The sequence below is a fragment of the Uloborus diversus genome, chromosome 1 (genome assembly GCF_026930045.1).
Source record: "Uloborus diversus isolate 005 chromosome 1, Udiv.v.3.1, whole genome shotgun sequence".
Classification (NCBI taxonomy): domain Eukaryota; kingdom Metazoa; phylum Arthropoda; class Arachnida; order Araneae; family Uloboridae; genus Uloborus; species Uloborus diversus.
Window position 1 is genome coordinate 200,214,503 of NC_072731.1, and position 115,605 is coordinate 200,330,107.

The window sequence follows — 115,605 nt, forward strand, 5'->3', positions numbered from 1 at the left end:
ACAAAAACGAAGGTCACTAAAAAAACCGCGCTCTTTATTTAATTAAATAGTACACACACACAAAAAGAAAAAACAAAAAAAAAAAAGCTCTCTACTATCTTTCCCTAAGTGTGCAAAAAGTAGAGTTCCCAAATATTTAAACGACTTTAAACTCATGTTTGCTCCGGAGAAGCCTTGATTCAAAATTTTCATTATGACTACTTTTAATATTGCTGTTGTTAGGCAACGAATTTTTGTAACAATGGGTTTTATATTTAATCATTTAATGGGGGAATTACATCATAACGTTTTTAAACTAAGTTTTTTAGGAATAAATTATAGCCTAAGTTGCTCCCTCATAATGTAGTTATCTATGGTGAAAAAATGGTTGAAATCGGTCCAGTAGTTTTGAAGATTACCCCGGACATACATGCATACATACATACATATAGAAGTAGCCATCTCAATATATAAAAATCTTCTGTGCGGATGTTTGTCACCATAAGGCTTTTAAACGGCTTGAGCGATTTTGATCAAATTTTCTGTGTGTAATTAAGTTGTGGCAAGCATGGTTTCGAAGCGCGATGGATCGAATCGGAAACGTTTTTGTTAATTAATTAATTAATTTAAACATTGGAAGGTATATCCCCCATTATATCTCCCAAATGATTAATATTTTTAACCTATTTTTGAGCGAGAATTGTAATAAACATTTAACCCGTTGCCAAAGGACGATAAGAAAGGCAGCTCTGCTTTTTGTAACGAAACTTCTTACTGTGATATGTCAGTTGAGAATAGATAAAACGTAGAGAGAGAGAGAGAGAGAGTGAAGCCTTCATTTTTTGAAAGCAAAGATTTTAGGTCCCGTGATATATTTTAAAGTAAAGTACTAGAAGGTTCACGCAAAGCATGTGTTCTGTCGTCGTAGTCGAACCATGTGACCGGATCGGTGTTTCAGGTTTTCCTAACCAAATGATCAGAAAGTACCGTACCTAGCAACATTTTTTATTTTTAGCAACATCAGCACCTATACCTGTTAGGGGTAACGTATGGACCAAATTTTGTTTGATTCCGCCAGTTCCTTCCTTTGAAATAGCAGGCACGCATAACTCAAAAAACGTCCCATTGCTCCACCCCCTTGGAGGAATTCGCGCCAAAAACCAATGAGCACAAGTTCACATAGGAGCACATATGTGTACCAAATTTCGTTCAATTTCATACGGTAGTTTTTGCTGTAGAGCGGCCACAAAAAACTGGTGTGACACACAGACACACACACAGACATTTTCCAAAAATGGTCGAAATGGACTCAGCACACCTCAAAACGTTCGAATCCGTCAAAATTCGAAATTCGAAAATTTGCACGAATCCAATACTTTCTTCTATATATTGGATATAGAAAAAAGTAAAAATGAAAGTTCGGCAATTGACTCTTTCTCGTAAAACTTTGCTTTGGAACAACCATGCTCACCACGCGTCTAGTCCTTTATATCGCTTTCACGTGATCAGCAACGTCGTGAGTTTAAAATTTGCATACTCACAACACATCTTACTGTGTCCCAAACTTATGCTAATTTCCCTAATTCTGTGCCTTCCATTTTGTGATTGCTAACGCTGCTATTGCCATCCATCCTTACCAATTGTCCACCAGTGTAATTAATAAGGGGGGGGGGCGAGCCCCTTAGAAATGAGCTGGTTGAACGGTAAATCAGTGAAAGGTATCTCTTCCAGCGCGGACTTGCGGCCCGTCTCAAAAGTTTCCGGCATCTTTCGAGTCATACGAATGCCTGAACTTTTTGGAACTCGTAAAACTTCTGTTTGAGCTGTTTTTTCCCCTAGTTGCACTTATCGGTCACAAATTCCTATCTTACGAATGACTTCTCTCGTGGAAATGGCATACCGTTTCAAGTACTGTTTGCCGAGGCACAACAAGCGCTGCCACTAAGGGGCGAGCCCCTTAGAAATAAGCTGGTTGAACGGTAAATCAGTGAAAGGTATCTCTTCCAGCGCGGACTTGCGGCCCGTCTCAAAAGTTTCTGGCATCTTTGGAGTCATACGAATGCCTGAACTTTTTGGAACTTGTAAAACTTCTGTTTGAGCTGTTTTTTCCCCTAGTTGCACTTATCGGTCACAAATTCCCATTTTACGAATGACTTCTCTCGAGGAAATGGCATACCGTTTCAAGTACTGTTTGCCGAGGCACAACAAGCGCTGCCACTAAGGGGCGAGCCCCTTAGAAATGAGCTGGTTGAACGGTAAATCAGTGAAAGGTATCTCTTCCAGCGCGGACTTGCGGCCCGTCTCAAAAGTTTCCGGCATCTTTGGAGTCATACGAATGCCTGAACTTTTTGGAACTCGTAAAACTTCTGTTTGAGCTGTTTTTTCCCCTAGTTGCACTTATCGGTCACAAATTCCCATCTTACGAATGACTTCTCTCGTGGAAATGGCATACCGTTTCAAGTACTGTTTGCCGAGGCACAACAAGCGCTGCCACTAAGGGGCGAGCCCCTTAGAAATGAGCTGGTTGAACGGTAAATCAGTGAAAGGTATCTCTTCCAGCGCGGACTTGCGGCCCGTCTCAAACGTTTCTGGCATCTTTGGAGTCATACGAATGCCTGAACTTTTTGGAACTTGTAAAACTTCTGTTTGAGCTGTTTTTTCCCCTAGTTGCACTTATCGGTCACAAATTCCCATTTTACGAATGACTTCTCTCGAGGAAATGGCATACCGTTTCAAGTACTGTTTGCCGAGGCACAACAAGCGCTGCCACTAAGGGGCGAGCCCCTTAGAAATGAGCTGGTTGAACGGTAAATCAGTGAAAGGTATCTCTTCCAGCGCGGACTTGCGGCCCGTCTCAAAAGTTTCTGGCATCTTTGGAGTCATACGAATGCCTGAACTTTTTGGAACTCGTAAAACTTCTGTTTGAGCTGTTTTTTCCCCTAGTTGCACTTATCGGTCACAAATTCCCATCTTACGAATGACTTCTCTCGTGGAAATGGCATACCGTTTCAAGTACTGTTTGCCGAGGCACAACAAGCGCTGCCACTAAGGGGCGAGCCCCTTAGAAATGAGCTGGTTGAACGGTAAATCAGTGAAAGGTATCTCTTCCAGCGCGGACTTGCGGCCCGTCTCAAAAGTTTCTGGCATCTTTGGAGTCATACGAATGCCTGAACTTTTTGGAACTCGTAAAACTTCTGTTTGAGCTGTTTTTTCCCCTAGTTGCACTTATCGGTCACAAATTCCCATCTTACGAATGACTTCTCTCGTGGAAATGGCATACCGTTTCAAGTACTGTTTGCCGAGGCACAACAAGCGCTGCCACTAAGGGGCGAGCCCCTTAGAAATGAGCTGGTTGAACGGTAAATCAGTGAAAGGTATCTCTTCCAGCGCGGACTTGCGGCCCGTCTCAAAAGTTTCTGGCATCTTTGGAGTCATACGAATGCCTGAACTTTTTGGAACTTGTAAAACTTCTGTTTGAGCTGTTTTTTCCCCTAGTTGCACTTATCGGTCACAAATTCCCATTTTACGAATGACTTCTCTCGAGGAAATGGCATACCGTTTCAAGTACTGTTTGCCGAGGCACAACAAGCGTTGCCACTAAGGGGCGAGCCCCTTAGAAATGAGCTGGTTGAACGGTAAATCAGTGAAAGGTATCTCTTCCAGCGCGGACTTGCGGCCCGTCTCAAAAGTTTCTGGCATCTTTGGAGTCATACGAATGCCTGAACTTTTTGGAACTCGTAAAACTTCTGTTTGAGCTGTTTTTTCCCCTAGTTGCACTTATCGGTCACAAATTCCCATCTTACGAATGACTTCTCTCGTGGAAATGGCATACCGTTTCAAGTACTGTTTGCCGAGGCACAACAAGCAAACGAATTGTCCTTCTACTTAGTTAAACAACTTTAAAATAGCAGGTCTTTTGCTTAAAATTGTATGAAAACCGAAAAACAATACATATTGCAAATTATATTTACTAATAATAAAGCTGAAAGTCCCTCTGTTCGGATCTCTGTCTGTCAGAATCTCTCCTACATCGTTCGGCCGATTTTCATTAAATTTGGCACAGAATTAGTTTGTAGCATGGGGGGTGCGCACCTCGAAGTCATTTTTCAAAAATTTGATTTTGTTCTTTTTCTATTCCAATTTTAAGAACACTTCCCGAGCAAAATGGGATAAGATGGACGAGTAAATTACAAAGTTATCATAACGTGGAACCGTAACATGGGCAAGCCAATTGGCGAGAAATTCATCATATATTATTTGTAAATATACAGGCGAACCAAAAGACTTATTAATTTTCTACTACGGGCAGCGCCGTGTGGGTGCCAGTAGTTTTCTAATAAAGTGAGAGACAAAAATAAATAAGGCACTCATTAAAAGGAAATTACCTTTCTCCCATTCGATGATACAATTTTTGTCCGATTTTTTGTTGCAGCACCCTGTATACTGCCGTGCTAAGCAAAAAGGTGGAATCTGCAGTTGGGCTCAAGCTAAGCTATTGTGTTTTAATGTGTGACTCTTCCACATATTTCATTCAAATGTCTTTTTTTTTAGAATTTTTCAAAAAAAAAGTTCGTGATCAAATGACCCTAAAACATTTTATTTATTAAGTAAAACACGAAACAGAGAACAACTTGGTTATAATAACTCAGTTTTGTTCAAAAGTGATGGTATGACTGCTTTTACTACTGTGCTTAGCACAGCCGTATGAATAAATTGAAGCTCCAGTTTACGTTTTGGTTCAGCTTAAGAAAAACTAATCTAGTTTTGATTTGGACTTCGACTGGATCGGAGAATATCACAACTCAATAACTTTAATTTTCAGACAGTAAAGTTGCATTGTATTATTTTTCTTTCAAAAAACAATATCAATCATGTTTGAAAGTCAAAAATTTCAATTAATATTTGAAGTTTCAAAGGCAATCTAAAATAGAAAATGTAATTGTTATAATTCTACACACATTACCCAATATTATTGGTTGAATGACGACTTGACTTATTTCTAGTGTTTGACCATGAAAACTCTCAGTTATAAAACAAAAAAGTTTTTTTTTTTGAATTCATCTTACCTTTATGTGTATTTTTGTCAAGCAGAAAAAGAAGATGTGTGAATATCATATATTTTTTAATGCTTAACCCTTTATACGTTCCAAGAAACACGGAGCTATTAAAAAACCCTGATATTATTCATTAAAAACTCAAATTTTCTATTTTTTTTCCGAAAAAACCGGTAAAAAACTTTTTTTTCCACCACTTCAAAATTTCCGGAAATTTTACATCTCTAGTAAGGTGTATAAAAAACTTTTTACACACTGGAATTACTTTTCCGTTATCTGTCGAAAATGCTAGATGTCATCTCAGCGAAGCTGAGAGTGTAAAAAAATACAGTTAACATTGAATTCATGAGTGCATTGTGGATTAAACAGATAAAATAAATAATAGTTTTTCGTGTTTTCTCGAAAGTTTTTTAAAGTGGACCTGTTTGCGTTTGTATCGCACCTCCTCATTTTGGGGCTCTCTACTTGTGGTTGAGGATTTTTTTTTCTTCCCAACGAAGAGAAGGGCAATATATTGCAAAAAATGACCCGCTATTTATGGGCTGCCCCGTACAAAAACTACGCACATCGGAAATTTACGCTTCAGACATCCGTACGAAATGCATAAAACTCATTTTTGTGCACTTCTTTCCAGGCTTCATCTCTAATCGGATTTCATTGTCTTCGCTCACTCTATCCGGCTGTCATAGGGCTTCCATTTGTGCCACTCAGTCAGATGTGACGGATTCGAGGGCGAGCGGATGGATGGGCGAACGTTTGTGTGCCCCCTGTCGGTTGTCAGGCGAATCATGGACGAGCGCGTCTCCTTTTCTGTCTCCCACCAGTTGAGCCTCTTCCCTCTCCGATGCCCAGGCATCCAGGTTCTCCAGACTTTTCCGGAATGATTGCTCCACAAAGGTAAGCTCATGTGACTCGCACACCTTGCGCCGGGCGTGCCTCCGACTCGCTCACTCCGCCCTCGTTGAAATTGCGTTTCTAATTGAGGCTTCCGCAACGGATGCTTGCAAGTTTTCGCATTCAGTATTTCTTCTGATCATTTCTCGGATAATTGTCGAATGTGCTGCTGAGGTATTGTTTCAAATTACGGGCTGCGACAGAATTTTATACGGCCCGCGGAAGTTCGGCAGTTGGACTTATTTTCGGCAGTTCGGCTTTTTTTTTTTTTTTCAAATAAGAAATGAAAGCACAGCGAATAAAGTCCTTTAATTTTCTTTTTCAATTTTTGAAATCAAATTCTTCAATCTTTGATTTTCTTCCACATGTAAACATGGGACGTTTTACTAATAAACTTGTAAGATAACTCAGAGTAAAATTCTGAAGTAATGACAGTACCAGTCCTACCTCTTGGCGATGCTTTTAGAGCATTTTATGCTTACGTGGTGACAACTTCTTCGTTTTATCAGGTGTCTATAATTTTATCAATGTCTTCTTCACGTGAAAACATATTTTAAACTATCTTTGGTAAACTCAAACCGTTATATGAGCAATCAAGTAAATTTACGACAGTGTTAATTTTTTTTTATTGAATTCAGAATTCTTTAATTTTGTAACTTAGTTCTAAGGTAAATAATGGGGCACTTGTGAACACAACATCTAGGAGCACATGTGAACACTTCGCATATCCTTTACGTAATATGTAGGGGAAGCCGCTGTACCCACGGACAAAATTTACTTTTCAATTTTTGCTGATCTTTGGGAATCGGTAAATCTTTCTGGCAGAATCTACAACTTGTCATCTAATTTGGCAATATTTGTCAGGTGAAAGGTGTCATCAGTTGAGGTGTCATCTCAAAGCTTTCAACTGCAAAATTTTTTTTCTCAAAAACCATCTTTTTTGTCCGTGAGTACAACACCCTGTTCACCACGCGGACAGAGGCCTTTGTACTCATGGACATATAAAAAAAATAATATAAAACATAATAAGTCTGAGGAACTCAATTATACTCAATACATTTTCATAAGCCATTTCATATTGAAATACTTCAAATATCAGTTGAAAATAACACTAACCAAAATATCCAACAGAAATTAAACTTTGAAAATTAACCGAAGGTTTTTTTTTCCTATTTTACTGTCGTTATTTTTTAACATTCAGTGAACTCTTTAAAAAAAGTTATTGAATGAATAAGTTATCATTCTTACTAAGACAAAAGAGTAAGAGTATGTTAAGAATCTTAAGTTATGAATAATTAATATGTTTTTAAACAAAATATTAAATAGATTCATGATAGTATAACTCTCTAAGTACCTTCATAATAACTTCAATTTATGTGCAAATTGAACCTTTTAACAAAATTAACCCATTACAAAAAACTCAATTTAGAATAAACCAACAAAAACCTAGAAAATTCGACTTTAAATGAAAACAGATGGGATTGACGGTCTGTAGGATCCTACAACAGGTGGGGGTTACTTCAACATTATATCTTCAAGCCCTACTTCAAATTCATCATCATTGTTGAAAGCAAATTTCGGACGTTGATGCAAGGCACCATTTTGAGGTAAAAAATGTGATAGAACCTTAAATGTTCGTTTGATGGCGTTGAAACTTCCTGGGTTACTGGAGAGGGCTGTGACACACATGTTGAACCCCTATTAGGATCTCTTTAGACGATATTCGGAATTTCCCGACCAACGTCCGTGTGTACAACCGTCCGGGGTACATCAGCATCCTCTATATATTAATGCAGGATATTACAAGTGTTAAAAATACGGAAATATTTATAATTATTATTTTTCTATGATCAGCTTTTCAATTTATTATTATTTATAATAATAATTATCAAATATTTATTATTTATTTTTAAGATTTTAATTGATTAACTAATTTTTGTTATTAATTAGCTGATCTAGAATTTAGTGTTATATATAATAATTACAGGAAATAAAAAGGCACAAAATATTTTAATTAAAAAATGAAGTTTAAAATTTTCTTATCATACTTTGTATGAAGCGTAAAAGCAAAATATATTAAGAATTAGTTGCGTTGCCCGCCGTTTCACAATTTAACTCGAAAGTAAAAGTTGTGTCAAATGAGGTGTGTTCAGCAACCAGTGTTAAATAGAAGAAAATAAATAATGGAATGTTACCATATGTCGAAATAATGGCGACAGTTACTGAAAATCCCCGTTACAGTTTGAACCTTAATCGCTAAAAATTTCAATTTAAATGAGAAAACTTCGTTAGTAAAGTTTACACTCCTCTAAAAATCAAAAAACCTGAATGAATAAGGAGAAAAAATAGATAAAAAGATCATAAGAATAAAGGTAACAGTACCATAATTGCGTCAACAGATCCTTTGAATCATGATCAGAATTAGGACAACAGTCCCCCAAAATCCCCAGGTTCCCAATACAATTTCAACATTAGTCCCTAAAAATCCTTTATTGACTGGGGACAATAGTCCTTAAAAATCTCTATCAGAGTAAGGATCACAACCCCTAAAAATACCCATTAGTCCTCCCAAACTCGCCATTAGAAAAAGAAAACATTCCTTAAAATTTCCTATTATGATAAGGGCATTTGTTTTTTAAATTCCGTATTAGAATAAGGGAACAGTTTTCTAATAACGTCAGCAGTCCCATTTAAAATATTTTGATGAAGATCATACTCAGAAAAACTCCTTTGAGAAAGAGAACAAAGTTTCAAAGTAACATCAACATTCTTTCTTTTAATCACCATAAGAAATAGACGAATAAAAAAGCTTCAGAAAATTTCCCCTTTGAATACGTTCTCTAAAAGTCCCCATCAGAGTAACGACGTCAGTTCCTCAAAATCCGTGACAGCATCAATAATCCTATAACAAAGTTAACGGTAAGTTCAGACCCGACGAGAGGCCATGTCAGCCTAGTCGGAAACTAGGGGCCCAGACCTTGGAGTGACCCAGTGACACTGACATAAAAAGAAGAAAGAAGGGGAAGAAAAAGAAAAGAAAGAAGGAAAGAAAAAGGGGAGGGAACTCCGAATAAGAGAAAACGTCAAGATTAAGTAAAATGTACTCTTTTGGTACTTACTGTTGTGACACTAATAATAGAGTTAATTGCTTTCTAGTGCGCAGTTTTGATTTTTTCCTCCCCCTTTTCTTCTTCTTTTTTCCCTTTTCTTTTCTCTCCCTCCCTTTCTTTTTTTTCTCCTCCCCTTTTTCTTCTTTCCCATTAATTCTTTTCTTTTTTTCTTCTACTTTTCTTTTTTTTGGGGGGGGGGGAGGGGCCGGGTGACTTAATTGACAAGGGGCCCGCCTTGGCTCCCTGCGACCCTGGATAAATCTAAAAGTTCCGATTAGAACAAAGTAAATTGTAAAAGTTTTCATTTTTAGTGCTACTGAAATCTTTGGAACAAAAATACTAATAAATCGCTAGAAAATAACCAAAAGAAGACAAATTTATAAAAGCCTCAAAGCAAAAGCAAGAATTGTATTTGTTTACACTCGAGAAAAAATACAAACTTTCATGATGATCGGTTGAGTAGTTAAAGTGAGAAAGAATTACAAAAATAAATAAATAAATAAATAAATAAAAATAACAAAGTGACTTTTGAATTTATAATACGTATTAATAAGGACAATCTTTACATAATAAAATATTCTTTATATTATATGTATTCCTATACGTTTTTTTCTGGTCTCTATCCAGTGATCAGAACTTTAAAACCACTATACTTTACGCTACTTTAAAATTTGAATGAACAAAGATAGGAAACAAGAAGTTCCGCCAAGAACTAAACGAGCCTACTTTCTCTCATACCCATACCTAATTTCTAGTAACTAATCAATATTATCAAAAATAGCTAAAATCACAAATTGTTTCAAACATAGTTTTTTGATATTTTAAGCCGATTTCTACGAATAAAATATGGCCCACTCATCTAAAAAATTTGATGCGTAAAAAAAGAAATAAATAAATAAACGAACAAATAAAATAGCAGCACCTTTTAAACAAAGCAGCTAATACACTTTTTTTCCATTAAAAAAAATCTTTAACCGCTTTCAAATAATAATAATAATAATAATAATAATTAAAATTAAGAAGCACTTTAAACTAAACTAGCACTATATCTAAAAAAATTTAAAAAACACTTTGTTTTTCCCCTGTTGCCAAAAAATTTTTTTAAATGAATTAATGTACTTTCCAAAATAAATAAAAACATTAAAATGTCAAGAAAAAGAAATAATTTTCATTGTCAAAAAAAAAAAAAAAAAAACGTCTGCGCATATCTTAATGTAGAAACATAAATGACTTCGAGTTTACCCGCCGAAAACTGAATACATAAATTAAAACTTTATAGTGAAAATAAAAACAAGTCATATTAACAATAATTATTTCACACTTAAAATCATGTCTGCGGAGTCGGAGTCAATCTCATTTTGGGACAAAAGTGTCAGATTCGGAAGTCGAAGGTATTTAATTCAAAGACTCGGAGTTGGAATTGGTCATTTCCATTAGTGTCTGCATCTGCAACTCTGCCAATGTTTGCGGAGTCGGATTTATTTTGAGATAAAGGAATCGGAGTCGAATATCCAAGAATCGGAGTCAGTCATATTTCACTCTTTGATTTGAACTATTTTTCGTTCAATTTTGAACAGTTCAAAAAATTTAACATTAGCGCCTATGGGGAAATTCAAGGCAATTTCGAACTTAGAGGCGAATTTGCTTCAAGCAAAGTTTGCAGGAAAAAACTTTGGATGAGAAACATGTACAGTGGCTCCCAAAACTGTTCGTACACCTACGACTTTCAATGAAATATGACCCTATCCATTGGTTGGAGTTAATATTTCGGTATAGGTATTTAATTATAAGATCTATGATCAATTTTCAACAAAACTACATGATATTTTTTAAAAAAATATTTAAACTTAATTTTTTTTAAAATCAAAAACCGAAAAGTGCCGGAAATTTTATCTCACAAAAGTCTTCGTACACTGAGTAGGTTTAGTTTTAAATACTAATTTCGCGTTTAGTTAAATTAGTAGTTAACTCAGGAATCGGTGGGTTGTCAATTACGTTAATATGCACAACAGTAGATACTCTGTTTCTAGCGTGGTGTGGATCTATAACGGGCCAAGTAAAGATAAATGTGACTTTTATCACGAGTTACGTGACACGTATTATTGAGAAATGTAAATTAGTTTGGGAAATCACTAACATTTAAATGGTTCTAACTAAATTAGCACATAAATAAATCCTGGAGAGGAACAACGATTAGTTTTTAGTGCAGATCGTATAAAATTTTATGCACATTAAGAGTTTTTTTTTTTTTTTCTAACCGACTTCAAAAAGACGGTCTCAATTCATCAGAATCTTTTTATGTATGTCCCCCGATAACTCGAACACGCGTAGACCAATCTGGAAAATTCTTTTTTGTTTTTGTTTGAAAAGATATGCTTCCTACGTGATCCCATGGTCATCAGGTCAATATTTGAAGATGGGATTCTTGAAAAATCAAGTCGAAAAATCTAGCGATTTCTGTTGTTTTTTGGTGATTCGTGAATTTGCTTTCGGAAAGCATACTTTGATTAAGTCGAACTGATGATGAAGACAATTTTCTTTGTAAATAATTGCGCATTTGAAACAGCCTTTCTTCGCAGCCTTTGGAAGTCTCTGAGACGCTGTGCTCTATTTCTTTCTCTATTTTGCTCATCTCTGCTGTTTTCAGACTCCTGTGTTCGACGCTTTCTCACTCAAGATGTACGCAAGGAAGGTCTCTTCGTCACATACCACATATTCTACCCTACGTACTTATTTCATATTTATCCCACTCAGTGGCGCACACAAGGGAGGGGTCCAGGGGGTCCGGACCCCTCCCATAGCACTTGCATTTTTCTTATTTCAACTGATTATGATTCTATGTACTTTATACATAAAATATTTCCAAACAAAGAAAACAAGAATTTCAGTTCTAATTATAGGGAAAAAAAATCCTCTTGTTAAAAGATTTTTTAGAAAATGTGTACATTTCTTGTAACGAATTGCACAAGCGAGAGATCTTTCTCGACTTTGGAGAAGGCTTAAATAGTACTATGTATAATGAACGTTTAATGTGTTTTTGTACTGCTGAATTCAAGCAATGTCACCATCACACACTGAGAAAGTCATAAATAAAATCGAAAAATGAACTAGAAAACTAAATTTTGCTCTACGATGTTTTGTAAACCTATAGAGGCAGACTATGGGTGACTGTAAATGAAAACAGAGTAATAATAATGTTTTTAGTTTTGTAATTACAGGTTTAAATGAGATTTTTCTTGTTCTTCAGACTTGATGCTTCTTATACTTGAATTTGGGCATCTGTTTACATTTATGAACAACTAGAGTACCCGACAGACGTTGTTCTGTTCAAACTTTGTAAATTGAAAAGTTAAAAAATTTCAATAAATCATCAAGTGTTTGAACCGTTTTGTTGAAAAAAATAAGTAAAAAGAAAATGTTTCAAGCTGTTTGGTGTCAGAATACGTATATTTATTACAACTTGATTAATCTAACGCCCATTGAGCAGTTGTTTTATTAACTACAGTAAAATTGACCACCCGTGAAAACCAAGAAACAGTATTGCGTACTCTTTAGCTTCACAAACAGCGACAGTTGAAAAAATTGCCAAATGCCTTAGCTATTAAACTGATTCCACAAAAAAAGTTTGGCTAGATTCCTGCTGATCGATTAAATACCCAGTCAACACAAATAAATTTTTAAAAAAGGCATTAATTGCCTCAAAGTTGCATTAAAATGGAAAATAATCAGCCAAATCCATGCATTTAACACAGTAAAAAAAGTTTTTTAAAGATTCTTTGATTGGCGATATTTTGTTTACATGGTGAAACAAGAGAAACATTATGACGTAGTAAATATACTTCGTATATAAGTATACTTCGGCTTCAAAAACAGCGACGTTGAAAAAAACTGCCAAATGCATCAGCTACGGAAATCTTTCTGCAAAAATTTTGGCGATCTGCTGATTGATTAGATAATGAGTAAGTGTTCAATCAGCATAAATAAATAATAAAAACCATTAATTACATTAAAGTTCCGTTTAAATGGAAAATGATCAGCCAAATCATGTATTATTTGCCAATGTTGTGCAAAAATCTTACTTCAAGATTTGACTTGAGAAAAGCATTGAACAGTCACGAAAAGCAAAGATAGTCAACAATACAACAATTGTCGCCGCTATTGACAGGGAGTTGAGATGATACACTAAATACTGTATTGAGTTGAGGAAAGCATTCGAACATGGAACTAAAAAGCTCATAACTCGTTTTTTATTCTACTTAGAAATTTCGAACAGGTGCCATCTTTAGCAGAAAAATCAGAGCTTTCGATGGATATATAATGTAAATATGTGTAAGTATTTTTTCATCCCCATATTCGAGAATTTATACGAAAATTGTGTTTTATTGCCCCCTTCAGGGGGTTTAACGGACCTATAACGGGACGAAAACTACCCTATGTGTTATTCTGATGCATAAGCTATATTATTGTAAAGTTTCATCAAAATCCGCTCAGTAGTTTTTGCGTGAAAGAGTAACAAACATCCATACATCCATACAGACAAACTTTCGCATATATAATAGTAGTAAGATGATAAAAGTAAATACATTGCATAAATTCGTTTGCTCTCTGGTAATTTAAGTATCTGTTATTAATATATTTTTTATTAATTAGTGCTAATGATTTATTCAATAATTTATTTTTTACTGTTTTTATTCTCAAGAATCAATAAAATCAAGTCAATATGTTTGAAGGCATATTGGGGTATGATATGGAAATGGGACTTTTAACTATGGACCTTCCCCTTGCAAAATTCCTGTGTGCGCCACTGACCCCACTTTAAAGCAAAAAATAAATTATTTTTGAAAAACAAAAGAGGAACTAAAAAGTAAAGAATAATTGGTCATACTTACATGCGATTTTCCCATCAAAACATATAAATCGAAGTTATTTTACAATCCAGTACAAAAATCAACTAAACTAAACACCCAATTATGAAATAAACACTGATTTTAATTACTATGCGATGAATTACTTTAATACCTAACTAATTATATACGATCTCTTAACTTTTAATAATCTTTTGTAGTCGGGTCCTCCTATAAACTACTAATTAACGTAATTGACAACCCACCGAATCCTGAGTTAACTACTAATTTAACTAAACGCGAAATTAGTATTTAAAACTAAACCTACTCAGTTACGGTAGGTTGTACTTCATAGGAAGCTACGACTTTAAAAGATTATCAAAACTGTTACATTAACCGAAAAACTTACTCTGGTTCCTGTAAAGAGTTTTTTTTTTTTTTTTTGACAGAAAAACGAATTTTTAGACCGTAGGTCTATTTTTCGTCATTAGCCTGCATGACAAGCTTTAAAATAAGCGGTAAATCAAGGAAATTGATCAGAAATCGAGGAAGTTCTTGCGTCGCCACAGAAAACAGGCTACAGAAATAATATATAAAGATTATTTTGATGTTAAATTTTAAGGTATTTTTTCCCATTATTTAAGCCTAATTGTTGGACACGCGTCACTTGACATAACTTTTGTTTTCGAGATAGAGCGTGCATAACCGACCGATGCAGCTAGTTTTCCTTTCAAAATAAAGACTGAACCGAAGAAAATAAATTCCGCTCGCAACATTACAATAGTGAAAGAAAAATGGCATGGAAATTGGTGCAAGGTGCACGCGCTGGCGAGTGTTGAGAGCGTTAAATAGCAAAGTTATGATTTTTACTCAGTCTTCTGCTGTTGCACCGTGAGGACTTTTAGGTTTGCTGTGAAATGGATTTCTATATAAGGTGGTGCTAGCTCAGCACACTGTTTCAGCTCACTAGGAAACTCGCCTTCAAACAAAAATCTCAGTTCATAACACTACTTCACCTGTAAACACCCTAATAGCACAGTAACTACAGTGAAACCTTATGTGAAAATCCCGGAATATTCCCATAAGAGGCGTGGAGGTCTCAAATCGTCACTGTAAAGTCATCAACAGGTTGCAGCAACTTACGAATGTCAGTTCACGGAGGCGTCACAAAGTGACGTTGCAGCGAAGTCTTTGTAGTACCACAAGGTGACTGATCACAAATTAATTGTTGCAGAGAAGTCGCAGCGTGATTTCTGTGAGACGTCACAATTCCGTAACTTCGTAACTGCGACCATTGCGACTTTTTGCATACAATTATGAATACTAATGTTTCTTAATAAAATGCACAGACTTTATGATATTGGAATATTTGTAATTTTCCCTTATATTTTCTGTTTAAGCTCTCAAAATTGCTTTGCAACAAATACAAAACACTGTCAAGAATTTAGGAGTTCAGAGCTAAAGTGGATTAGGGGGGGGGGGCATAACTTGATCCACTTTAGCTCTGAAAGCCTCATCTAACACAAAGCACTTTCAGATCTTATTCATATTAAGCATACAGAGCTAAAGTATACCAAGTTGTTCTTGAACTTGATCCATTTTAACTCTGAACGCCTCAATTATGCAAAGTACAGTAATACCATATGTATACATTAGGATGGGCCGAAAAAATCGAAATTCTGCAAAGCACTTATCCTTAGTGCGGAAAAAAAGTTGTGACTCTAATTACTGTGCAAAATTTCTTGACTCCGAGTTAATCTCTTCTGCTCTGGCAAGAGACTTGAGTTTTTGAGATTTTTAGAAAAGTATCAAATAAAGAGAAATTCTACAAAATATTTTTAAATTCCGCCGAATTTTAAGCTTTAGTGCGGTAATGTTTTAACTTCCTAACACAAACTACTGCGTAAAATTTTAAGCCTGTGAGTTAATTTTTTTCTGCTCTGGCAAGAGGCTCGAATTTTGAGCATTTCATCTAAATTTCCTTAAATACGAGTGACACATTACAAAGTAACTACATACCTAATACGCTGCAATACTTCGAATTTTTAATCACATCAACGGCATAAGACCACCCTTAAACCAGGTGTTCCCTTTCAGTGTTAGGGTGAAGAGGGACAATGGCCCCCCTTACTTTAAAAAAAAAAACTAACGTTTTTACATATAAGTGGACATGATTTTGTGGTTTTCCGATAAAATTTCATCGAGTTCACGCCCTTTATCCCCGTGGAAAAATTTGAAATAAGGGCTCTGCCTTTTATTTTGTAGACTCTTAACACAAATTATTATGCACATTTTCCGATCTCTGGGTTAATTTCCTTTGCTCTGGCAAAAGGTCTAAATTTCAATGGAAAAAGAAAACATTTTTTTAAAATCGCGTGGCTGTTGAGGTGGGTAGAGATTAAAAATTTACAAGGTCTTTAATGATAATCTAACAGCATGTAAGAACAAGTTCGATTAAAAATCAATGTTGTTATACGGTTACAAAAACTCTCTGGGAAAAATGCAAAAATTAGAACTGCATTTAGGATATAGAGTTCTATTCATTGAGGAAAAATTATAAAATTACTTATAAAACTTGTTAGTAATCCACTATAATATTAAAATCTGTTCGCGTCCGTCTGTCTGTCTGTCTGTCTGAAGATCGATCTTCTCGAGAACCACTGCGAATCAGAAGTCAAACGAGATACCGATCAATTCGAAATTTTCCAAAGAAAACAATAGGACCAATCTCATAATTGTACGACTTTAATTAGCGGAGATATTAATTAAAACGTTAATTAACATAACGCTATTCAGGAATTTTTATTTCTTTCCTGTTGCCATTTTGCATATGGGTGAGCAAATAAAATTCTAATAATTATGTCAAAAGAGATTTTTTTGGCTGCTGTCCAAATCTTAAAACAACGTTTTCATCTAGAATTTCATTTTTAATTAGTTTAAAATTGGTTGCTCTATTCGGACATTTATCGTCTGCCCTTTCTTATTTTTTCACATTCAACGTTCTTAACTTTTTTCAGCATATGAAAAATAATTCTTTAGTAATGTTTATTGATTGAAGTGTAAGTTTATCATTCACCGGCCTCATATTTGGGTACATTTAGGATGTGCGACTAATTATGTTTATTTTGTTGGAATTTTTTCCGTCACATGGGTGAGTTTTCGAATTGTAATAAATCTCTTTTTCCTTCCTGTTTCGATTTTTGCAATACAGTTTCTATCGTTAAAAGAACACGTTAAATTAAGATTGTTTGGATTTCTTTAAGTGAAACAGAGTTGAACAAAAAAGATTGTTTTTAAGGATTTTAACTAAAGCTTAATTGGAATCTGAGAGCTTGATATTAAATTAATGCTTATTGGTATTTAATAAGTCTTGGTGCTTTAGTTTCACGTAATCAACAAAAAAGTATGTGTCATTTTATGTAAAAAGCTGATTGTAATTGTACATAAATATTTCAGATATATTCTATCAGATTTAATTCAGTTTAAAGTGAGCACATATTATAGTTGAGAATGCATAGATTTTCATCTTTTGTGCTAATTGAAAATACTCATAACTTGTATTACTGATAAATATGATTAACGTTAAAGAGGTTTTTGCCAAAAATATGCTCTACTGGTGTTTTGCAAACCTTGCATTACGCGTAATTATTTACTAATTAGCGCTTTAGAAACTGATGTCAGAATAATACAAAAACATCAATTGAACAACTCTTTCATTTTTTAAGTAGCCCGTGCAACGCCGGGCACGCAGGCTAGTGAGTTATTAAAATTACAAAATATATTTTTTGGAGCAATTGATGGAATCAATTACATAAATACCTTTTTGGCAAGTATCTTGATGCACGAAGGAATTCCCGCGCATGCTTAGCTCCGTCTCTAATGTAATGGTTGGTTTTTATTCTAAACTAGGATGGAGTACACACATTAATAAATTTGACCAAAATTTGAAACTTAGTTGGTGGTTTCATAGTAGAAGTGTGCAATCTCAATATTCTATTAGCTGTTTTCAGACAGAGAGACATATTTAGCGTACCCAGATCGCGGTTAGGAAGATAAGAAGAGCATACGCCTTATTTTATGGCATGTCATGTTAGTAAAATATTGTTGGTCTTTACTCGATATCGTCGGGTCAACTTGCATTCTAATGGCTTAAAACAACTACGGGACGCTTTTCAGAGTCGCACAGCCTTTTACTAATTTTACTGGAGTAATATTTGGAGCCTGGCGTTGAACCATCAACAAACTGGAAGAGATGCCGCAACGAGAGTTCGTTTAGATGTAAAAGGAAAACAGCCCACTGAAGGGGTCTACGAAGTTTTTGCTCCAATTGGCGAATGATTCCAGATTTTAATCTAGTGACTTGAAAATGTTTTGAAATATGCATCAGATACAACAGTCAACTTTTAACAAATATTTAAACCACGTCACTTTCTTTTCATTTTCCCCGTATAAACAAAGAAATAGAGCCTATATCAGTTCAAAACGTTATTTCGATATTTTCAGGGGGGGGGGAGAGGGCTTGAATTCAATGAAATTTTATTCAAAACTACAAAATTATGCCCACTTATGTGTAAAAACGTTAGTTTTTTTTTTTTTTAAGTAAGGGGTGCCTTTGACCCCCTTCACCCTAACCCTGAAAAGAAACACCTGGTTCAAGGGGTGATCTTATGCCGTTGATGCGATTAAAAATTCGATGTACTGCAGCGTATTAGGTATGTAGCTACTTTGTAATGTGTCACTCCTATTTAAGGAATTTTATATGAAATTCTCAAAACTCAGACCTCTTGCCAGAGCAGAAAAAATAAACTCACATGCTTGAAATTTTCTCAGTAATTTGTATTATTAAGTCAAAAAATTACCGCACTAAGGCTTAAAGTTCAGTGGAATTTAAAATATTTTGTAAATTTTCTCTTTATTTGATGTTTTTCTAAAAATCTCAAAAACTCAAGTCTCCTGCCAGAGCAGAAGACATTAACTCAGAGTCACGATTTTGCATAGCAATTAGTGTTAGGGAGTCACAAATTTTTTCACACTGAGGCTACGTGCTCTGCAGAATTTCAATTTTTTCGGCCCATTCTAGTGCTGTAGCTGGAAAAATTTAATAACTTAATTTTTTGACATGCTGAAATAGAATTTCTGCGGTTTTTGGAATGGAAAACATATCAAATCATTCGGCAACTGAGGCCGATCTTATAAAATGAACTATAATTGCTTAATGCATCTAAACATAAATCAAGTTTTTCGATTCATTTTTCATAGGCATATTCTCTTACTTTTAGATAAATCTGGTTAGCTTTCCTTCAAAAAATATTACTGATCTAATGAAATATATCGAATGTAATTGAGTATGTCATGCAGAGAAATCACCTGCAACTTTTTAAAATGAACGAAGTCGTTCAAATGAACGAGTAAAATGAACGGATCAAAAGAATGAACGATCCTCTGATGAACGGATCATAAAAAAGAAGGACACCGCCAACCACTAGAACGATCCTCTGATGAACGGATCATAAAAAAGAACGACATTGCCCACCTCTAATGCTTTGTAAGCAGCTGCAAATGCACCGAAAACATTTACTCAAATTTTGTCGCACTGTAGATATTTTGAAAGGAAAATCATTCATAATGCCAATTTCTTCTAATATCGCGAAAGCTGCCTCTTCAAACGAAGGACATTTGAATTTACTTCTACTTTTGGGGTTCCATCTTTCCTCGTCTTCAAGAGGATTTCCAAGTGATGCATCAGCGACGAGGCAAGGCGATTGGCCCGGGGTCATTCTCATTTAAAACATCCGCTGTTATTTTGCCGGCTGTTTGCGCTATCGTTTTTAAACGCGCGCGCCATAAATATTTTCATAAATTTATAATAATACTAAAAAGAAGCCAGCATGAAAGTTTTACTTTGCACAGACGTAAACCTCGCAATGGAGATTTGAATTATACTACATTTTCGGAAGCCGCAGTGAGTTTTTACCTCATCTATTTACCTTTCATTCTTTTATTATGTGTGTGTGTGTTCTTTTAAACCCAATTAATAAAATCATTCTAAAAAGAGAAATTTTGTGACCTCATCCTCATTTAATGAACTTTTTTTTTATGAGTTACCTTTCAAATGATACCTTCTACTTATTGTTAGTATAACTCCAAATTCAAACGAGATTAAATATCAACCGAAACCATTTTCTAGTATTTCCTTTATTGTGATTTTATAAAATTATTAAAAGTATCGTTTTACTTTTACGAGTTAAAAACTTTACAATGCAACCTCAGTGCTTTTTTCCAGTTTAATATTTTTCATGATATTATATGTTTTTAGACATGAATTTATTATAATAGTTACTGACATTAAAATAAACAATGATAATAATAGAAGGTACCTTCGTTTTCTTCACTATGAATGGATCTGATGCTACTCTTTCCTTACCCCTGTTTTTTTTTCTTTTTTTTAATCTCATACTCTCTCCCTCACTCCCCTCAAAAAAAGTCCTGTTAATACGTTATTCTTTCAAAATTTACCTGTGCGAAATAACTGCAATTGCGATACAGAGAAGTAAATTCCAATTATTTGGAAGGTACAGAAAAACATCTAGTACACGAAAACTTCCAAAACACCAGCAGAAAACTGGGAGTTCGAAATTTGTGAAAACTTGTGATCACAAAAAGAAGCAAAAAGATTAACCGTTAAAATGAATATAATTAAGGCTTAATTTCCATCAAAATAAGTGGGAAAGCCTTATGTTTTTCATAGCCTACATAAAATTTTCACAAAACACACACACACACATAAAATTCAAAGCAAATATGCAGGACCTGAACTCCCTTGAACTCCAAGGATATTAAGCCCTGCATATAATGAAACACTCAGGTTTGCAAAAATGAATCCCGAAATTTGCAAAGATTGAAAAATAATTAAAAATTAAAATAGCAGCAGAAGAAGAATCTGTACTATTAATTATGTTGGGATGCGTGGAAAGCTTCCCAAGATTCGAGACTGGAAGTAGATGATTATTTCTGCTGCATTCAAATTTGACTCTCTATAAATGGAAAATAAGAAACTGAAATTAAAAGCTTGCTCAGCTGGTTTCTAAGTAGGATAAAAAAAAATTGATATAACGTTTGAGGAGTATTAAAAAGTGGATATACATTTCAAATACAGTCATCCAGGTTGAACCCATCTAGCAGGGTTATGAAATAATCTTGGACAATTAAATACTAGTATTTTGGGAGTATGTCAAGTGTTTTTTTTTTTTTTTTTTGCAAATAAATGCAATAAAACTTAAAATATGTGTAATGAATGAAACTTGAAACAAAGAAAATATGGCGCAAAGTTGCCCTGAATAACTTAAATGGAAACAAAAAGATCAATATGGGTTCGAAAAGTTTTGTGAAAATAAGTAATAAGCACACACAGATATTTGCGCGTGTTCTAAAAAACATGTTTTTGCGTAGGTAATCAGCAACAAACCTAAGGTGCCTAATTTAGCTGTATTGTTGTATGTTTAGGACACGTGTTTCATTCGCACAGAAAGAATACCTATTAATTAAACAGATAAAATAAAAAAGCTCCAAACTGTGCTGAATTTGTACAATTGCTGATTTAAAGCTCCAAAACTGCTTCATATTAAAAGTATCAAATTAAAAACACATGTATAATAAAACTGTGAAAAATGTAAAAGGTTCAGAAGTTTTTTTCTTCCTCTTTTTTTCCCATTCAACAAAGAAAAAGAATCAGAATAAGTTTGTAATGAGCTTCCTGAGCATCTTCTTCAAACTTTTCAAGGAACTTTTGTGCAGTTTGAAATCCATTCAACAATTTCCTCCGAACGTTTTCTAACCAAGCTGTTTTCTTGAAAAAGTCATAGAAAGAAAATGGCGAGAGGCTAATTAAAGTCTTAGAAGGATGCTTTCGAATCTTGAGGGAGAACGTGGATGGCGCACGGCGTTCATTAGCAAATCCCATTGTTGTCAGAAGAATAAAATTGCTAAATTCATTTAAAAGAAATTGAATTGACGTTTCAGAATAAAATTTCTTTCTTTACCTTCTGAGAGAAAGAGGGATTTACAATATTTTAAAATCCTTATTGAAAATTTAAGCCTTCAATTAACATTGATGAAAAAAATGTAAAAAAGTCTAAATAATTACTTGTTAGCATACAGTTAGTAGACATAGAGATCCTTATTTGATAAAATGTATAAAGTTTTTTTTTTTATTGCATTTGAAGTTTTGTAGATATGAGTTTTCCTAATCCTAATAATTTAAGCCAATGTAAAAATGATTCAGAAACGTTCCTGCAAAATAATGGGCAGCTGATGTGCCCAATTTCTGCCAGTAACATATCTTGCGAAAAACAGGAATGTTTTCCCTAAAAGTCAGTAACCTTCCTGAAATCATCCTCAAATCTTTCTACATAATATAGAAATATTTCCGTTTAAAGCCAGTCATGTTTCTGGAACCTTCAGAGAAAACTTAAGTAGGTTTTAAGTAGTAGTTTAGCACCTTCCTGATCTGCCCAACAAAGCTCCAAAAGCTTTGTAGCAACTAGGGTCAAAGCTAAGACAGAATTACAAGTACCAAGCATCTCACTTGCTTGCCTTTCTTGCAAAGCTGCGAAATCCAGAGACTTATTCGCTCTCATTGGAAACTTAGTTGATCTGGATGGCCGTAATCGCCCTTAAACCGATACACTTAATAAATATGTTAAGTTAACCTTTAAACTGGTAGCTAAAAATATTTTTTTCAACACTGAAAAATCTTCATTCGTGCAACTTGAAGTAATTCAGAAAGTTTTTTGACAAAAATACTTAACTTTCACAGGAAATTGGTGAAAACTTGTAAAATCCTGAAACGTTCTATGGAAATTGCCAGTAACGTTTTGGAATTTTTTCTACAGCTTTTAGAGCTATACTGATAACGTCCACACCGTTTCCAGGATTCCTTGGAAGAACGCAGCGTCACCTTCTCTGCCACTGGGTGGCGTTTGTAATTATTAAATTATTATTATTGCATTACTAGTTGTGTTCGCACGGCAATGCCAGCGCTAAGAATTTAAAGGAAGTTTCTTGAGTTAACAAAAATCTCCCCTCCCTTAAAAGTAATTAAAAAAATCCTTGTCTTTAAATAAAATACTCACATCCTTCAACCTAAGATTCAAGCGTATTCTGTGTAGAAGCGCAATTCACAATGAGAATAACGACGTCCTTCCTTCAAAGCTTCTCCTTTTCCAAGGAAAAAGGATAAAATAAATTTTTTAAAAGTATTGCTGCAATAACAAAACAAACTCCTACATAAACACAATGATTCAATTAAAATATTCCTTATAATTAATGAAAACTCCGTACTCCTTTGAAGAAAGAATAATTTTATACAAATATTCATTGCAATCATAAAGCAAAGCATAAGCAGCATTCTCTCTTAGAAAAAAAATTCAAACATGCATTACAATTGTAAAGTAAAACAAAAATCGCACTCTCTTTTAGAAAACAAGAATTTAGTTAAAATACACATTACAATTAGAACAAACCGAAATTCACCTTCCCCCTTCTCCCGGAGAAATCAAAATTACCGTCCTTACACCGCCTATTCTTTATGGTAATTTTGCAAAACAGCCGTAAGTATAAATTTAGAAGGTAGTTCTCAAATTCACGATCTCCAAATGCGGACCAGTAGCATAACATGTGCTCAATAGCTCAGTTATTGACTTGAGTCCAGCTTAGGTTTTCTGAAAAGTCAGAAAACTTATAACATCCTTTCAAATCCATCTTTAATTTTAGAACAAACTTCATCTTGTGAAAAAAAAATATTTCAAATAATATAAAATGATCTATGCATTCTCTGCTCAAGAACCACGCAACGCCACTGCAACTAAATGGCTATTTGTGCTGTACTAGTTATTTGCTCCCAGGTTTTAGTACGCATAATGGACACTGCAATGACAAAATTTACATTCACTCTCATTGTAATGATGCAAACAGATATAGAGGTAGGCAACTGAAATCAGAGGAGTAGAAGCCAATCAGATCCGTTATCAATGCTGGTTATTTCCGTTTAACTCTCAATGACACAGCTGGCTATGTTTGTGAGACTACGATGCGGTGCTCTACTATCGTTCTACCGAGTATCCTGAACCAGGACGGCATGTTTTTCATGACTGTATGGTTCCTCCAGTATCCTGATCGGTAAGGCGTTAGACTCGTAACCGGAGATTTCGCAGGTTCGATATCTGTCGATCGAAAATCCTTGTGCGCTAATGGTGACTGCTGCACCTGAAATCTGTCGTGTGGTCAAAAAGTCCTCCAAATTCTCATCCCAAACCAATACCCTTGGAGATGCTAAATCAGAGGTTGCTCGGATCCCGGTCTGGATTAAATAACAGAGCTATCCTCAGGGCCCCGAATTAATGGTTCAACCACATGCAGTGGTAATCACGGAGAGCTCTACTGGAGTATAGTGTAATGTATGTTCTAGCAACTCCCCACAACAGTGTTTGCCCGATGAATTCGCTGAATTCACAGCCTTGCTTCTCGCTTCCCGATTTATTCTACGTAGAGGTTTCAAAAAGTAAGGTAACAAGAGCTCTGACGACAGCGCACTCTCTTTATGAATAGAAATCACGCTGAAGATAACGAAGATGGTCAGAGCTTTCAAACGGTACCGGTGGATGGAGCTGGGTGCCCACTAACAGAACAAAATGTCAGGTAGAAGATGACTGCTTTGACGGAAACATGTTCCACCAGTGAAACAAGAAGATTATACGGTACTTTTGTTGCAGGGATTTGGAACACCCTCCATACAGTTCCGAACTCGCACCAAGTGACTTCCATCTCTTTGAAACTTTAAAGAAACACTTGGAGGTCCGGTATGGAAGAAATCATCGCCAAGAATATGAAACCACATCAAGGATGGCTTGCTGAACTGCAGCATCGGTTCTGAACTGCTCGCCTCCCAAGTATTTCTTTTAAGGTCCAAAGCAGTGGCGTAGCTAGACCCGACTTTCGGGGGGGTTTACTTCTTTTATATATATATATATATATATATATATATATATATATATATATATATATATATATATATATATATATATATATATATATATATATATATATATATATATATATATATATATATATATATATGTGTGTGTGTGTGTGTATGTATGTATGTATAATCGCTTGGAATTTTTTCCTTTTCTTCCTTTTTTTTTCTTTCTCTTCTCTCTTCTTTCTCTCTTCTTTTTTTGAGACTAACTTTTCGGGGGGGGGGGGTTTTGTCCCCAAACCCCCCCCCCTTAGCTACGCCCCTGGTCCAAAGGGATGGAAATCACTTGGTACGAGGTCGGGACTGCGAGGAGGGTGGTCCAATATCTTCCAACTTTATCACACTTCTTGTATACATTGGCTGCATGCACATGGTTCCGTCAACGCAGCCATCTTCCATCTGACATTTTGTCCTGTTAGGGGACACTCAGCTCTATCCACCGGTACCGTCTGAAAGCTCTGATCATTTTCGTTATTTTCAGAGTCATTTTTATTCATACAGACAACCTGCATTCGTAAGACCTCTTGTTCCCTTACTTTTTTGAAACCTCTCGTACTTCTCTCATTTCTTGATAGGCCCTCATATTGACGTCGATGGTTGCATAAAGTCACTCATGGTCACACTGATACTCATTCGCATATTAACTCAAACCTCTCGCAGCGGTAGACCAATGGAGTTGTTTCCTTCTTTCAAAAGTACCATTTAAATCACTGAAATTGATAGAATTCGCAAAAATAAATAAATAAAAATAATATGGAGCCAGAAAAAACTTTTATTTTGCCAACAGTTATGTTTTCTTTAATTTTTTTAATGTCCGATTTAGAAATAAGGCATGGTCTTTATAATGTCACATTTGGCTCGCTATTCCAGTGGTAAAATGTTTACGCTTTGCTGTCAACCACGTTTCCAAGTTACGATAATTTACGCTGTGCGCTAATGGCATTTCAACACTTGTGATGCCATGTGCAGAAGGATAAAAAATGAATTTCAATCTGCGCACCGATTAAAATAATTGCTAAGAAATATTACACTTTGTCAAATTATTTAAAAAATGGTTAAATCCTATGTTTTTAAGCATGCTCTTTCAGAATTTTTTTTTTATTATTATTATTTCAGAAACAACCCCATTCCTTCAATGCGTTATCTTATTTTCCTATCAATTATTGAGTATTTGTCACATGACCAAAAATTGAACTATTCACGTTATATCATATGCGTCCACCTAAGTGGACAATGTCGCAGATATTGCTCGAGAAAGTTTCAGATGAAAGATTGCTTCTTCCTGTAGGAGTACTGGTTTAGACGATTTTTCGCTACATTTATTAATTATGAGTAAAATGACTTCCTTTTCTATTATATCGAAATAATGTAAAAATGTTAAACCTTTGAACCATCATGTAGTTTTAGTTTCTGCTGCACATAGTCATAATGACCCACTTTCGGTATTCCACTTAAGCAGGGAGAATGTTTAATTGAAAGATTATCGGATGGAAAGTGGGAAGTAGAGAAGATAATTATCTCTGAAGCCACCTTTTAATTAAAGAAGTCTACGTTATGGGTAAACATTTGCCTCAACTTGGAAATAGATGCTACATTATTTTCATATCGGCCAGTTTGATTTCAACCGCGACATCAAAAGTGAGTGTAATTATGCAGCTTATTGCGGTGAAGTATTTTGCTTCACGCAAGACCTGCCACCTAAGAATCTTCGTCAGTCCCGTAATTGCACCGGGGCGCATATTCCGGCTCCGTGTGTTTATGAAATGCTTTCAATCTTCTCTCTCGCTGTTGCAGGTGGTTGCCATGACGACCCGCGCACTCACGGCGGACACCGAGGATGTTGCCATGCGATGCCGGGAGACGAGCACTGCCCCAAGGTAAGCTCCTATCCCTCTTTTCAATTACATGAAATGTTCCTGGGGCGGAAATAAGTACACGTTCATTTCGAAAAGTCATTTCGCCTTGGCCCGTTATGCTAAGACGGCGGAAGACGATTTGATTTCGAACTTCTGTGTATGGGAAAGTTTGCGGTACCGTTTTGTAAAGACAAGATAGTATTTGTGGCAAAAAACCACCAATCCAAGTAATAAAAGCGCAAATCGTCATACAAGTTGCAAGATATAGCTCTTTCAAGGAATAACCAACGCGAAAACACTCATTAGATTGCAGCAGAATAAGAAAGAATGAAAAGTTATTCTCTGTTAATACAAAAAGTACAGGTACTTATAGGCCGCATCCAGGGGGGGGGGGAGCGACTCTTCTTGAAACCTAAGATGTTTTGTAACGAAAAACATATTTTTTTTTACTTACTAATGTCAGAAAAGGAAAATATCAAAGTTTTTTTTTTCCTTAATTTTTGATTTTATTAAACGAGTGAAATTTTGAAGAAATACAGAAAAAGCAAATCTAGTTCTCATTAGCTGCAAAGCATACTTGTAATTTAGTCACTTATTAGGACTTCCTGCTCTCCTTCCCAAATCAATTCAGAGCCGTCCAGGGCCCTTGTCAGTTTGATAGACTTGCCCTCCTCCCCCCAAAACTCATATAAAACTTACACTATGCCGATTTCGAGCCGAGGACGCCCCAATGGTCGAGCCCCTAGTTTCCGATTAGGCTAGAGTATGGTTACCAAGATGTGCCAAATTCAGCTCCTTGATACATCCTGCTTAAAAAATACAAAAATCATGATTCTCTGGAACAAGATAAATTTTGTGACTCATATGTTTCATGTCTTGCCATTTATTCAATAACGAATTCAGTATTTTTGAAGTTCTTCTGTTACTGCTTGTTTTTATCTTACTTCTACTGCGTACTGTTAATATCAAGCATCAGAAAAAAATATAACGCTTATTCTACTCTATTTCACTTTCTGCACTACTTATGATTGAAGAAAAAATTGTTTGTTTTGAGAAATATTTCGTTTTTCATTTATTTTTGACTTAAAATTGATGTATGTCTTACGACTAAACGGCACGACCTTGAGGGTCACGGATTTGGACAAAATTCTAGATATAGGTCCATTCCCACTAGATATGATCCCAGGTAAAGCGTTTTGACTGCATAGGTCCTAGTTTGGCAGCAGCGAGGGCTCAAAGTTGCTAGGTAGGCCCCAGAATTGGAATGGCTTTCTGATTGGAATTTCAGACTTCGATACTATATTCGATATCCCAACACGTTTGACATCTTGTTACTTAAACGAATAGAAAGGAGAACACCTGTTTTTATATGCATTATTTAAGTTACTTGAAAAGTCAAAACGAACTTCTTTATGATTTTTTTTTTTTTTTTTAATGTACCATGTGCGATAAAATAGAACTTTTTCTCCTCCATTTCCAAATTATCATTGTGGAATATCTTTGATAGTAGACGATAAATATCCAGTTAAAGTACATGTTTTCATTAGCAAACAATAAGTACTTTTTACCAGCAGAGAATTAATGTACAACGAAAAAAATTAGTTTCATTTGCAAACGATAATTATCCTGTATATATGTTATTTTGGCATTCAAATTAATGAAATTAAGTAAAATTCAATTTAAATTTGGAAACCACTTATTAAAATTAATATTCAATGTATCTAATTCAAAGGTAAGTGCTTGCAAAGGGCTCATACTGCAGTACAATAGCAGATAAAGGGGTAAAAATGGTAATTCTGAACGAAACTCCATTGCATTTCTGGGTCCAAATTATCAACTTTAGGTCCTCGTTGCAGCCGAACAAGGGCCTATGCAGTCAAACCGCTTTATCTGGGCTCATACCTAGGGGTAATTGATCTATATCTCGGGTTTTGTCTAAATCCGTGACCCTCAAGGTCGTGCCGTTTGGTAGTTAGTTTTAGTTCTTTTTACTTTGTTTGCTTGAAGCAAACCCACCAGTTTTCCAGAGTTAATTAAATACTCAATTTTCAATATCTGCAAAGCTAAGTTTTCATGAACAAATTAAAAACTGAGTCAAAATTAGGTTAATTGGAAGATTAAAAACTGGGCTAAGGCGTCACGACGAAGAACTTTCGGGTAATCAACATGGTAAAGTTAAATAAACAACGTTATATTTATAAAAAAAAAAAAAAATTGAAAATATTACAGACACACATTTCGGGTTTCAAGAAACTCTGTTTTCAATGCATAAAGATGTGAGCTTATGGATGTAAAGTTAGTTATTCGACAAAAGCTTTTGTCGGATTCCCAGTGGGTTAGTTTTAAGTGAAAGGGCAAGTCGTTTATCTCTTTATTCCATCAAATTTGATCATCTCACTTTCGGAAAGACCAACAAGAAGGTGACCAAGCCTCAGTGGAACAACTACGTGTGAGGGAGGGAGAGAGGAAAGGGGGCCCGAAACACATGAAATATCTTTAGTAATAATAAAGCTGAAAGTCTCTCTGTCTGGATGTCCGGAGGATGTCTGGATCTCTGTGACGCGCATAGCGCCTAAATCGTTCGGCCGATTTTCATGAAATTTGGCACTAAGTTCGTTTGTAGCATGGGGGTGTGCACCTCGAAGCGATTTTTCAAAAATTCGATGTGGTTCTTTTTCTATTCCAATTTTAAGAACAAAATTATCATAAGACAGACGAGTAAATTACGAAATTATCATAACGTGGAACCGTAACAAGGGCACAAGCCAATTGGCGAGATGCGAAATTATCATAACGTGGAACCGTAACATGGGTACAAGCCAATTGGCGAGAAAATTCACCATACATTATTTGTAAATATACAGGCGAACCAAAATACCTTTTTGTTTTTCTATTACTGGCAAAGCCGTGCGGGTATCACTAGTACAGAATAAAGTTAGACATTAGAAGGAAAAGTTACTACGCAACTTTCCCTCTAATTTTTTATTATAGTTAATCTCTTTCCCGCAACTAGGGGATGTTTCCCTCTTCGGGAAACATCCCCTAGGTGCGATACTACCAATCATTAACAAAATTGGCATCTTACGTTTATGTACGATAACAACCTACGCCAAAATTTGTACCATATTTCTTTGAAATTTCAAAGGAATGAATTCGAACGCAAAACTGCGCAAAATCTCACTTCTAAAAAGAGTTTAAAAAAAGGAGAAACAGACGATCATTTTTTAAAAAAACTTTAGTTTTCGCACTGTTAACACTCTGTAATATATGTCAAATGTAAAAAGAAGAATAAAACAGTAATAGCCGAAAATGAAGCTAAGAACTGTTGTGATATTTGTTACATAGTCATCGATGCTTAATCCGACATTCCGCAGCTCAGCACATTCTATAATATCCGGTACAGACTGAGGTGTTTGTGATCGGAATTGGGAGTTTGGAATTTTTTTCTAGTTACAGAGCAGCTTAATGAACATAATTTCTAAATGCTATGGCATTATCCCAATTGTCTTTTCTTAAAAAAGGTTTCAAACATACTGACGTTCGATAATCTGAAAAAAATCATAAAACTACCAAAGAAAAAAAAAAATTATTTTCAAATAATAAAAGAATCGACTTCAAAAAACAAAAAAAAAGGAACTGAAAAGTAAAAAATAATGGATCATACTTACATACGATTTTTTACCCAAACGTATAAATCAAATTTATTTTACAGTTCCTGTACAAAAATCAACTAAACTAAACACTCAATTATTAATTAAACACTGATTTTTATTACCGTACGATGAATTATTTTAATACCTAACTAATTATATACGATCTCTTAATTTTTAATAACCTTTTGAAGTCGGGGCCTCCTATAAACTACTATACCTAACGTAACTGACAACCCACTAGAGTTGAACACTAATTTAACTAAACGCGAAATTGGTCTTAAATCTAAACCTACTCAGTTACGTTAGGAGGCCTCAACTTCAAAAGGTTATTAAAAATTAAGAGATCGTATATAATTAGTTAGGTATTAAAATAATTCATCGTACGGTAATAAAAATCAGTGTTTAATTTATAATTGAGTGTTTAGTTTAGTTGATTTTTGTACAGGAACTGTAAAATAAATTTGATTTATACGTTTGGGTAAAAAATCGCATGCAAGTATGATCCATTATTTTTTACTTTTCAGTTCCTTTTTGTTTTTTGAAGTCGGTTCTATTTTTATTTGAAAATAATTTATTTTTTGCTTTCTAGTGGTGTAAATATAAAATAGGTACGTAGGGTGGAGTATGTGGTTCACTCCTTACGTACATCTCGAGTGAGAAAGCACAGGAGTCTGAAAACAGCTAAGATGAACAAAATAGAGAAAGAAAAAGAGCACAGCGTCTCGGAGATTTCCGAAGACTGTGAAGAAATGCTTTTTCAAATGCGCAATTATTTACAAAGAAAATTGTCTTCATCATCAGTTTGACTTTATTGAAGTATGCTTTCCGAAAACAATTCACGAGTCACTAAAAAACAACCTAAATCGCTTTGACTTTGCCCATAGAATTTGAAGAGTTTTCTTGATTTTTCAAGGATTACTGCTTTAGATACTGATTTGATGACCATGGGATCACCTGAGAAGTATATACCTTTTCAAACGAAAAAAAAAAGAAATTTTCCAAATTGGTCTATGCGTGTTTGAGTTTACAGGGGACATATATAAAAAGATTCTGACGAATTGAGAACGTCCTTTTTGAAATCGGCTAAAAAAAGAAAAATTCTTAATGGGCATAACATTTTATACGATTGGCACTAAAAACTGATCTTTGTTCCTCTACAGGATTTATTTGTGCGTTAATCTAGTTAGAGCCATTTAAATAACAATGATTTTCCTAACTATTTTATATTTCACAATAATACGTGTCACGTAACTCGTGAAAAAAATCACATTTCTCTTTACTAGGCCCCGTTATAGATCAATACCACACTAGAAACAGAGCATATACTGTGATGTTGCATAAATGAAGATCAAAATACTACTAGAACAATGATACTAAATGAATTTCCTGTTTGCTTCAGAAGAGTCTTTATTCAAAAATTGCGGTATGACTACGAATGATTAATGCGGGGGAAATAGTTAGGGAGGAGGGTACGCCCCCAAAGGAAGAGCCCCCTAAAAAGGAAAAATACATCTCAAAACACCCTCCCTCGCCCATAAGGGCACCCCTGACTAATATTAATGTTTTATGGTAATTTCTTTAACTCTGAGTAAAGAAAGTACCTTTGTTTTATGGGGGGTACTTTCTTTAAAAATGGATTTTATATTTAATCGTTTGATATTGAAATTGAATGAAATTTATTATTTTTTGCCCATAACTTTTTTCTAAAGAACAAATATGGTGAAGCAAAGGTTTGGGTCTTAAGTTAGATCCCTTCTATGCATTAAACAAAAAAAAAAACTATAAATGTCCTTTCTTTAAGTGAGACGCTATGAGTTTACAAACAACAAAGCGCGAGTATGAAATTTATTTTATAATTCCAGTACAAAAATCAACTAAACTAAACACCCAGTTATAAAATAAACACTGATTTTATTTACTACACGATGAATTATTTTAATGCCTAACTAATTATATATGATCTCTTAATTTTTTATAACCTTTTGAAGTCGGGGCCTCCTATAAACTACTACATAACGTAACTGACAACCCACCTGAGTTGAACACTAATTTAACTAAACGCGAAATTACTCTTTAAATCTATCCTCTCACTCGATTTCTCCAGGATCCCTTATACCCAGACTTGAAGACCATTAGAAGACAGGGAGAAGTATACCGTTTCAAACAGAAAAAGAATTTTCCTAATCTGTACAGGCGTCTTCTAGTAATCGGGGAGCATAGTACATAAAAAAATTCCAACTAAGTCTGTAAATTAATATTACCCAAACTGTAAATTAAGCTGACGGCGTCATGAAATATTAAATCTAGAATACTAGTCAAACTTTAGAAATCGGACGCCAGTTACGATATATTTATTAAGGAACATAAATTTAATCTTCGGAGGGAGCGGCGGGGGGATTTTTGTCTTAAATTCCCCTTGAATTTAACACTAAATATATTTCAAAACTGAAATATTAAAAAAAAAAACTTTGATGGCTAATTGAAGTTATTTATAAGCAAAAAAAATATAATAATTACTTCAACTATTTTCGTAGCAAAATGCATTTAATTTACTGATTTGCTACATGAGTAAGAAATACATTAGTAAGACAAAATTAAAATTAGTAGGCGGCGGCGTGAAAATCAAACCCCGATGCGAGAGAATTATATACGTATTGTTCAAAACAAGATACCTCCGTTGAAAAAATGCACCGTTCACGCGAGGCCTTCGAGATAGGAAGGCCATCCAACTAGCAAATAACGTCATCGTTTGTCGATCCACAATGATATTGGGAAGGGAGCACTTCGATTAATATTTTGGTTAAATAAAACTATTTGGTTTATTTATTATTGTCTTCTGTTATTTTAGTAGCATTACAAGTTCTACTTTTTCATTTGAAAACATAAAAAGGAACCGATAATCATACATTAAAAAATACACTGAGCTTAATTCATAGTATTTTACATAAAAACATTGATAAGTCTTACAAAGTATTCAAATAACTAAACACGATTTTACTTTACAATCATGTTAAAACAAAGTGATAAATAAACACAGTTTTATTTTTCATTAGAAATTGTTTTTTAACTAATCGCATTTTAACTACTCGTATATTGTATTGAAACATTAAGTCTTAAGAAGTATTCAAATAAATAAATGAACTTTCATTTTACAATTACATCAAAACAAAAAATAATATTACTATTATATTTGAATAAGAATTAAATGAAATTTTTAAAAAAAATAAACATTTTTACTTAAGTAAACGGGAAACATGACTGCAATATGTTTCAAAGACATAACATCAAATTAAGGTACATAATACCAGATTATTAAAGTTAACTTAGCTGAGCAAATTTATGCTTTTAAAAAGACGTGAATGCTTGGGTGCCATCCCCCAAAGTAGACGGTGCCCTACCCCCTTCAATTATGAAAACTTCAAAAAAAAAAAAACCCAAAACATCTCCATCTCCCTTAAAATTTCCAGGGCACAGTTATTTATAACTATAGCCGTTGAAAAGCTATCATTACTATGAGACTATGATTCCGACCCCCCCCCCCTTCGGTGGGCACTCTCGAAAAATAACACAGGAATTCAACTTGAAAAACGTTAATTAAAGAATGAATGATACATCATGAATACTGTATGTTGTACATCAAAAAAATGTATTCAATATCTAAACAGCACTTTTTTTTTGGAATTCGGCTACTTTTCCATTTTCAGCTTTTTCTGCTGCTAATGATTCTTGTGTGTGGGGGGGGGGCTTTAACTGTTCATCATTTTAGGCTTTTGAAAAATTATTTTAAAAAGCAATAATTGATGACAAAGTAACCTTTTTCAAAAAACTTTTCATAGAATGACCATTTTAGCAACTTTCTTTAATACTTAAAACCTCATATATGTTAAATTTAGATCAACATTTTGCTGAGTATGCTCTTTTAGGAAATCAATGTGACAGTTTTGTGACAGGGGGAAGGGAGGGGGATAACAAGAAGTGTGACATCACGCGTTGTTTATAACAATATGCTCATGTTGAACAGCGTTACATGTAACAAGGAGGAGGGGGAGGGGGGAATTTGTTCAAAAGTTTGTAACATACTTTATAGACAGCCCTTTAATTCAATTTATGTTACAGTTTCAGAGTTCCTGAAAGCTTATTAACAGAAAACTCAAGGAGTTCAAAAAATATGTAGTTCAAGACATTTTGCCCTTTTTAAGCATAAACAAACAAGCACAGAGCATTTGGCAAAAACACGTTGTGTATCCACTGCTCAAAATTAATCTTTCGCAAGCCCAGAAATTATGAATACCGTTAACTTAACCACAATGCGTGCATAAATATCATAAAACTTTAAGACAACAGTGAAAAAAAACCATATATATATTTTTTAATTTACGCACAGAACCAGCTTGTTTGAATAACATTGCAGGGGCGTAGTTGGGGGGAAATGTTTAAGTATCGAACCCACGACCTCCGGCGTTCAAATCTAATCTTTTATCTCAGAACTACGGAAGCCCATCAAGGAATGTTTTTTGATCAAAATAACACATGCTAGCGTATGAAACAATTTAATAGAAACCGAAAATATAAGATTAGTTCAGTTAAAAGCCTGTTTCAATAAACTTGTTTACATTTTTACTGAATATCAACACCAAGTTACGCTTCTGATAGCAACAAGTATATTCGCAGAAAATTTTGACATATGTATATTGTCAGTTTGGAAAATCCATTTCAAATAAATGCGTGTACAAAGTTCAAAAAATAAAGAAATAAAAAGTTGCAAGTTAACCGTTTCAAATATTAAAGCAGTATGCTGAAATTACAAATTACAGACAAAGATATCGGAAAGGAAACTGACAATTGTTTGTGTAATGGAGGAAAACTTAAATAATCTTAACTGCATAAAATGTAAATTTGTTTATCTGAGAAAAGTACTTACCTCCGAACTTTAAAATTTATTCCATGAGGCGCCCAGCTTTTTTCTTTACATGCAGGTTGTTCGGAAGCGGAAATCGCTGACTCACTTTTCTCTCAGCAGACACTTAAGATTTATACTATACATATATTTTTTAATTGCCTCTACATTCCGGTACGTGGAAAGGAAGAGATAAATCCATCAGAATTGTATTCAAAAATGTGCATCCGAAGTTACATATTTCCTATTTCATCTATATCAACCAGAGCAAGCAACACTACTGGTAAACTGCACTGTTTTCAAAGTTTCGCGCCAAGTTCATAGATCGACGACTGGTGGCGTAACGAAGCGGGGGGGGGGGGGGGAGGGGAGTTGTCTGGCCTGTTATCACGTGGGTCTCGGTTCACGCCAAAACCACGTGACCTCCTGTGACGTATCGCTCAGTGACGAAAGCTGGTCTACGTAGCCGTGTGAAATTTAAAGTTTCTTAGATTTCTCCGAGACCCCTCAACAGATCCAGACAAAATTAGCATGGGACCGTCTGGGAAGCATACCCTTCCAAACAAAAAAAATAATTTTTCAAATCGGTCCAGTATTCTTGAAGCAATACGAAAACACACATAAAAAGCTGCAAGTCGAAATCATAACCTCCTTTTTTGAAGTCGGTTAAAAAAGAGGTTCATTTTACCCCGCAGAGCATACCATAACAGTACTACCTGTGTTTTCAACTGTTTTATCTGCTTTCGGGTACCGAGCTAGTCGAAATGTTGCTCCATCGCTTGCCCATTTTGCTTACTTTAATACAAATATTAGTGTGTACTAATGTAATAATATTAGTGTACAAACACACTGATAATTTTTCGCAAAATGAGTTCTTGAAACAAACATGGTGTAATACATGGAATTCACTTCTGTCTAAATCTTGTATTAACGCTTTAATCTGTTCTAGAGTCAAAATAAAATATTATAAGATCGAAACTTCCAAATTATCGAAATTTGTGTACAGCTTGACGATTATAATATTCTTTAAAACGTTTTCCAAACTTATTAAAAGAATCCATTTCAACGATACTAAGCACAATACCTTCTAAGGAGCAAACCAGATGCATAAATCTCCGATAGTCATTGGAATTTACCATCTATAAAAATCGAGCAACAGCCATTGAAATCTTGGGACAGCCTCTTTCCTCGAGAAAAAATTATCACGTAAGGAATGCGAAGGTAATCGTCTTTCTTTCCGGAAAGGAGGAGCAGATTCCAGGAGAAATCTATGACCTCAATAACTTGGAACTTTTGGAATTCTGCGCAATAGAGGGAAAGCTGAATGAAGTTGATGGTATGGAAAGTTTTCTAGAGCGATGAAAGTTTATGAGGATAGAATGCAACTAAATTCCAGAGAAATTCAACTTTTCATGAAGATAAAAATGTAATTTACGTTTTATGTATGAATTTATTTGATAACTTACAAAAACGGAGCGGGAATGTGCTTTCTCAAGTTAAAATATATAAAGCAGAAGAACACAATTTGTACGATACTCAGTTTTCTTTCACCTTTATTATTTTATGGACAATGTTTTTTTTTAAATTTATTTGTATTTACTTTTTGCCCTTTTTTTTTACTTTGAAGGAATAAAAAAAGTTTTTTTGCTTCCAAATTTTAAACAAATGAAGAAAAACTTTATTTAAAACATAATGCTCTTTGTGTTTAAAAATATACAGGGTGATTTAAAAACAAATAGTGGATTTTCAAAAAGCTACCGATTTAGGTATATTGGACCAACATCTCTATCTTTCTGGTAGAGCATGAAGGAAAAAGCAAGTTTAAAAGGGTCAGATGGCTACCTCTCGATTCCTCAGCGTGTTATCGTATGTCTCCCAGTTTTTCCACCCCCATAATTATTAATTATTCAGTTAGTCAAAATGGCAACCAAGGGAGAGTTTATTTAGCTGTTTATGATTGCTCTCCCCCTCCCCACTCTTCGGGTCACCAGACCAAAAAACATGTGTTTTGTGACACTGGAATAGGTAAAAAATACTGAAGTATTTACCCCCTCTCCCTCCCCTACTCGCTAATCTTGACGTACTGAAAAATTGGATCACTGCAGTAACTGCTTCTGTGACTGGGTACATGTTACAATGTGTGTAGCAAGTGTTTGGGTACAGATATAATATCATTCGGGTGTCAAGAGGAGGTACATAGAACAGCTTGAGAATTATTTAAGTAAGTAAAAAAAAATTCGTTTTGCAACATATTTACTTTTAGATGTACACACGTTTGAAACCCCATCAGTCTTTTTGAATCACCCTGTATATTGATATTGCCATATGATTGCCTATAGAGTTTACGGGTAAATACTCTTTTTGCTGCACAATTTTCTACATGATAAATAATGAAATCAGCAGTAGGGGAGCTTGGTGTACCTTGGATAGGTTTGTACCTTGATCCACTTCGTCTTGTGTTTCTAACTAGAGTGCAAACATGATAACATTAATTTCTGTTTTTTTCTTATGCCATCACTGGGAATAAGTACATTTATTTCACATTGACAACAAAACTGACATTGATCAATTTTTCAACTTCAATATTTTTCTAATGCCGGATTTTGGGGAAGTAAAGCGGGGCCCTTACCCCGGGCGGCAACTTCTGGGAGGGGGAGGAGCAAATTCCAGCCATCTTTGTGGTTTTCTTTCGTTGAAACTGGATTAAAATACTTCAAAGAAGATGGTTAATGGCGGCAGTTTCAAGATTTGCCCAGGATCGGAGAAATCGTAGATTCGGCACTATATTTTCTATTGAAGTAAACATAGAGCTTTTCATAATGTTTTGGACTCCCGAAGTTTTTTTGAGCAATCACGATTGCTCATTGTCCTCATTTGACTGTTTTTGGTGTTACGCTGATTTTATTTTCCGCCAGCACCCTCTGCAGCACCACTGTCGACCGGCTCCTCACGATGCTGCTTCTCTTGTGAAAACCGTGTCTAGGTTGTGTCCATATCCTACACACACACGCATACATACACATACCTACCTACACACACACACACACACACACCTACACATACACACTCATGCCTGCACACAGACACAAACACACATGCCTACATACATACACACACACACACACGAACGCCTATACGCACAGCACTGCATACACAACACTCACACACATGCATACATACACTCACACACACACGCACACACACACATGCGCCTACACAAACAGACACGCACATACATACACACACACGCTCGTGATTGCGAAAAACATAATTTGAATTCAAGATGCAAAAAATTCAAATATATATACACTGGTATGCAAAAATTAAGGACAAGACGGTTTTTTCAATATAACTTTGTACAAAAGCTTTCCAAATCAACACATTTAATACCGTAAGATCCCCAATACGTAAGGACACATGTAATGTAAGCAACACTCACTAAAAGAGAAATCAGAGGGATAAAAAGAAGCTTTATTGAAAAAGTAGCATGAAGCGCAATGCGACTGAAGGCCGAAACATCCCTATGATGGGTGTCCAGCAAGAAACATCCGGTCTTTAGTAGGGGATGTGATCTCCCCCGACTGCTAGGCAGGTTTCACAGCGTCTGCCCTTGCTGAGAATGAGGGTGTCAATGAGTTGTTGAGGCATTGCTGCCCATTCGTCTTGCAGCGTCAATTGAAGCTCCCGAATTGTTACTGGTGGTAAGGTACGAGCTGCCAAGCGTCTACCTAGAAAATCCCATACATGCTCGATGGGATTGAGATCCGGAGATCGTGCCGGCCAATCCATACGTTCAATATCCTCACTCTCTAAGAGCTGTTCGGCAGCTACTGTGCGATGACATGGTGCATTGTCGTCCATGAAAAGGAACTGCGGACCCACAGCGTCTCTAAAAAGACGCACATATGGAAGAAGAATCTCGTTACAATAACGAGTCCCGTTGACTGAACCTGCGTCGAAGATGTGAAGTTCTGTGCGACTACCAAGCATGATGCTTCATCATTCAAACGAGAACATCGCGACCTCCATACCTGTCCCTTTCAATGATGTTCGAGGGATGATTGCGGCTTCCCCGCTCTTTCCAGATGAGTATGCGATGAGAATCCCTACTCAGACTGAATCTGCTCTCATCTGTAAAGAGTACTCGTCCCCATTCATTGTCTCTCCAATTCCGGTGTTCCCGGCACCACAGAGAACGCCTTCTCCGATGGGCAGGCGTTAGAGGTGCACACCGTATCCCAGTAAGCAAAATATCTTGCCTCAGTATTGCATAAAGGTTGACATGCAAGAAAAATCATCTTGCATTAATGCTGCCTCAATGTTGTTATGTTACTCCATTTATGCTATCAGCAGGCTGCCACAATATTGACTGACAAGGTGTATGCAGCATAATATCAGGAAAATATCAAGGTAGGCTGCTTTTGTAATATTGCATACGTATTGATATGACAGGATAATATCAAGATGTTGTCATGACAGCATGAAATCAAGGTCTAGGCAAGATGATCTTGCTTTTGTAATATTGCATACGTATTGATATGACAGGAAAATGTCAGGATGCATTGACATGACAGTATGAAATCAGCACGTTTGCAAGGTGTTTTATCTATTTATTTGTATTATTTTCACTTTAAACTCAAGAATTAAATTTCATTCTTTAATTATTTCTGTTATTCTTCAAGATAGTTTTCTAGCCTAAGAATATTTCCTCAAAGCTGACATCTGATCGGAAATTCATATAAAGGTATTAATAGTACTCGCAATTTAATTTAAAAAATGAAAGTTTCTTCGTTTTGCGTAATATTTGACTTATTTTTTTAATTCATGCTTCTAATTGTATTATAAAGACATAAAATGCCTAGTTAGGAATAACTGCGGAAGTTTTTATAACACATTTAAGAGTAAAGAAAGCAAAATAATAAATAAGTAAATAAATACAATAAAGTACATTTCCAAATGGATGTCAGCATAGAAAATATCCCATGGACAAAACACATGAATTTATCTTAAAGAATAACATAAATAACCATTGAATAAAATTAATCTTACTCATGAGATTGAAGTGATAATACGAAATTCTGGGCTTCATGTCCTTTGTTTCAAAGTCTAGGGACGAAAAAAGTTATTTTCGGCCATTTCTAACATTGATCGCACATCGTCTGCGATATGACTTGTTTAGTACTATATTAATAAACAAATGCAATTATCAGTCATTCATAAGTTATTCCTAAAACAATACTATTCCACACTAATAACTAAGCAACCAACTTAACGAAGCCTAAAGAACGCAACGCCAACGCCACGTGCAGCTCCTCTGAACCGACTCGACTGAATCGTAGGTCGAAGGAGGAACATGTGCCAGCAATGCGAGGGACGATGGGTAGAAAGAACTGTGCGCATGCGCAAGTATCAACGAAGGTCCACCTGTTCTATTGTGTGCTAATTACCTTGACGGCGACAGCATGAAATCAATACATCTTGACGGCGTCAACATGTATGCAATGTTGTTATTGTAAGGTAATATCAGTATTGATATTTTAAGATGAATGCAATGTTGCATACGTGTTGTTATTGTAATATTGCTTTTTAATCTTTATGCAAGCTTTATGCAGTATGAAACACGTCAATATTGACGCCGTCAGCATAATATCAAGATCTGTCAAGATTGATGCAAGAAATTTTGCTAGTACGGATAGGGCGTCGTGCAAACAGACCACCACCGTGCAGTCTTCTGGCCACAATAAAACGCGATATCGGTCGTCCAGTCGCCTGTGTCGTGTGTCTAGCGATTTCTCCCGCTGTCTGCCGCCTGTTTCTTCTGGCCTGTAAGACAATATACCGGTCATCTGCGGGTGTGGTTCCTCGGGGACGACCACTACTGAACCCCCGGATAGCTGTTCCTGTAGTTTGAAATTGTCTCCAAAGTCGTGAAACGATGCTGTGAGCAATTCCGAACTCTGCAGCCACACTTGTCACACTGCGGCCTTCCTCCAACTTCCCAATGATTCGACCTCGGGTAAAAGCATCCAGATGTCGTCTAACAGATTGATTATTCGCCATTTCTCGCTGAGGCAGCAACTAGGTGTGATTTTAACTGCTATACGGCGTGCAATCTCTTTGCCAGAAATACTGATCTTACACCGACAACATGCTTTATACTACTCAGACACTCCCCCATTACGTCTGCCTGCATATCTGCGCATGTGCTACCGTACATAACCTTACTTAATCTCCTGATTGGTCTTTCTGTCCGCTCTGCCTCTTCGTTCAGCTGATATGCTAATTTTTCGACTTCGTCCTTAATTTTTGCACACCAGTGTATATTGACTTTACTTTCGATCTCTTTTAAGGGTTTTGGCAGCGTGTAATAGAACTGCTACAATATTGACTCAATAAATGTTTCTTTACAATATATTGTAGAATTTATAGCTGAATATCTTGCGTAAGTTAGGTATGAAACCTCATTTTGATCAGAAACATGTTTTCACATATTATTATAGTGTACTACTGACAAGCAAGAGAAGAGATGATGTATCTTCAGCCAATAAAGGTACATCTTGCATTGAACTTTATGCTGGCTCAAGGTGCAGCTGTAATCGTGTACTACACGAAATGCATTTGTCGACGGCATTTTTATTTTGATTGCCTTGATTGTTTCAGACCTCGCGTTTGTGGCCGGTGGGAACAAGTCTTGCTCTGCCTTGTGTATCTTGAGTCAATACAAGGTACATCTTGCATTGAACTTTGTGCTGGCTCAAGATGCAACAGTAAGAGTGTACTACACGAAATGATTTATCGATGGTATTCTTATTTTGATTGGCCTGATTGTTTCAGACCTCGCGTTTGTGGCCGATGGGAACAAGTCTTTGTCTGCCTTCTGTATTGAGTCAGTACAAGGTACATCTTGTATTGAACTTTGTGCTGGCTCAAGGTGCGACTCTAAACGTTTACTGTACGAAATACATTTGTCGATGGTATTCTTAAGTTGATTCCCCTGATTGTTTCAGACCTCGCGTTTGTGGCCGGTGGGAACGAGTCTTGGTCTGTCTTCTCGTGGCCGTATCTGCTCTGTGCGCCGTCCTGATGGTACTTCTCTGCAGACAGAACAATGGCTCGTTGCAGCGAGGTAGGCGAAACGGTACGTTTTCTTTTTCTGTTGTTTTTTGGTTGATCAAAACTGAGCAGAATTTACTGTGACGGAAGGAATGTTGCAACTCTGAACCACAAGGAATTTGAAACGTTGTACTCGACTTTTTATGGGGTAGATAAAAAGTGAATCAGTAATTTCAACGTATTCTAAAACTAACGACCATTTCTGTTCATTTCTTTGAGCTATAAAAGACAACTGGAAATAAAAGATACTCAAATATCAACTCAAAGCATAAAAATTCCAATTATTGAAATTCAAAATGCATTATTAAAAAAAAAAAAAAACTTTTGTGCACAATTCTTCCTCAAAACACCTAATACTCATTTTCAACTGAAAGTACAGAAAAATAGAACAGATTTGGAAATTAGGTGTTTTAAATGTGATGTTTTTTGAATGTTTCGTAGTTTTATTGCTTCGTTTACGGTACTATCCTCATGGTCATTATATGCCTTTTTCTTCCCTTTCCCATTAAATAAGATCGAATTTAGTAACTTTTGCAAAGAATATTCAGCTACTGCTTCCTTTTATTTATAACAAATTGCAGCAAATTCAAAATTTACTTTTTATCTATTTTGCTTTGGGTTACTACTTTTTTGTTTTGACTTTGGTTTATTCCAAGGCAACTGGCAGCTAAATATGTGGAATATGTTCATAATTTTTTTTAACATCCACAAAAATCAGTCATTGTATTTTGCAATGTAAAGATTATGTTTCTTATAGATTTTTTTAATCGTCCTCAGTGTATGAATGCATTAGAGACATTGAGAGCTGTCACAATGCTTCCTGTTCACATGTCTGCCTCACCGAAACTTGCGTGCAGGCCGGTAAGTATTAGTGTTCTTCATTTATTGTAAATAGATTACGGGGTTGTTAGGAGTTTAAAAATTAACCTTTAAAATTAAAGTTCTCCCTGCCCTCAATTTATACAGTAAATCATTTAAGTCTTTTACTCTGAAGGAATGTCGAGAAATACACCATTGCGTATACAACGTGCTTTAAGGTTATTCTTTCTGTGTTTCAGTGATTACGACACGTACCCTACTTACACTTTCGAAAATGAAAATAAAACAAAAGAGTCATAAGAATATTTTTCAAAGTACTTTCATTGCATTTCATACAAGGAGCGTTTTGATGTCGACCCATGTTATGCTACTAAGTTTGGGCACGACTTGTATATATGTCATGGTATTCATACAAACGTATATCTTTTGTTTTATATGTGCTCTGTGCTCTATAGCATGGGTTCTTAACCTAAGAGGCATAGAAGAATTTCTAGGGAGTCGTGAATGTATTCCAAAAGTATAGTAAAAAACTGATACCAACTATAATTTATTCATTTTGGGCTCACATGTAAAGATTTTCGGCACTATTGAATTTTTTGAAGTTTTCAGGACAAATTTTATCCACATATTCCTGTTTATATGTATTTGCAGCATAAGCAAACATAAAATCAAATTATCGAGAAAGGGCGGACATAAAAAACAACCTGAGGTGCGATTTTTCACAAGTTACAACCAAATATTCAAAAACTTGTCAAGAGCAAACAATGGTAATTCTCCTATCGATGTTGTAAAAGTGACTGTTAAAGCTTGACAACAGAGAGATGGTGGATGAACTGAAAGCAGAAACATCATTTGAATCATTTGTAATAGGTTGATTGTTGTTGTTTTGTAATAGATGGGATCAGCGAGATGCTCCTCATACACTTCTGCGCATTCTCACTGATTCTACTAAATGCAAATGATACAAGATTCTTCCGCTTCCGCTTTATCCACCATATCTTTGTGGTCAAGATATGTATTTATGCCAACCTCATCTATATCCTAGATTGCCTCAACTTTATTTCTACTTACTTCTTTTATTTCATGTGTTCTAATAAGAATATGTTCAAAATAAAGTTATATGTAGTTATGTCAAATACTGTTTCCGAAATTATCTGTATTATTATTTCAAAACTAACTTCATCATCCCAAAAAGCTTCAGTTTCAAATTTTTATTGAACTCATGTGTTGACCTCATAAATACTGGTATACGGGGGGGGGGGGCTGAGTTCACATCAGTGCTCAAATGGGGCAGCACAGCCTGAAAGGTTGAGAACTTCTGCTCTACCTGAAAGTTTTCTCCTATTACTTTTTAGAACTGAAAGAGCTACTGTTAGTATTTCTAGTAGTCTGAAGATTTTTTGGCATATCATAGTGCAGATAAAGAGGCTTCTTAAGCAGTGTTAGGAAGTTTAGCCTTTAATATTAAATTCTGCAGAATAAATCTAAGAGACTTAAAGGCTTTTGAACTTGTTAAAAAAGGTACTTTTGAAGGATCTTTAGAAAAATGCATTTTAATCTTCTAAGAATCTCTCTTTGCTCTAGAAATGAAAATACTTATACATAAATATGTTTCTGGAGTTTCTGAAGACAAACTTGTCTGCCCTTTCACTATTCTAGAAATCTTAGTTGAATCATTGACGTATTTCAGAAACCAGTCAAATCTCAGGTATTCTACTTTCAAGAAAAAAAGTACATCACCTTAGCGTCGCCTCAGAGCAACACTAGGACATCTAATCCCAGGAATAACACGAAGATATCTTACTGTTGCTCTGAGGCGACGATATGGTGCTATACGGGGGGAGATGAGCTCCTATCAGTGCTCAAATGGGGCAGCAAAGCCTGAAAAGATGAGAACTCCTGCTCTACCAGAAACTTTTCTCTTATTATTTGCAGCGGCTGCGCTTCTAAAAAACATGGATACTGCAGCTCCTCCCTGCGAGGATTTCTATCAATTCGCCTGCGGCAGGTGGCCCCAGCATCACGAGCTTCCTGGGGATAGATCCTACTATGATACCTTCTCCCTCATGAAAGACGAACTCAAATCCATGATCAGAGGTCAGAACCCTTTTTCTCGTTCGTCAATATCTAGTTTAGTTCTTTTTTTTTCATTTCTTTAATAGACAGGTGCATGTGCCGGTGGTATTGTGGATTACTACAAAATTGAAGTTGAGCTTTTTAAGACTCCGCCAAAAAAATTCAGAATTTTATTCTTATAAAGTCAAGACAAAGAAAAGATTTGACAAATACCAGATGTACAAGTATGAAATGCGAATTTCAAACAACAGATGCTGTACCAGTTCAGCATCTGTTGTCTGATATTGTATATCTATAATATTGTAGAAAGAAAATTGAACTTTAAAACTCAAAGCTTAAGAGACCTCATCTACCAAAGGTTGGTGCTGGACGCTTGGTTATTATATGTCCTCATAAGCCGTTTCACTGATATCATCACACTGATTGTCAAACACACAAATGTGTTTTCCCCGTGTTTCTTTACACATTGAACAACCGAAATTTCCCACCAAATTCTGTTACTTTTCCAATTATGACCTATGAACTATTTATTTGACCTTTAGCACTCTTAAGCTTACTGTACTGTACAAAGTCATTTTTGGTATGCCATTAACGTTCTAGGCTCAGTGAGCAGTTATAAGATTTTCACGCATTTCTTCAAAAACCTGGTTTAATAAATTGATACTATACACTGAATTTTCTTTTTAAACGATTAAGAGGCATCTTCTTTCTGAAAAGAAAAAAAAAATGTGTTACACGGGGTAAATGTAGACAAATGTAGAAAATTGTAGTTTCTTAGCGAAGGAACTACCAGATACATTTATCAGGTACATCAAAAGAAAGAATTATGAAGGTATGAACCGCAGGGATAATGAAGTAAGTGTGTACTATGATGCACTTTACCCCGCAAAACATACCAAATTGCCCCACTACATGCAAATGTGCGGGGTGATTGTGAACTCCAAAAATAAGTGAACGTAGACAGTACTTTAAAGTGTTTGATACCTAAAGTTTAATAGAACTATTCACATCGAAGTGATATCGCCACGAAAAAACTCAATTGAAATTAAAAATTGCAAACTAGCAGCAAACCAGGAACAGTTTCCCGAAGATCTAATCACTACTGAACACAAAACCGAGTAAATTAAGTAAGGTTATACAGTGTACTCTCTATCTGAACACTCCTTAATGTGAACACCCCTATATTCTGAACACATTTTCATGGTCCCGATGAAACTCCATAGACTTAACATACGCTAACCTCTCTGTACTCTGAACACCCCGCAATATGAGCACCTGAGTATTATGAATGCTATTTTTGACCCTGTTCCATTATTACCTCTCTATATACTGAGCATGTTAACAATGGGTACCGGGAAATTCCTACTTATCAAATTGAAAAGCCTGAACTACATTTACAATTTTATCATTATGATTGAAGGGTATTAAGGGGAAGATGGAGATAGGAAGAAGAAAAATTGTTTTCCCGGATATTACTGCATCACATATTGCTGAATGTTGCGTAAAACTTCTTCATTTGAAAAAGAAATAAGTCAATGCAAGATTTTTCGTTCTTCTAAGTTGAACTAGACATTGCACTAGCCAACAAATACAAAATTCAGCACCTCTATCTCAGTAACTGGTATAGCTCAATAGGTAAAGTACTGAACATAATCCATTAACGCAATAGAATAAATGTACATGCATTATCCAATATCCCTCTATAATGAACAAGCCCATAATCTGAACACTTTTGTTCGGTTCCATGAATATTCAGAATACAGAGAGTCCATTGTATATCCTTTTCACCAGAATGAACGATACTGCCATCTCGGACATGTTCTTGGTTCTTAAGAGTTTACAAAACAAATACTAATGAAACATTTAATGAATCAATTAACCAACGTTTTGAAGCACAAATTTGCAAATTACGGCAGACACGTATTTCGGTGTTACAAGGAACACCTTTTTCAATGCAAGGAAGTGTGAGCTTCTGGTTTGCATTGAAAAAGGTGTTCCTTGTAACACCGAAACACGTGTATGCAGTAATTTGCAATTTTTGGGCTTCTAAACGTTGGTTAATTGATTCATTTAATTTTCAGCACAAAGGTATTTATTCGTAACAAATGAAACAGTGAGATTTTTGCGCTTTTTCAAATGAGAACGCATTTACCCGAGATACACATTTACCCCACTATATCGTCCCTTTTTTTTGATTAGTGGCGGAATTTTTTTGAATGTAAAAAAATTAAACAATTCAATTAATTATCGTTAAAAATAAGTTTAATGAATTTCATTTATTATGATTACAAATTGATTTTTATAAAAAGCATTTTTTTTTTTTTTGAAAAGCGTGTATCAGTAGAAGTGTTTTTTATCCGGGGTAAATGATACACTGCGCCATGGAAAGAGAACATGGGAGCCATAAACACTACTGAAAGATAACTGAGTGGCAGAATGGCGACTGCAGTGAAGACCAATTGAAGTTTTTTAATCGTCACATGTTGACATTTAATCGCCATGTGGTGAGTGGCGACCGCTAGTTTTTGTCCTTAAAAATGCTGATGTGCAATATAATAAGTATATTCAAAGTTGAGTACCAACTTAAAGGAGTCTTCAAATAGAAGGTGAGAAAGCTATCATTGATAAATTTTTCACACTACTTCAGCTTTGATTGATTTTCTAAATATGTCATTTGCATGAAAAAAAAAGTAACAAATAGAGATAAAAACGATTTTGTGAGGATTTCAGCAGTGAAAGTTATATTAATACACTATAACTTCTCAAGAACTCAAGAGTAATGTTTGTGCAATTACGGCAATTAATATTTAAAAAAGGTTCTTTTATCTACTAGTATTATTTTTTAGTTCTCTTGGAGGAACCCATTGCCGAAGAAGACAGCAATGCTACAATCAGTGCCAAGAATCTCTATGCTTCCTGCATGAATGAACGTGAGTTTTTTTTCCTTTCAATAAACGATTTTTTAAACATTTTTTCATATTTTTGAATGATATGCACGAACATTTTCTTTATTTCTGAAGAGGAATCAAAGGCTTTAGAACGTTAAATCTTTGGAGAATTTGAAAAAAAAAAAAAAAAATGCTCAGGTTCTTCTATTATATTTTGAAAAGAAAAATGTTTGATATGGACACTCTCCAAGAGCCTTGACATGAACTCAGTCGATGATTAAATACCCCATCAGCGTTATGTTAGCTTTATCAACACATTATTTCATAAAAAAAATTTCGTTAAAAAAGATTACATAATGCAAAAGTAAAAATTTTCGAGTACAGGGCACTCGATTGTACAGGAGACACTACGTTTTGATCCTCCCTCGTATTAGGGATGCCTCCATTTTTTAGGGGTTGTACACGAGTCCTTACGCCACATTACGTTCGTTGTCAAGTGTTTGTTGGTTCCACAAAAAATAGTATTAACTGTAGAATAATAGAGCATGAAAGACAGCCTGATGTTCAAGAGAGTTTGACTCTGAAACATTTCAGAAGTCAAAAATTCTATCACTGTAGGACACTAGCTCATCTCTGAGAGATTCAAGTATTCTTTTCAAAAGTGATTATAATAATAATAAACAATAATAGAGATTCTTAAGTTTCGGGAAATTTTTAATAATGAAGAAATTCAAGTCTAATAAATTGTGGATTTTATTCAATACTTCGCATTCATGAGATGTCACCGCAGGACCAAACGTAATTTGAACGAAGGTTGAGGTTAATTAGATCCATTTACCTGTCCTGCAGGGCAATGAGATTTGGAAAACATTTTAACCCTAGGCGCTGCTTTGTCCTCACTCGTGCTAGGCTTGCAAAATTCTGGATGCATTATGACGCTTATTAATTGGTTGCAAACTATTTCTTCTACTGTCTCTAGCCATTAAAGCTTCATTTCTGACATTCTTTCACGCTCTTTAAAAATTTCGACAGGTTTTTATTACATTTTAAACACAGAATGAAATAAAATCCTTAATATTATTTTACCGCGTTTAACAAAATAAGAACGCTTTCGCTATTGCCATTTATTTTCCAGAGTAAAGAATGTCATTATGCATGAATGCCGTTCTGGATTTTAAACAGTAAGAAGTCCTGTTCTCCAAGCTCGTAACAAATACGTCATTTCCCAACAGGTGCAATAGAGCAACTTCGCGAGCGTCCTTTGGTGCAGCTATTGGATGAACTAGGGGGGTGGCCAGTGACTAATCCTAACTGGACCGAAGAGTCCTTTGACTGGGTTGAACAAGTAGCTCGGCTCCGTCAGTACAGTAACGACATTCTTATAGGACAATGGGTTGGACCAGATGGCAAAAATTCCTCTGTGCACATCATACAGGTGAGAATAATTTATTTTATTATCAATATATCAGTTGTTTGAGAACAAGCATCATTTCAAGCGACACCAAATTTCTCCCCCCCCCCTTTTCCCTCTTTTTACCGCTGTCCACTTCTTAATTGGATTTTGTTATCTGATGTGAATCTTTATTGTTTACGCCGGCTATAATATTTAGTAAATATAGCAGGTAACACAAATTCAAACTGTATACAACCCACGCAGATCTCCCCTCTATCACCATTGTTTGAAGAATCTGGTCAATTCTCTCAATGCTTCACTTTCAGGATCTTTTATCCTTCTCATCTTCTACATTACTCTATGATCAGAACTTTTTGGAATTTACTAGCCTTAATAGTGATGTAAAAGACAAAAATATTGATAAACTGTTTCCAATAAAACAAAAAAAAAAAAAAAACATAGCAGACAATGTTTTTTCTTTCCTTTTGCTTATTCATAACTAGCCGCCTGCGGCGAGCAGCTGGTCCGCCTTTTTACGCCAAGGTTGCCGACTTCGGCGGTTGATTAAATAAATTTCGTGGTGGTATCAATCAATCTATATCTATACTATTATTAATTTGAGTAGAATAATTTCTAGACCTTACCGTTTTCCCGGTAAACGCGCCACACACACACACACACACACACACACACACACACACAAAACATCTTATTTCATCATAGCCGCCTGCTTCGACCAGCTGGTTCGCCTTCTTACGCCATTCGCCATTCTATGCAGGCAGCCACCCACGGCGGCTGTTTGGCTAACTTGTCATTTACATTTTTACTTCAAGTTTGCCGCCTTCGGCAGCTGTTTAAATAAATTTGGCAGCAGTATTAATCAATCCATCTCTATCTTTTTTTTTTTTTGTGCCATTCACATTTTTACGCAAAGATTGCCACCTTTGGCGGTTATCTACCTTTACGATCTATCTCTACATTTTCTTATCCATTTCTATTTATTTTAACTTTCCCGCCCATTTCCTAATAAAAACAAAGATCACTCAAAAAACCGCTTTTTTTATTTAAGTAGGGCAAAAAAAAAAAAAAAAAAAAGTTATCTCCAAAATTCCCCGTAGTGTGCAAAAAGTAGCGTTTGACAAAGCAAAAAAATCTCGCTGTTTTTATTGAAATAAATGCGTACAACTATGCAGAATGTCAAAACGTCCAGCTTGGGCGGGGGGGGGGAGGGGGGACGGAAAAAGAAATAAATGCAATCCCTAAATAAAACAAAAAAAAGGAAAGAAAAAAAGCAAGCGCTGCCGGAAAAAACACGTGGTCATCACTTCATAAAATGTAGAAGTAAGCTGTATAGGTAAAAAAAAAAAGATAAACATTTGTTTGTGATTAAGATTCCATCCGAAATATCGAATCGAAATCCAAATAGTGACGTCAGAGACATAAAAGATTGAAGAACGCTTTTTTTCGACCGATGCGTGGAAAGACATGATGTGTTCAGCATTAAAAAAATTGTAAAAAAAAAAAACTATTGCGTATTTTTAAGAACTTTTTTCTTCTGAAGAGGGTGAAATGTTTTTACTGTTACCAACTTAAATTTTAGAAATGAGGCTTTGATACTTCTCGCAGATGATATTAGAAAAAAATAAAACCCAGGAAAAAATGCAAATTAAAGGTTTTTTCAAAAATTCATAAAAAATACAAAAGCTGCTCTATTTTCAAAATTTTTTCATTCATCATATTTAAAATTAAATTTCCTACACTATAGTACAAAAAATATTTGTGTGGTGCGATTGGTTCGGGGTCTGTGAGGTAAAACGTATTAAAAAGTGCAAAAAAACACATAAAACATTAAATAACTTTTTTTCTAATTAAAATTTCAAAAATCGAAGCCCGAGGTGCACATCTTCGGCAAAAACTGCAACTGTATACCAAATTTCATCTTTCTAGGCCTTACCGTTTTCCCGGGAAGCGCGCCACACACACACACACACAAACATCTTATTTTATTATATGTATAGATAAACATAAATAGACAGAACAAAACTCATAAATTTTCAAAGATGTAAATTTCACATCACCTATATTTTTCCAATCCAAGCATTATACGCAGCCTTACAGCAAGTCCTACCATTTATCAGCAACCTATCAATTTTATTTTGCAACTCCATGCAGATAAAGTTCAAAACACGCGGCGAAGTTCCGCTGAATCTCGAAGAAGATAGAAGGATGTTTCTGCCTTTAGGAAGAAAGTTATCTTTCCTCTTTGTAGCTGGACCAGGCTGATCTCGGTCTTCCTAGTCGCGAATACTACATGCAGGGAACTCAACAGCTGGATGCGTACGGCCAGTTTATGGTGGACATCGCCCGTTTGCTCGGTGCCCCGCAGGAAGTGGCAGAACAGGACATGAGGGATGTTTTGGAATTCGAAATGCAACTTGCCAACGTAAGTTTATCTCCACTTAGATAATTTTCAAAATATGATTTACTGCCCTAGGTTTTTCTATTTTAGAGCCTTCATTTTCATTCTACAGTGAGCTTTTTATTATAGTATTTTAAAACTTTAAAAGGATTTTCAGTGTATGTTCAAGAAGTTCGATGTTAAAGAAACCTCTCAAATACGAAGTCAAACTGTCGTAGGTACTCCATAATAACCTCATGATGATATTTTGCGAAACTCGACACCAAACATAAAATTCCTACTCCAGTGCTAGCTTTGCGGCATTAGCAACGTTTGTCAATGTTTCTGTAGAGTTCTACACTGGTGGACAATTAATAAGGACGGATGTCAATAGCAGCGTTAGCAACCACAAAATAGAAGCCAAGGAAATATGGAAATTAGCATAAGTTCGGGATACTGTAAGACTTGTTGTGAGTATGTAAATTTTAGACGCACGACGTTGCTGGTCACGTGATAGCGCAGATAAGCGATATAAAGGATTTAGCACGTGATGACCATTGTTGTTCAAAAGCGAATTTTGATGGGAAATAATCAATTGACAGATAGCATTTTTCGGTATATGTTCCTGACATCCCTTATATGATTTTATGGGTGGTCATGTGGCTGGCAACATCTAAGAAGGGCAGAAAAATTTAGATGTTGCCAGGGTGGCTGTACGTCGATCGTGTGCTTCCAAACAAGACTATGACGGCTAGTGATACATTACTGTAAAATGGTACAACTATGGGCTCTTTTTCGATGTTTTCAAAAAAATTCCGTGTACATCTCTGATTTAGAAGTTTAAGGACTTTAGCAATGGTAGCTATACATCTCGTCTTTCAAATGAAATGTTTTAAAAACATCTCAGTTAGAAAGAGAAGGAAGGGGAATTTTTTTCCCCGTATCCCATAGTTGTATTGTAATTATGGGTCACCTCATTTTAACCTAGAAAACACATTGAATACTTGATCTGACCTATTGTTGTCTGAGACTACAAAATTGATTTCTGCTTGAAAATGTATAAAAAAAATTTTTAATCCATCATTTACCTTTTTTCCAATTTTTTAATGTTTAATCATCACTTGTCGTCTCGAGTGATTAATAAAGTTCAACATGGTCAATGTAGGTTACGTTCTTTATTATCCGCCTAGGTTATGACATAGAAACATTTGAAAACTAGAAAAATCTGAACAACTAAAGGTTAGGTACCTATACTTAGGTCTCAAAAAATACATAGGTCAAGTTTGACCAGTTTTAAACAAGATCAACAAAAATTTTGAAAACTGAAAGCACCTTCTGCAAAAACTCCCATGAATAAGGGCAATAGGGTGACCGTCAAGCTTTCTTCTGTCTTTCCTTGCCATTATATATAACAATCAACACAAGACATGACGAAAGCATCCCTACAGAGAATAAAATGAAGTTCCAACCCATTAAAAACCATGAAAAAAGGTGCCCATTGTTGTACCCCAACATTCGCATTTTCGATAAATGTTGAGAACTTGTGAAAACTATGAAATATTTTAAGTCAACACGCGTCTTAATTCATAACTGACGAAATAGGAAAGCAAATCTGAACCTTCCAGATCTTCGAAAACAGTATAAGTGGTCTGCTCAAAGGAGACTTTTGGCTCTTCCACAACTCCACGAGTGAATCAAATCACGCACTAAGAACGACTAAGTTATCTAAGGTATAACAACAATGGCAATCTCTGATAAAGCGTCTTTAGCTACTTAAAAGGTTACACTACCTGGTGAATTTTTTTGGAGCTTGTAAGTTCGAAAAAGAGACCACTAGAGTGCAAAATCATCACCATGCCAACAGTAGCCCATTGCTGCCCCCTTGGCAGAAAGTCGTACCATTTTACGATAATGTTGTTCTACTGCCTCATGCGGTCGATAAATTCGTTTTCATGGATGGCAGTGGAACATGTCATTAACAATCGCCGTCCAGGAGTGTCTAATTCACACAAAACATTCAATCTATCGATTGGCCAGCACGTTCTATAGATCTGAATCGTATTGAAAATGTTCGGGAATCTTTCAGGAGCAGTCTTGCTGGTCGACAACGCCCTCGAATAAGCAAGGACACGCTTATCCATGATTGACAGAAGAATGGGATAAATTACCCTAACACAACTGCTGGATAATGTTGTGTAAAACATCACATGACGTGTGGAAGCTTACTTCGCTCTCCATGGTAGCCATATCCTATATTGACATCTTACGCCGGAACGGCTAGGGGCGGTAATTACATTCATTCACTTATACGTATTAAGTCCAAAATGACAGTTTCGTCCTTTGAACACTTTTCAACGTCTTCTGGAGTTCAGATCACAATAAATTATCGTCATTGCAATGTTCTAGAGTTCTGGTATTATTTTATTTAACTTCGCATCAAATTACACTTACTTTTTTACGCGCTACATAGCCCATTGGAATTCGTCCTTAGAAACTGCTCATCAATGTATATATCTATAAGATTCTATTCATGCCTATGAATAGATATCTAAAACATACCATTGGTGGCATTTCATGTTCACAATCTCTGTAAAATAGGCTTTCCTCCCGACGTTCTACGTACCGCAAGAATCGCAGTTCAGGCAGTTTGCGCTCTTCAAAAAAAGAAAAAAAAAAAAAAAACATTTTAACAACGAATTTTGTTGGTTAAGCAAAGTTAAATTACGAAATATCTACATAGTTTTAATACACCACAATACATTGTTGATTTCTAAATAGGAACTTAAATTCAGGCAAAATGTTTCCATTATTAAGCGAGAAAATGAAGAGCAAAGTTATTGAACCAAATTACAACAAAAGGTTCCCCATTATAAAATTCTAGCCGACAACATTACATCCTAATAAATCATTGATGTTAAAAATGAATAGTTTTCTCTAAGTTAATAAGTAAATCACTTCAACATTGTTGAATTAATCAAATATTTACAGAAAAATGCGTTTCGGTTTTCATTAATAGCTTTTACCTTCTTATTTTTTATAATTCTATTTCTGGTGACGTAAAAGTAGTATTTAGAATCTCTTCAGTGTTTTAAATTTTTCCGGACTAAAAAGTAATTTTTAGTGATACTGTTTTCTTATACAATAAGGTTTAAATTTCCCGCGCTGACGTTAATGTTATCATTTGTTTTAAATGTTTCAAAGAAAACTTAGGAAACACTAAATAAAAAAGTTTTGTAGGTACATATTTTGCATCAAAAACCTCTTCTCAACAAAATTTATTCACAAAAAAAAAATCTGCCTTTTTGCTCAAAACTTCTATACACTTCAAACTTCCTAGTAAGTGATGGTGTTTTTTTTTCTTCAAATTGTTTAAAAATTGTTTTTAATTCATCTAAATTAAAGAACAACTTTTTTGCATGTGATTCGTATCAAGAACTACAGAATTTGCTACAAAAATCTATCGAGTTTTTGATTAAAAAATACTAACGGAGTGAACGAAATCTGTCTTTTTGATTCAGAATTTATATATGCTCTAACTTTAGCCGTAGACGGCAATGTTGTTGTTATGTGAAATAACTAGATAAAAACAGCTTTTCTTTCTATTCTTTTTTTTTAACATTTTTAACAACAAAAGTGCTTTTCCATTAAAAAATCAGGATTTATATGTCCCTTAAATTTACCTCTATAGGTGCTTGTTGGAAGTTTTTGAATGGTTCAAAATTGAGCAACAAACTATTCAAATCAAAAAATAGACTATAGGATGGGTTGTACTAGCCGCGATCTTTTCAATAAAAAATGGTTGCTTCTGATTGGGAGATTTCCTGAGAAGTTATTAAGAAAGGTGAAGACCGACTAACAGACACATTCCCCCCCCCCACCCCCTCCATCGCAGAAATCTTCTTTTAATTTTTATATATTTTTTAAATACTTATTCAATTATTTAATTCATTTTTGAATTTATTTCAAATTCATTTAACGGGAAACTAGCTGTTTCGAAGACTGCAGTCTTTGCTTAATGAAGAAAATTATTCCTGCGCGATTCTGTGGATTAGCTTTTCTTTACTTTTCAAATGAATTCGTATTAAATATCATTTCAGCTTGATTTCCAGTTACCTAACTGTATTTTAACTATCACCGAGCTCGATGGAAGAGCGCAGACGTTTTGTCTTGGAATGGAAAATTTCTCCAGTCTGACAACTGAAAAGAAAAAAAAAGTCCAATCTCAGCGACTGAAATTAAATTTCCAAGGCGTGCATCCACCGAGGGATTAATTAATTTTCCGGTCAGGATAAATCTGGCGTGGAAAAATGGGAAATTTCTCTTTTTGGGAAGCGCTTTTTCGGAATTAAGGATTATTGATCCCTCGGGAGTGCCTTCACGCTTCTTTTCGGAATCGAGCATTTCTCTGGCAGATATTTCCAAAAACGTTACTCAAGACTGCGGTTTGTTAAACCGCCATTTTCACCCACTATGTTTTGCTTTTCTTTTTTTCTTGTATTTTTTGAAAAATAAGAAATACCCTCCCTCAACTAGAAATCAGTAGGGGTTTCATTACTAAATTTACTGACTAAGAAATGAATGATATGACGTTTGAGGCTTACATTACAGTTTTAACCCCCGGTTTGCGTTAAAAAAAAGTTTTAAGAAATGAACTTTTACCAGATTAAAAAATTGGTATCCAATTTTTGTCCCCCCTCCAATACACATACTAAAAGAGGTAATAACCTGGTAATAGTAATGAATAAGGAATAAGAAATGAATTAAAGAAAAACATAACAAATTATACATAGTTTTAAATAATAATTAATTAACAAATATAAGATCGATTTTTCAAGCCTCCAAACAAGTGCCACAACCATTTTTTTTTTCTTCGCCCCGAAGCACATTTTGTGTTAGCCACGAGGTGTATTGAGCGCAACGTACTTATATTTCTCCAGGTTTGTCTTCATAAAAACGCGTTTGGCACGTTGGATACTCTGCATCAACATTTTACTCCTATTTTGGTAGGGGAAGAAAATAAAAACATCATATTCACCATATAGTGGCTTCCTGCTCCACATGAAGTGAACCTAAACGTGGTAAAGTGCCCAGATCATTCATATTACAGCTTACCCTAAACAAATATGTCAAATACAGCTAAATAAACACATTTTAATAAATCCAAAAAAAAAAAAAAAACATTTACAAATAGTATTACGTTAAGTCAAGTTTTAAAAAAACAGAAAAAGTGCTCCCAAACTACAGCGCAGAGGACTGGACACATGAAACTTGCACAAAAGAATAATATTTTTGACTACAAGCAGAAAAAATATCAGCGGGGGCAACAACTTTTGGGCCGATGAAGGAAAAAAGTTCAACTTACATTGGGAGTTAAATCACGAAATAGAGTTGCTCTATAAGTGGCCTTATCACGAAATTATGGGCGGAAGTTAAGTCATAAATGGGTGAGCATTTGACGACAACTTAGAAATATCTTGAAAAATTTGAAGTCAAAAGAGTGATACGCCAAATTCAGTGATAGCGTACATGAGCACATGCGACTATGTTTTTGTTTTCTTTCACATTTTTCTCGATAAAAAAAAGTTGTGGTAAAAGCTGCTAATCAACTGGTAGTTGTGTTGCTATATTTCCAAATCTGGTAAAAATATGTTATATCTTCGGAAAAAAAATCTATGCGCAAAATTGAAGTTTATTGTAAATATACAGGCATATCAAAAGACCTTTTAGTTTTCCACGACAGGCAAAGTCGTGTTGGCACCGCTAGGATTATGTAAACCGCTAAGAATTATGTAATCATCCACAACAGAAAAAGTCTGACCAAAAATGGCGAAGAGTCTCTTTCAACGTTGTGGCAACAACTTTATGATTCTTTCGTTGAGAATTGCGTTTTTGAACCTACTAGTTTAATGGGCGAAGAAAATATCTAGGGTATTTTTTGCACTCTGCTCTCAAATTCTTCAGGAACTAAATCATCGGTTGCTTCGAAACATTGAATTTCAGCGTTTAGCTGAAGTTTTAAGTGCGGTCATAAAAACTAAATTACCTGTCATTAAGATGTGCTATGGTTTCTCTCAATTTCATCATCTCTGCCGCGTTTTTTTTTTTTTTTTTTTTTTTTTTTTTTTATTAACATGTTGTGAGGTGAATGAAGTTTAACTGCTATCAATTCGTATTGTATTCTTCAAAAAGGAGAATTCTGGTTTAAAGAAGCTTAGAATAAGTTTGAAATTCTTCAGAAGGAGGTAAAAGTATCAGATATTTTTATGTTTTGCAGAATGAAATGCATTAGTACACTGGTGATCAGGGGCGTGCACGGAGGGGGCAGACAAGAGACACCTGTTGGCCCGGGCCTGAGGTTGAAGGGGGCCCAATATTTTTAAAACTAGGGGTGAAATATAGGGGTAAAGAATATGGAAGGGGGGCCGGAAAAGTCACTTGTGACGGGCCCCAGAATTTCTGTGCAGGCCCCTACTGGTGATATAGACAATGACCTGATGAAGAATGGGATTGCCTTAAAGAGTAAATCTCTTCATCAGTACGTCGTACGCCTCTATAGAGTGACTTCAGGTGCAATGTTTATTTATGATTTTTGTTTTTCGATGCAACATTTTTTTGACTACTTTTGACTATTCATGTTTGATCAAAAGAAAATTTCTAAAGTTTTTTCTACTTAAAACAGTTTTTCAAATATCCAATGATAGACTCCATGTGTCTTACAGACTTCTTATATTGTATGAGTACCCGTCAAAGAAAAATCACATGCAATATTATAGTCGGCTTTTGTAAATTTCACTGTTGAGTTTTTGACAGTCAAGTTTGTTCACTTTTGTTTTTTTTCGTCAAGCTATTTGTGACTTTAGTTGCTGTAACACCAGCATTCTCAAGAACGAGACCCATGGATGAGACCAAAACACTCTAAATTTTCCCCCTCTCCAAAAAAACTTCAATGGTTCATTCTGCGTCATACCCACTCCCTCCTCTTTCGTGTAAAGGGAAGAGAGGTCCTTAAGCATATAAAATGAAGTGCTAATTAAAGCCTACATGATTTCTCAACCGAAGGGTAGGCACACAGAACAAAGAAATAAAGTTTATGGTTCTAATGATTGAACTAAGTTATACATCTGAAGAAAAAGTATAATTTCATGATAAATACAAGTTTTTTTTATTGCTAAATTGCATTACTAAATTACATGCATTGATGTGTTTAATCATTTTTTAAAATTTCATTTTGTTATGAAATTACCGAAAAAAAAACCGTGATTCGATGGGAAGTTTTAAAATACTGTACTGGAAATACAGGAAATGTACTGGAATATCGAATCACCAGATCAATATACTTGGGGCAAGCCTAACCTCTGACAGCATTATAAAAGCCACGCAAATCCTAATCACAACATTAGGACGCTGCCAGGTTAGGTTTGCCCTGATTACAGTCACTCTGTTATAATGCATAAATATAGAACGGACGCAGAAAGAATTACATGTTAAACATTTTTATTGGGAAACATTTGCATGTAAGTATCTTTAGTTCGTTTACCAAATTGCTGTATATCAGGAGCACATGCAAAGTGTAAGAAAATTTTAGCTGCAAAACAGCAAATATACCGGATAAAAAATATGGCTCGTTTTCTTCTTCTTCTTCTTCTTTTTTTTTTTTTTTTTTAGTTGACAATTCCAAGTGAGGAGAGACGCAACTACAGTGCCATTTATCTAAAAATACCTCTGTCAGAATTGCAGCTGAAGATACCGCTGGTAAGACCATTCCCTGGAATGAATGCAAAATCAAAATTGGAGTACTTTATTGGAACATTTTATGAGTTTCTATGTCTTGAATTGCTAGATTCTTTTCTGATGACATATAGCTACATGGTGAGTCTGAACAAGATGACAAAATATTTTCTAAGCGATGGGAAACATGTAAACAATCAGGAATATGTAGGAACATATGGTCGTAACTCAATGCTGATGCTCTTCATGCACACCAAAGGCAGAAATTGATGAATGCGATACAAGTCTCACATTTACTACACAAAAACGATTTTACCCAATATTTAAGTTTCAAAGAAAGGTTTTTTAAAACATTTGTGCGCTGTGATAACAACGCAACAGCGAGCCACGCGAGTATTAGAGCTGGAGGTCACAACTTTAAACGATCGCTTTAAACCTTTTTTAATATCTTAAAAGCTGTGCACAATTGTTTTTGTGTAATAAATGTGTGACTGGTTTCGTATCCATTAGTTCCTGGCTTTATGTGCATGTAGCGCGTAAACATTGCGTTTAGCGCTATGATTCTTGCCTATGTTGGTTTATAACACCCAGTAAAATGTTGTCGCCTTGTTCAGACTCACCATCTGTGTACGAAACCAGCTGAGGCTCTGAAAATTAGCCAGACTACTTGAACTTGAGTGTGTTTCATAATTTCATTGCACATCTAAAATATTTGCTTGAAGAAATCATTACAAATCTAGCAAATGCTTGAAATAAAAATTCCTAATGAGAATACATATCCCTTTCCTTGCCTTCATCATTTAGTAGAAATATATGCACGCATATAACTTTGTTTGCCACAAGGCTTTTTTCTCCAAAGATCATATAAGGTAACAAGAGCTTCATTAATGTTTCCATGGATATAGATAAAATGATCAGGAGGATTGTTAGTTGATTTATAGTGAAATTTCAATGAAAATAAAAACTTTTTTGTTTTGAAACGAATTCTCATACATTCGGATATTGATCTATTTAAAATCAACAATGTTAATATAATACACAAAAGTATGTCTGAATCATCTCAAAATAATCAATTTTAAGCCAATATGTCATTCAAGGTGCAACGACATGAGTCTAAGGATTTATTTTCATTAATCATATTAAAGGTATTTATTTTATACCTTTTTTAATATAATTTTATCATTATTACCAAAAATATTACATAGTTTTGAATTATTACCATTATACGTCATCTGTTAAAAATTCAAATCCTGCTTACCTCGTGAAAGAAAAAAAACAGAGAGTTTATTGGTTGACACACGTTGGAGTCACGTTTTCAGCGATGTTTTTTAGAGCAAAATAAAATTGAATGATTACAAAACATGTTCAACCATGTTATAATCACAATTTCCTTTTTAAAAAAGCGTAGTTTAGATGTTTCGTGAAACGAAATTCTTCCAATGTCTGTCAAATTTTGTTATGCAGGTGAATTGGACATTGTATTTCAATATTTCCTTGCCAATAGAAATCACGGATGAAGAAGAAATCGTCGTGTATGCAGTTTCCTATCTCAATGCCATGAGTGAGCTAGTCATCAACACACCAAAGAGGTAAGGAAGATGTATTTTTTCATAAGTTCAATGCTATTTTATGATAAGTTTTAAATTTAAATTAAATGAACAATTCATTCCGATCTTTCTTAAGAATTTAACCTGTGCATTATTTTCGTCCTTTGTGCTTTTACGTTTTCTTTCCTTTTTTTAAAAATTTTTATTTATGAATATTAAATAATTGTATAGAGGCAATTATAAACTATTGCTAAGAATACCGTTTTTTTTTTCCTTTTCAATCATAAATGCTTATACTGGAGACAGAACTTTGTCGTAGAGCTGAGTTCCTCAACCAGAGCGCTGTTCAGGGTTCTTTTTAGCATTGGCAGAAACATTAGGAAAAGAAGTAAACAAAAGAAAAAAAAACACTTATTAATTTTTAAAAAAAAAAAACAGTTTCACACACAATAAACACGCATAAAATATTTTTCATTGTCTTTCAAATCAAATAGTTATTCTTAAAGATATATATAATAGAAAAATATAAGTACATAAACTCTTGAACTTGGACACTAAAAGAAGATCCGTAAGATGAACAAACGTGAGGAAATGCTGATCTGATCACAAATTCCATAGATTGTTTATTGTAACTGATTTATGTACGGGAGTTTCTTTTTATGAACGCCTGAAATCTAAACAGATTATGAAAGGGAGTGTCCGTGTCCTGCAGTACTCAGAGAGAAAATGTATTGCACGCACCAACTTATAGTCATCAACAAGTTTGGAAAACTAAAAAAGAAAAAAAAAATGTTTTCGAGATTTTTAACAAATTGAAACGAAAATTCCTTAACCCGAGATTCTAATCTTGTGATGAATTTTGAGGAAACAACTTCAACATTTCACTCTTATTAAAAAAATAAAGAAAATCTGCATATTTTTCGTCTGTTTGTATTTTTTTTTTTTTTCATTATGAATTCGAAAGCTTTTCATTCACCGTGAGCAAAAGAATCGACTTCTCTTTCGCTCCCTGATTCATTTACGCACATTATGCGCGTTTGAACGAGTTTCCCAAGGAAACTTTTAATTAATATTTTTTTGAATTTCTTTCGTCGATTCTTTCCTATTTTCGCTCTTTTCCTTTCCCCCCCCCCCCCTGCTTAACGCGATATTAAGCCTTTTTATTTCCATTTATGCTATTTAAAAGTAAGGAATTCGTTTACCTGAGACCGCGCTTTTTAACTTTGTAATTTTCGTTACTTTTTTCACATTTTATTTTCTGACTTCTCAACATAGTGCCACCAAATTACACTGCTCCAGTGGAATTTTCAGCCAACTACTAAAAAAGGAGGCAATCATTTCACACTGTGATTTTACTTTCTCATCAAAAGTTGACCAGTTTTGGTTAGTTCAGCTACTTTTCTCCCTCCCCCCCCCCCTTTTTTTTTATAATTATTGAATCACTAGAATATTATTATGGAAGGTCCCGTACCTTGATGTCCGATCATGATTTTTGAGAATAAATTAACTCTAAAAATAACTTTAAAAACTGACTACAAAACAGAATTGAGGGGGAGGGGAATCAAAGTACTACTATTTTCATGTGATTGAAAATTGTTCTCAAGAGTGAAAGATGAATTCAATCTCTAAGTAACACCAGTAATGTGTTTATTTTTTAAAGACTTCTCAAAAACTCTACACAATAGCATATGTAGCTAATCATAAATCAATTTAAAATGTGATATTAATGGATTCAAAGTTGGGAACGATTCGTTCTTCAGCTAAATAATGCTTGTGTATATACTTCATTACATTGCTGACAATATCTTCATGTGTGTGTATGTGACTGTAATTATACTCTGTTTCTGATTTTGAGCCGACTTCAAATATTATGTTTGATACAGTGCCGGCATTCAGGGTAACTCTGAGACATGTTGGTTTACTTTGTGCCATTTCAAAAAAATTTGTGCTTTTTATTTTAACACTAAAAGAAATTAGATGACCAAAAGCTGCACTCACCTGTCAATATTAAGAAAAAAGTTTTCTACTCTTCTGCTCTTTATTTTTATTCTCTCTGCCTTAAAAGGATGACTTTTTCTTCATCAGTTTAATATTTCTGTGCTGTGTTCGTTGTTGTTGTTGTTAGGGTGGGGTGAAAAAAATCAAAATCTGATAAACATTAATAGTGCGGAAAAGTTGCCTCTTGTAGAGATATTCAGTCATGCAAAAGGATTTCGACAGAAAAAAATAGCTTGAGGGTTCGCCCGCGCCTTGAAATTGACGCATTGTTTCATTGTTTTAGTATAACGTGCGGTTTTGTAAATCATACAATTCAATAGGTATCGCCATTAAGTACCATTTCTTTCAAAGTTTTATCTGAATTCCTTTTTTAGGTGGAGGATCCGAGTTTTCTCACTCCCACCTATCAATGAACTCAAGATCGAAATCAGCATCGAAATTGAATTCTGGAATTATGAATTTTTGTTGTCCAATCGAATTTTTCAACTTTGCCATCGTACTTCGACAGAAACCATGTTCTCAGATGACGTTTCGATCATCAACGATACTATACTGGTTCTGCACACTTGTTACTTTAAGAATCTAAAAAATATAACACTGGAGAATGCAGCGATGATCGTCATCAGAGAACTTGGTTTGCGTCGGATTACGAACATAAATTCGAAGAATTCGACTGGACATTCAAAATTTGCAATTTCATATTTCAATTTCAAAGCTGAAAGACTACCATGAGCTCGCCGATAAGCGGAAGTGGAGAAAACTTGGCTCCACCTTTCCAAATTGGGAATTTCAGATAAAACTTTGAAAGATATAGTGTTTGATGGCGTATCTACGGAATTTTATGGTTTTCATAACCTCACATGTGATACTAAAGCAGTGAAACGATAGGTAAAATTAGATAAAGAAGCGGCAGCTATAGTTTGTTTTATAACCAAGAGAGATGGCTTGATTTGAGTCAAATTAGAATCCAGAAATACGCCACAATATAACACAGACCAAAAATTGGCAAGAGTCAAATAGTTCAACTCCCACGCCAAACTATATTTTATAGTAATCAATGTGATTACAGTTTAAGTGTTCACAAATATTAAAATTTATTTAGCAACTTCTTTTGTTTCGATGTGTGGAATATGTCGGCTGTTTTAAGCTACATTTACATTTTCAAATTTTTTCACTTAACCATTACTCTCTATGGTAGGCAAATTTTACTTTTTGAGCTAAAGTTATTGACTAAGTGAAGAATTATCTTTTTTTTTCATTGGATAAGAAATACTTTTATTACCTATTTTTTTCGTATCTATGTAAGAATTAAATCATATATGGAAGCAAATTTTTACAAATAATAACTTCTAATACTTTTTCCTCAGTGTACGGATCATCAGGATGTTATTCAATTTTGACGCTATATTCGTCAAATTCAAAGCACGTATGGAACTTTAAAGTATAGTTTATTAGTAAAATGATCTTATGCAGTGTGTAATCTACACAAAACGCCTACTCTTAAGTGACATTACATCAAATTTATCAAATTTTTATTTTTGGTGAAATTATTATGACTTTTTCCAGTTTTTATGCAATAATGGTCAACTTCAAAGCATATGCGAACCCTCAAGCTATTTGTTTTCTGTCGAAATCCTTTTCATGATTAAATATCTCTACCAAATGCAACTTTTCCGCACTGTTACTTAACGTTTATCAGATTTTGAATTTTTTCACTCCACCCTATTGTTGTTGCTTAAACCACTCAGGTATTGAACCCAATTAGACAATTCTACCTGATTCAAGGCACATTTGTATGATTACAAAGCACCACTAGGGTGAAGTCTGATTCAACTCACTCAGAACACTCTAGATAGATCTACCAACATTTCGAAAATTTTGATCCAATTCAGCAGCCGAACAAATCTTGGTTCAGCATCCCCAGATATGTTGATTGTAATGGGAATTTGGAGGACTTTGTGACCACGACACATTAAACATGTCCCAGTCACCAAACGAACAAGGAGGATCTTCGACCGACTGGTATCGAACCTGAAACACTCCAGTTACGAATCTAACACGTAGTGAATCCTTTATTTATTTATTTTTAATTAAATTTTGAACCATTATTATGTAGGTCAGTGTCCAACTACATTCTGTGGCGGTTCGTGTACAACCGGGTCAGCAACCTGGACAAGCGTTTTCTGTCTCGCCAGCAGGAGTTCTACGCGAGCCTCTACGGGACGCAATCCATCCCTCCACGATGGAAAACGTGTGCGGTCTTCGCAAATAAGAACATGGGGATGGCTGTCGGAGCGATGTTTGTTCGAAAGCATTTCAACGAGAAGAGCAAGGAGACGGTGAGTTTTCTTTTTCTTTTTTTTTTTTTTTTTTTTAAAGAAATAACTCTAAACAATGAGGTATCTGAAAGACAACGATTGGCCCCTCGCTTTAGTGTCAAACAACACTAATCACAAAATCCTTCTTATTCAAAGGCCTTAATACTGCCGTGGGTAGGTAAAGGGCAGTACCTGCAAATTTTTAGTTTTTCGCTTTTTTGTTCTTCTATCGTACTTTAGCTTTCTTGGACAAGCTTCTTTATTTGGTTTCTGCTGAAAAAGAAAAAACGTCTAATTCCAGCATTTTTATATTGTCGTATGGAATCAAAAACGGTTTTCCTCAAATATCTCAAAAATCATTTCTGTAGATACTGAACTTTACTTGCTACCACAGAGTATGACTAGATACTTGGGTGTGAAGTAAAAACTCAGTCATGACTCCTACTCAGAAATTAATCGATTTTGAAAGCCATCATTTTCTCTAATCAGCATTGTGGGCTATTCCACAAAAAAGTCGCCATTTTGTCCTGCACATGATATCTCACTTATTTCATTATAAGTATGTAATAATTTAGAAAGGTAATGAACAAAATTCTTTGCTTAATGAATATCACATACGTTTCTGATTTTGCAAGCAACAATATTTTGTTCCTTACCCTATTAAATTCTTATTTTTAATGAAATATATGAGCTGTTACCTGCGGGACAAAAAGTTCGTTTGTCCGTGGAATGTCCCGTTTGGAACGTGGAACTCTCAGCCCAATTCGGTTTTAACTTAGTTTTCCTTTTGTCAGAAATTTAACTTAACAAGAAAGAATAATGAGGAACCATCAGACTCAATAAATAAAATAAATAAAGGTATCAAGTCAATTAAATAATGTGATGATTCAAAGAGTGTATGAATTTTCTGACGCGTCTTGCATTACATCCACAACTATAACTGCTAGATTTCTTGAAATTCATTCCTGTTCATATTAAAAAAGAGATTGCAGCGAAAATTTCGTTGTGTTTAGGCATTTAGTTATTTATTATTTTTTTTTAATTTCTGAAGTAGTTCTTTAAAAAACATTTAAAGAAGAATATGCTGAATTGCTTATGTCACTGTCTATTGTTATTTTTCATTCAAGTATTGTTTCTGATTATGGCTATATGTTTGAAGTTTTCATTGTCACACACACAGGCAGAAGAGATGATATCTGATATTAAAACTGCATTTCTGGAATTGCTGGATGAAGTAGACTGGATGGATCCTGACACTAGAGAAGCAGCCAGACAGAAGGTAAGGCTTTGAAATTTCTTGATTAAAAAAAAAACCGCATTTACTCACATAAAAGTCATCCGTCTTCTCTGTAAAAACATAAATGCCGTATAAGAATAATCATGATAAATTCAATTTTTCCTCCATTATCTTCATTGAGTTAAATGTGCATATATCTTCTCAAATCTTTCTTTTTCCATTCTCTTATTCAAATGTAATCGATTTCCAAAGCTATCGTGAAAGGTAACTTCATGATATCTCAATGTTGATGTTGTTAACATAAATGACGCTATTGAGGCTACGCGATAAATTGCTTTAAAATGTTCGTCTGTATTTAAGGAGATTAAATTTGAAAAAAGCAGAATTTAAAAATGGTTTCTACTTTCTTATAAACGTGGAGAAAAGACCTCACTCGTAATAAGTAGCATTTCTGTATCTAAAATATGCTATATTTCTGGGCAATCAACATGTGACTCTTGGCACTGTGAATGGAAGAATGACGATTATTGCAATGCGCAAAACGTTGTGTCCTGATTTCAAAATCCTCCAATGTGGGAACTTCTCTTCCCCCCCCCCCCACGGTGTCAGGGTCACCCTAATATAAATTTTTGGAAGGGGGAAAATTCTGAAAAAAACTTCAAGTTTTACCAAATGATAAAATACGAACGTGTACACAGTACTACATCTAATGAGAAAAAACTTGAGTCTTCATTAAAAGAGAAAACAAAATTCAATACTGTAATACTGTCTCCAATTTTTCCGAATGTTCAGATCAATTAATCTTTTTCGATTAATCACATTTTTGGGAAGTTGCAGTAACCTCTCATCGGTGTGCCTTGTAAGGTGTTCAAGCAGAAATCGGGTGAAATGTTGACTAACGAACAAAAAAAAATTCTGGGCGAAGTTTTGCATTGTTTTTACAGCTTGACGTGGAAGTGGTCATGAATGATCAGGTTCTAGACTTAGAGCAGGAATTAGTAACTGCAGGGAATAAGTTCAATCATTGGCTAAGGAAACACTGAGGCAATGATCCCAAGCCACATAGTTCAACTACGACGAATAGGAGACATGTTTTATATGAAACGAGTGAAAGAAACCTGATTTCTTCCAATACTTAACTTTAAAATGTACCACGTTGTTTGAGATCCTAGCTTCATGATTTCAAAGCTTTACCCTTTTCACCTTTTATCCCTTCTCAATGGTTCTAGGAAAACGAGCAAACGTCAGATTTCTGTATTTTTCTCTTTTAGGCTCTTATGATGAGTGAAAAAATAGGTTTTCCTGAATACATCATTGACCCTGTAGAATTGGACAAGGATTACGAAGGGGTGAGTTGCAACTTTTCCCTCCATTTGTAGCGGAACGTACATTGTAAATATCCGCACGTCGTTGAAAGCATGCATAAAAATCATCTAAACTTCTCAGTGGTGGATTTACAATGTCACAAACACGTGAAGACCCCACGACATAGGGGTGCAGAAAAGAATCTGGAAATACGCATGAAAATTTTTTGTTCAGTTTAGTTCATCTGTAAGTATAAATATTGTGTATTACTTTTTACGGGCTCTGCGGATCTGTTATTTAAATTTACTGATGCTTAAAGCATGATTAGTGTAAGATTCTCCAGGACGAAAAAACTAAGGAATAACAAAACATAATGAATATTTTTTTCATCATATATTGAAGTAACTTTGAGCAGTTCCACATGTATTGAATTTATTTTTTAAATAATAATACCAATGAAATATTCAATCGCGTTATTACTTTTAAATGTCAGTGGTATTTTACTTTCTAAATGCTTACTTTTGTTAAATAACATTACTTATATAAAATACTTACCATCATTTCATATATTATTGTTGTTGCGGAAAAGCCCCTTCATTAGTTCCACAAACTGGATCTACTTTGGGTTAAGGGTTTTAGGAGGTGTTAAAGTAGTATCGAAACATGAAGCAAAAATAGGAAATGAAGAAAACCTGTTTTAACTTTGAATATTTAAGAATTTTATTCACAAGTTTCTAAATAAAAATTGAAACTTTAAAAATTAAAAAGAAACAAATGAAATTAATTAAGAGCAGTTCTTTTTAATTAAGTGTAACATCGCTATAGTCAGTCGATGTAATATTTCAATTGGAAAATGCATGCTCCAAGGTAAAATGCCGGAAACAAATATCAATTTATCAGACTAATATGATTTGCAGCTAGAATTCCAACCAGACACGTATTTCGACAACGTGCTGCTCAACCTCAGAAATTATGCCACCCGGGAACAGATGAAGCTGAGGACGCCAGTGGACAGAGCGCAGTGAGTGAATCCCTTTCTACCATCATTCGTTGCCATAAAAGATACAGTGGTTTTCAAATTGCATTGAAACCGGGAACCTAATCCCATTCTTAAAACAATATACTTAAAATTACATCAATATGTCTTATCTTTAAGTAAAGACAATGAAAGAAAAGTTTTAAATTTTCTTTATCAGAAATTAAACCGTAAAATTAACAGAAAACAGTCCTTAACTCTTGATCCAGTAACACCTACCCTAGCATTTATGGATCAAGATTAGCAGTCGCCACCCTACTAAGTGAAAAGATGTGGCGATTAAAATTACTGGCATCATTCGCTACCCGGTCGCCACTCTTTCCATAATCCCCCAACCACACCCGCGTGTATTAATGCTTTCTATCCCAGAAATATCAAGTTAACAACATGCCTTCTCTGAGTATTTCATTATTAATCGTCTAAAAGTGATAGTTAGGGTGAAATGAAAGTTCAGAAATGGAGAGGCCCCGCTCACGTGGTAGACGATGGCAAAAGGTTGTGATGCTCTACATCAGTGATTCTCGACCAGTGGTCCTCGAATAATTTTCATGTGGTCCGCGAACAGCTAGTAAAAATTAATCTTACCATTTTTATAGTTGTAATTAAATTCATTAAGGAAAACATTTGGGTTCATTTCATTTCACCTAACATAATTGTTATGAAAATATTTTTTCTATTGTGTGTGGTCCGCTTAGAATTCGAAAAAAAAACCAAATGTTCTTCAGTGGTGAAAAGATTGAGAACCACTGCTCTCCAACAGTCCACCATACCTGTCTCCGAGCTTATGAAAACCTTAGATTTTCACTTAAAAATAACATAATTGAAAGACTTTGCTTTTGTCGAAGTTCAATTGAAAGATTTTGATGCATTTAATGCTGTGAGGTTATAGTAGTCCGACACTGTCCGGAGGAAACGATCCAAATCATAACATTTTCTTTTTTTTTTTACCTTAATTATTTTAAGGTGATTTTTCGTTCGTCGTTAATGAGTTATGGATGAGTGAAGTCATGAATGAAAGTACAAATAACAATTTTAAGTAGTCAGAAAGCTTTCCTCTTCTCAAACTGAAATAAATTCCTGTTCACAAAATTAACACTTGATTAAACAATTTACTTTTTTTGTCACTAATAAGTCATATTTAAACTAATATCTTTAACTTTTTAGAAGAAAAAAGTAACAGTTCGTTATTTAGCTTTTTTTTTTTTTTTTTTTTTTGGTTTTTAAAAAAAAAAAAAAAAAGTTTCAACTAGAAAAAAAAAAGAGTGGAAACTAACTTATTTAATTCTACTTGCTGTTCAAGAACAGAAATATTTCCTAATCTTGACCTTTACTTAGCATTATTTTTGGTATAGTGCAGCAATGATTAGTTGAGCGCGTTGACAATGTTCCGACTTTGGGGAACTTAGTGAAAGTGAAACGCGTCATTGACTCGAATTTGAATTAGAATATTTCTTCAAAACTTCTACGAAGGTAACCCAACACATTTCACACACACACACACACACACACACACACAGCGCCAATTTCCTTTCTCTATTACCCAAAACAGAAGTAAACATTGTCAAAGTCGTAGTTCAACTTAACAGAGCCACACTATAACTAACGGAGTTTGTATTTAAAAAAATAAATAAACAAGCAAGGTTTCGTCTTGTTGACGTGATGCGCAATTGCATTCCATATATTCATACGTTATGTTTTTTAGTTAATGAAATCTAGTCGACAGGTAAGACTGCTTTTTTTCTCTCTTATTTTTATTTTGACTTTCGGAACAAGTGTGATGTGTAGCACAATTTGAAGACCATTGCCATAACGCAATTTTTTCTTATTTCTGCTTAACATTTGATATTTTTAAGTTTTAAAAATGCGGTTTCTGTTTTTTACAGGTGGGTGACATCACCGGCAGTAGTGAATGCATTTTACACAAGGTCTAAAAACTTTATCAGTAAGTGTTGCTGCCTCGAATATCCCTGCTTTAACAAAGAGCTACACCAGGTTCGTCCGCCGGTAGTAGAGAATTATTTCTGATGAACAATCAATTTAGGAGCAATAGTAAATACAGAATTTTTAATAAGCAGTTTGCTTCAAATGAATTTCGCTTTGTGTTGCTCCAATTGAGAGACATTTAATGTAATCTAGCAAAGAACCTAAACCAATGAATACCCACATTGCCCATTTGTAAGAGCCAGAACTACATCCGCAGAAAAAGGACAAAACTATAATCATTCATTTTCTCATAAACGTTATTTAACCTCGTCAATTATCTAACAATTGAATTTTCTGCTACCAGCTATCGGTTGAGAAGAATTTGTTAGTAAACGGAAGAAAATGGTTTTAATGCATTATACCTATATGATTCACTAAAATATTTTTAAAACTCAACGGCAGTAACGCTGCTTAAATTCATAAGTATTATGATCTAAATTATATCCATTGTTTTCGTTCAGTTGTGGAACCCTTCATTTGCTAATTCCTCCAAAAATGCTACTAAATTCTCCTTAAATATTAATCAAACATATATTCTTCATTTTCTATGCCCTCTTATTTAGGGTGGTTCAATTTTTTTTATTATTATTATTTTTTTTTTCGGAATCGCGTTACCTCTCAAAAGTTGTAGTTTAATATCCTCAATTGGGGAAAAAAAATCTGAGTTAACATCTTCAGTTCGCTCATGAGGAAGAAAGTTTTTAAAAATATGTTATAAATTAAATTTTTCAAAAATTTAAAAATTATTATTTTTTTAAACTTTTATAGGTACAACAATCTTAAATTACCAGTATATAGCGTAGTTTGAACCTAAAAAAATATTTTATAGCTTTTACATTAGAACTTTAGTCGCGCATACGTAAATTTCAAATTATATGCGATTTTAGCCCAATTCAAGACGTATGTGCAAACTAAAGATCCTATGTAAAAGCTATTAAAAAAAATTTTAAGTCAAACTACGCTATAATTTATGTTTGTTGCACTATAAAAATTAGGAAAAAATACTTTAAAAATTTTTGAAAAATTCAATTTTTAACATATGTTTTCTAACTTTCAGCCTTATGCGCGAACTGAAGATGTCAATTCAATTTTTTTTTTTTTTTTTTGAGGAGATCTAACTAAAACTTTTAAGAGGTAATGCGATTCCGAAATAAAAACGTCGATTATTTTACGAGCCACTCTTCTATATATGCCCATGATGTGTGTGTGTCCCAGATTTACAGCCTCTTTTCTTTTGCAGCCTTCCCAGCTGGTATTCTGCAACCACCCCTCTATCACCAAAACTATATTCGGTACGTTTTTTGTTTTTTTTTTCCTTGTTTTGAAAATTGATTCTTCTCTAAAAATAAACTACTTACACGAGAAATGCATTCCTTGAGAAATTGTATGGGAGTATTTTTGTAGTCTATCAAATAACAAGAAAATAATACTCTTCTGACCAATCAAGTCTGTAAGACACCGTCCAGTATTTCATTCTCGCTAACTTCTAGGGCATGGGTTCCAAAAGTCGGTGCCGCAGGGAGACGTAAGGAGTGCCCAGAAAGGTCCGCGTTACCTATACACATATAATATAACAGGGAAAAGTTTGGTTGCCATGAGAAAATTTTAATTCTTCAAAGGGTGCCACGAATCAAAAAAGTTTGAGAACCCCTGCTCTAAGGTTTTATTGGTAAATTTTCTGTTAATGATTTTAGTTGGAAACCTAAAAAATCAAGCAGATTTTAAGTAGATAGGTCAGAATGCATATAGAGAAAAAGCAAAATGTAGAAATGAACTGCAACAGAACTAACACCCTAGCCCTAGAAGAAGCTTCAAATCGATTTAAGTGAAAAATATATAAAAAAAAAGAACAACTGCTATGCAAATGCATTTAATTAATTTTAAACAAAATAAGCAAAAACTGTGATCATTTAATTCGTAAGAAATAATGTGTTTTATTTTTTAAAAAATGCCAAAGAAAAAAATTATTAGCAATTTATATATATATATATATATATATATATATATATATATATATATATATATATATATATATATATATATATATATATATATATATATATATATATATATATATATATATATATATATATATATATATATATATATATAAAGCAGATTTACGTCCTGGTAATCATTTGCCAAAATTGAAAGCGAGACCCTGCCTCCTAGATATCATTTTTTTTTCGTTAATTAATGTAATATTTTACAAGATGTTAAGCATTTTTTCCTGCTTTTTTAAAATTTATTTTTATCTTAAAACAAACTTTAACGATAAAAAGACACCATTTTTCGTACAATGTACTATGTTCAATAATAACACGATTGCAACGTTCCTAAAGAGCATATCTTTACTAATATTATAAAGAGAGAGGACGAATTTTGGTGTGTTTATATGTTCGAGGTAATCTCCGGAACTAGTGCACCTATTTGAAAAAAATTTTCACTGTATGAAAGGTGCCTTCTCACTGAGTAACATAGGCTATAATTCGAAAAAAATCCGATAAATAGTTCTTTTCTTATTCCAATTTAGTCGCAAATTTCACGTAAATTGCCTATTATTGGCTATTAAAGGGGTGAAAAATTACTTGCACATATTAGTATTATATATCGTTGAAAAGGGTAGAATTTTCCGCGTTCTAAGCAATTTATGTCGATGCTCTAACTTCATTACGACGGGAGTAATTTGCGTTTTTAGCTCGAACTTTTTTAGGCTTTGCTGAAATTTAGACACTACTTTCTTCATTAAATCTATCAATAAAAAGTGAAGGAATTGTCCCACAGTTTTTTTTTTTTTTTGACAGTATTGGAAAAAGCGAGATTTTTTACTCCAGATCTCTCTCGACCTATGGTCGCAAAATTTAGCTTCTATCTACAAAGGAAGAAAAAGTTACAAGCGTTTTTAAATCAATTTCGAAATACAGTGGCTCCCAAAAGTGTTCGTACACCTACGACTTTCAATGAAATAGGCCCTTATCCGTTGGTTAGAATTAATATTTCGGAATAGGTATTTTATTATAAGATCTATGATCTATTTTTAACAAAACTACATAAAGATTTTTAATAAAATATTAAAACTTTTTTTTTTTAAATCAAAAACCAAAAAGTGCCAGAAATTTTATCTCACAAAAGTCTTCGTACACTTTGAAAAAATGTCAAAAAATTAGTAAATAATCTAACTTTTACTAAGTTATTATTTAGCAGAATATCAGGCAGTAACAACTACAGCTTTTAAACGTCTAAGAATAGATTTCATTGTTTTTTCTTTCTTTTTTTTGTGCAATTTCTGAGTAACTGTTCAGCCGCACTCCGAGTCTTACTGTTTTTAGTTCACTTTTCGTTTCAATGGTGTATTTTCGTAATCTAGCCACCAGATATCTCCAAATATGTTCCATTTAGTTTAAATCTAGCGATTGAGGAGATATTTCTAAGTTTAAGGACAAATTTTGAGGCACCAAACGCGAACGTGTGCTTCTTATCGTTCCCTCGATAAAAAACAAAGTTGTTTCCGATTACCAAATTTTGAGCTAATAGTTTAATCTCGTTTTTTAAAATATTAAAAAGAACAGCATAATTCATTATTTCACCAAAAAATTCCAAATTTCCAAGTCCTGATGCTGAGATGCACCCTCACACAAGAACACCTTCACCGTCCTGTTTAACTGATTCAACTAAGTTCTTAAGATTAAATTCCTCACTTTTTTCTTCCATTTACAACTATACAACAATTTAACTCAAAATGTTGATTTTATTTTCATCTATAAGTAAGACGTTGTTCCAAAACGTTTTGAGCTTATTTATCATTGATTTTACGACGGAAAGCGTAAGCTTACTGTTTTTCGTACGAACAAGAAAATTTCTGCGAGGCAAGGTCCCATTTAATCCAGCTAATCAGAAACCTTGGCGAACAATTTTAGATAAAAATTAAACGTGAAATGAATCATTCAATTCTGCAGAAACTTTTTCAGTTCTGAAATGTGTATTTTTCATGTTTTTTTTAACTGTAAACCTCCGATCACGCTTTGTTAACCTTGCCAGTTGACCTTTTCTTACCTTGTTTTCGATCTGATTCTTGTCTTAAAAGCATTTTATCAAGCACTTCACTATAGAATGGTATACATTAACCAATTTAGAGACATTTCCATGGTTACGCTTTCAAAATCCATCTTTCGCATTTTAATTTCTTAAAAGTATTTTAATATCTGCTCTGTAAAAAAAATCCGTAAAATTTACGGTTTTTTACCGGCAGCTGGGTTGGTTGTGCAAAACCGTAAAAGTTGCGGAGAAAACCCGTCAACATAATGGTCTTTTACCGTACAAGGACAAATTAACGGTTTTAAACCGTTCATAGCTGAAGCGTAGAACGGGAAAAAACCGTTTTTCAACGAAACGGGTTTAAACCGTCAAATCTACGGGAAAAACCAGTTGAAATTACTGGTATTTTTTACAGTGTGTCGTCAGTTTGGAAGGATAATTTTGCGTGGTGTTTTTTTTTTTCCTTTTATTTAAGCCTGATTGTTGAATATATGCCACTCGACACAATTTTTATTCTCAAGGTAGACCGGGCAAAGCCGGGAAACGCAGCTCTTAATATATAAAGGTGTGAAAGCTACTGTTAATGTGATCATATACCTTTTTGTTTGTTTGGTGAAACATTTATTATTGCCAAAGAAAGAGTGAAATGTACGACATTTTCTTTTTTTCTGACGATGAGTTTTGAATCGTTCACGCCATGTTTTTTTTTTTTTTTTTTCGTTAGACGGATATGATAGCGTGGTTGCTGGGCAAGTTTGGCGATAAACAATAGAGTTATGGAATTATTTTTACATTTGGAAGATATTATTTGATGTCTTTTTTGTTTATTTGGCGAAATATTTTATATTGCAGTAAAAACCTCTTCACTCCTAAGTAGAGTTTTAAAGCAAATGTAAATCTAATTTAATCATTTGACGAAAAGTTTTAAACTCCAAAGAAACTTTTTTTTTTCTTTTTTGTAAAGGTAAGTACGCATTTTATACAAAGAAAAATGATCATTTCACGTCAGAGGGGGAGGGGGCGTCAATTTTTTTTTTTTTTTTTATTCAACGGACCTCCATTAAATTTTTAGCACGGACATCGCTGTGCGGGTACTGCTAGTTATAAATAATTGTATGTACAAATACAAATACAGATACAAATGTTACGACCAGCAACAGGCTGTTGGCCCAGCTAGGCTGGTCCTAGTCAATTTATTAGTCCCCATTGAGGATCAATGGCCACCTTAAAGCTATCCACCCCTTTGCTCAATACCACCTCTTCCGGTAAGCCGTTCCAAGTGCCCACGACCCTACTGAAGCAGTAGTTTTTCCTGATTTCCACGTTAGGGCCTGAGATTTAAATAGCTTAAAACAATGACCCCTCGTCCTGCTTTCCGTGCAAAAATTTAATCCATTAACATCTTTCATTTTGATAAATTTAAATAACTGAACCATTGTCCCCTTCTGACTCTCCTTTGCTCCAGGCTATACATATTAAGCCTATTAAGTCCAGTATCGTAATCTAAATCTGAAAGTCCCCTTACTAGTCTAGTTACCTTTCTTTAAACCCTTCCCAATGCACAAATATCTTTCCTCAGATAAGGCGACCAAAACTGCACAGCATATGAAACAGCGGATGAAACTTTTTATGAAACGGACAGAAAAAATGTTCACAGCATGTCACAGAAATATTACTATGATTAAAGCTGAGAATTAAAGCCAATAAGCCTTTTGCAAAATTCTATAAAATAACTTTCATTGTATTTGTAATACAGATTTGTTATAATATAAAGTAAAATTCATATTTTGAACATGTATGAAAATTTTGTAGTTCTCTCAACTACGGGGGAATCGGTGTTGTGATTGGCCACGAAATTACACACGGATTCGATGATAAAGGTAACTTGTTTTCCTTATTTAAAAAAAATGCTTTGTAAGCCCCTCCATTTTGTCGTTGGTGTTATTTAATTGCACGGATCAAGAATGACAGAGATAAATTTGCAACCAACAAATAAAAATGAGAGATTTCTGTAAAAGTTGTTTCTCTGCAAGCCTAATGTCAATGCACGAAAGAAAAAGAAATCTGGAAACTGTTCAGCCTCAATTTATATTAATATTATAAAAATCTGAGGCATTTGAAAATATTAATCAAAACTTATTTTAATTAAGAATTAAAATAAATTCAATAAATTCAGCTTGCGGCATATAACCTTGACAGTCAGGCAACTCGCCCCACTCCATTAAGTTAAATACCTCACTTCAGGTAACATCACCAAACTTGTTATAATAAGCAAAAGGTATTTAACGTTAGCTAAATTAATACAAATCATAATATGAGCAACGAAATGAAAATTCAAAATCAGTTTTATTCTAGCAAAAGGAAAATATGAAAGATTTTAAATTGCGTTAAAAAGTGTTACTGTCATACCTTTAATTTGCTATAAACCTGTAATTACCGCTAAAAATGGCTGTAGTGTGTGGGTAAAACTTCTTTACACACATATGCTCTTGAAAAAAAATCGACAGAGGCAGACAGAAAAATCACGCTGGCCCGTTTGGATTCCACGTACCACAGCTAGAGTGGAAAGGCTATCATAGGTTATAGCCCCCAGACCATTATGCTCGCTGTTCGGGCAGTATGTAGTGCGATAGACTGGTACCTTTCTCCAGGGCGCTTCTACACACGTGCGCGGTTATCATCTGACCCCAAAACGAACCGGGATTCATCACTGAACACCCCCTTTTGCCAGTCCGTGACATCTCACATCGCTCTGGCTTCGCACCATTGTAGATGGAGTTGCCTATGTTTTGGTGTTAAAGAGTACACGAAAAGGGGCGCTTGAACTGCAGATTCACTGCCGCAAGACGTCTGGAAATTGTTCGAGGGACAACTGCTACCCCTACGCCGCTACGCCTGCTTGTATGGTGGAACGAGCCACTGTGGGATCCACGAGCGCTTGCCGCGTTATCCTTCGATCCTCTCTTCTCGTCGTCTTCCTGGTCACTCCCAGACCCGGTTTTTTGCACGTGGGTACCATGTCGTGTCCACTGCCTACAACAGTTTCTAACGGAACACTCTGAACGATCCACCTGAGCAGCAACGCAGCTCGTCGACCAGCCTGCAATTTTCATACCGATGATCAAACCTCTCTCAAGCTCGCTTAACTGTAAGAAAAGTTTTCTAACTCATCTACCTGGCATCTTTCACTCATTAAGGCTCTCCAACGATCTGGATGTAATCGTAACATTTATAAATCTTAAATTATGCACTGGTTTATATAGCGCATTTTTCCCGATTGCACCGATACTGTAGGGTAAACGGTCATGAGCATTGATACCAAACTTGGATCATTTGCATACCAGATGTCACTCTTCTTATATGCAAAATTTCGCGATTGTACCTTTCTTCTTTCTTGGGGCGCTATTTTCAATGCTCCTGAGTGTATATATTCTTTTTTTAAACGTTTTTTTTTTTTTTTTTTTTTTGGATTTTAAACTTTAATAATGGTTTTTGAAAATGTTTATAAATATTACGCTTTTCCTCAATTGCTAAACCTGTGACAACCGAGACTTCGAATCAGAATACCAATTTAATCTCAAAAAATACACTCGATTTTTATTGTGTTCTTAAATGGTAAATCCACAGTTCATCATATATCACACTAAGATGTATGAGGTGATTCAAACTTCAGATGATGCTCGTGAAAATAATCGTTTTATGAGCGGCAAAAGTTGGATAACGTTTACATGTTAAAAATTTCAAGATTGGAAATTCCGCTTAATATCATGCGGGATCCTTCGGGATTGGAAACCCTAGTACCTATGTATGTACCTATGTATCTATGTCTAATCTTCTTCTCCCAAACGACAGTAACTGACCATTGAACCAGGTATCGATGGATTCGTAATCTTCCCGTCTTTATGTTTGTCTATTTAACATAATCCTCGGTTAATAATTAGCGGAGATATCAACTAAAACTATATTAATTATAACACTAAGATTTCGACTTAAAATCCCTATTTTTTGAAGGCTTTCCTCCATTCAAATTATTATTAAATGGTTTATCTCAACTTTCCGCAACAATGCTTTTATTAAAATGTGTAGCGCATAGACTAATAATAAGAGTCTTATTATTAGTCTATGGTGTAGCCTATGGTTAATTTCTTATTATTAGTCTATGGTGTAGCGTGAAAAAAATCATTGAGACGAAAGATCTGTTTCTATTTTTCGTCTCGAATATGAGCAAATAAAATTCTGGGTTTTGTTTTAAAGGCTTCTTCTGTAATCGGGGGATTTAAAATGTTTACTTTTTGGATATTTTTCAGAAATTTGCCGCAAAATTTTACTGTTTTCTTTTTTTTTTTTTTTTTTTCTGTTCAAGCCTGATTGTTGAACACGCGTCACTTGACATAACTTATATTTTCGTGGCATACCGCGCAAAGCCGGGCGACGCAGATAGTAAGAAATAAATTCTGTAAAAGTTGCTTCTTTGTCAGCATAGTGTCAATGCGAGGGAAAAGAATTAATCAGGACACTCATTTCGATTTGCATATAAAAACTAAACCATTTCAGATTGTATTTGAAAATATTAATTAAAGTGTACTTAAACTAAGAAATACAATTGTGCAAGCATGTATTTAAAAATAATGCTTTTTTTTTTTTTTTTTTTTATGTTTGCATTGAGTCCGTACGCGTTAGAAATTGTGCTTCCAAAATTCCTCCTTTCGTTTTCTTTTTTAATCGAGTTTCAGATTAGTGTCATTTCAAAATGCTGTGAAAAATTGTGCAATGCATCTTCTTAAATCGTTATTCAAAGAATGTTTACCGCTTTAGAGGAAATCAACGTTTCTATTTGTCCTTTCAGGGAGGCAGTTTGATCACCACGGCAATCTGAAGCAATGGTGGAATACTCAATCTCTTCAGAGATTTCAATCTAAAGCAGATTGTATGATCAACCAATACGGAGATTACATTATGACGGACATAGATATGAAGGTAAAAACAAACTTTTTAAGGTCATATATTCTGCAAGGAGAGATATTTCTGTTTTCTCAGTAAATGAAGATTCCGTCATGGAAGTGACGCGAGTGATCATGGATGCGTAAAAAATGCCCTCCAAAATTATTATTGAACCCCAAAACACTATCATAAATAGCTCCTTTTTATAAACACTTTTATTCATATTTTCTTTATGCATGTTGCGCATATTTATCGATATAATCACACGTTAAACTTATTATACATTCATCTATCTCTGGAAGGAAGTATTTTTTTTCTATCTAAGGAACCTAACCCCCATTTTAATACTACTATTAAGTGTTAGTTCTGTACCTCAGAGCCAGAGGAACGTAAGTCACATTATGATAATTTTACATTAGAGAGGAAAAACTTTTTTCTGGCGCATACAAAGGATGGGACGTGCGCTCTTTTAACCCTGGTAAAAAATTGAAAAGGATTTTTTTTTTAAAGAATTTCGTTCACATGGCTCGATGCGGAATAAGCTTCTACATACAATGCATTAATAAACAGGAAATCGCAATTTTCGGTCTTACGTCCTTCTGGCTCTGAGAGTTTACGCGGCATTTTCGTAGAAACGCCGATCCCGCGTAAAACGAGAGTACTCTCTACTGCATTTGATATATAAAAAAAAGGGAAACTAGAAGGCCCCGTGCTACACAGTTCCGCCGAAGTATATCATGAGTTAAAATTTCTACTTTCATTTTAGCTATAAAAAAAATTTAGAAACAGCTATTTGCGTCATTCAACAATTCTGAAATTGCTGTTTGAAAGTTATTTTTTAAGTTGTTGAAAGTGCTTTTCCTGCATTAAAGGCAGTATTATCAAATATAGAAATCTTATGATTTTTTGAAGTTCGAAGAGAGAGTTTTTAAATATTTAGAAATTTTGCTTTTGATCTTTAAAGTTGAACTACTTGTATTAAAATAATTTATTTTGCATCCCGTTTCTGATGTAGCTCATATTTACCCTAAAAATCAAGATAACGTTGAAGCAAGCTAGTTATGCATAGTAAATGGTTTTACTAAGGATTAGTTCTTTATTTTGGATAACTGTATAATAAAATAAGATAAGAAATACCAACGTCAAAAAGCACAAATTGCAGATTACTGCAGATAAGTGTTTCGGCGTTACAAAGAACGCCTTTTTCAATGCAAAATAGATGAGCTTACGGATGAAAAGACATCCGACAAAAGCTGAAACACGTGTCTGCAGTAATCTGCAATTTGTGCTTTTTGACGTTGGTATTTCTTGTTTTACTTTTTAGCATAAAGGTATATATTCAACATAATTGTTTAATACTTTAGAAGTGTTTCCTTCTTTGATTCCAAAACATTCAATGAAACTATTGAAAGATGAGTGGAACAATTTCAGTGAGTCCAGTTCTGATAGGAACAATGTCTACTACATAGTTAAGGGATAGAATAAGTCATGAGCACATAGGACACAAGTCCACGGCAACAAATCTGGACCATAGTTTAAAAAATTGAAGTTTGCATACTTCTGCAAAGCTTTCTTTCGATTCAAACTTATTGACAAAGCGTCTAATAGTGGTTTTTAATTTTTTACTACTGCTTGACAATAACGATTCTTTTTTGCAGATTAATGGCATTAACACTCAAGGCGAAAATATAGCTGATAATGGCGGGGTAAAACAAGCCTTTAGGGTAAGTTGATAAATATGACGTTTTTAGTCAAACATGTCAAATGATAATAATATTGAAAAATATTAATAACAACTTTCAAGCGAACACTTAGTTTTATTTGATTAAACGTTAACTTGTAAAAAATGTATAGTAAATACTACCCTAGATGAAAATGGAACAACATTTAAAAGCACAAAAAGGATAAAAAGTTTCTAAAAACGCAGACATGTTTCGGAGGCAATAGCCTCCTTCCTCAGTGCGAAATGAACAAATGGATGAATCAAGGTCAAGGGAGAGTTTAAATGCGTAACCGGGAAAACATTGACCTATCAGCGAGTGCTGAGACAAAATATGACGTATTCTAACATGTAAGATTGAATAAAATTGGAGAAAAATGCGGAACAGCAAAAGACTCATTGCAAAGATTATTTAAGTTTTTAAGAATGTAAAAGGATTCCAGAAAATCTAATTCACCTACTGTTGTAGGTCTGCAAATGATCTTGGCTTCCGAAAAGAGAAAATTGTGCCCTGTGTCCCAACAATGTTTAGCAATTGAAGATTTGTTCAGTTCTTGTTTTTTAACGTGGTTTTCATGTTCTTTCAAACGAAATTTAAGCGAACGCCTTGTCTGTCCCACGTAACCGATATTACATTGACAAGGAATGTGTTTTTTGCCCCACTGATCAAGTGGTTGGATTGGGTCCTTCAGTTTGGAAAAAGAAAGTTTATTTATTGGTCTGTTAATTACGCGAAAGTCAAATTTACTGAGAATTCTAGAAATACGAAAAGAAATGTGTGGATAAAACGGTAAAACCACAAAATTTGTAGAAGAAAAACTACGTATGTTGGAGGTTTCCTTCCGGGTTGAAAGTTTGCAAAAAGCCCTGTCGATGACCTGAAGAGGATAACCCAGGGCCGGATTAGCCATCGAGCAGAAGTAGCAAATGCTACGGACCCCGCGCTTCTGGGGGCCCCGCGCCCAGATCATGAGCATCTTTCTAAATGCTCATGTAAATTAAAAATCTTATTTTTCCGATGGATTGCTTTCCAGAAATTTCACTCAATTGGAGTCTTAAAAAACGCAATTTTAGTTGATCTTTCTTAGTCGAAGGAGAAAAAGCTCCGTGGGTCAGAAAAGTTTCAAAACTGACCTAAAAATTACAATTTTTGGCAGTGTTTTTAGAATGGAGAATTGGGTTTTCTCTAGATTCTTTTCTTCTAGGCTTTTTCAAATTAAGTCAATTTTAAGGTATCTTAGGAAATTTAAGGGAGTTAGGGCCCTAAAACTTTTTAGCTATTCAAACCTAAAAAGAGAAAATTTAGGTTGTTTGATAACAATAGAGGGAAGGGGATCTTTCCTGAAATTGTGTTGAAAACTGAAGTCAATTTCAGGTTATCTTTGGGATTAAAGGGTTTGAGGGATCGACCCATGGTATAGCTGAAAACAAAATTTTAAGCTATGTGAGAAGTTTAGAGAAAGGGATGAGGGTCTGAACTCCCCTAGAAACAATTCTGACTTCAAGTTTCAAATTGCGGTTTTAGATTATCACTGGAGACGTTATCGGAGGGGGGGGGGGGATACGGGATTGCTTCGCAAAATGTTAGATACTGAAATCTTCAAAACGCAGGCTGTATTTAATTTTAACTTTAGGTTAAGAGTGGTGGTTTGGAGCCTCCCCCCCCCCCGAATGTTGAGAAGCTAGGAAAGTAGCTGGGTAATCTCCTTTAGATTTTTTTTTTTTTTTTTTTTTTTGAGATTTTGAGATAGAGATAGTTCAAGTGTTTTCTCCGGAATTTTTCGGAACTTAAATCGGTCTAAAAACTCAAATTTAAGCACTTTTTGTTGATAGCAGGAGAAAGAGGATGTTGAAACTCTTAAAGCACAAATCCTAAAACCACATTTTAAAGCTCTCTTTGGCGATGTTAGACAAGAGAGGGGAAAGGGTTATTATCCAGAAATTGTTTGAAAGTGGCTTTCTTCTTAAAGCTTTCGAAATTGGAGACCTGAAAAGGTAATTATTAGTCATTCTAAACTCTATTTGGTTACTTAACTCCATGTCAATTTGTCACCCTCAAAATTTTCCGCCCGCGACACGAGCCCGTAGATCCGCCACCGTAAACAACAATGGGCAAAATTAAGAGATCATGATAGAAGAAAAGAAAAAGATTCTGAGACTTCACTCTTATGCTGAGCGAAATAAATAAATTGTTAAGAGACCATTACTTTTGATGAACTAAAATAACTATGTGTAGAAGAACGAATTTAAATATCGTTTTCAATTTTTTCCTCTGAGTGGAGCGAACTAAAAAGCTGCCGCCCATGCCCCGAACCTAACCCATTTCTTTTGTCTCATCAGAGGTAGCCGAAAACTTTTTTATTCGAACTTGAAATTCAGGAACAAAATTGTTTAACATAATCGAAAACCAGCTAAAATTGCTTTCTGGAGCTTCAGTTTCGAAAAAATTCCATAGGTGTAATCCCGAACCCCATCCCTTCCTATAACGTCGTCTAATAAGGTAGCCAACAAGTGCGTATTTTGCACTATAATTTCGAAAATTTTGGAGGAGGGAGTGTACTTCTCCTCCTCCAACATTGTTAACGATGGTCTAAAATGTACTCTTAAGACTTCAACTTCGAAAATTTTCCAGGTTGCCTTGGAGAGTGTCTGAACCCCATCCCATACCGAAACGTTACCCGCGATGGCCTACACTCTATCACGTTTTCACAACTTCACTTTCGAGAAATTTCCATGGGATGGCTTTCGTGTACTCCGCTCCAAAATCACAAAAGAACGTAAAAAAATACCCTTTCAGAGTACATGAAACCTGTGTATACTGTCTATAACAATAAACCTGTCTATAACGATGTTTTCCTTGATCCCAGAAAAATGTTAGCATGAATAATCAAACTGTCTGTAACGATAGCTTATCTATAGCAATATTTTTTAGGTCCCAACTGTATCGTTGTAAGACAGGTTTTACTGTATATAATTTCGAGAATTTTTGCTTAAAATTGTATTTTTAGATTAATATTAGATAATAAATTCAAAATTTTTCCAATGGGACCTCCTTGAACACTCCTCTTCCCTCTCTCTACAATATCATTAAAGATAATCTACAGTTTTATTTAAGACTTCAATTTTAAGAAACTGCCTGCCGAGAGAGTCGCTATAAACCCAAATTTTTTCCTTTGATCTTACCTAAGATACGATGCAATCGCGTTCTTTGACTTCAGTTTCTCCAAATAATTGCCTCTGAATCTTCTCTTCCTAAAATCATCAGGGGTCGTTAGAATTGAGTTTTTAGAACTGAAATATCGAAAATTTTCCGGGGGGTGACCCCCGGACCCCCTCCCTTTATATCGTCCAAAAAATGTGTTTTTTGGATTTAAAACTTAAAAACGTGTAGCAACGGGAATACGAGGGGCAATATAAGGGGGTCATAACCTTTGCAAAGCTCTAAAATTATATCCAAATTTATGTATTCATGCCTGTTGCAACTCTCGTCTGAATGAAGAAGTGCTCTATTGTTTACTATATCATGCTAAAACGAGGGCCCCATTGGAAACATTTGCTACGGGCCCCGCGCTGGCTTAATCCGGCCCTGGGATAACCCCTGTCCAGAGTCACGGCTTTCAAAAAAATTTAGTTCATTATTGAGAAGGGTCTGATCAGAACATATGGAGATGTCTCGGTTGACAAAAGTATAAAAGCAGACATTTTTTGCTTCTTCGGGTGGCATGAGCGAGAGTGTGGGGGAAGACAGACAGCAAATGGTTTTCGGTAAACGGTAGTAGAAAACTTATTATTGGTCTTCGAGATTAAAACGTCCAAAAAGGGCAAAGAATTATTGCTTTCAATCTCAGCAGTAAACTGAATATTAGAATCGACGGAGTTAATTAGATCAATGATAGACGGAACACCATTAACAGTGCAATCTAAGAGGGTGAAAGTGTCATCAACATATCTAAGCCAGAGTGGAAAGTCAAATAACTGAAACAATTTCTGTTGAAAAAAGTCCATGTAGATTTCACTGAGGATGGGACTCAAAGGGTTGCCCATAGCAAGGCCGTCAGTTTGTTGGTAAAAAGTACCCTCAAAAATAAAGGTTGAATGTTTAAGACAAATTTCAGTCAAATTTACAAGTTCGGAAATTTCGTGTTGGGCGGGATGGAATTCCCGGAGTCTTGTTTCAAGACACCGTAAGGCTCCAATAACAGGTACATTGGTAAAAAGAGATTTAAGAGCCATTATTTTGAAGTTCAGACAACGTGTGGCAGTGACCGTTTTTGATTTTTCTAATTTTTTTATATGTCAAAGTAGGTCATGAGAAGTGAACATTCTGAAATTTTTAGCCTTCCAAAAAAATTTTTTCGTTCGTTAAAAATTCAGAAAGTTTGAGGTTTTGCAGCGCTTTTTTTAGAAAAATTCTAAAAGTCGCATTTCAGTGCGCTTTAGCTCTTTACAGAAACGACACCTCACGGTTATAGTTATATTTATTGGTTATACTGTATCTAGTGATGATGACTTCATAGTTATTTTGGTTGGGGGTATGTTGCTTTCTTCAGATAAGGGGTCGCAAAGTATGGATTTTATCCGTTTTCGTACAAGTTTAACCTGCGTTATTTCCACCAAAAAGCCACCCCCCCCCCCCCCGAAAAAAAAATTTAACATATACTGAAAGTTTATACTATGAAGAGAGTAAATGGCACAAAATTTGTTTGAGGTTTAATTTCTTTTAAGAGAAAAATACCCTGATATTTTTTAAATTTTCAAAAATTGTGTTTTCTTGATCACAATTAACTCAAAACAGCATCACTAGGAAAAAAACCTTTTATATATTATGGTACCTGGATATGTGTAAAACATCATGAAAAAGAAAGCAGCATGGGATCTCTTCTTGTTTTCCAGAAAATAATTTTTTTGTAGCTCATTTCATGCGTTTTCCGGAACATGAAACGTGTGTCCAGTATGCAGATTAGATCTGCTAAAACTTAAAGGATGTAGTAAGAATGTATATATGTGTGTATAGAGAAAGAAAAAAGACTAGCAACACTTTATTTTTCTTATTTTTACAAATTGATGCTATTTTAATTGCAGGTAAATCAAAAAACGATAAATCGATATTATATATATATATATATATATATATATATATATCGCTTCTACGGTATAATTTTCTTTCAGCTATCCATACACAGTGTGGTTATATTTACGTAGAGTAAATGACGCAAAAACAATATGTAAATTTCAGAAAATCAAATTAGTATAAATTTATATCATTCGGTGGAAATAAACAACTCGGGATTAAAAGTTTGGCAGTATTTCGACGTCGGTAAAGGAAAGGAAATTTCATTTACAGAAGATGCATTCTTTAAATCTGGTAACTCATTATTTCGGAATTCTCTTCTGCGGAATATCAATGTCCTCAAAGCAATGCTTTGAGGAAAGCGCAGAAACGAAGAAGATTGGACAGGGAATATGCTATTTCCTATTTCTGCTCAGTACCAGATAGCATGAGCACATTTCTCAAAAAAGATGACTACGAACAGCACATTTACTCTGGAAAACACAGTTATGTAAAAATAGCAACATATTCTGATGGAGTAAAGAAAAACTGAGTCAAGATGCTGCAAGGACATAAAAGTTCTGTTTCTTATGGTCTTGGTCAGGCATCTACCAGTCAATAAGGAGAAAACAAAGAAGTAAACATTTTGGAAATCTCAAGTGAGGGGTGGGCTCTCGCAACTCCTAAAAGTACACGATTTTCATTGAAACAAAAAGAGTTTCTTTATGAAAAGTTCCTTTATGGTGAGAAAACCGGGAGAAAACAGACGCCCGACCAAGTAGAACATGCAATGAGAACAGAGATGATTGAAAACATAAAAATATTAAAACCGAATGAATATCCGACAAAAAGTCAAATTCAAGCTGCTTTTAGCCGGTATACAAAGCAAAAAAAAAAAAGCGAATAATACTGATTTATCAAGAACCGATAGCCTTTTAGAGGTATTTGAAGATGATATAGAAAATAACATTTAGAGGAAAGTGAAGCAGATATTGTTTATAAAATTTCTTCCATTATATATTATATCTATGGACATAAATAAGAAAGAATTATTTTGGGATTGATACGATAAATCAGTGTATATGTATATATATATATATATATATATATATATATATATATATATATATATATATATATATATATATATATATATATATATATGATATCGATTTATCGTATCGTTTTTTGATTTACATGCAATATGCAATTAAAATACCATCAACTTGTAAAAATCATAAAAATAAAGTATTTCTAGTCTTTTTCTCCTTCTCTATACACACATATATACGTTCTTACTACATCCTTTAAGTTTTAGCAGATCTAATCTGCATACTGGACACACGTTTTACATACGAGAAAACGCGTAAAATGAGCTACAAAAAAATTATTTTCTGGAAAACACGAAGAGATCCCATGCTGCTATCTATTTCATGATACTTTACACATACCCAGGTACCATATTATATAAAAGGTTTTTTTTCCCTAGTGATGCTGTTTTGAGTTAATTGCGATCAAAAACGCACAATTTTTGAAAATTTGAAAAATATCAGGGTATTTTTCTCCTAAAAAAATTAAAGCAACAACCCCCAACCAAAATAATTACGAAGTCATCATAACTAGATACAGTACAACCAATAAATATAACTATAACCGTGAGGTGTCGTTTCTGTAAAGAGCTAAAGCGCACTGAAATGCGACTTTTAGAATTTTTCTAAAAAAGCGCTGCAAAACCTCAAACTTTGGGAATTTTTAAGGAACGGAAAAAAAATTTTGGAAGGCTAAAAATTTCAGAATGTTTACTTCTCATGGCCTACTTTGACATATAAAAAAATTAGGAAAATCAAAAATGGTCACTGCCAAAATTTCCGTTTTTTGTATGAATTTCAAAATAATGGCTCTTAACATCAAAAGAAACCATAAGTAAATTATTGGGTTTGAACCTACGAAGAATATTAACAAAATCAACAGACTTTTGACAGAATGTGTGTTGGAGTCCAGCAATGGGGCAAACCTAGAAGTGAGAAATACCATGTCTAAAAAACATGTCTGCGTTTTTAGAAACTTTTTATCCTTTTTGTGCTTTTAAACGTTGTTCCATTTTTATCTACTTTACCTTGCACAAAGCTATCGCTCTTCAATCTAAATATTACCTTGCTTTCTTGTTTAGGAGTAGCGTGTTAATTTAGAAGGAGAAAAATCTGCTAAGCTGTATTTTCTGCGTAAAAGTGCTTTGAAAGATAAATCAAAGCAATCCATATCACGGGATAAAAAATAGCAAACTTTCAAAGTATGATATTGCGACACCTTGGAAAGAATAACGGAATAAAATGTAGCACTATTGGGAATTTTAAGTTAAATATAATTGTTTTGTAGTTTAACTATGGTCAATCACTCAATCTATCATTTATAGCGTATAGCTGCAAAATTAGGTATTTCCAATTCCAATTTTTGCTTAAATGCGTTTTTTACACAGTAAGTAGGCCAACAACCTGAGTCAGTCAGAGAGTTTAAAAATGGTCCTCTAAATAGTCTAAACAAACGAAGCAGGAAAAGTTATTTTAACAAAAGTATTTTTGTGTAGACAGATATATGAATTTGTTCTTGAAAATTTGTGGCAGCTATGTGCTTCATTCATCTATAGCGTAGATATTACTTTTGCGTGGCATGAAATAACGCTTGGAGTGATATTTTTGAAATGCTGTGAACCGATGAAGGCAGAAGAATCTTCCGGAGATAGTTGATAGAAATTTCAACATTAACAGGATTCTATAAAAGAGTATTTGGAAAACGTTATTCTTATCCTCATTTAATTGCGTCTTTTGAACAGTTCAAATTCGCCATCGTTAAAAATTTAGTTTTACTTTATTATATTTCAAAGACCTATTTTTTGACCAAGAACTATGCGGATGTTCAAAACATGAATGGAAATTCCTCGTGGATGGTGATAAAAGACACAGGAGTAGTTGCTGGAGAACAGAGATGGTGACGTATTTGCTGCGATTTTAATGCAAATTTTGATATAATTATGGCATGAAAGATGTCTATTATGTGAAAGCGAACGTGTCACAGATATCGTTTCATTTTTTTTTTCTTCCTTGAGCAGGCATACCGCAGTTGGGTATCGCGAAGAGGAGTGGAAGAACCTCTGTTACCTGGACTCAACTTGACCCACGAGCAACTATTCTTTCTCAACTATGCCCAGATTTGGTGTGGTACCATGAGACCAGAGGCTGCGGTCAACATCATCCGAACTGGGGCACACAGCCCAGGCAGATTTAGGTGAGTATCGCCAAAACTTTTTTTTTGAACAATCATTTTGTGAAGAATCGCTTAGACACGAACCGTAATGTTTTTGACCACATTAAATAATACACCTCTTTTGCAAAAAAAAAAAAATCAGTACCGAAAATCTAAAATTAAAATTGGCATTCTGAAATGTCACCTCTTCCATGACTAAATGGCGAAACACAGTGTTATCTAAAAAATGATTTTCTAATGCGGCTCCTCAAAAACGTACCATTTAGCTGAATTTTGTCAAAATGTGTAAGCATTAGATAAACACACGTGACCTTTGCTTAATATCGTCTTCATAATTTTCATCAGTCAAATAATGAATCTCAGCCATGCTGTAAAATGTTTTATCAAGAACTAATATTAAATTAATCATCTAAAAAAAAAAGCCGTATTCCGGTCACAACCCATAGTAAGATGAATATCGTGGTTCAGAACACATATAAAATTTAAAATTTTCTCGGTGGTGTTGCAATGACGAACTACTGATCGTGTGAAAGATTTAGAATTTTATTTGGAAATTTTTAGAAAAGGTACAAGTTCTATAACATTAAAGTTCCACACTTTCTTATCACACACAGAAAGATTCGTTCTTTCGATTGGTACCATTATTGTAAATGCGCGAGCAAGTTTTCACTTCCGAAATTGCGAAAGAACGCTAATTGGTTTTTAACTAATATCTTTGGTAATTGAAGTCCAACAATGAAGAGAAGGGATTAACTGAATTAGGGTTTTCAATCCCGCGCCAAGTTCAGTCCCACGGGATTTCGGGATTTTAAGGAGTCAATCCCGTGGGATCCCGGGATCCCGTGGGATTAACTTGATTAATTAAAGTTTAATGTCAAATAGAAAAAGTTGTGCTTTTTAGGAAGAACTGCTTATGTTACTTGAATTAGTAGCTTTCTCGAATCCCGTACACCAATTGTTTTGCACTACAGGTTCAATTCCCAATTAGCAATTATCATTTAATACGCAAAAGTGTGCCCTAAAAATGTCCAATGCGTCTTAACAATGCTCGTATGGAATGGGAAATAATTTTTGCTCAAAAAAAGATGCGCTTGATGAAAACACGTGATGTTGCTCCGCAGCAGTTGGTTTTACCGAAATTAAATTATTGTGAACATTTAGTAAAAGTTCCCCATAAATTTCATCACCTGCTGAAGTAGAATATTCTTTTCTTATGCTGGTTTTTTGATCAAGAACAGAATATTTCGATCAAAAACGAGTCAATTAGATGTGTGTTTTATTCTATTCAGCACTTGCGTTTAGAATAAATACCCTTGTTCCTTCATTATTGCTGGTCATTGTATCCAGTGGCGGATCCAGCCGATTGTTTTGGGAGGGGCCATCCGAAATTTTTGAACAAACTCCCCAGGGCCAAATTTAGCTCCATGATGCCCCTAGGCAAATTTGAAATCTTCCGCCCCCTCCCCCCCCCCCATAAAAGAAGCAAAATATCCTTGACTCAAAAAAACGTAAAAAACTGTTCCCCAGATTCAAACTGTCAAACTTATGAAGAAATGATGGCGTTTCACATTCTGAGGCGCCCCGACGAAATGATCACAGTGATCTCCCAAAAAAATTTTTATTCGGCAAATTTTGCTGATGATTCGGCAAATACCATGATTGAAAAACATTTGACTTTCATAAGATATGTGTAAGTAATCATTATTAAATTACAAGAAAAATTGTCTCTGTAGAAAATGAAAGAATGCTAACATTTTACTTTCAAGAATAACAATTTAATTCAAAAAATGTGTTTTATAATAGAAAATTTGCCACCCCTGAAAAGTTTGCCGCCCTAGGCAGCTGCCTACTCTGCCTATTGGGAAATTGGGTCCTGATAACTCCCCAGATATTTTATTAAAATGAAGTTTTAAAAACTTCAATTTGCAGGGTATCGAGACATTAGGTGAGGGGGTGGATTTAGGAATCTCCCTCGAAAATGTTTCAAAATTTAAATTTCCGAGTAATTTTTGAAAATTAGGAAACTTAAAAAGCATTTTGTCTATTTTTGATGATGTACGTTTTTGGGCACTGGCCGCAAAATACTTTTTGAAAATAAAGCTTAGAAACCAAAATATTCTGTCATTATACATTGAGAAGTTAGAAGAGGAGGGGTGCTCTTCTAGCTCTTCAGCTGTCCAGTCTAAAAATGCACCTTTAGGTAATGTTTGCTTACATTAAAGGAAGTGAGAAGGTGCTTAGAATCCTTCCTTCCTGGAAATATTTTTCCTTCGAGGCTCTAAAAAAATTCGATTTTTAACAATATTTATACATATTTTAGAAAGGGATGGAAGATTCGTGAGCTCCTCTAAAAAACCTCCTTTTAAAGTTTTCATCACGATATAAAATAGGGAGGGAGGGGGTAAGTCCCAAAAAAATTCATTGAAGTTGCTTTTAAAAAAGTTAAGTGAAGGGCTGGATAAGCTAGTTTCCGTTGACATTTTTTCCAAATAAAAGACTTAAGATGCAATTTTTTGCTACGCATCAAGGCATTTGTGAAAGGGCATGGGAAAGGGGGGTTCTCCTTCTAGTTTCGAAATTAAAGCCATAAAACAAAAATTTAGGCTTTCTTTGTTCTTGTGAACAATAGGTATACTCTGAGAACCGCAGCATTTAGAGATCGTCCAAGTTTCTGTAGTTGGAATCAAGAAATAATGTAAAAGATGGAGAAAAGTGTTGGTAATAAAAGTTTTCTTTTGAGGATAGGGATATAATTTATCTCCCAATTAAGGCCTATACTTCTTTTTCAGTAAAATACATGTGTTAAATTTTGTTATCTTCTCATAATTTTTTTTTCCCTTAAAAACATTCCTACAATCACAAGGCTTTGGGAGGGGCCATGGCCCCCCCTCTAGATCCGCCCCTGATTGTATCAGTGCATTTGATACATTATAGAAGGTGAATGCTGGTTGGTTATACCGATTCGTAGTCTCAGCAAAAGTTTTTAGATAATTTCAAATACAAATACAAATGTGACGACCAGCAACAGGCTCTGGGCCCAGCTAGGCTGGTCCTAGTCAATTAATATCGTTGGTTTCACCTCTCACCTTAAAGAGAAATTCAAAAACTTGAGCAGTTTAACTTACTGCACTGTCGTGCGAGTCATCCTGTGTTTCATCTAAGTTTCTGTCACCTCTTTTAGAGTCGTACCGAATATATAAACTACGTCAGGCTTTTCATTGCTTTCTTCTTCGAAGAAAAACATTGTGAATTTTTTGTAAATTTAAGGCTTTAAGTGCATTTCTTAAACTTACAGAAATGCTCCAACATTGCATTCTGGCTACTCCAGAGGGTTTTGTAATCTGTAATGTATACATTTTTTCTATTTTAAACGTATTTTCCGGATTTTAAACTTTAGTAATGGTTTTTGAAAATATTTATAAATATCACGCTTTTCCTCAATTGCTAAACCTGGGAAAACTGAGACTTCGAATCAGAATACCTATTTAATCTCATAAAAACACACTCGATTTTTATTGTATTCTTAAATGGTAAATCCACAGTTCATCATATATCACACTAAGATGTATGAGGTGATTCAGAGTTTAGATGATGCTCGTGAAAATAGTCGCTTTATGAGCGGCAAAGTTGGAAAACGTTTACATGGTAAAAATTGCGGGATTGGAAATCCCGCTAAATATCATACGGGATCCCGCGGGATTCAGGATTTCGGGATTGGAAACCCTAAACTGAATCCTTGGTAATTTTTTAATTTTCTGATATCTTGTCACATTTCAAACAACAACGCGATTCTGCCCAAACTATTCAAATTTCGATATTCTCGAGATATTTTTGTAACGACTATCACAAAATGCATTAAGGGAAATTTCTCACGATTATTCAAAAGAGGGGAGGGAGAATAGGAAACTCTTTTTCAATGCAAAAAAGTCTAGAACTGACACAAACTAAAGCAGCAGTCAGCAAGAAATTTTCTTTGTAACCACAAAACACGTTTCACAATTGTTTGTGCTTTTATAGCGTTGATTTTATCATTTAATTGATTTTTCTTGCTACAATTCGCTTGATGCAAAGCTAATTAGTGAGTTAGGGTTTTTCACTCCTATGTTCAAAACAGTATGAGACCAAAGTTATTTCTCGTTTTTGAAAATTCTGACCTTCTAATACTATTTTTTTTCCAAATTCGAAATAAGTGATTTTCCTTGAGATATAGCACCCAGTTTTAACTTTTACTGCTATAAACTGTATTAAACTCATGCTTAGTCTTGAGCTAGTTTGACTTCTTTCTCTCCCCCCCCCTTTAAAATCTTTTTCGTTAAAAGTAGGGTAACGGCACCAACAGACAAGGGTCCAGTAAAAGACACTCGTAAGTTTGGATTTAAACAATAAGAATTTTAGGCGGGTAAAACTGATGTTGCTGCGATCCATGAATACGCTGCAGCCATCTAGTGTTATCAGAGTGAATTTTATGAGTCAGTTTATATACAAGGTTTTTATACAAGGCAGTGGTGGAAGGTTATGAACAGTCATTTGAATTTAATATTCGGTTTTAGAACTAAAAATAAAGAACTTTTGCACATTTTGAAGAGAAAAGCGGAATTCTGTCCATTACTCATTCTTTACTCATTCTATCTGTTACTGTGTATCATCAGAATTGTCGGTGGTTGTTCTGGGGGTCGGACCTTTTTTTAGAAATTGAGAAAATAAAAATAGAATTAACTATTTCAGAGTATCCAGAAGCAGCTAAACGTTAGATGAGATTAGGGGTGCATGTGTACTCTAGTAAAATTTTCTGAAGACAGTTTCTAAAAGAAAAACACGATTTCTACATATTAGTAATGAAATATTTTCTTTTGTATGTTTAGAGTCATTGGAGCCCTTTCAAATTCTAAAGACTTTATCGAGGCATATGGTTGTCCTCCAGGAAGCCCCATGAATCCACAAACCAAGTGTGAGGTCTGGTAAAAGCAGATACCAGAAGAAGATTATTTTTCATCATTTCAGTCTTACTGAAAATATGCGCACAGTAACATGAAAGCAGAGAGCTCTTCCAATGAAGCGAGAACAGTGAAATTAAGTGGGAAATACTTTTCTTATTCCAGATTGGAAGGAAGAAAAAGATTTTCTTGCACTTAATGGTTACTCCTATGATGGCTTTTGTTTTCAAATATGCACTGAATGCCATTCGTCAAGATGCTGGAATTCAGACCTTGTACCGAAAACTACTTACTTAAATTTAGAAATATGTACTACTATTAAAAATACGTTTTGAATGTCATAAAACAATACCAAAAATGAACGATGAATTTGATGCGCTTTAATACTGTACGTACTATTGACTATGCTCGGAGATCTTTATTTCTTTTGACATTTTGATCTCAATGAACTTTAAAAATACAAATCTAGACCTGGATTTCCTTTTCTGTTTTCTGTTATTTTTCTTTTCCATTTTTTTTTACTCTGGAGATAATGTCATATGAATTAAAACAGTCATTAAGAAAAGCATACATTTCATTAACTACGTCCTCTAAATTTTGCTTGATTTTCTTACAATTTTTATCATTCCCTCCTCATAGAAAAGCTAAAATCATAAATTTCTCGTTTTATGTCTCCAAAACTGCCCAGATAAAGCGTTTATAAAAGCAAAATCAAAACAGCTCAAAAAGTAGCTCTTCCATAAGTATTTAAATTTTTATGTATATTTATAAATCATTTTCGTCTTTCAAAATGTTTTACTTTGTTTTAATTACACACCAAAAAAAAAAAACCGTGTAACTAAATTTACATAAAAATCTGTCATTTATCTGTCAAAAATTTATTATTTGAAGTTAAAAAATCTTTATGCCGCCAGTCATTTTTTAAATTTATTTTGCCGTGGGCAGGTAAACAACAGTATCTGCGGAAATGAGTTTTCGAGATATTTGAAGAAACGCGTTTTGGATTCAATGCTAACAATCGGAAAATATTAGGGGAAAAGTGTTTTTTTTTTCTTTTTCCCGCGCTTTTTTTAATCGAAAACCAAACAAGCAAGCTTGTACAATAAAGCTGCTGAACAGAAAATGACAAAAATGCAAAACAAATGAAAACATTGACGTTAATGCCTTTTACTTGAAGCGTTTGATTGAATATTAATTTAGCGTTATAATTCTTTTCTTGAGCAGAAAAATATTCTTCTAAAAATAGCTCGTGAGTATGTTCTTATTTAAAAGTCCAAAGTTGTATTCCTTGGTTGTATATTGATTTAATATCACACATGATTATTGCAACACATTACTAACATTAGGAAAGCGAGCAATGTCGATAGCCTTACATCAGATTTCTTCTTTTTTATTCCGTTAGTCGAACCAAGCAATTTTCAAGCTGAAGGGTATAGTGTTTCTCTGACAAGAAAGATAATAATATCTCTTTTTGAGCATCAAATAGGTTACATTTTTCCTCATTTCATAGACACTTAAAGATCATTAAATGTTTCATGAACGTGAACAGTTTGTAAATAATTTCATTCTTTATTAAACTATCATTTTTCATTTCATGAACTGGTATTTTGTGTCATTCTTTGTATGCAAATAATCATATTCACCATTACGTATTAATAAATGTTTGTCTCCAAGCATCAACTCTGTACTGAATAATGATTTCAGATCAGACATTTAATTGTGTTAGCAGTAATAATTTAGTGTTCAAAGATTCTTGTGTTTTGGAAACCGTGAATTTACATCGATAAAAAAAAGTAATTTATGCTTGTCTTAACTTTTCGTATCACGTCGGGAGTGCAGACTTCGAATCGAAAGTTTTCACTTCAGTCAATTACAAGTAAGATTTTTCTAATCTTTACTTTTCTGTCTTTACCTAATAAAGGATCATACCGGTAGTGCAAATTAGGACACAAAACCAATTAATCGTTCAATCAACTTTGCATAATAGAAGATAAATTTACTGCTTCTTTGATACTAGTGTCTCACCCATATTTTAAGAGAATTATTTTGAATTCGAATAAAATGGAAGAACAAAACTTGATCATGAGTGATTTCAAACGATAATTATTATGAAACTAAACCAAGTTTGACTACAACTTAAAATAATTTTATTAGAAGAAAATGGTAATCTATTTGAGTCATTAAATTCGTAAACTACTACAAAAAATCTTTTCCTGATTTGGAAGAGAAATTACTGTTATTCATTTACTTTAAAGTTTATCTTCAAAAAATTGTAGAAGAGAGAAAGAATCATTATTAATATTAATAATATAATAAATTAATATTAATTCTAAGAAGTAAAAAACGAATTTTTTAATGAATGATGATTGAATTTAATAATATATAGCAACTATATTAGTTAAAAATAGTTATATATTTACATTTATAAATTATATACAACAACATAGAGGGAAAAATACAAATACTCAGAAAATGATTACCACATGGTAATACTTCATTTATACGTCTTTTATGAAAGAAATTAAATATCTAATGAAGCATTTTTAAAGCAATTACTGTTATTACAAGTAGATATTTCCCAAGTACTGTTACTCGTGTATAATGGAAAGATTTTGTAACTACTATGTTGATTCAAAATGCAAATAGCTGTGTACATAAATGACTACAATAAATACATATATTAAAATATTATTTTTGCAGAATATTAAAATAACTATAGAGGAATAAGTACGGAATATCAGAAGCTGGTTGGTACATAACGTTTCTTTAATAACCCCCCAAAAAAATTATCCTATGAAATATTTTTAAGATCAAATCTTTACTTTAAACTGATATTTCCAAGAACTATTGGCTGTGACTTTTCAAATGGATACCACTGATGAACATTCAAAGTATGATCAACTATGTAATTACTGATATTTATGATTCAAATAAATGAAATAAGCTATAATAAATACATATACTGAAATAATTGCATTTGTAGAATATATGCGCAACTCTAGATGGAAAAATATGCGCTATACGAAACTGAACATCAAAGAGATGCACCGTCAACCCTTTCATACTTTCGACTTGATGCTCAATTGAAGAAATTTCGAACTTAGGTTAAGCAATTTTTGTTAAATATTTTGTTTCTTGTGTACATATAAGAAGATTTTAAACTCGAAAAAAAATAAAGAATAACCACTCAGGTACACAACTATAAAACGGAAATAAATATGAAGCGATACGAATTAATACGAATTGAAATGAAAAGATGCACAAGTCATCAAATATATGCATATTTTTTTATTAATCTCCAATTAATTTACATTCTAAAATAATTTCATTCAATAAACATCATTGATTATGAAATAACAAAGAAGTGCATAACATTTCGAATTCGTAGGTAATTTTTAAAAAAACCACTCTGAAATCCATAACTATTCAGGGGCGAACAGGATTCCCCAAGATAGAACCAACCTTGACTCCCTAAGGTTTCAAAAAACAAAAAAACCTCGAAAGCCCACAGGTTTAAGGGTGGGGGGGGGGGGGCGGGGGGGGTTTAAAGCGCACGGACTAAAACCTGTGCGCTTTAAAACCCCTAAAGCGCACAGGTTTTAGTCCATAAAAAATTAAGTAAAATAAAATAAATAAACCGAAGGTACACAGGTTCAAGGGATGAAAGAAAAACTGAGCTTAGGTTTGAGGAAGCAAGAAAAAAAAAGAAAAAAGAAGAGGTTCCGGATTGAAGGGGTGAAAAAAAAAAAAAGAAAAGAAGAAAAAAAAGAATGAATGAATGGGAAAAAAAAAAGTCACACAAATTTGAGGGTGCAAAAAAGAAAATAATAATAACGAAGGTGCACTTAGGGCGCATCGGCCGGCGGGCCCGTCCGCCCCTATCACTGCCTGACCCTTTTTTTTCCAATTATACCAAAACCTATGTTGCAGCTGCTCTTAATTTTCGTCATTAGTTATTTTATTTTTGCTTCTGTGTTTTAAATTCATTATAAACTACACCCCCCCCCCCCTCACCGAACGAAAAAGGGAAAACAATATAGGAAGGAATACTAAGAATTAAAGAATTTATTTCAAAGCACTGGGATAGTTTTTGAAAAAATTTAAATGAAGTATGAAAAATTCTCCTGTTTCTTGGAAATGTCATGCTCAGGGCACGGGCAAGGGGAGCCCGTGCGATAAACAGTGCGAGCAGAAAAATTAAAATTGAAGATGCAAACCAGTATTGAGCTATGGAAATACGCAAGTCAGTGTTTCCAGGATGACGTCAGAGACGACCGTTTCCCCCTCCTTTAGCCACGAAGCGGCGAAACTGGAAGATCAAAGACACGGTCCCACCCTCCTTTTCCAACACCCTGTGTGTTACCGATGTTTGGTCACAATTCTTTCTTCGTGTAATGAGTTTGTTGGGTTGATTTTCGAAGTACAAAGCAAGGAGGATAGAAGAAAGGGGAGACGCCCGAAGCCGTAAACTTGCTGCGCGCGCGCACTTGAAGCCGTGGACAGAGCGGGTAAAGGAGAGGGGAAGGGGAAAACTCTACCCACGAAAGCAATGGTATTCAATGTAGAGTAATAGGGAAAACATTCAGAAAGAGAAATAAATGTGCGGCACTTTTATAATTTTTATTGTTGGAGCAAAAAAAAAAAAAAAAGGTTTTATTTATCACATACAACAATGATAAAAGCTATTTCTTTAAGATTTTTTTTTCTTATTTTTATTCATTTTTGTTGTTAGTGAATGCATTTTTGGAATGTAGTGTAGTTATTTATTTCTCCCGATTACCACACAATTTCAGAAGCTTAAACGCACTTAATTAATGAAAAACTATGTCTAAAACTGTGCTTAGTTAGAATTAGGGTATAAACACATAAGAAATAAATTATACTAAAAAATGTGGATGCCTTTAATCTTAAATTTTGAACATAGTTTGAAAGAACTACAGAATGTACATTGCTTGAAAGAACTACAGAATGTGCTAAGTACAGAAAATGTCTTTATTATACACAACAAATATTGACACATTGAACAACACAAATGTATGACAAAAATTTAAATTTCTTAAAAAATACCCTTAAAATAGCCAAAAATTTAAATAATTTTTCTATTACATTTTCTATGTCAAGAACTCTCTTCAATAAGTTTAGTTTTAAAAAAAAATCTGCCTTGTAGTCAGGGCCGATCCTAGGGTGTCGGCCGCCCGTGTGCAAAGACCTATTGTGCCGCCCCTCAAGAGTAATTTGCATATTTTGACTAATCTTTGACGTTCATATAAATATTTCTTCAAATTTCTATAGCAAGTTTTAATTTAAAAAAGAAAAAAAAGAAAGAAAAAAAAACAAGAATGATGAACTTATAAAAAAGAAGAGAAGTTTCATAATAAGAAATTTCTTCGGTACAATTTATATCTTTGAAGAAAGTAATAGATACCAAAATTTACTAGTCGTAAAAACGCATTTTATAGTCTGTCTTCGGTGACGTCAGAGAAATTAAAGTCCTAATTTCCGAAATTAAAGTCCTAAAAACGCCATTTTAAGTCTTCTTTAGCCTCGTTAAGGAGGTCATGGCATCCTTTTGGATCTTCGTTTTGTAGCTACATTTAAATTTACTACCCGATGCAAGAGCCCTGATTTGAAACCGGACAGTTCATCCGTGATTTTAGTTCGAAAAAATGCTGTAAAGGGGGAAAATTACAAAATTTTAGTTCATTCATATATGTTTGATTCTCAGGGGAGTCGCAATTTTCCACTGTCTCTCCAAGCAGCCGCGATTATTGAAAACAGAATTTGTTGTTTGAAATGCTTGCGAGAGTATCTAATCAATATAACTTTTTTTAAAATATAATATATAAAATACGTCTTCATTGTTTAGATCTATAAAAGCTTGGGGGATAAGCATTAGTGGCCGCCCTGGGCCCTGAGTGCTCCTTTTAGAAAGGACCCTTTCATGCTTCAGGAGGGGGCCATTTAGCTCATCTCGCCTCCCCTGTATCCATGCCTGATTACCGGTTCTGTCATTAATTTTGCAACCAAATGAAGCATGGGTGTAAAGAGTAGATATTAATGGACAATGAACCAACACAATGTTCCCTATTAATTTTTTTTTCTTAAACTGTGCTATGCTGTCGGGAAATCGGCACTTTGACAATTGAACATTTAAAATTTAGCATTTATTTGACTTATTTAAGTTATCTTTTGATAAATTCTTCAGAATTTTGCTTGATTAAAAGAACTATATGATGCGGCCTGCGGCCGCCCCTTGCTTTGGCCGCCCTTGTGCGGTGACACTCTGCACACCTGCTAGGATCGGCCCTGCTTGTAGTCAAAATTTATGTATTGCTTAAGCCATTTGCACAAATGAGACATTTTTACGCACTGTATTTCTGGAATATTAAACTTGTTTTTAATTGTGACAGTTAAAATATGATGAATCATCATTATATATCATAATATGGTGTAGCAAATTTATAGTTTTCTTGCATTTAAAAAAATATGTGCCCTATCCTTTTTTTTTTCTATGGTTCTAGTAGAGATATTTCGAACAAGAAATGAGTTATTCAAGTTGTGTTGCCAGGGTTGGCAAGTATTTCGCCACGAGTAGAAGAAACCACGGTTTTCCCCTTCCAGCAAAAATAGATTTTTTGCCATTATTCAAAAGGGAACAAATTACTTTAATTTCTTGATATACATATATTTCAAAAATATTATTTTCTCCACAACAGTCCAAAAATAAACCTCCTAAGATGGGGGTAAATGTTCGCCTTGACCTTGCTCATAATTTTTGAAAAGTCTGTTACTATTGTGTAGTTAAAATATCCTATTAATTTTATTTTCTAAGCATCTTTAAAATTTGAAAATTTCAAGAATCAAATTGGCACTTTTCCAGATGTTTACCCAGATATACTTGCAACATAGACAAGTTTGACAAGTAAATGAACACTTAAATACAATTTCATTTTCAGAAGTTCAGAATATCGTTAAAAACTACATCATTTGGTACATAAAAATTGGAAACGTTTGACTTGATATGTATGGTTATTAAAAAAAGGGGGGGGGGAGACTTTTTATGATTCTGCTTCATCATGTACTTAGTACTTCGGAAAATTAAAAAAAAAAAGTTTGGTGCAACAGGGAATCAGTTATGAATGAACACGTACAATTAGTGGGAAAACAAAATTTTGTATTTGTTTCTTTTTTAAAGCTATGTCGATTGAAGTTATTTATTGTAGACAATTCATTTAAAAAATAAAGTTTCCAAAATTCTCAGTTAAAAAATTAAAAAAAAAAGAAATAATCATTCACTAATCTGACTACCCTACCTCAAAAAGAAATTATTTGGGACAAGCTTGAATTTATTTTTGTCAACGAATTAGAACATTAAACTCACACGTTAGCAAACGTTAATATTAATTTAGTCAAAGTATATCTTTGAATTTCATTGATAAAAAGAAAATAGCACTTGGAAAATAATTTAAGTAAATACAATTAGCAAATCACTTAGTCTGCCCAAAAGTTCCAAGTTTAAGATTTCATACACTTCTTACCCAAAATTTCACCTTTCCCCAAAATCCGGAAATGGCTAAAAGACGGACACTTTATCGATTTTAATTTGGAAAAAAAAAAAAAAAAAAAACATTTCTGCGCATCCGATTTCCACATTTCCCGAGAAATACAATTTAACCTTTTAACTGAACACACATGCATTAAAAATGTCACTAAACACCAACAATATAAGTGACGAATCCCCCGATTTTCAGAAAAATATTTGGAGGGTTTTGCCGATATTTTTTTTTTTTAATTTTTTTAATGTAAATAAGTAAATCTTTTAAACGGAAGGAAAACAAAATGTAATTGGCTGTCACAGTTTAGTATGAAAATGTTTCCTTTCAGAGATCACATTTTTTGCAGAATCATTCATTTTCGCGATTACGATTTTTGTTAATTGTTGTTCTTATTCTGCATTAATATCTGGTATGCTTTTTAAGTTTTATGGTCTTAAACCATTAATTTCATCTTTTAAAAACTAGCGCGCTGAACTGAAAGGAAAATCCCCCCCCCCCCCTGATGAACCTCGTTTTCTAAAGTCTACAGTGGCTCCCAAAAGTGTTCGTACACCTACGAACTTTCAATGAAATAGGTCATTATACATTAGTTAGAATTAATATTTCGGAATAAGTATCTTATTATAAGATCTATGATATATTTTTAATAAAACTACATGAAAATTTTTAATAAAACATTAAAACATAATTTTTAAAAAATCATAAACCAAAAAGTGCCAGAAATTTCGTAAACTTCGAAAAAATGTCAAAAAATTAGTAAATTATCTAACCTTTTACAAAGTTATGTTATTATTTAGTAGAATATCTTGCAGTATCAACAACAGCTTTTAAACGTCTGGGAATAGATTTCATTGTTTTTTCTTTCTTTTTTTGTGCAATTTCTGAGTAAAAGTGTTCAGTCGCACTACGAGTCTTACTGTTTCTAGTTTCCTTTTCGTTTCAGTGGTGTATTTTCGTAATCTAGCCATCAGATATCTCCAAATATGTTCCATTAAGTTTAAATCTGGCGATTGAGGAGATAGTTCTAAGCTTAAGGACAAATTTTGAGGCACCAAACGGGAACGTGTGCTTCTTATCATTATCTAGATAAAAAAAACAAAGTTGTTTCCGATTACCAAATTGTGGGCCAATAGTTTAAAATTGTTTTTTAAAATATTTAAATGAACAGCATAGTTCATTATTTCACCAAAAAGTTCCAAATTTCTAAGTCCTGATGCTGAGATGCACCCTCACACAAAAACACCTTCACTGTCCTGATTAACTGATTCAACTAAGTTCTTAAGATTAAATTCCTCATTTTTTCTTCCCTTCACAATTATACAACAATTTAACCCAAATTGTTAAATTTTTTTTCATCTATAAGTAAGACGTTGTTTCAAAACGTTTTGAGCTTATTTATCATTGATTTTACGACGGAAAGCGTAAGCATCTGTTTTTCGCCCGAACAAGAAAATTTCTGCGGGAAGAGGTTCCATTTAATCCAGCTAATCAGAAACCTTGGCGAAAAAATTTAGGTAAAAATTAAACGCAAAATGTTTTATTCAATTCAGCAGAAACTTTTTTGGTTCTGAAAGGTGTATTTTTCATGTTTTTTTTTAAACTGTAAACCTCCGATCACGCTTTGTTAACTTTGCCAGTTGACCTTTTCTTACCTTATTTTCGATCCGATTCTTGTCTTTAAAGCATTTTATCAAGCACTTCACTATAGAATGGTATAAATTAGCCAATTTAGAGACATTTCAAACCAATTTACGGCTACTGTGAGGGGAAAAAAAATCAAATTTGGAATCGTGTTTGTTGTTTTCTACGCATACCTGCCATTAAAAAATAATAAGCAGAATATTAGGGAATAAATAGACAAAAAATTAACGGCAAATGACTTTAAAGTGTTATTACAATGCAAAAATAATTAAAAAAAAACCACATATGATAATTTTAATCATGAATTTATTCGAAAATATTTCAGTGTACGATGACTTTTGTGGCGTATTTTTTCTCTTTCTCTTCGTTTTTTGACTTATTTCAAAAATAAAATCTGGCAATATTTTGAAAAACCTACTGGGTTTTATTCAGAATGGCATAGGAATGATGTGAAAAAAAAATTGGACATCAAATTCGAATTCCGTTTTGCGTTATTTTTGTTTTACTACAAAATTTCAAGGTGTACGAACACTTTTGGGAGCCACTGTATATATCATTGAATAATCTAACTTTTTATTAAGTAATTATTTAATACAATATCATACAGTATCAACAACACCTTTTAAACGTGTGAGAATAGATTTCATTCTTTTTTTTCCTTCTTCTTCTTTTTTTTTTTTTTTTTTTTTTTTGCGTAATTTCTGAGTAAGTGTTCAACTACACTTCGAGTCTTACTGTTTCTAGCTCTATTTTCGTTTCAAAGCCGTATTTTCGTAATCTAGCCTCCAAATATTTCTAAATATGTTACATTAAGTTCAAATCCAGAGATTGAAGAGATATTTTTGCAACTTTAGGATAATTTCTGAGGCACTGGACGCAAACGTTGAAAACCGCGTGCTTCTTATCGTTATCTTGATAAAAAAAACTAGTATGTTGTGGCCATTACGAAACTTTCTTCTATATTTTTCCTTTTTCTGATCCCTCCCCATGCTTGATGAGGAAGCAATATTCCTAACAGAAACAAAATTACACATGCAAAAACTTGACGACCATCCCAATGTCTGAATTATTGTAAAAACAAAACAAAGAGCGAAAATTGACAGTTACTTTAAAAGCCTTACTTGAATTAATTACAAATATTTTATTTATTAACAAACATTAGTGGCAACAGTTAAAAATTTTAAATCATTGAGATAATATTTCCGATCATTTCCATACAATTAAAATCACGAGAAATACGCAGACGACAATCTATTACGATTTATCTTTCTTATTGTTGCATTAATAAAACTATTTTTATTCGCAAAAAAAAAAAAAAAAAAAAAATCAACACCTCTTGGAGCGATTGGAGTCAAAATTGAACCAAAGCCTGTTTACGTATGGATTCACATATATTCCAAATTTCAACCAGAACGTAGCATTACTTCTTAAGATAGGGCACTCACAATGGAAAAAAAGAACGGGCGATTGCGCTACCCCCTTTTTAGCTGTTAACACCAAAATAAAATCAGCTCTTATACCCACTAAGGGCTACTTGTCAAAAAATTTTTGTTTGATTCCGTTTGTTATTTCTTGAGATACAGCAGTCACAATTGACGACAAAAAACGTTCTATAGCTCAACCCCCCTTTGAGTTATTGACACCAAAATTGAATCAGCACCTGCTCCTGTTAATGGCAACATATGGACCAAATTTTGTTTGATTCCGCCAGTTACTTCCTGAGGAATAGCAAGCACGCGTAACTCAAAAAACGTCCCATTGCTCCACCCCCCTTGGAGGAATTCGCGCCAAAAACTAATGGGCAGAAGTTCACATACGGGCACATATGTGTACCAAATTTCGTTCGATTTCATGCGGTAGATTTTGCTGTAGAGCGGCCACAAAAAACTGGTCACACACAGACGTGACACACATACATACACACACACATACATACATACATACACACACACACAGACAGACAGACATTTTCCAAAAATAGTCGAAATGAACTCAGCACACCTCAAAACGTTCGAATCCGTCAAAATTCGAAATTCGAAAATTTGCAGGAATCCAATACTTTCTTCTATATATTAGATATAGAAGAAAGTAACAAAGTTGTTTCCAATAACCAGTTTTGGCTAAGAGTTTAAAATTGGTTTTTAAAATATTTAAATGAACAGCATGATTAATTATTTTTCATCAAAAAATTCCAAACTACAGAGTCCTGATGCTGATATGCACCCTCACACAAGAACACCTTCACCGTCCTGATTAACTGCTCCAACTAAGTTCTTAAGATTAAGTTCCTCATTTTTACTTTCTTCTACATCTAATATATAGAAAAAAGTATTGTTTTCGTGCGAATTTTCGAATTTTGACGGATTTGAACGTTTTGAGGTGTGCTGAGTCCATTTCGACTATTTTCGGAAAATGTCTGTCTGTCTGTGTGTATGTGTGTGTGTGTATGTGTGTCACGTCTGTGTGTGACCAGTTTTTTGTGGCCGCTCTACAGCAAAAACTACCGCATGAAATCGAACGAAATTTGGTACACATATGTGCCCGTATGTGAACTTGTGCCTATTGGCTTTTGGCGCGAATTCCTCCAAGAGGGGTGGAGTAATGGAACGTTTTTTGAGTTACGCGTGCTTGCTATTCCTCAGGAAGTAACTGGCGGAATCAAACAAAATTTGGTCCACATGTTGCCCCTAACAAGAGCAGGTGCTGATTCAATTTTGGTGTCAATAGCTCAAACGGGGGTTAAGTTATAGAACGTTTTTTGTCGTCAATTGTAACTGCTGTATCTCAAGAAATAACGAACGGAATCAAACAAAAATTTTTCGACAAGTAGCCCTTAGTGCGTATAAGAGCTGATTTTATTTTGGTGTCAACAGCTGAAAAGGGGGGTGGCGCAATCGAACGTTCTCTTTTTCCATTGTGGGTACCCTATCTCAAGAAGTAATGATACGTTCTGGATGAAATTTCGAATAAATGTGAATCCATATGTAAAGAGGCTTTAGTTCAATTTTGACGCCAATCACTCCAAGAGGTGTTGATATTTTTTTTTTTTTTTTTTTTTTGCGAATAAAAATAGCTTTATTAATGCAACAATAAGAAAGATAAATCGTAATAGATTGTCGTCTGCGTATTTCTCGTGATTTTAATTGTATGGAAATAAACGGAAATATTATCTCAATGATTTAAAATTTTTAAATGTTGCTATCTTATGTTTGTCAACAAATAAAATATTTGTAATTAATTCAAGCAAGGCTTTTAAAATAACTTTCAATTTTCGCTCTTTGCTTTGCTTTTGCAATAATTCAGACATTGGGATGGTCGTCAAGTTTTTGCATGTGTAATTTTGTTTTTGTTGGGAATATTGCTTCCTCATCAAGCATGGGGAGGGATCAGAAAAAAAGAAGAAAAATGTAGAAGAAAGTTTCGTGATGGCTACAACATACTAGTTTCTTCTATCTACAATTATACAACAATTTAACCAAAAATGTTGAATTCATTTTTATCTGTAAGTAAGACATAATTCCAAAACTTTTGAGCTTATTTATCATTGATTTTGCGACGAAAAGCGTAAGCTTTCTGTTTTTCGTACGGCCAAGAAAATTTCTGCAGGAAGAGGTCCCATTTAATCCAGCTAATCAGAGAACTTAACGAAAAATTTTAGGTGAAAATTAAATATAAAATTTTTCATTTAACTCTACAGAAACTTTTGGAGCCCTCAAATGTGTATTTTTCATAAACTTTTTAACTGTAAATCTACGATCACGCTTTGTCAACTTTGCCGGTTGACCTTTTTTTACCTTGTTTTCGGTCCGATTCTTTTCTTTAAAGCATTTTATCAAGCACTTTACTATAGAATGGAATAAATTAACTAATTTAGAGACATTTCGAACCAATTTACCACTACTGTGAGGAAAAAATTCAAACTTCGAATGGTGTTTGTGGTTTTTTACGAATGCCAGCCATTTTAAAGTAATAATCACAATATTAAGGAATAAATAAACAAAAAATTTAAGCCAACTGATTTTTAAGGGTCAACAAAATGCAAAAATAATAATAAAAAAAAACGACAATGATAATTTTAATCATGAATTTATTCGAAAATAGTGACGATGTGAAACATAGTGAACAAAATAGTGAAATGAGTGTACGATGACTTTTGTGGCGTATTAGTTCTCTGTGTCTTCGTTTTTTGATCCATTTCAAAAATAATATGCGTCAATATTTTGAAAAAACTACAGGGTTTTATTTAGAATGACATAGGAATGATGTGAAAAAATATTGGACCTCATATTCGAATTCAGTTTCGCGTCATTTTGGTTTCACTAAAAAATTTCAAAGTGTACGAACACTTTTGGGAGCCACTGTATTAAATATCTTATTCGTATTGTATTATTCAATTGACCAATTTGATCGCCCTTTGTTTCCACAGAGGAAGTTTTACAATTGTATATTATTACAGTGTCATACACAATAGGTTTTAAAGTGATCTCCAAAACACCTCTCTCTTAAATTCAGAGTTGCCACGATCCCACTGATTTTCGAGGTTCAACTGCCTTATAGGAGAACTAGAGAGATAATGAACATTACAAACTATGAAAATTAATTAACATAAAAACGAAAACAAAACTAAACTATAGAAATTCAGCATTTAACTTTCGACATCCGACACTTTCAACAAGTACGGAGTTGCAGTCATTTAAAAATTTTTATTTTAGGGGAAGCAACGTGAAATTTTATTTGTTTTCCTTTTATTGAATCTTCAATCAAAAACGAAAAAAAAAAAAAAAAGTCCGTTTCCCGTATCGGAATTTTAAAAGAATCGCATTTTTCAAAAAACGAAGTATTAAAAAAAAAGCGGTTTGAATTTCAACGGGCTCACTTTTAACCGCGACATGATCGTCGAATATTGATAGTAAATTAAAAACATAAAATAAAACCGGATGTGAACAGATAAAAGCATAATCAAGGATACCGATTTCCGGTATTTAAACGCCGGAAACTCACCACTGATCCTTTTCTTCCAATAAATCAACAAGGGAAAGAAAATTAAAAACATTTTAAAGTGAAAAACAGTCAGAAATTTTGAAGATCAAAATTTGCTCACATGCGTTGGTTGGAGAGGAAAAAAAAAAAAAAAAGAAGAAGAAAACATGGCCGACGCATTTGTGTCGGTAGGAGTCTCAGAACTATTACAAAATGACTAGCAGAATAAACGTACTTTATACGCTTTCTAGAATATATGGTTGAAAATGCATCTTTTGTGAAAAACTTAAAAAATGCCAATAATGGGGAAAATGGCAAAGAAAACTCCTTAAGCTAAATAAATTTACAATTGTTTTAAAAATTCCTTAACGTTTTCAGAACGTCGAAAATTTCCCAACACTTCCACGATTTTAGCATGTCTCCCCCCCCCCCCCCTCGCGTACTTATTACAATATTTGAATTCAAAATCCTGCAGGACCGGTCCGGTTATTTCATCTTTTAAAAATCCGATGTTTTTCATTACGATTTTGTCTTCTCACATCCAAATTTTTTTTTATTACTCCAAATTTTTGGCCATAATGTAGATAATTTAAATACTCCCCCCCCCCCCTCCATGGATGAACAGACACTCTGTTGTTTTCATCAGAAAATAATTTTTTGAAGACAATTTGCAGAATGCATGCTTACAAGTAACTTAAAAACGCATGATGAACAATTTAATTAAATGCATGCGAAATATTTTGACTGAGGACAGCATACCCTACAATGAAACCCCGATTTTACGTTTCCCCCGCATATGACGTTTTTTCATCGGGTCCCATCATCAGTTTTGCTGCAACTGTCAGCTCCGCTTAATCGGATAACAGATAAACGAATACCCCGCTTATATATGAATAAAACCTCCCGGAACCGAATATTTCCCCAAAGACGCAATGTTAAATATCCCCGCTTAATCGAATAATATTGATCAGTTTTCGTAAATATTTGTGTTGAGAAAATCTTTACTATTAATAAAGCTGAAAATCTCTGTCTGGATCTCTGTGACGCGCATAGCGCCTAGACCGTTCGGTGGATTCTCATGAACTTTGGCACAGAATTAGTTTGTAGCATGGGAGTGTGCACCTCGAAGCGATTTTCCAAAAATTCGATTTTGTTCTTTTTTCATTCCAGTACAGTAGAAGACCATTATAACGCACACCTTGGGAACAGAGCTTTTGCGTTATATAGGTTTTTGCATTATATAGATCATTTCACAAATTTTGAAACTAATATTCAGAATACATCTATATATTAGCACTTCAGAATGAGTTTTATCTGCAATGAGTATTAAAGCACCAATATTACAATTAGTCATTCACAAATATGTTTCACAACTGAAAGAAAGTGAATTATCCTGCACTTCTGCTAGCTTCATGGCTTGCATAACAGCTGCATTTTCAAGAGCCATCTGACATTTTCTGTTTACTGTGAATATTACTTTTCATTTAAAAGCTCTGAATGAAGATGGAAGATGATAAATTGTCTCAAAATTTAATTTGCCTAACAATTTTTATGTTTGCAAGACAAAACAGAGGGATTTTTTAAACTTCAAAACCTTTACTTCTGAAAAGCAGTGCAGTTTATATAGAATTGCGTTATATAGGATGGAGTTATAACGGTCTTCTACTGCATTAAAAACATTTTACCGAGCAAATTATGATAACGCAAATTAAGCAAATGAACACAGCAAATTAGCAAGAAATTCATCATCCAATTTTTGTAAATATACAAGCTAACAAAATGACCTTTAAATTTTCTACTACGAGCAAAGCCGTGCGGGTACCGCGCTAGTTTTTGAATAAAGTAGAAAAGAAATTAGTAAGAACAATTATTAATGTTAAAATATAAAGTAATATTCATCGCCGTACATTCGTCGCCCGCATTTACATTCTCGACAACGGGCGAGAAAAACAACATTTTCATCAAAACGTTTCCACTATTCTATCAAATTTCTTTTGTCTTTATCATTACAAAAAAAAAAAAAAAAAGTGCAGAAGATAATTAAATTCAATAACACAAGTAAATATTCACATTTTAGACGATGATAAATTGACAAATATGAAATGTAAGACGAGGAGGGGGAAAAGGGAGTCAGAAAAGTGTTCCCAAAAGACCTTGAGCAAGCAATTCCCTTTTATGGAAGTTTTCGTTTTCAAAAATTAAGGTGCCAAAACAAAGATTTCGTAATCAAGTTGTAAGTTACTTTTTATAATTTTCATACGTACTTGTAATATACAGAGTGTTTCTGAACTCTTGGGCAAAACTTTAAAGGGGGATAAAAATTCAGCACAGGGGATAGTACACATATGGACAAACAATATAATGGCAAAAATAAAGGGTCCCAAAACGTCTTCTGAAGGAGATAGGCGCCATTAAAGTTTTAAAGTCCAAAATTTCAAATAATCATAAAAAAACGGAAAAATTGGTCGATTCGTTTGCGGTTTTCCCTAAAAATTATTCTTTTTATCAGCATTTTCTTGAAAATAAATTTTGAAGATATTGTTTAAAAAATGCCTATCGAGGGTGCTTTAGGCTTTGAAGTAACGAACAACTATTTTTTACAGCTACTTTTGAATCTCATCAGGTTTTTTTTAATGCTTGGGCAATAAACTTAAATATTGAGCTAAAAATCTGAATTGTTGAGAGTGATTGAGTAGCGAAAACTGAACTGTCTTCAAAGGTTCGAATGCACTTGGTCACAAAAAACATGTATGCATCAAGAATAAATTGAGCTATAACCAACAAACTCGGCAGGAAAGTAGTTTGGTAAGAAATGATTCAAATTTTACCGCCAGTGACGAAAGGATAAGCGCGCTATGCGCATACAAGATGCTTTCTTTTAGGTATGATTGAGAGTGTGAAAGCTTTTGTCAAACGGCACTCGGACAACCTTTTAGAGGTATACGAACAATTGTTGGACTTTTTAAAGGGACGTACAGTAGGTCTGAGAGAATCAGGTTGGTTGTACGTGCGTATCTGCCGCCATCTCGGTCGAAGCGATATTTTAGTAGCTTAGTGTAAGTAAAAATAAATGAATCACTCCATTGCGGTCGTTAAAGCATTCTAGAAACAGAAATGAGCGCGAAGATCGCACATCATAAGAGCGGCTACTACCGTATCAACAAGGTTGCTAACATTAGCTCCCATGCTGTTTAACACCTTCCAAGAAACTGATGGTATCAAGAAAAACAATCCTGAGTAGACTGAAAGACGCTGGTCTCCAACCGGCGTCCATTGCGATGGATTGGATTTTCTCTGCACTTGATTAGCTGGGTGACAGACAGGGAGCATTTTATCTTCAACGATGAATCTCGATTTAGTCCAAGTGGTCAAAGGTAACCTATTTAACTCCATATTATGCCGTGCTTTGTCTTGCATAGCTGCTACAGGAGGCTATACAACTTACGGTTTTGTAACCTTTATTGTCGTGTCATAACTTCTTATTAAAACAATCTTTTGTTCTGAATTTGTAATCAATTCCTTATCTTGTCATAGGCCACATCCATTTTAAGTTTCGAAAAGCTCGCTCGTTTCCTTCTGGGTTAATGTATTTTTTTGTGACAGAGTGTATTTCAACTTCTGAATATTTTTCAGTTTGCGCGACTTAATCAGGCCCTATGATTCTGATTTTGGGCTGAAAATTTAAGTTTAACTCCAAGCATTAGAAAAAAACCTGATGAGATTCAAAAAATCGCAAACGAATCGAGCAATTTTTCCGTTTTTTATGATCATTTTAAATTTTGGACCCTAAACTTCAATGGTCCCTATATAATTCGAGAGACCTTTGGGACCCTTATTTTTGCCATTATATTTTTGTCCTATAATACTATCACCCTTTAAAGATTTGTTCAAGAGTTCAGAAACACCCTGTGTACTAATTATTGAACTATTTTGTTGTTTATTTAGCTTATTTCAAAAACTTTTTAGCAACAACATTTATTATTTCCTTCATATAGCTATTGATTTATTATTATTACGGTTAAGACAAATGTTGTCAATTTAGAAAGGTGAATAAAATTTCCCCGATTACCCGAGTAATATTTCTTGGATCCGACGATATTCGATTAAGCTGGGCCGACAGTGTGTATTTCCAGTTTTTTTTAACAGTCTCCCGAGAAACGTAAAATTGGTGTTATGTTATGCTGTATTTGAGTATGAGAAAAGTGTCTGGTTTGTTAATAAAAAACAAGTAATTTATATGAGTATAAAATTATGTATTAACTGTTTTGGTTTTAAAAAAATGACCGCCACCCCTTCACGTTTTCTCTTCAAAACTTTCAGTTATGTACTTATCTATGTTTTATTTTTTTTCTCGTCCACATGTCCGTCGTCGGACTTAGTGTTCCTTCGTTCTTTTATGCACAACTCCAAAACAGCTGTTTGCAGAGTTTTTTTTAACTCTTTTAAAATGCTTTTATTTGTGCATGTATGGTATTTTTACTCATTTCATTGTACAAATTTTTGAATTACTTCTTTAACATAGATTGCTGAATACACGTGTTTCTAGGTTTCCAGGAGCCCTTTCAATTCAAAGTTGTGAATTTTTGGATGTAAAGACATCCGGCTTTTAGCAGATGTTCATCCATCGCACAACATGGAATTGAAAAAAGCCGGTTCCTGGAAATCCCAAAACACATGTATTCAAGAATCTCTTTTTTATTTGTGCAAAACAATGTTGGATATTTTCTGTCATTTCTCAGCACAAAGGTACTTATTTACGTTTTAGGTCGTTATTAATAACGTGTTTGTCATATATACAGGGTTCATACTCTATTTGAATGAAAAAATTCCATGACTTTTTCATGACTTAAATGAAAATTTTCATGACCTCGTTACACGAAGAGAATAGCACTATTTAATCTCAAACTTGGTAACATTTGAAAATGAGCATTAGTAAAACGTCTATATGAATGCCACAGCCTCATTGAAGCACTTACTCATAATGGAAAAAAGATAAGTGCACACTTAAAAAACTAAACTATTCTTATTGGTCTTCATCATATAAATTTAAGAAAAGTAAAAATAAAGTGAAGCGAATATGATGATGCTTAAATGTCTGACATTTTTATAAAAAACATGCAGAATGATATTAAATGGGACAAAGATTGAATGAGTCATCACTAAGTTTCAATAAATTTGCTTCAAAAGTTATCTTTTAGTGTCAACAGTGCCTTTAATCATCCACGTAACTTGACAGTATTTTGGTTCTTTAAAGTAAAGCACATAGTTTAGTTCTTTATGTTTCTAAACCAGATCTTTTTTGAAAAAACCTTTCAGTAATGAATCAATCTTCTGATTCAAAAGTATATTTGTTTTGTTTACAAATTTGCATATTTTTAAATGCATATAAATTAATAGATTCAGAAATTCCAGAACACGTTTAATTCCTGACATTGAACATAGCAGTGGGTCGCATGGATTAGTTTTGTGAGCCGTATGTTGGGCAATACTGTTTTAGATCATTAGAATTCCTCTTCTTCGTATTCTATAGCCTGACTTAAGATCTTTATTTTCTAAAACATTCAACAAATTAAGATAAACTCTGATAAATTTAATAATAAAGTCCTTACGAGTGATGGAATCAAACCCGCATGCAATTGAAATGCTTTTTTTTTTTTGAGTGGGCATGGCAAAACTAAGAATGTGAAATTTTCCTACTACAGAATATGAAACATAAGAAGTGTTGAAAATAACAGAAAATTCAAAATAAGTGATGTCCAGGCAGTAAAATCACATCGCAAAAAATGGCAAGCGGCTGCGACAGAAGTGGATGCAATGAGATTTCAAAATTCAAAATTTTTATTTTTGGATCGTTCAATTTTCCACTTTTAATAGCTTTTATGTGCTATACTGTTAAATCACTCAAGATTTCTACTGCTCCTTTAGCTACTGTTCCTTTCTCTTTGTCAAGGAAATTTTTCCATGACTTGAAATAAATTTCCATGACTTTCAATGAAAATTTCAATTTTCCATGACTTTTCCAGGTCTGAAATTCTGTTATTTATTTTCCATGACTTTCCAGGATTTCCATGACCCGTACGAACCCTGTATATAATTAAATAATTTTATTTAAACAAATTCTTCTAAACGCCTTCATTTTGAAAATCGCGATCTGTTTGCATGCACTATGGGAATCGGATTTCTTGCATTTTTGATGTTTACACAATGCATTGTTAAGAGGTAAACAAATACAATTTGTTTTAAAATTCCATGTTCTTTAAGAATGTTAAATGTCAAAAAGCGAAAGCTGAATCACTAGATGAATTATATTCAAGTTTCAATCATTT

General features: G+C 34.3%; 1 protein-coding gene across 2 annotated transcripts; it reads left to right on the forward strand.

The window, feature by feature from the left end:
* Positions 1-5,813: 5,813 nt before the first annotated feature.
* LOC129224289 (neprilysin-4-like) lies at positions 5,814-96,697 on the forward strand. 2 transcript variants are annotated; one of them, XM_054858722.1, is made up of 21 exons: positions 5,814-5,930; positions 26,711-26,793; positions 42,330-42,460; positions 43,213-43,296; positions 45,190-45,351; positions 48,177-48,260; positions 49,451-49,653; positions 51,881-52,054; positions 59,675-59,761; positions 61,202-61,326; positions 65,399-65,621; positions 66,781-66,879; positions 68,109-68,186; positions 69,060-69,163; positions 71,062-71,120; positions 72,402-72,453; positions 77,009-77,076; positions 80,043-80,173; positions 81,796-81,861; positions 90,014-90,189; positions 95,031-96,697. In XM_054858722.1, exons 2-21 carry the CDS (start codon positions 26,720-26,722, stop codon positions 95,128-95,130), a joined length of 2,280 nt encoding a protein of 759 aa, XP_054714697.1. In that variant the 5' UTR covers positions 5,814-5,930; positions 26,711-26,719; the 3' UTR covers positions 95,131-96,697. The 2 variants fall into 2 exon arrangements, with proteins under 2 accessions (XP_054714697.1, XP_054714705.1); XM_054858730.1 differs by having other exon boundaries at positions 42,330-42,448.
* Positions 96,698-115,605: the final 18,908 nt, after the last annotated feature.

What these genes read in the sequence shown, in the direction of transcription:
- LOC129224289 (XM_054858722.1), top strand. Translation starts at nt 26,720, where the DNA reads ATGACGACCCGCGCACTCACGGCGGACACCGAGGATGTTGCCATGCGA. An exon ending in TGCTTCCTGCATGAATGAAC is followed by an intron (nt 48,261 to 49,450) that starts GTGAGTTTTTTT and finishes ATTTCCCAACAG; the next exon opens with GTGCAATAGAGCAACTTCGC. An exon ending in AAGGTCTAAAAACTTTATCA is followed by an intron (nt 71,121 to 72,401) that starts GTAAGTGTTGCT and finishes TTTCTTTTGCAG; the next exon opens with CCTTCCCAGCTGGTATTCTG.